At 37.7% G+C, this 144,179-nt stretch overlaps 2 protein-coding genes across 3 annotated transcripts; both read left to right on the top strand.

The window, feature by feature from the left end:
- The first annotated feature begins 35,547 nt into the window (after window positions 1–35,547).
- Window positions 35,548–95,475, top strand: POT1 (protection of telomeres 1). Of its 2 annotated transcripts, XM_059847219.1 has the most exons (22): window positions 35,548–35,773; window positions 36,590–36,673; window positions 40,164–40,297; window positions 44,476–44,548; window positions 46,002–46,093; window positions 49,878–49,988; window positions 51,837–51,884; window positions 53,048–53,162; window positions 59,909–60,039; window positions 62,672–62,740; window positions 68,806–69,096; window positions 73,039–73,194; window positions 79,283–79,443; window positions 81,865–81,953; window positions 83,114–83,158; window positions 83,601–83,757; window positions 84,854–85,059; window positions 86,328–86,463; window positions 88,914–89,008; window positions 90,481–90,572; window positions 92,498–92,603; window positions 93,620–95,475. In XM_059847219.1, exons 3-22 carry the CDS (start codon window positions 40,175–40,177, stop codon window positions 93,736–93,738), a joined length of 2,415 nt encoding a protein of 804 aa, XP_059703202.1. In that variant the 5' UTR covers window positions 35,548–35,773; window positions 36,590–36,673; window positions 40,164–40,174; the 3' UTR covers window positions 93,739–95,475. The 2 variants fall into 2 exon arrangements, with proteins under 2 accessions (XP_059703202.1, XP_059703203.1); XM_059847220.1 differs by lacking the exon at window positions 62,672–62,740.
- A 34,665-nt stretch (window positions 95,476–130,140) lies between these two features.
- On the top strand, window positions 130,141–143,890 carry GPR37 (G protein-coupled receptor 37). The gene is made up of 2 exons (XM_059847218.1): window positions 130,141–131,690; window positions 142,098–143,890. The coding sequence occupies exons 1-2, from the start codon at window positions 130,980–130,982 to the stop codon at window positions 142,914–142,916; spliced, it is 1,530 nt and encodes a 509-aa protein (XP_059703201.1). The 5' UTR covers window positions 130,141–130,979; the 3' UTR covers window positions 142,917–143,890.
- Window positions 143,891–144,179: the final 289 nt, after the last annotated feature.

The raw sequence follows: 144,179 nt of genomic DNA, 5'->3' as shown, positions 1-144,179 counted from the left end.
ATTCATCAACAGGAGGCTTATCTTTATCTCCAGAATCACGAACAGTTGCTTTTCTTTATTAAAAAAATCAGTTTTTTCCCATAACTTGCAGTCCTGTAGATAATTATTCCTCTAGATTATTATGATCTGTATTTTAATGTCTTACATCAGTAGAAAGAGAAAGAAGAAATTTATTAGCACATCTATAATTTGTTCCTATATTGGAATATAGTCCATGTCTCATTAAAAATATTGGCTATTTGTAGCCAAAAATTTAGAGCCAGAAATCGCTTTATAAAGCATTTTGGAAAAATAAAATGAGATTTTTTTTTTTCTTGATTGAATGTTGATTTCAATGAACATAAAATAAAAGAGAATATTTCTTTTTCAAAATCAATTTCCATGTCTATTTCTTCTAAATATACTGTCATACCTATAAAAAAATCACAACCTCATAAATTCAGTTCCAAAAATTCATTTCATTTTCTGGGCTGTCACTCTACTTTCTGTTGCACTTCTTTATCAGACACATTGAAAGAAACTTTGTGTCTTAAGTAAATCCCATGATGTCAGTGACTTGACTGCCATCCCTGGGGATTTTCCATGCTGGCAATTTGTTATAGCTGTTAAAGACTTTTTCTTAATGCCTAACTTAAGAGTTATCTTTCCTACATTTGAACCATCATTCCTTGTCATGCCATTTTATCAGAGAACGTAATTCCTTTAATTCACTTTTATTGTTACTTTGATGGGGTTTATAAACTTGTGATCATATTTCTCTTGAGCCTTCTTTGCCAGCCAGGAGCAGGGCAAACCAGGGGTGCAGCCCCAGCTCCAGGTGCCCTGACAAAGTGTGTGGTTATTACTTTATTGACATAAAATCACCTTGTTTCTACATTTTGCAGATTGTTCCATTGAACTTGTTGGTTTTTTTGGTATTGAAGGTTATTTTGCAATTGAGATTTTGTGTCTCAGTGTTTTCCTTACCAGTTGGTACTGATTTTCAGATAAACCTTCTTTTTGCTGCAAACAGGACAGGGTACTGGGGGAGACACACAAGGCTCAGAAACGAGGTACTGAATTGTGCTGAGCTGGAAACTTCAGTCTATAAAATCAAAAGAATTATTTTTAAAAATGTTATTATGAATTTTTAAAGAGGAGTGACAGACCAAAATCATACATATCATCATATAGGTATACCAAACCCATCACTTTAAACAAAAGTTCCAGCTGTATTAAATTATCTTCTACCAAGGGAAAAGAGCTTCACTGAGAACTTTTTTTTCTGCTGATTTGTACCAAATTGATAGAAAAAAAGATACAGCAAGTGTTTGAAAAACTATAAAATAAACCTTAACAGTTCTGGTTGACTAGGCATCTCTGATGTCATTCTTGCTAGGTCTACAGCATGCTATAGTCATCTAAACTAATCTGAAGGAAAAAAATCCATACAAAGAAGCAAGCTAGAAATGGGAAATGAACAGTGACAGTAAGCAAGGACTGGGCATGTTTCTGAGCATTGTGCTATCTTTGTACCAGAATAGATGCTATCTGCAGACATAATTGTGATTCAAGTTACACTTTATTCTGCAAAAGTTCAATCCCTTTTACTTCAGTAATCCTATTTCCCTTGCTAACCCTGTTAAGTTCTTTGATTTTCTATAGACATCAAATCCATGCCCAAGCATTTTGGTCTGGCTGGTATACCTCACAGAATATGATATTTTGCAACTGATGGACAGAAGTCCTTTACTGAATTCATTTTACAAGATAAGTCAGCTCATATTGAGCCCAAGGGAATGCTATTATTTGACAAAATCACTTTAGTAAATCCACCTAGCTCGTTAGGCACCAAACATGGTCTCTTCCAAAAAACAGTGGTGCTGTGCTGGGCCTCAATCCCATGGTGAAGAGCCCAGAGCTCATATATCAGTGGCTATATCTATATCTATATCTACTTTTATTGATATAGTTCCAGTGGCATATTCACAGAACCTTTCCCACCTCCTCATCACCTTTCCTTATTGTTTTCTTTTTCTTTTTGTATATTCAGTTGGTAAGGGGTTAACACAGCTAACAATGAAATCATGTGGATCTGTGCAAGCAGAATAAAAGATTAAGCTGATGATCTTTCCATATATTTCTCTGTGTGTGCCCTGCAAGGTTGGATTTTCTGGGGGAAGGAGAAATGTGGAGGTCATATAGAACAACTTCATAGTGCTATGCAGAAGAAGGTGACATTCAGCAGTGTGTGGGTATGTATATGTTTGCTCACTGCTGTGTTTTTTTCTTAAATTTAACTTATTGGAATTGAATTACAATGACCTTTCTCTAAGTCCTTTCTGACTCTCCTCAGTACGTAATATATGTGTGTGTGTGTATATATATATATATATACACACAGATAAATATTTCAGTTCTAATAACTAGGAGAACAGAATCATAGCCACTTACACAATTCCATTCCATGCCTGTCATTTCAGAATTACAAACAGTATGTGTCTTTTTTTTTATTTTTTCCTTTTTTTTCCTTTCTTTTTTTTTTTTTTTTTTTTTTGGAATACGAAATGAGACAGAGGAAACACATTTCCACACTGCCATCCACTGATAAACTCTCTAGGACTGTTATTAGCCAGATTCCATTTGCAGCCTGTGTGGCGTGCTGCTGGGAGAGCTGACAGCCAGAGGAGGAATGATGGCTTGGGGTCACATTCTGCTCTGCTACCCAGGAGGAACCTTCCAAGTAACTCTAGTGACTTTGAAAGAAAAGAGTATGTGTGTTGCCACAAAATCCCAATGTGCATCAGGACACAACATAATCACTGAGCAGAGCATCTCCCTTCAGTAGATATCAAATTAATGTTTTCTGAGAATATTTTAGAAAACATTCCCATTTTCAACCATGTTTGGCCAGCTACAGTGACTGCTAAACCCACTAGAATCCTAAAAGAAGGCAGCCTGAACTCTCCCTGGTACCAGCTATGTCCTTATGTTGAAGGCTTTCAAATGTTTCTTTCCTTATTTCACAGATGTCGGTCTGATTTTCCATTCCCAGTTTTACTATGAAAGCTGAAATAGGAGCAAAATTATTGTATAGTTGTTGAATAAAAGAAATTGAGTCAAAAGAAAAAGCAACGCTGCTCTTAGGTCTGATCTGCCCTGAAGTTCTTCCTTCTGTTCACCCATTTTTGGCACCATTTCAAACATAAGGAAATAAATGTGGAAGTTCTCTCTCTAGTAAAAATCTCATTTATAGCGTAACCATGTACATGTTTGTTTCTCTGCATTTTCTCTTCTATAATTCTTAATTATTCAGCCTAACACTCTCTGTTTAAATACATTTGTTTCAAACAGCAGCAAAAACAGCCCACTACATTATCTTGCATTTCTAGTAGAGTTTTTTTCTTTTTCATTTATAGCCTGTTTTCTTTCCATGCAAAGATTTATCTACAGTGCTGCTTGCAATCATTATTATGTGCAAATATCAACATCCCTGTGAGGCACTATTGTAATGAGGATCAGGAAATTCCACTTAAAAAAACTGGAAGGGGAGGAAATGGGAGGTATTAGCACCACATTTTACTTTTGAAGATACTCCTCCGCCAGTCAAAGGAAATCAACCAATGTTACTTTTTGTTTCCAAAAATGAATAAAAATTAACTGTAAGTAAAGCTCTTTTTTTACAAAGGAATACCCAACAGAATTAATTATGAGAGAAGTCTGTGACACTTTTGGAATAAATATGTCACTATATTCAAACCTTTAAAGTATCCTTCCTACACTAGAGATTGCTGAGCTGGCCCCACTGCCACAGAAGAGTCAGAAATCTGATTCTTAATGTCATAATCACAGCAATTAGCAAACAGTGTCTGGATTTTGACAGTTCAGGCAGAGACAGAAGAGTCTGTTAAGTATGATCTACTGAGATCAGGGGGGAAAAAAGTAAAACCAAAAAATCCACACGCAGAACCTCACTGAAAACAAAAGAAAACTCAGACAGAATCAGTGCAGTCCTGCAGAGCTTATTGTACATATGCAGAGGGATTGGTTCCTCTATGTGGCTCAGCTTCATGTTGTGTAATCAGTAAACCCTGGCTGCCAAACCCAGGCTTAGTAAATTTTTTCAGAAAGAGTTGTTTAAATACTGAGCTAATTTCCATCAGCAAATCAAAATACATGTTTGGATGACAAGTTGAAAATGGCTTGCAGTGTTTCTTGTGGGAGAGCAGAGTTAGAGCCAGGGGCCACTGAGAACTTTTCCTTTGGACTTGAGCTGTTAACAGGGAGTAAGTGCTGTTTTCCTCTCTCTTTGGTTTACTCTTCATCTGACAAGGTCAATTTTTTAAAGGGAAAAGGAAACTGCATTACTAAATATAAAATTTGTAATAGGTTAAGAAAAATATCCCCAATTATATGAATGAGGTAACAATTCCTAATGTTCTATGGTATATCATGAGTGTCATCAGCCATTCCTACTCTGTGTTGTTATTCTGAATAAAAGAATCTGTACAGAAGCAACCCTGTATTATTAATGCACTTTAAAGTGTTTTAGTTTAAGGGAAATTGAAAGAGATGTGAGTATAAAAGACCAAATTTTCTCTTCTATTCCATCCATTTTTTCAGCACCAGGCAGAAATATGGCTATGCATCCATTTCTTACTTAACCTTTCTGCAAGTTACCTTCTTTGTGTGGACAGCTGTTGGAAGTCTACAATGCTGATGCAAATTCTTACTGGTTAACAAACTTTTAAGGTCTATTATCAGCAAGCCCAGACAATTTCAGGTCCAAGGTTAAAGTATGCTATGCAAAGTCTGCTACAGAGCAGGCTCAGGAATCAGGGAGAGAACATGGGATCTTTTAGTCTTCCTTTTTTATCTTCATCTGGGTACAATGGGGAGAAAGGACCAAGAGACCTGATACAAATAGTGCATCATTAACCAAGATTTCTTCTCAGTTTTCATCTGTTGCAAAGAACTGCCACTCTTCCAGCTTCTGCCGCTCACTGGGAAAGGACTGAGTATAATTTGGCATCATTTAGGGTATATTTTAAAAGGGTTTTTTATTATGGTGGAAAATCTGGAAAATAAAATGGATTTTGTGGCTAAAACCTGCTTTGCCTGCTTTGAAGTTCATGGGATTGGATTTCTTCACCTGACTGGAGAAATGAGAACATGCTACTCAGCGTGTTATAGTGCACAAGCTCTGCACCTCTTCATCACTCAGCAGTTTCAGTTTACAGCAGCTGCAGACCCCACTTTCTGTTTAACACAGGACAAAATTTCATTTTCAGTGGTCAATACACACACACTCATGAAATAAATTAAATTAGGGGTTGTGGTGGACAAACATCTCAGGACAATATATTTAAACTAATTCTGGAAGCAGAGTTGATAAAATTAAAATTTCATCCTCTCCTTTATGTGTGTTTTGTTCACCTAGAAGTAGGATTTATGTCACTTAACTGTGACATAAAATGTGTGCCTGGTTTGGACTTGTCATTGTGCTCTAACCTGTGGAGAGAAATGAGCACACCCAGAGGGAATTGATCCCATTCTATATTAGAAATCTATTTCTGGCTATAATGGCCCACACTGAAAATATCTTCACTGACTAAAGAGCTCTCTATATAATCACCTTAGGCTGAACATGTAATTTTCACACAACTAAAGTTAGGTGAAACATATCCTATTAAAGTGCCAATGAAGTTATGTTTATACCATTTTCTGGGCTAAAACAAAATGGTTATCCACAAAATTCATATGTAGATTTCTGTGTTATCAACAAATAACTTCTTTTTAATTAGTTTTCACTAGCTGTCAAGGAAGTATCAAGTCTATCCACTTTCATGCTCTCCTCCACTTTGGAGGTGTGTAGTCCCCCATCAAAAACAGCCATTCTTCTGTGCCTAAAGCAAATTTATAAAGATTACTGCTCTGGATTCTTAAAATGTAACCCAAACAATGAGGAATGATAGTAAACAAAATCTGGACTCTTGAAGGATGGTAGGTAACATAATGTCAACCTTTTTTGTTAAAGGTGGACCTTAATTACCTTTCTGTACCTCCTTTTGTATAGTTGTTATGGACAAAGTCTATAACTCTTGTTGCAGAAATATAAGCCAGGCAAAATTTAACTCTTAATTTCCCCTTTAGTTTACTTTAGCATCTGTAGAAGTACAAAGTAGAATACAAATCTATTGATTGTTTAGTAAAAAAAAGAAAGTATTTTGCCACTAAATCCTCAAAGTAACATCCAGTAATTTCTAGCTGTTAAGAAAATCCAGGGATCTATTTTTCAAGTGTTATGCAATTCTGTATGCTAGCAGTGTATGATGGTAGTTGAAGGTATTTTTTTCTTATTGCCAAACACAAAACAAGCTTCTTTCATTTTCTCTAATCTAGTCTTAAATAAAATATCCTCTTAAATGGGACTAACACTATCTGAGATATATTTACATTTTTACCAGAAGATTAAAATGTGATTTGTTAGTCAAAAGATTTTTTGAAATTATCTCAGACGGTGTTTTCCAAAGCCATCCCAGAGAGATCATGATTCTATTTTTATGCCAGGTTCTCTGTCAAATCATTTACACAGTCACTATAAGATTTTGTGCTGAAAAGGAAGGCAGCAGTCCTTTTTTGTGTGTGACAGCCACACCAAAAACCTGCTTTTTTAGCTAAAAAATGTGAAATGTTTGTCATGTTATTGGCATGAATGCACCTGTCAACACAGCTGTGCAAAAAATAATAACCCAAGATATGAACAATCCCTTTTTCTGTTATGTTTTTTTGTTACCCTCAGGTAATGTATGAGATACAAAGCTTTCTGTGCCTGATCTAAATAGTATTTAGAGTTGCTGCAGCAGACATTTAAGATCAAATTGTAATGATTCATGTTTATGTGGCTGGAAATACCCAGTTTAATTTTTAGTGCATGAGAGAGCCGTGGATATGGCAACAGAGAGAAGGAGAGGACCAATAACTGAGGCTTTGAGATTCCTGAAAATAAGTATGGCAGAGAAAGGGTGCTCTTTAATGTTTAAAACTGCAAAAAACCACCAAACATGATCAGATTGTTATTGTTCCCTTCTGGGCCTACTTGCACACTGTGTGTAAAAGCCTTACTGCAGTGAGAGACTACACCAAGGGCTGAATATCTTCTCTTACTCTTTTAACCTGATGGATCTGCTAAAATACTTACTATGTTAATTCCAGAAGACCGAAAACTCTCAGAAGAACGCTCATGCATATTTCAAGCCTTCTTCTGTCAAGAGGTGCATCCTATCTTCTAAAGTTATGTGCCCTGAGCTACAAAAGTGCAGTTTCCATTTCCTTTGTCTGAGGTGAGTCAAAGGGGTATAATACTCTGTAGTGCAGAATGGGCATGCACTGTATTTCATAAATTCTTGCTTTTTCATAGAAAAGTCGCACACAGTAAATGTTTTCTGTTGACTCAGGATAGTGAGAGCAAACTAGATGGAATAAAAAGAGACAACAGTGTGAATGCACACTGCTGAAGCTTGAAGAAAATGATTCAATCAGTTCTTTCCTTTTTCCTTAATTTCCTGCTCATCATGTAAGAAGCAGACATACCACACAGATGAGCACAGTGTGAATGCTGGTATTAATAGGTTTTCCTCAAAGTATGCTTCCAAAAAATATTAATTTGCTCAAATTATATAGTGAATAGGGTAAATCACTTTAACAAACTAAAATCCTACAGAGTTTGACCCAAAATCCTATCATAGGTCTTACTCTCAAGTTTTAAAAGGGATATAACTGACATGAGCAAAGCAATATCAACTTATACCTGCTGAGCAATAATATGATCTCAATGGATAAGGCATGCCTTCGTGTTATCAAATATGAACAGAAAGACACCTCAGTAGCAATCCCTCAGTGGTCAGAGGAGGCTGAGCACACTTGCAAAGTCTTTTTAATGGCTAAAGAACCCTGCAGTTAGAACAATGCCACCATTTTTAACTGCTTAAGCAGAGGAGACTATACTAAGTATAATGTTGTGTCACTAGTGTTTTCCACAAAGTTCATTCTTTATTTGTAGCCATGGGATGCAGGCATCACTGAGTTTAATACAGATTAGAATTTAATTACTACTCCAGTGTTTACATGATGCATGAGTTTTAGTCCATAGACATGAGAAGCATCTGAATGTGAGTTTTGCCACTGTGTCAGATCAAGAACATTTGTAATGTGCACCCCAGTCTTTTGCATCAAATAGAGAAACTGATCATTCTATCAGAGCCTAAGGGAAAGGTAAAACTATGATCTTTGAGAAACAGAAACATTTTTATTGAATGCCTTAATGTTAAAGCATAGAAATACATGAAAAAATAGCTTTTCTATTTGAATTTATTGAATTCCAGTAAGCTTCATCTACTTTTCAGATTTTTTTTTTAATTTGAAGAATATCTTACAATATTTTAAAAGATACAAAGGCAGAAGTGGATGTAAAATATTATTAATATTTCCAATTATTTCATTATTCATGTTAATTTGGACATTCCTTAAAGATATTAAATCTTTAATCAAATAACTGACAGTAAGAAAAAGAACCTGGTCTTTGTGTCCTGGGGTCAAAAATAAAATCTTCTCCATTTCCAGGGGATTTTTTGGTCACAGCTGACAGAATCAATGGCTTGTTTCAGTTTGAAGATTAGGGATTGCAGGTGGAGACCATGACTTAAAAGCTGAGGACATGTAAGAAACTTCTTGCATTTCACCACAGCTGATGGTCAGTTCAAAAATCCTAAATGAGAGCTATAATAATCAAGAGAAAAAAAATAAAAAGGTTTAAAAAAATCACTCAATAGGTACAAGAACCAAAAGGAGTTAGGGTCCGAGATCTGTAGATGGAAAAAAATCTGAAGATAAGATCAGCAAGAATGCTGACTCTTGGCAGAAGCAAATCCATGTGAGTGAAACTTCATATCTAGCAATATTTTTTCAGTATATCATTGTAATGTTTCTAAAGTTACTTATTGCTCCCCAAGACTGAGAATATGCATTGCAGCTGGAAGGGCTGAAGAGAAAGGTAACTACAAGAGGTGTCCTGACTGTCCTTTACAGCACAGTGAAGGACTGCCAGTATCCCCCAGAGAGGGTGCATGGAAATTTACACAGACCTGCAGGAGGTGCTTGCAGAAGTGAAGGCCAAAGCTTTTTCTAGAGGAGTAAGGACAGGATAATGCAAATGAAAAAGTGTTTCAATCATGGGAAAAGCTGGAGACATCTTACCACTGGGAGAATTTAGTTAGGGATTAATTCTCTCAACTGTCCAAATCTATGTAAGTAGCTGAGCAAATACATAGAAAAGACAAATTCCATTTCAATTACTAAATTGCTGAAGAAAATTGGCAAAAAAATCATGTGGTTTCTATGCGTTACTTCACTACAAAAGGAAAAGAAAATCGGGCAATCTAAGACACAGGCAATAGATGGACTGCAAGAGGAGAAAAATTGTAAGATTTATAGCCTAAAAGGTGCTAGGAATACAATCTTTGAAAGACTGAAATCTAATATACTGGAAAAATTATGTGAGGGCAGTAAAAAGCTAAGAAAACTTGTGCACTCTTGCAAGGAACAAAACAGAATAATCTGAATTACTGCCATAGAACACATAAAAATATTTTACAAGCAGCAGACAGATAAGAATAATAAATCATAGTTTCTGAAATCTATCTATTATTAAAGAGGCAGAAATAAAAGTGCTGAAAAAACATTAAGTAAATGATGTTCCAGAGAAAAGGGATTGAGCAGATGGAACTATGTCAAGCATTGGAAAATCACATAAAAAAATTTGATCCAAGGTCTAAAATCAACTTTAAATACTGCTGCTGTCTCAATTCCTATGACAATTCATTTACATTATGTGGAAGATTAAAATAGTCCTGAGAACACAGGGTGAAACACAGATTTCCTATACTGCACTAGACCATTCAATACTTTCTTGTTCACTTTTTTGTGCACCTGGTGTGCTTTGAGGATCTCTGACCATTGGTTAATCCTGGTACTCTGGTTATGGAATAGGCACAGTTTCTCAGACACTGAACTGCTTCTGTGCATAAGAAGGAGTCACAGAAGTTCAGTCACAGAAGTTCTGACTCTAAACTTCAAAATGTTGATGCCAAAAGTGACAAGTTCTGGGGCATAAGCTTTTTTAATTGCTGTGTTGCGTGGTCCAACAACATGTCCCCATTTTACCAAAAATTTATCCTCGGTGTCAGAGAAAAATCTCTGAATGTTATCTGGACTCAGCAAGATTTTGAAAACAGTTTGTTGAGATCTTCAGTTTCACAAATCTCTTAATCACAGCAGAGACATTTCTTAGGGGCTTTTAGGTTTCTTATGGGTTCAGACCATCTTCTCTTACTGGTAAGTATGAGGAAAGCCACAATACATTACACTTCTGTGTATAACTTCTGCCCTAAGTCAATTGACATAGCTTGTGGAGAGGAAGAGCTTGAGATAGAAAGGAGACAAAACAAATCAAATTATTAATAGCACATTTTATTAAACAGATTAAGGAAATGGGTCCTGCTTCTCAAATATCCTACCTTTCTTCTCCTGGCCTATTGCTAATGGAACACCTTGATGATTTATTTTTTAAAATAGAGCTAAGAATGGTATATATTCATAAATGTGGTGCTCCTTTCTAAATTCATTTACAAGTGTGTATGTACAAATTTGAAGATATGTAAACAACTACATGTTTACCTTAGGTGAAGCTAATAAATATTTAATGTATTTCAGAGCAAAATAACTTTTTCAAGCCAGTGCCACAGCTGAATCTAATCCTTGCTGACAGACTGTATTTTCACAATTATTTTTAAAGGTCTGTTTCTCTTCACTTTATTAGTGCATGATAAAGTCAAGCCCTAAGGCATCCAATTTCTGAGTTAATGATGAAATATAGTAGTTTCTGAAGAGGGCTAAATTAAAAAGATAGAAATTATGCTGGGAAAGGAAACCTCCACACACTGATTTTTTAGAGACTTGGGCTCTTACAAGGAGTATATAATGACTCTAAGGTGACAGTATTTTGTTGACAGCCCATATGTTTTTGTTCCATTTCTATGCCTTTCAGTTGTGCTAGGTAGAAATTATTGCAGAATGTAGGATAGAAAATTAACCCCTCTGATGTGCTGTTTACAGTCAGTTAAGAGACTTGGTAAGAAACCTACTGAGAGAGGCAACAAGCTGGCAAACCAGCAACAGCTCTGCCAAGGGTGAGAGGATGCACCCTATCAATCAAAACCTCTTCATGCTGGAGTTGCAACAACAGGGACAGAAATCTGAATAGAAAACACTCTATAGTTTTGAAATGTACCTTTCTGTCTAGCAAAAAAAAATGAAATAAGCAATTGTCCCAGTTATAGAGGCAGGAGGCAGAGTTTGGCACTATTCTACATCATCTACGTCACCTTTGATGGGCTGTCTCTCTAAGCACAGGAGGAAGCAGAAGCGTGGCTCTTCTCTAGCCTGCAGCTCAGGGAGAGGTAGCCTTCGTGCACCACTGCACTGTCATCACTGCAGGCTTGCTGGTCGTCATTTTTCCAGCTGGATGGAGCTCAGGCCTGGAAAAGGCAGCTGCTGTGTGGGACATTGCCATGGGGGTAGCCCCAGGAGCCAGTGCAGTCACAATCCCAGCCCAGGACTGACCCAGCCCAGGAGAGACCCTGCTCCCTGCAGACCTCACCGGCAGTGCAGGCTCCTGTTCCAGACCATGCCATCTTCCCAGGTTTCTTTTTGCTTTGTCTCTGTCTCTCCACCATCTGTTTGGAAGGGGGAGTGCCTTGGCCCACAAAAATTCATTTACCACACTGTCTTCTTTGTTCTCTTGGCCCGTGTAGGCAAACACAGAAGCCATCCCTGCCCCCCACCATATTGTCTGTCTCCCTGGGGCCATGTGGTGTGGGAACAGCAGCTGTCTTAACTTATCCCACAGGTAAATGCCTTACTGTGGGTAGGGCACCTTTTTTTGTTTACTTTTGCTACATGTGTTGTTGTTATTTGTGATTTTAGTAAATTGTTGGTTTGAATTTAAAGTCTCTCAGTATTGTCCCCTTGTCAGGGGGGGTGGTGGATTGGGGAGCCACCGAGGGTACACCACTAGTGACTTTTATCTGAATGGACTTTATGCCACTGATCAAAACCCTCTGGTCCTGGCTGTTCAGCAAGCTTTTAATCCTTCCTCACTCTCTGTTTATGTAACCCAGATTTTGTCATCTAATTGGTGACAATGTCATGGCAGACTCCATCAAAAACCCTACTAAATTCAAGGTAAACACTCACTTTTCTCTTTCTACCTACCAACCTGGTCACCTCACTGTACAAGGCAATCAGGTTGGTTAAGCAGGATTTTCCTTTCATAAACATGCTGACTACTCCTGATCATCTTCTCATGCTTTACTGTCTTGTGCTTCTAGTGACTCAGCACCTGTACCTGCAACCACTCAGGGTGCATGCATTTCTCTATGTTCAGCTGAGTTCTCCTTATAATAGTCCTCCTCTATCAAGGGGTATTCTTCCTTGCTCCAGACTTTTCTCTGGTCTTTTCTCTTGGTCTCAGGGGCTTGTGATTCCCAAAGTCTGGACTTGCCAGTTAAGAATGAAGAAAAGAAGGCACCAAGTACCTTGGATTTTTTCCATGCCCTTTGTCTGCAGCCCCTCTTCCCTATGCAGCACTAGGGCCAGGTTTTCCTTAGTGTTCCTTTTGCTGTTTATGTGCTCACATTATCCTTTCTTTTTATCCTTCTTATCCCTTTGCCAGATTCAATTCCAGGTCAGCCATGGCTTTCCTAACCCCATCCCTGCATGATCAGACAACCTTTGCAGAGCAGCCCCTTCATGCTACTCCCTGGCACAGTGCTAACTTCCAAGGCTGGAGCAGGCTGCTCAAGGATTTGTGGGGCTTGGATTCTGCAGCCTGTCTGTGCTACCAGCTCCCGAACGCAGCTGCTCTCACTGTGAAGACATTTCATCACCTCCAGAGAGAGTCTGTCTCCATTGTCTCTAACTCCATTTCAGGAGGGAAAGACCTCCTTAAGCCTAAGCAAATTCAGCTTCAGAGCCCCTCTTCCCCCACTATATTCCTCAGGCCCCCAACACCTTAATGGCCCTTCTCTATCTTATTTCCAGTTTCTTGATATTTCTCTTCTACTGAAGTACCCAGACTGGACAATTGTAACAGGTTAATAACAAAAGATTTGTCAAGGGATGACCATAATTTTAAATTATGGCCACCTTCAAAATTGTCATCTCTTCTGAGTAATTCCTTTGATTAAAGAAAATACCTTCTGACATTACTAAAGGAAAAGCTATGCTGACATACAAGAGTTAAAAAATTATTCAATCTTTCTAGCTAGCCATCTTCATCTGAAATGGCACAGTTTGTGATATTTGAGAATCAATTTTTTTCTGCTGACTGAAGTAACAGTTTCAGGAAACAGAAACTTGTTAATTGAACTAGAGTAAAGGTGAAACCTTCTTGTTCAAACACCTTTTCTGCCACCTCAGACTGTGAAATTCTTGTACATCTCTTTTGTTTATTCTTTCCAACAGCCAAAAAAAAGGATTTGACTGTAGTGATTTGATAATTTTAGATACTGCCAGCCAACACTGTAGGTTTCAGAGTCAGAGTTTTTATTTCAGAAGAAAAAAAATCCAATAATTTGACAAAACTTTCTTTTAACATGATTCTTTGGAAAGTTGGACAGGAAAGAATCAGGAACAAGATAAAGGAAAAAAACCCAAACCTATGTGATTTGCTTACATAAAAAAAGACTAATAGCATTATTAGTAATGCTCTAAAATATAGCATAAAAATGAAATTAATTCATCTATCTAAATATCATTCAAAGCTTTAGCTAGACCTTATAAGCCAGATGATGCAAGCTTTAACATATTTTCTTTCTACATGTTATTACTGCATTTCTTAACAGGAGCTGCAATATTTTACAGTATAATAGGCAGAGATTATAATAAAAAGGTTAAAGAACAGAGTTTAAAATGCTAGTTTCCTATGCTCATGCTTTGTGCCAAGTGGGGACCTATGTATGATATGCTTATGATGAGCAAGAAAGATTTGACTATTTTTTTTCAGAGGTAATTAAGAAACAGAGCAATAAATTGAACAGCATTAGTACTATGCAACATTTCCAGGCCCTGGTCTGAGGAGAGCTACTTCTTCCAAAATATTATTATTATTTATTATTATTTATTTATAATCTTTTTCCCCTAGAGCATGGCTAGGATCATTGATTCACTTTAGAACTTATCAGTTAATGTTTCAAAAAAAGACATTTAAGCCAAAAGCAAATAGGAATGATGCTGAGATGGAAATGATGTAGAAGAATTTAAACCAGAACAAAACAAAACAGAAAATATAATCAAAAGAAAAAGGAGAGTGTGCAAAATTTACATATTTGTTCTCACCTTCCAACTAAAATATGTATTATAACACCGGTCTTAAGGCTGCTTGTTCCTTCCATTAGATTTGCCTGTTTGGTTTTATCTTTTAAAAACAGGTCTATTGTCACTGTCATATTTTCTGTAAAAATCCCCTTGCCCAGGGTTTCCTCCTGGGAAGCTGAGAGGCCTCAGCTTCTTGTGTTTTGCTGCTTTGGAATGTGATTTGGAGATTGTTTTTCCAACATGTGAACTGTTTTGACTTAATGACCAATTGCTGTCCAGCTGTGTCGGGACTCTGGAAGCAGTCACAAGTTTTTGTTATTCATTCTTGTTAAACTTCTGTCTGTATCCTTCTCTTTCTTTAATATAGTTTTTGGATAGCATTCTTTTAATATAATATAGTATCATAAAATAATAAATGAGCCTTCTGAGAACACAGAGTCAGATTCCTCATCTCTCACCTTGTCCTGGGGACCTCACAAACACAACAGGCTATTGATTCTATGTTTAGATTTTATTCTGAGGAAATTTTTTCATTTTTCATGCTACAGAGCTGATTGCACATAGTCTGGTTATAGGATACACATTCACATTCCCCCTTGTACTCATCTCATACAAACTGAGGTTCTTCAGGTAGGATAGGGAAGAGAATTGGAAAAATGAGAACTCATGGGTTGAAATAACGACATTTTAACAGGGAACACAAATGTCACAAGCACAAGCAAAGCAAAACAAGGAATATTCAGCCATATCCAGGAAAGCAGGGCTCCATCACACGACTGGGGAAGACAGATGTCACCATTCCAAAAGTCCCACCCTTCCTTCCGCTCTCTTTACATGCTGAGCATGTTGCCATATGATCTGGAATGCCACTTGGGTTGGTTTGGGTCAGAAGTCCCGGCTGTATCTCCTCCCACCATCTTGTGCACCCCCAGCCTCCTTGCTGGTGGGATGGTACATGTAGCAGAAAGGCCTTTGACACTGTGCAAGCACTGCTCAGCAAGAACAAAAACATCTCTGTATTGTCAACACTGTTTTCAGCACAAATACAAACCACAGCCCCATACCAGATGCTGTGAAGAAAATTAACTCTACCCCAGTCAAAACAAACACAGATAAATACATAAATTTTTAATAAATCACAGGAATAATAGACCATTGAAACAGAATTCAGAAGGGTTTTCATCTTAAAAAGAAATGAGAACACTGGGATTTGGGACATGTTCTCATCCTGATCACTCAGCTGAACAGTTCTCTGGGAGTCCAGATGCTCTCAGGGTATGAGCAGATCTTCAGGGTGCTCCAGGCCACACAGCCTGTTGCATTTTGCTTAGCAAAACTGGAGCAGCCACTGAACTGACAAAGGTCCCCAGGGCTAAGCCCCATCCCTTGACAAAGCTACTGCTGAGCAGCAAGGCAGGCTGTTGCACAGGGAGGGCAAACCTCAGGTGAGGCCATGCCCAGCACAGGTGTCGCTGCATCCCCACCAGCAGAGCCCAGACCCACGGCATCTGAGCAGGGTGAGCACAGCAGGGATGCCCACAACAGTGGGTTCCACCCACCTCCAGAGAAAGCTGAGGTAATGACTCAGTCTAATAACCAGTCCAGGAAATCTAATCAACAGCTGGGGAATGATGTGGACAGGGCTGGAGACAGGCACATGAGATGACACTAGGGGCTCAGGCTTGAGCTGCAGTGCGACTTCTGGCCATGGTGTGAGTGTAGAAGGGTAGGGGTCCAATGCTAGGCTTGACAGGGCACTAGAAATATTTCATAATGGGACTCAGGAGGCCCAGAGGGAGGGGTTTTACTATTAGCAAGAGGAAAATGCTTTCAGCAGGGTCTCTAAGCTGTCCTCCAACGTCTGTAGCAAAACATCCCAGTGTCATTAGAGCTAGAATTACCTTGGGTAACCGACTGTGAAGGAAAAGTAAATGACTGTAGGCAGACCCATAAAAACAAAGAAATAATTAAATAGGTCCTTGTGGATGAGGAGCTTTTCAGAAAACAGAGCAATGGTTGAGCCTATTTATCATTTGGTAGATGGTGCTCTGACTTTACAGGAAGAATTAAAGCTGCTTATTACCTCTCCCATTTTCAGTATTGATCCTGGTGTTGTAAAAAATAGTGCTTGGATTATGATGCCAACTGGTACCGGGGAAAGTAGACAGTACACAAACCATAAATTTCACATTTCCTTCCCGATGCAACAGCATTGCCCATCTTGCCTATTTTACTCACTATTAGTGTTAGTTAAATTTAAAACTATTAAAACCCTGGAAATAAAGATTAAAAGCGATCATTCTGCTCTCTGATTCTAGCCCCCTTGGTTTCTGTTCCATAACGTAATTCATAAATTGCTTAGCTTAGTGTTTGAAGTAGCTGGTTTTTTTGCCATCACTGTTTTCTCAAAGGCCATTCCAAGGTGTTTTTTTGCATAGCCTATAGTCAGGATGTGAACCTGTCAATACTATTAACTCCTACAATCAAAAGTTCCTGATATATTTTTAAAATAAATGGCTAATTTTATGACTGGTAACATAATGTTATTTATTTTATAAATAAAATGTGATCAATATCTGAATCTGTGACAAGGAAAGACTATTAAACGAGTGATAACAAGGTCCCATCTTGTCAGGCAGGCATGGATGATCAGATCATCACCATGTCCTCAGCATGCAGCACTAAGCCTCTTTCAAAAGTGTTTATTAAGCAAGGTGAAATCATGGTCTGATCAAAATTAACATCTTCACTTGACATCCACATAGCATTGAAGTGCTGTAAGTAACTTTGATAGAGGGAATCTCCACCTGACAGAAATCCAAGAATAAGGAGAATTTTCTGCCTATAAGTTTTGCATCATTCTCCATTCCTTTCCCCAACTTTCATCCAGTCTGTGGTAGAGATATGCTAATACTTGTCCAATAATGGAAAAACCTTTAAAAGAATCCTGTTTCCTCCAGCTCTGCATTTTTCAAGTATCTGCCCATTGCCATGCCCTATTTATTTTATATTTCATTTATCTTTACGCTATTGTGGCTACAACAGTTCTCCCAACAGTGAAAGAAGGTCACCAGGACAGCTTAGTACTGGCACTAGGGCTCTTCTGTGACAGCTGGTTGTAAGACCCAGGAGTACTCTCAGTATGTGAGTGCCCTAGTGATGGAATTGCTGTGTAAATTTGGATAAACTCCAAGATAAAAAGCTGGCTCTTGGCTTGCCAGTATTACAGAAACAGAAATCTACCTTGGACCATTCTTCACCAGAACTCAAGGGAAGCTATATAGTTAGTTGCTCATTGGTCTTTTATTGTCCAAGTATTAGTTAATACAACTATACTGCATTTTTGAAAAGTAAAAATCCCATAGAGAAAGGATAGATTCCTGTACTTCAATTGACAGCTTTAACTTTGGATGTTGTGAGCTGGATCCATATCTCTGAACAGCTACAATTACTTTTCTGTCAGGAAATCTCATATAGCAAAAAAAAGCCCAAGAAGAAATCACTAGGCTACTCAGAAGAGCTTGTAATGACTTACTTCTGGTCCTCAATAAATTCCTGTTGTTTCCCCTGAGTGAAATCACAATTTTACATCACGAGAATCTGTAAATTACGTTTTAAAAACCTGAGGTGAAAATCTGAGGAGATAGTTTTTCCTTTCTTATATGAACTTTCACTAAAAGAGAGATGCCAAAATCAGTATCTTTTAAGAGATCTGACTCTTTGGGGTTTTTTTTTTTTTTTTGGTTGGTTGGTTTGGTTTTTTTGGTTGGTTTTTTTTTTTTTTTTGTCATGAAAATTTCTGGGTTTTTTTACTCCGTCTGCTCCATCTGACTATAGAATTTGGAAAAAAAAAAATCTTCCTTTCCCTGTATATGATGCTGTTGCAATTACCAATGCTTGTCCTCTATATCAGCCATTGTGAGATTTCCTACTGATTTCACAAGGATTAGTTACGTCAGTAATATTAAATGACTGCATCTGTGACTATAGAGAATTTAAAAGGATGTGATACATTGATTACTGTATGCTTTTAAGCACTTCTGCAGTTAACTTTATGTGCTTCTTGCATTTTATGATATTTTGTTGCATATTTCATTTGCAGCAAAGTCTATTGACAATATTTTTCCAAAGCATCAGTGTATGGATTTGGGTGATTCATGAGGGGCAAAACCACTAAATTACTAGACCTAGGTAGTTACAGAGAAAAGTTTGAGCCTCTGAGATATAACACTTATGGTAACTTCAAGCAATAAAAGCAACTTTAATTTATTTCCTGAATCAACCCTTCAGGCAGTTTCCTAAGTAAGAAAGACCCAACTCACTTTTCAGAATGCAGTCTCAGTATTGCATGCAGTCTCAGAAATTCTAGATTGCAAGAGATTTGACAGAATTTTATTGAGATCAAGTTAAAAATTAAGAGAAAGTCAAACAGAGACAGCAATTTGCGAGTAAATTAAATTTACTGAGAGTATTCCTTGGTCTTGAAACCGGGTTATACAGAGAATATTGGTTCTAAACTAGTAACCACTGTTATCCTGGGAAATTAGATGGTTGCATGCAAACTATCTATTGGCATTCCTCATTGGAACCTTTCAATTCCAGCATCATGCCTAGGAATTCTTTGAGTGAGTTACTCATGGCACATTTGAAAAATCCTGCTAGACACACTAGCTGAAAAGATAAAAGCTTACTAGCATTAGCAGTTGTGTTCCAACACTCAGAAGCATCATTACCTACTGCATAAAGAGCTAGAAATTTTTGTCAAATATTAAGATTGCATGAAATATGCACATATAAAATTTTAGATGTACATAAAATAAACATATAAATAAATTCTTCTTGGTAATCGAAAATAGAAAGCACACTATGGCTCCTGTTGGCCAAACCCAGCCATGATCATCTCCTGTAGCTGCTTCCAGTTGATTAACAGACTGAACACTTTCTCAAGGAACAAGGCATTGTTGAAGACTTTGTGAACAAACTGCTCACAGGTTACAGGCTGAGATAAATGTCATGGACCCCAAAGAGTGAAAAACCATCCTCATATTTTGAAGCATTTTTCATCTTGAGGACAGAACATCAAGTCTGAGGAATTTATAGACTGCCAGGTGAAACAGACAAATTGATTTCCAGAAAAGTGTTTTGAGCAAGAGCAGTTTGATTTGTCAAATTTGGTATTTCTCTCTGCTGACAGAGGAAATGTCAGATGTACTAGTGCAAATCAAAGTTCCTCAAGTAATGTTTGCATGCATGTCTCAAGAACAAAAGAATGTTGTTGTTACCCTGGGTTCTCTGACATATAACTGCACAGAAGGGCCAAGCGTGGCCAAGCATGCAGGTTACTGCTCAGAATGTGAGTCAAAAGCAATTGTATGAAAGATTCTAAGTCATTTCTTGTCCTGTTTGTGCCATAAATTGTCCAAAGACTTTTATGATTTTGTGAATATCAATTACACATCTCTGCCCACACATTCAAGTAATCTCAAGCTCATACTCCTGTCACTGCTTTGGCCAGCACTAGAAGATCATTTCTTGTCCTCTGAAGCATTGCCATATATGTGTTGTTCTGCTAAGCAACAAATCGGCTTTGTCTTTATTCAGAGCCTGCTGTCGTTTTTCAGAAAAACCTAAAGCAATTTTCAAAAAGCTGAACTGATCACTCCACTGCATGCAGGAGATTCAATCAGTACAGAAAACAGTACAATAATTCCATCCCACAATATTTCTACATCACATCGTGACATGCTATGGTGAACAGGCTATATCATTTCATGAATTACAGTGATGTGAACTAAACTTAATTCCAGTTTAGAATTCCACCCAATCCCAGTTAGTTTTTATATCTGTATTCTTATTCACCCTCTTTTCCTTGATGTCATGGTTTCAATCCCAGCTGGGGATGCAGCGATGCCTGTGCTGGGCATGGCCTCAGCTGAGGTTTGCCCTCCCTGTGCAGCAGCCTGACTTGCTGCTCAAGGAATGGGGCTTAGCCCTGGGGACCTTTGTCAGTTCAGTGGCTGTTCTCGTTTTGCTAAGCAAAATGCAACAGGCTGTGTGGCCTGGAGCACCCTGAAGATCTGCTCATACCCTGAGAGCATCCCAGTGCACATTTCAGCCACATCATGTGGACTGAAGGATCAGGATGAGAGCAAGTCCCAAAACCCAAAGCTCTCATTTCATTTTTAGATGAAAACCCTGCTGAATTCTGTTTCAATGGCATTTTCTCCCCACGACTGCAGTAGAATGGGAAGGAGAATCAAAAGTAAAACTTGGAGTTTGAGATAAGTACAGTTTAATAATTAAAATCAAAGTAAAATACAATAATAACAGTAAATTATAATAATAATAATGACAATAAAAAGGGAAAGAAAATAACAAAAAAATATTTATGCACAAGTGCTCCACGTGACTGATGCAAGACCCCATTCCTGAACCTAGATCAACACCACTTCCAGATAACTCCCCAGTTCATATATTGGGCATGACATTCTATGGTGTGGAATATCCCTTCAATCATCCAGTGTTATCCACACCATTCTCATTCCAAGTCCAAACTACAGCACTGTATCAGCTACTGAGGAGAAATTAACTCTACCCTAGCTAAAACCAGGGCATTTTTGTAATTTACACAGTTTTGCTTCTTTTAACTTGTGTCATCTGTTACAACATGGTAAAAATCAATTTCACTAAAATAATAAGAAACATGTGTGAAAAGGAATGAGAGACAACTGTTAATGTTCATCTTTTCCTGGTTAACTGACAGACATATTATAACAGATTAATACCCTGCTCTTCTCTGCAATAGGGAAAAAATAGCAAAAAAATTAAGAGGAAATCTTCTTTACTAACACAACTTTAAAAGCATGACAATATTTAAGGAATGCAGTACTCAAGTTGTTTACCCAGACAGCAGAAGAAGTGGATTTTTTGCTCACCCAAGTGCTTCCAGGTTTTATCCTCATCATTTTTATAATTCACACTCTAATACCTTTTGAATCTGAACCAAATACTTTCTCAAAGGGAGCCCTGAGTTTCCCCAAATAAGTGAGAATTTCAAACACAAATCTTTGCTGCACAGGAAACTCTCAGATATTGTTAAATAGCTTTTAATGAAGACCTCCTGCTACCTCCTAAGCCTCATTCTTTTGTTGAGATTTAAAAGTATATTGCACTATTTCTGAATTAGTCACACTTGAAACAATCTCCAGGGGTTTCCTTGCCAGTCTCTCAGGTTGCATCACAGAAATGTTGACTTTATGAACTGTGAATGAATTGGAGAAACTGAAAAATTTGTCAAGCCTGAATTGGAACGTAAAGACAGCTTGTTTGATGCAGTAAATCATGTGAAAACTATTTCCAAGGAGCCTCTTGACAAGCTGTCAGGACATTGGTTGGACAAGCACCAGGTAGCGTTACTCAGGACTGAAACAGCAACCACAGAGTGGAAACATGTCATTTCAGCTCTATATTCCAATTCTTGAGAACTGGCTGTCATATGATAGAAAATATCCTTTCTGTCAGATTGATTTTATATGCTAGGGCTCTACAAACTGGCTGCTTTAAAAGGTGCACCTTCCCTAAGTGTAACTTCAGGCACAAAAACCTAAACTAACCTTTTCTCAGCAGTGGGGAGAGACAGACTTTTCCAGAGATTCCTTCACGGATAACAGGTGAGGTTCTTTCCATGAGCTCCCTCTAAAATGGCTCATCTCCTGGGTTCTTCTCAGCCCACTTATCCAGCCAGTTGAGGTCCACCTGAAGAGGAGGTAGGACAGCCATCTTTTGCATCACATTCAGACTTGCGGAGGGTGCACTCTCTCCCCTTGTCCAGGCCATTAACAAAAATGTTTTGGGCAAAGATATATCAGCTGATGGTTCATTCCAATAACAAGTGTCCTCCTGCAGGACTTTGCCCCGCTGACCACAGTTGGAACAGCCAAGAGATGAGTGTGTTTTCTATTCTCTCAGACCAATTTTTGGTTTTCCAGACTGTTTTCCTGTTCTAACAGTTAGAAAAGACAATGGCTGTTACTTATTCTTACTTTCTGAGGATGTTTCTCTTCTCTGAAAATTCGTGAACAATTTTCAGTAGTATTTTTAAAAAGTGAAATTAATACTGCACTGATTTAAAGGAAAAGCATTTTGTGAGACTCATGGCCCCACCTGATAAGATCTGATGTTTCACAACTCCTACTGACATCCTCTGGCTTTCAAAAGAGCCTTATAAAATGTTAAAATCTACTGTAGGAATATTCCTCTGTAGTTATCAATAAACTTTAATGGCTAATTGTTAGCCTCTATCTTGTTTCAGAACTCTTAATCATCTTAGTTTGTTCCCTAGGTGACATTGTATAGCTTTACAACAAGTTACAGATGTCTGGTCAGACAGTAAAATGTTAATTGTATCTTTTATTGGTTTTATAGCCTTTCTTCTTGTCCTGTTGCTTTGTTATCTTGTTTTCCATTTCAGTTCTTCATAACAACTTTCTCTGATTTTTCTGTGTGCCCATGACAGTTAAATAATTCATATAAGGATTGTTCATGAGTTTTCATAAATATCCATTAATCTCTGAAATGTCACTCTATATAGAGAGTCCACATCAATTCTCAGATCACTACATGCAACACCTGTTGATACTAGAGGAAGCTGTGCTCTTTTATACTATGTTATATTATCATTTGAGGTGGTACTGGTACAATTTCCATTTTATCAGTACCACCAGCAAACATTTCCAGAACAATCTGATTCCTGAAGTGAATAAAAGAAAGGAATATTTTTAATATTCTGAGTAGTGTATTACTTTCTTTTGCAATCAAATCATGTGGGAAATCACTCTATATTTCAGTGGTTATTAAGTTTAGAGTAAGATTATGGTAGCAAATAGACTACCTATCAATCAATGTCTTGCTACTATCTTGCCTAGAAACTTCATGATTGCCATCTCTGAATCTTTTTACCTGTGAGATGTGCCAAACTGCACTGCCCTAAGAAAACTCTGCAGAAAGTCCCTTTCATAGAGGCCAGAAACCCTGGCTAATCTTTTTTCCTTCTGATCCCAAGAATTTCATGAAACTGTGAAGAATGATGGATGAAAAAAAAGGCAGAATTTGGTAGTGATGGTATTTTCAAGAGTTTAAGAGATGTACAAAGTAATCAGCCTCAATCACTACTGCAAAAATTTTTGCCTTTTTTATTTCTGTTCATGATTTCTAATATCATTTAATAAACTGTACCAGTTGTGAGATTTATATATTTGTTGTGAGTAGTATATTTGAATCCTCTGAAATTGCAGCTGGCTATTTTTCCAATGAAGGTAATATTGTACACTCTTTATTTTAACCCTTTTTTTTACACCTTGTTCACCATAACTCATGCCTTTGGACTTTTTCTCTCTCTTGACTTCTCACAAGTGGACACTGGCTTCTGTCAGACCAACAAGAAAATGGACAGATGACTCATTAAGAAATTGGACTGCAACTGTGGCAAAGCTTAATTTGCTGCTATGTTAAAACTACCTCTCATCAAACTGACCTTATTACATTGCTGGCCTTCTCTTGTGCCAGTTGAAAGCACTTACTGTCAGTGGCTGGTGTTTTCCTCAGTGTTAGTTCCTGATAAATCTCCTGCTTGCTAGAGTAATACAACAAATAAATAAGAATAAAAATTGCCCATCCTGAAATAAATTTAGAATTGGATATCAATACAAATGAAATTGTCACTGTCTATGCATAGCAATATCTGTTGACTACCCCATAACTCAGACAAATGGCTAAAAATTTCACCATTTATATATTATTTGTTAAACTTAAAAGCTGAGACAGGCTGAGAATAAAGGAATTGTCAAAGCTGATGAGAGCAAGTAGAACTTCAGAATTCTGATGACTTTATTCAGTTCTTAACGAGTGACAAGGGGATATGGATTTTCTATTTGAAAATGCAATGTGGATAAAACCTTTTGTGTTGGTGTGGCAAGGTTTCGGGGGCGAGCAGTTGCAGGGGTGGCCTCTGTGGAAGAAGGTCAGAGGTTGTCCTGCACTGGACACAGTCATTTCCAGTTAGCTCTCCACCCATCACAAGCCAAAGATGATGTAATCACTGAATTTGATGTTGCCTCCACAAAAATCTTTTTATGAAAGAATAGAAACTCTTGAGAGAGGAGGAGAGAACATGGAGACAATGAGGGAACAGAGATAGGCGGAGGGAACCTGAGGGAAACAGCAAGAGAATACCGAGGTCAGAGAGGCACAGAGGAGCTGTTCCACGGCACAGCACAATTCCCAAAGGCACAGAGGCTGGGAAAGGCCCATGACAAAGCAGAGGAAAAAAGCAAAGGAGCAGCAAAAAGAACCCTGAGTTGCAAACACTGCCGCCCCTCCACCACTGGATCCCTTGTCTCATTGAAAGTATAACCTGGGACTGTAACTAGCTGGGAGGTGAGAGGTGCCGGATGTGAAGCTTGGGAAAAGAAGTGGTGTATTTTCTTAAATGTTTTAATGGTTATTTCTTCTTTTGCTTTTGTTTGTCAGTACCTGAAAGAGAAATTAGGTATTTATATTAATTTTCAATAAATATTTTGCCCAGTTTGAGTCTACTCCACCTGCCACAGCAATTGTGACGTCTTTGTCTTTACCCTGAAACACAAGCTGTCTTCTGTTCCGTTTGCTCTTCAGCCATACAGACAGTGAGAAGAGTGAAAAGGAGCTGTGTGCTTGCCTACCAGCCAGGACCAGCCCACCACAGACCTTTTTGGTAACTATCTTTTCCATAATGTTGCTGACCTCCTCAGTAGTCCCCATTCTTACACAGAAATGAACCTTGTTTACAGTAATCCACCTAAGTCACAGAGAAGCTAAAACTGCCATCCTCACTGCTGTAGATGCTTCGGAGACAGCTTCACATTTGAGATGATATATTCAGATGTGCAATTTGATCAATTGCAATGTGCTGCAAACTGAGTAACACAAAAGATTTGCATGAAAATAGCAAAGAAATATTCATATTCACCAAGGCTGAGACAAATGTGATCTACCTGGCTCTTCCTCATCTCTTCCTGGAAGAGTGCCCTGTTTTCCTAGAACACACCATCTTGGACATCAGTTATAAATAATAATATTAATTAATATATGAAATAATTTGACCACCTAATTTAAGAAAACATTACTTCTATTAGCAGAAGCTGCAAGCTCCAAATTTGGTGTGCTATTGTGTTCCTTCCTGCTTGACTGCTTTCTTAAAGATGCAGAAGTCAGTATCAGGAAGCTTCGTCTACATTCAATGTCACAATGCAGCACCCAACTGCAATTTTTCAAAATAATTAGATGCTTGGTTGAGCACCTAATCATAGTCAATTCAGTTGAATGCAATTGTAACTATCATACATCAGAAAATACTGTTTACAATGCTTATAACTTTTTGCTACTTATCAAATTATCAAAGAAATTTTAAAATCTATTTTTGAAACTTCATACCACTTTGTAGATTTTTATGTTATCTAAAAAACAATTAAACAAACAACATTAAAACACACAAACCACAAAACTGAATGACATCGTCAATATACAAAAAACAAAAAACAACAAACAACAAATGTAGCATGAAAATGGGGCAATGAACAATCAAGCACAGTTGTTTAAAATAAAACTAAATGGCAGCTCTTAAGCTCATATCAATCACATCCAATCAAATACAATGAATATATAAGTCACAAAAAAGCAACAAATTGTAAATATTTCACAATCTGCATACAAACAAATTTCCATCCTTGTCTAGTGATTACTTTGAGGTCACATAAAGAGCTGAGCATAATGCCAACTGAGAATAAAACAGCTTTAAGAAATGATTAATTTAAAGTAAGCAAAGGTTTCAAGCCAAATCTGAAAAATTCATAGAAGAATAGAGTTAAAATGACCTTCAGAAGGTATCTTACCTATCTATCCATCTACTCTGAGACAAATCATCTAGCTAAACTAAATATTTTATTAACCTGGCCCAAAAAAATCATTCAGTAATGCAGATCTCAGAAAAATTATTCCATGCCTCAGCATTAATTTTTTTTGGTCAGAAAGTCTGTCCTATTGTCAAATAAAAATAATTCACTACAGAATTTAAGGTTATTACTTCTTCTCATCTTTACCATGGATACACATACACACAAAAATAATCTTTTTTTCAAAAAAAAGCGTCTCTTTTTACATACACGTGACTCCACATTAGAAACATTTTAGGCTAAATAACCCCAACTCTTTCCATCCATCTCTGGTGGTCATGTTTCCTAAGCCTTTCCTCATTTACACAGATGCCCTTCAGAATGCCTCCAATGGATTGATGGTTTTATTTTCTTCAAGCGTTCTGACAGAAACATGACACATTACTTCAGCTTATCAGAACTCCTGAACAGGAAGGTTATTTTCTGCACCTTACAGGTTATTTGTGCAATTTGTTAATTTTTTTTTTCTTTTTAGAACAGAATGACATCTGACTCACATGTGATTCATTCCTTTCTTCTCTAAAGAACTGCCACATAGCCCATTGTTTATCCTTGTGTATTTACACTGGGATATTTTTGTTTAAGTATCTTTTGCTTGTGTCTTTTGACTGCATCTTATTTTTTAATCATTTTCTTCAATTCAATAAAATACTTTTGTAGGACAATGATGAGTCAACATTATCAGTATCTGCTATTATCAAGAGTCCTCAATTTACCATACTTCCTCAGTGTGATGTATTTTTCAGAGCACAGCAGCAAGACCATTGCCAAGGTTGTAAGAACATACCAGCATATTCTCATAACTCTGCAGGGCCTGAACATCTGCCCTGAGATTTCTGTGGAAATTGAGCTCATGTAGTACCTCTCAAGAGCTCAGTAGTCTGTTACATAAGGTCTTGACACAGCTGAAAAATCTGATTTCCACAAGATTCCATGTGGCTGTAAGTGCCATTGAAGTCCAGAAGAATATGAAACATCAAGTACAACACAGCTGCACTCTAAAAAATGTGTGCAGTAGTGGATGGAATCACAAGCACTCTTGAGTTATGCTGTTCTGGCTCTGGCCAGGACAGGGTTAATTTTTTGCAGTAGCTGGGAGGGGGCATGGCTGGGACATGTGGTGGTGTAGATGCTACACCACCTCGTGTCATTGCCGGAGGCAAGGGAAAGGGACACTCTTCTGGGGAGAAGAGGTTACTGCTAGTCAAAAAAACGTGGTATTGTCTGCTACTGGGGTTTTTTCCATGTGAATGATTTCTTTGGTTGTACTTTCTGTCATTAGTATTGTTGCTGTTACTATTCATTTTCTGGTTTCATTGCTGTTTCCAGAAAATTGTTCTTAGCACAACTTGTGACCTTAGCCTTTCCTGTCTCCAATTCTCCTCTCCATCCCCCTGCAGAGGAGGGAAAGGGGAAAATGGAGTGAGAGAGAGTAGAGCATGATTTGAGAGTCTTGCTGGGGGTGCTGTCCTAAGCCATGACATAAACAAACTCTAGAAGTAAAGATGAGTGCAAACTCATCACTACACTGTTAGATACTAACACAGAGGTCAGGTTTTTTGTGCTTCCCTCTTATTCAGTTGCTGAGGAAGACTTTCTGTCATGAAATGAAAAAACAAATGGCACATTTTGCCTGACTTTGAATTGTTTGGCTGTTTCCAAATGTAAAAACTGTTTCCAAAAACAGTTTCTGGCTGTTTCCAAAACCAAAAACAGGTTTATGTTTACCATGTTTTGGAAAATGCTGTTTCTGTTTTTCCCTGACAAAGGAGCTTTAAAAAGTAATCATCCAGCCCAGGAAAATACACAGACAAAAATGTTTGGAAGACTGAAGACAAACATCTTCCAAGTTATAAGCATTTTTAAATAAGGTGGTCTGTTGTTCCTGGAAGAGCAACTTCTGTTCAGTTGTTCATACAACATTGAAGCTGAAAAGGTTAAGAGCGTTGGACCCAATGCTTTAGCTTCAGGGTACTGAAAAGCATTTAAGACCCTTTGAGTTAAATCCTGAATTAAGGATCTCCTAGAAAACATTCAGAATATCTCAGGATAGGAGGTGAACATGTGACTAGGTAAGCAAGTGTGACTACATAAAGTCATTCTGTTTTAGCTACAGGATTTTTTTACTCCTTTATTTCAATTTTAATTTCAATTTCATTTTCCTTTTACCTTTATTTTACTGAAAGCCAAAAGAAATGCATAATTAAAAAAAATACTTTGATGCAAAAATGAATTGAGAATTAAATGAGAACAGGACAAAAAACATGGGAAAAAAATTTGGAAAAATCCCACCACAGTCAATGAAGACAGAATTATCAGAATTGAGCCCTAATAGCTAAAGGATTTTCAAGAAGAGAATAAATGGGTTTTGGGCTTTTGGGGTATTTTATATATCCTAAAAGGTCCATATTTTAATAAATTATAATTCATTTTATGTATAGAAGTTTTCTCCACGCTGTAGAACTCAATGATATCTGGAAAACTGGCACTATCATCACACGCATGAAAGCTACATAACTTAATAGAAATAAGCTTCCCAGTAACATCTTTTTCCAAGTCTCCTTCAGCTTCTTGATATATTTTTTTGTTTCAAAGTAGCTCACTACATATTAATTTAACTCCTATTCTAAGTTTCAAAGTAAGTAGCTCACTACGTATTAAATTAACTTCATTCCCATTTTCTCAGTGTATTTTGACTACAAACCTGGTGAGGTGAAGACAGGCTCTATTGTTCGCCACTACATTGTTAAACACAATTATTTCAGTTCATGATGGCATCTGTAGATTTTCACAGTGAGGAAAGTGATGTGTGTGATAATAACCATAGTTAGACTTTCATTCTTGAAATGGAAGATCTTGAATTTCCAGGTAAACTGGTTCATAATAAATGCTATTTAAAAACTATTTTCTAAAGGAAAAAACCTCAGGTTTTAGTACATAGTCATAGTCATAGAAAATAAATTGCTTCAGTTATTGAAAATAACAGAAGAAGAAACATTTTACTGTTTTACAAGTAATACATAAATAGCTTTCATTGAAATAGTTCTGTTTATATGCCCTCATACAATTGTACCCTTTAAAAAGCTCTTTCAATGAGTTTTTTGAAAATGTGTTCCTGGATTTCTGTCCACTGTTGTCTACAACTGATGCACACAACCAAAATTCACATGCAATAAATGGGTATACAAACAAATGCTCCAGCATTAAAAGATTAAACACTCCAGTGATCCCACTTTGTTTTTAATTACCTTGTAGTTATAGATGTTCTGCTTTTCTCACAAAATATCTTAATACATCCCTGGTTTTATTTCCGTGTTTCCAACAAATGAAAAAATCCAGTGCTTCTGAAGTGTAGGGGTTTCTTTTTGTTATCTTACTCTTGGTATATGCATCACACTAACACATCAACTCTTTGGGCAATTATATGAATTAGATTTTTTTTTTTTTTTTTTGCAGAAGCCTTCTTAGTCACTGCAAGTTTATAACCACCAAGGAAAGAAGCACAAACCTCTACAGCTAGTCAGACAGCCGAGGCTTTAGAATAAAGAACAGTATTTCACCATTCTTAGAGCTAGTGAGTATTTCAACTGAAATACAGAAAAACTTCTATGCAAAGAGATAATGAATTTCCAACATTGATTTCTACAGAAGGCTTTTGGGTAGATGCCTTATTAGAAAATGAAAATAAAATCCTATTGCTAAGAAAATTAGCTAAGAACACAACGACCAAGCAAATATATTTAATGGATGCATTAAATTTACAAAAGAAAAATGTTTCATTTTAAACAAAGAAGTTAATACTTAATACCTGCAAACAAAAATCTAATCTGCAGTATCTGTGATGATTCAATAAATAGGAAACCTTTGAAGCCAATGAAAAGACTAACATTGAATTCAAACAGCTTTATGTCAGCTTCCAAAATTTACACTAACTGTAATAAGTGAATATATTCTCTTAGCATTTATCTTAATAATGCTCAAAACCCCAGAAAGTTTTGGTGTCTCCAGCTGGCACAAGAATCCTTTGCAAGAGACTCCATGTATCACATATCACCTTCTTTTACAAGCAAACTTGGAGATTCTTGGATACACTTTATAGCTGCTGAACTACAGAATTGCTGCAAGCAGATGAGCAGGTGTGTCTCCAGGATCACATTAGTGGAGACTTTCTTCATTTCCTTGCCTACATTTATCCTCTCCCATTTCTTTTTCCTTATCTCCTAGATACAGAAGAAAATTGACTCCTGCTCAAAATGAGTCTTTCTTCGCCCAATAGTCCATTAGTGAGTTATTTAAAGCTGGCTTCTTCTGATCAGGGAGCCAGCCATGAATCTACTCAGTAATTGAGCTACTGAAATGTCAGGAATAGTCTGTGAAAGTGTTCCATGCTATCATATAAGTTATTCAAATCATAACCTATACAATTTGGTCTAAGAAAAGATTTATCTTCCTCTACAATTCTTGCTTCTTAAATGATCATAACATACCCATTAAATACTTATAAATATATGCTCTATTTATTTTTACACCCTCATAAGTTGTACCCACGTAAGTGAGCTTCAATCACACAGAACACTAATATAAGATAAACAGCAAAGAATAACTTATTTTAGTACTACATATATACTTAATTCAAACTACTCTAATTCTGGTCTTTGCATTTCAGATTTTCCAGCAGTTAAAGTGAAAAGTCAAGAATCTGACTGTTCCTTACAGAAGGAAATTCCTTTAAGCATAGTACTTTGTGATGAGAAGCATGCTATAATAATATGGTTTCTTATTGAGTGACAACACATTAACTATTTCTATAAAGATGCAATAATCAAAATTATTTCCTGGAAATAATCTAGAAATTCTTAAACATTTATACTGTAATAATAATTTCTGTGATTTTAATAAATCTGGATTTTTGACTTCTCTTAGCCTATCAGTTCTAGCAAGCAAAACATAATTTCAGATGCACTGCAAAGGATCTCTGCCTGAATTTGGCTGGTATGCATACAAGTTCAAGTGAAAATCGAGGGCTATCATCAAAGCAAAGCAAAGTAGAAAGGGCTGCATTTAGTCTGTGAAATGTCTCATGCTGCACTTGGAAAACATTATACCAAGGCAGCTGCTAATGAAAACAGCCTGTATTCCTATAGGACAATTCTTTTGCTACTGTTTATCAAGATATCTGAGGAAAATAAGATTGAAGAGATAGAATTTTCAATATTGTTTAAGGACCTGACTGACACTGCAATGTCTGTTTGGAAAGATATAATTAAAAAAAAAACTAGCCCAGTTTTTTGAGGGTTTTGGGTTTTTTTGTTTGTTTGTTTTTAGGGGTTTTGGGGCTGTTTCTTTGTTCTTTTTTTTTTTTTTTTAAACCCATGAACTCAAGGCTAGTTTCCAAAACCCTTATCTAGTTCTTGCCTCATTAAGAGACCAGTCTTCCCAAGCACCTGTGACTAGGTATTGATTTAATGTATAAGGCTCCTATTCCTGAAAGCTTTGATTCAATGTCTTGTGCTAGACACAATTTTGATGCACAGGGGGACCTCTTGGTCTTCTTCAAGCGAATGGCAAATTTTTATTATTTTCAGTGAGATCAGAACTTCAGTTGTATTTTGGGATTTCCAAGGATTCCTAAACTGGTTAAGAGAATATGTAACTTCCATGTGGACCCCACACCAAAACATGGGTTCAAGAAATAACACCATCCTCTTATTTATTTATGGACTTTCATCCTGTAGTGTAAGCCATTTTTTTAAAGGCACAAAGCAAACCAACATTAAGATCAGAATTATGGTTTCGCTTTTTTTCCTCTGCTGAGGTACTACTTTTTATTATGATACATATAAATTGCAGCATATTTCAAGATTACTGCAAGTAGTATGAGAATACACACACTTACTGGAACATTAAAAATCACCTTCTAATATAATTCATCTAACTTCTCATAAAATTTCTTGAATTAACTAATAACTGAAGAAGAGGAAGGTAACTACCACAAAAAGCAAGGTTAAAATTGAAGAAAAACAGACTTCTGGCTAAATATTTGGCAGACCCAATTGTTTGTTGACTCATAAAACTAGGGTATTCTTTTATCAAACTAAAATTTTTCCTTATTTACAGCTTTTTGCCAGTTTTTCTCTTTTGATTATATACAGGTCATAAAATAGGTTTAAGATTACTTATAGAATGAATTTAATAGTAAATTTAGAAAAAGTAACTGGAAATAGAAGTGTCAAAAGAGGAGAGAAGCACCACCAGAAGATCAAGTAACCATTTAAATTACTCTAGAGTGCAACTTGATGTTTCCAAATGATTTTAATTGAATTCACCTATAATATATAAGCTTTCCATTATTTCACTTCACCATAATTTTAATTGCTAAAGAGGTCTTTTACAGATATGAGAAAAAGAAACCTAACAGAAAAGAGAAATGCATTGGTGGATTAAAGCACAATTTCCTCACCATATTCTTTCAAATTATCCATTTTTTTACTGGATGACACAAGGCTCTAAAAATGTTTAATCCCTGAATGTATCCTTTGCCACTTCATCAACTTTTTTTTCGCTGATGAATTTTTCTTATTGTTTTTTAAATAGTTTTATTGAAAACTATTGTTTTCAAAATGTAGATTTAAATTAGAGGTCATAAAAGAAGACAGACAATATTTCACCAGAAATGCTCGCTTGACAGAACTTAATAGCATAAAGATAAGTTTGATTTCTCAAAATCTTTTGATGGAAACAAAGGATGTGGGCAAGTCACACTAATCTTCTCAGCCTATCTGCTATAGCTGGCTCTTCAAATAGGAGATCATTAGTCCTCCATGTAGCCAGCTGTGCTTAAATTCCCAGCTCTGACTCAACTCTCACTGTGGGCTACTTTTATCATGCCTGTATAACAAGGTCTAAATAATATTTTTGTTCATAATCAAGCATGGTTCGTGAATACCCAATGGAAGTTACAGGATTAAAATTTATTGAGAACTGTCATGATCAAAGAAAAGAAGCCTGTTCCAGAAAAGGTTGTCAACGGTGAAAATGAGTACAAAGCATAGATGTCCCTCCAGAGGCTTCCTGAACATGGATTGATCCAAGTTCCATTTTTTGAATTGGATTTGAATTCTAAATGTAACTATAAAACACTCCAGAGACATAACTAAAAGAGTTCCAAAATAGGAGGAGGGTTGTGAAGGAAATGATTTGAAGGTAGAGAAAGGAGAAAATTGTTTCCAGTGGGACTTTCTCAAAATCACTAAGTGATGAGAAACAAGAAAAAGAGAGCTGTCCCAGATATTCAGGACTGCAGAGATGGGAAAGGAAAGAGAGAGAGAATAGACTGGCAGCAGACGTATCTCTGAGGTACTGGAGACAGAAAGCTGAAGTCTCTAAAGGAAGAAGCCTCACTGTTGCAATGCTGAGCCACGACTGCTGTAATTTTGAATTGGCAAGCACCGCAAATGGGATCTTGGCATGTGTCAGTGGGATCTTGGCATGTGTCAACTTGCAGCATCCAAACACCCGCAAGCCTCAGGGAGCCCGTGTCGCTGTCAATGATGAATACTGCTTTCCAAAGCCGTTTAAACAACAGACGCCAGCAAGCAGCAGGGTGTTCTTTTCTCCCTTTTTTTAAACTTTCTGCAGGTGGCAGCTTTTAAGTTCTCCTGAGCACGGCCGTGGCAGCCAGGTTTCACGGGCCAGCCCGCCCCGGTCCGGCCGCTGCCGGCACTGAACCTGCCGTTCGCGGGGCTGGGAGCGGGCGCTTCCCCAAGGGGCCGCAGCTGGAGCGGAGAATGGGGAGCGGCCGCGGGGGCGGCACGGCTCCTGCAGGAGGGGTGTGGGAATCCTTCAAATCAGAGGGCTTTGGGAAAGCTGCAAAAGGCAGGCCTCAGAGACAGCAGAACTGTGGTTAGAGCTAAGCAGTAGCCATGAGATAGGTCAGCAGAAAAATTATGTAAGAAGTAGAAAAGCAAGGACAAATAGAACAATGGTCTGTGTATTAACGCTTGGCTAGAATAACTCCCTCAGCTGAAGAAAAGTGAAATATTAGGAAGCTTTAAGCTTAATAATGGAGCTCTGTGCATTGTGTTTTAAGGCTTACAAGCAGGTATTGTATTTGAAATAATCAAGCATTATTTTAACCTAAGGTACGTGTGCTTACAGTGATTGGATAGAATTAGTGTCAATATGCTTCTGCTTTGTGTGATTGGTCAAAGAACTTATAAAGTAAGTTGTAACAGTAAGTTCTTGGTCTGCTGTCTGGGATGTGAGCTGATGGCATCTTCCCATTGTCATAAGCATGTAATGAGACTGGTGGTGGACAATAGAACAGCTCAAGGCACGTTCCTAGCAGTCCCGTCCCGTTTGTGCTTTGTACATAGCCCCCGGCCGGACACAGAGGCGCTGCAGCGGCGTGGGGACCGCCCGGGGAGCCCGGGGACAGCGGGGACACGGGGCCAGCCCGGCCCCGGCCAGCCCGCGCTCTGCCGCCAGCGCCCTTCCCTCACCCGTGCCATCCTCCTGGACAGGAATGGGACTACCGTTCAAAAACAGTATTAAAAATCAAAGAAAAACAGGCTCCAGGCTAGATTTCTGTCAGACCCAATTGTTTTGTTGACACATAAAACTGGGGTATTCTTTTATCAAAATTCAACGCTTTTTTTTCCTCTTTTTATTATATACAGGACAGGGCATAAGAACTTCCAATTCTTCTAGGTTTAAGATTACTTTATAGAAAGAATCTAATAGTAAATTTTATAAAAAAGTAACTGGAAAAAGAAACAGCAAAAAAAGGAGAGAATTTAAGAGGAGATGATCAAGTAACCATTTAAATTAATCTGCAGTGCAAATTGATGTTCCCAAATGATTTTAATTCACCTATAATGTACAAGCTTTCCACGATTTCACTTCACCGTAGTTTTAATTGCTAAGCAGATCTTTTACGGCCATGAAAACACAGAACCAGAAGAGAAAACAGAAGAGCACCAGTGGGCTCAAGCCCGTCCCGGTCGCTGTCCCACTCCCGGTCCCAGTCCCTGTCCCTGCAGGACGGGCGTGCCCGGAGCCGCCGCTGCGCGTGCGCGCGCCGCCCGGGCATGCGCGATGCGCGGCCGGCGCGCGGGGAGGGCGGAAGTGGCGCATGCGGCAGCGAGGCGGGACTGGGACTGGGACTGGGACTGGGACTGGGACTGGGACAAGCGGGGTTGGCGGCACACGGGGACCGCCGGGTCTGTGGGCCCGGCTTTGCGTCCGTCCTGCCCTGCACACAAGTTCTGCTCCGGGAACGCAGTCCCCGCACAGTGCTCCACGGCTTTGAAAGTTTCTTTCCGGGCGCTGAGTAAACACTGTTGATAATTGTGTTGATGGGCTTGGTTCTAAAGGTATCGGCTTCTTGTGGATTGATTTTCTGAAGCGATTGGTTCATACCGTGTGTAGCGTGGAGTCTGCAGAGCAGCGCTCTCCTCCTGAGGCCGCTACTTTGCAGTGGATTGATTGATTGCTGCTTTCTAGAGCTGAAGTACTGTTGAGATAATAATGGCTGTGTAAGAATCCCTTTTCCTCAGGTGATGTTTGATTGTAGTCTCTTGCACAATGTCAGATAGGTAAATTTTAATCTGAAATAAAAGATCTTTTGTTTGCTTAAGAAACCGTGTTGTATTCTAAGGAAACTAAGTATCGCCTTGTTCTTCAGAGTAAGAACAGCCAAGGACATACTTCCCATAAAAGATAAGTGCTCTTCAGCAAGAGCAAGCTGAAGCCTTGCAGCTAAAGGAATAAGATGTGTCATGCTAATGACTTGATTTCTCCTTCTGTTTAACTACTTAATCTGGCATAATGTTTTCACCTCTTGAGAATTCTCAAGGAACTAATATATTATAAAATCAGACTTCTGAAAAAATTCTAGACAGACTACACACTTTGTTCACTGATGTTCTTTTAAATTTCATTAAGACTGCTGTATGACAAAAGCTTTGTCTTGTGATGGCACGTTGGGCTTGTGGTAGTTCTGTACTGCCTATTCTGTTCAAGTAGCAAATGTTCATTTTTATGACAAAGTGTTGCATAAAATATAGTGGGAATATATGGCTGGTCTACACTGGTATGTGCTTTTATAATGAAGCATGACTTACTTCATAATCATTTAAACTTTGGACAATTAGCCTGAATATTGCACTGACTAGTATTTGTGTTTACAGGGGCTTCAGGTATGTACCACTGACTGACCACGTCAATAAGATGCTGATGCTTTTGGCTGTTCCTTCATTCTTCGTGGGATTTTGGTGAGGTTTCCTTCAGCAGCCCACATAGTCACGTGTTTTATTCTCTTCTGTTTCCCAAAATGACATTGTTCTCTTCATGTAATTTTTGTCTATGATTGAAGTATTTCTTGGTAGTTGAGAAAGGACTAAACTTTTTAGTTAGTAGGCAGAATTTCAAGGATAGGGCAGAGCAGCACAAAAGAGTCAAGACCATAGCTGTTCTTGGTGTTAGATTTCACTTGAGTGGTGCATATTGCATTCTCTCTTGGGGATAAATTGTGGGTTACATCCTATATACAGTATATAGTCTAAACAGTCTGCATCCTTTCATATAATTCTTTGTTAAAGTTGTGAAGCTCTTTGTTTGCTCACTCTCCAAATTTTTGTCACTTTAATTACTGGAAGCCAAAAGGTATTTGTAGTTCACAGTCTTCTTTCTGCTCTGTGCATGTGTTGTGTCTCACTCCTCTTCAAGGAGTGTCCCATGCTGCTGTCTGATATTTTTGCAGTCTCCTTGGTTCTGTTTGGGATTTTTTTTCAATATCCATCCTTATTTGCGGGCTTCTTAGGCTCAAGTTGAAATTATTCCTGTCAGGCTTTTGAGAGCAGCAAAAGTATTTGACAGACTTACTTACTTGCACTGAGTTGCTCTCCAGAAGGGTTGGGAGCACCAAGGACGGCACTAACAATATCTTCATGTGGATTTTGAAAGCCAATGCTCTGTCAGTTTGTTTTGGAAAATTTACTTTCATAACCCTTAGAACTGGATACTTATATCTTTGGTTTTTAATTGCTGGGAACAAGAATCTGAAAGCTTCAGAGATTAGCAGTTAGAAAACATGACCTTAGTTTTATATATAAAGGAGTTTAAGATCTGTAAAAACATCCCACTTGTTTTCTACTGGAATTTTATTTACAATGCTGTGTGTTGTTAAGACATCTTCATGGGAAAATACAAAAAAAAACAAACAGAAAGATCTATTTTTAATTGCTTAAGTAGTGTAACAGAGAGAAACAGGATAAAAAAATAGTTAATCTGTTATGTTGTATATCTCCCTGGCTCATTATACAGTTGCTGGGTAAGATCAATATTGCTGATTAACTTTGAAGTTGACTCTTTTGGTGGAATAGATCAGCTTCTCAGTCTGCTAGAATAAAGTGGGAAGTAGATACTTTGAAGTAAAAAGCTGTGTAAATCTTCCAGTTGCTCTTTTCACTAGAGACTTGAAAATCCTAGTAAGCTAATGACAATGCTGTCGTGGTGTTTGAAAACATACAGATAAAGGCATCGTTTTTAGTCTCATTCAGTAACATCTTACAGAAGTTCTAACTTCTAATACCTCACTAGTCAAAGCAGGAAGAGCATATGCACCCTTATAACAGGCTTTTACTTCTGCTTCAGCTCAAGCAAAAATTGAAGCCTGTCTGGTGCTGTACCTCCCAGCTCTGTGCTGTCATAGGTTGACCCTGGCTGGAAGCCAGGTGCCTGCCAAAGCCGCTCTTATCATTCCCCTCAGGAGGACTGGGAAGAGAAAATATGACTAAAAGCTTGCAGGTTGAGGCAGGGAGATCACTCACCATTTACATGGACAAAAGAGACTCCAACAAAGTAATTTAATTTACTGGTCATCAAACCAAGGTTTATGACAAATAAGATACCAAGGATTATGACAAATAAGAACAAGTCTAAAGACCTTTCCCCCACCTCTCCCATTTTCTGGGCTTAGCTTCCACTCCAAGTTCTCTACCAGTTTCTCCCCTGAGCAGTGCAGGGGACAGAGAATGGCAGTTGTGGTCAGTTCATAATGCTTCATTTCTGCCTCTTTCCTCCTCATGTAAATTGGAAACTAGAAAAAAAAACAAAAGCTAATTGCCCTATGTGTGCCATTGCAGCTGAGACATCCTCAAACCAAAGTATTTTATTGATATGTCAAACAAAAGCTAATTGCCCTATGTGTGCCATTGCAGCTGAGACATCCTCAAACCAAAGTATTTTATTGATATGTCATGAGTGACTGTGACCTCTTGCTTATATCTGTTAGAGAAGAATAACAGCACTGGGGAGTTTGCTGCAAATGGGGAAGGAGAAAGAAGGGTCGCTCACAACAAGAGAAATAGTCACGAGTTGTTAGTGAGGTCTAATATCTTTGGATACTGGAGTAACAATAAGGTGGATTTTTGATTTTTCTGAAGAGTAAGGTACTTTTTAAAAGAATGTGTATAATTTTGCTCTCTGCACCTGTATGTGTTGACTTATGTTTGTAACTTATGATTCACTGGTCTTTCCATTTGGCAATGGTTTCCCAATTCCATTTAACTATAACTGAATATTTTGTAGGAATTCAGTCTGCATAGCACTGCAAAAGCTTTTTTGAACTGTAATTGAAGTGTAGTTTAAGCTTTTACTGAGTACATTACCAAGTTTTTGTGTCCATTCAAAACTATTGGAAATACTTTCTTTCCTGTTCTTTACTATCATATAAAAATTGCTAAAACTGCTGGAAATTAGGGCTGTGGCTATAATACTTCCATCTGGATTTTCAGAAGACAGAAATTGTTTTTTGCTTCATTTATTGAAACTTACTGCAAACAGAAGATTGATAATGTTGCAGCTTTTTTTAGATACCCACTTGAAATAAAAATTATACTGCAAAGACAAAGATTCCCCCAGAAGAAATGAGATAACAATGTAATGAGAAAATACAGCAATAGCTACTTATTGTTAGATCACTTTTTTCTATTTTTCTTATGTGTAACTTCATTGCAATGGACTACTCTTCTCTCCTATTCTCATCATTATAGCACTGTCACCAATGATTTATTTCATTGACTTTTGTTACAGTGAGGGCAGACCATAGATGACACAGTCATACATTTCTTACCTTGTTCCAAGTGCCTTCCATGCTTAGCATCTGTAGATACCATTCTTATTTTATTTATTATTTTTTCTTTACTTGATTCATTGATGAAATTTTTTAATCTGTACATAAGCATCTGTTGTTTGTTTTAAGTTAAAATGAAAAATGTTTTCATTTCTTGCAGTAAAATTTTCTTATAGGAAAAAAACTGAATATGGGCTGTTTGTCCATGACCTTGTGCTGGGGAAGGAGTCAATCAAAGTCTTTGCATGGTTTTTATCTGTATTTCTGTACATAAAATATTATATCTGTACATAAAATAATAACACTGTTTACATTACCCTTAGCATTTATATGTATTTCTATTAATTTATATTTAAAATAATATTTTATTGCTATTTATGGTGTTTTGGAGTGTTTGAAAAATCAAGTAATTTGGATGGTTGTCTATAGCCAAGGAAATGTTACTTTCTTGCTGTGTATGATACCAAGAGATGAGGCTAATCCCCCTGAAAATTCTTAGTTTTACATCATTAAACTGTCTTGTTATGAAATAGGTAAATATTCTCCTTCTGAGTAAGATGCAACTTCTAGTAACTCTTAATCTGAACAAAATGAGAAGCTTCAGAACTCTTTTCATTATTTTTGTTTAGATAAAGCAGCTATGCCTGTTCAATTGCTGAAGATCATTGAAGGACAATCTGAGACTCCACTACCAAGCCATTTGCAGAAGGAGGATTTAAAACATTTGCAAGAAGGGTATGATCATACCAACAAATACATTCAGGTAAACTGACCAGTAAAAAAATTTTGCCTTGCTTTGAAATAGCTCCTGTTACATTAGCAAGGTGCTTTTGTATTCCGCCTCACTTGGTGATTTTCTGCAGCTGTGTGTCTTTGTGTTCGTCTGTTGCATATGTTTAAGCAGTGAAAAATTGTGAACTTCTTGAACTTCATTGCATGTTGCTATTACCTTCATTGTTCACAGTCCTGTCCCTTTCTCTTGTGTTACCAGACTAAAGTTTTGTAGGAGTTTCTCTTTTCAGAGTTTATGAGCTGTGGACCAATTTAAAAACACATTAATATGCAGAATGTTTTGCTGCAAATGGGGGGATTGGGGGAGGTTAAGTGGTATTTTGTTTAAAAGAAATAGTAATAAGAACCCCAATCCTGTTAAAGATCAGATTTCAGAGTAACTAAAAAGCTTCCAAAGTAGTTCTCCTTTTTTATGGAATTATGCAATATCCAGTTTTATGAAAAGTGTTGTTTGTAGCAACTACCAGCATCAAGACACAATTAGTCTTTTTTATCATTACCAAGTGTGCACTTATATTTGACAGTAATCCCAAATGTATTTCAGTTTGGAAGTACAATCCTGCTATACTAATGAAATGCAGAAATAACCTTTTTCATTCCTAAAACAAGTATTCTCTGTGAAATGCAGCATTAATTCTGGAGTGTGGTATTTTTGTATCCTGTTTAACTTTTTTTTTGTCTGTGGCTCTGAGAATCATTTTAGGCATCCCTGATGCTTACATATCAGGAAATCAGCATTAACCAAGGTTTTCTTTCAATCTATTAATTAAAAAAAAAAGGGGAAAAAAATAAGGAAATTTGGTTCTGAAGAAAACTGAAGTTGTCTTGAATCGTTCAAGAAATGGCACAAACATTGCAAACATTTTAAAACTATGAGCTGAAGTGATCTAATGTTTTTCTGTATCCGGAAGAAACATTTTTGCTACCACAGCTGTATGTTCTCAGTTCCAAATCCAGTTCTTATACGACCCTGTGATTGAGTCCATTTATGAGAAGGAAACTGGCAGAAGACCATCCATATTGCTGGAGAGAGGATAATTTTCTGCTGCTGTCACTCTGCACTGGATCATTGTGGTGTCAAATTGATGCCGGGAGTGGTGCACTTCGGTATAGTAAAGGAGCAGAACTGCCCTGTTTGGAAGCAGGCAGCAGTTGAGTGCTGTAGGAGGTGACTTGATTGAGAATGATTCAGCCTCCCTCAGGTCCTGTAAAGGAACAAATGGAAATGTCAATAGCCACTGCTGCTAGCAAACAGGGTTTATTCCTCAGGGGGTAGTTTCCTGCCCCTGTTCACCGGCACAATACATAGACTTCCCTGCTTTGAAGAACTGTGTCTGCAAGCAGCCCTGACATGGAAGAACAGGAATACTTGTTCAGAAGAAAGTGGTGAAGGAAACACAAATGCATTATAAATTAAAAAATGTTTCTGCCAAAATATATGTTTCCATTTGGAAAGCAGAGTAATTACTACCAGATTATGATTTAAAGCATATATGCAGTGCTATAGCTGATTCTGAAAGGGAAAGTGTGTAGAATGTCTTTCTCAGACTTCTGCCTTATATTAAGAGAACTTCATGCTGCTGCTGGCATGGATTAGTAGGTGACTAAAACAGCTTGGCATAAACAGCACAACTGGAGAGCTGATAAAGCTGGTGCTAATGCACCATTAAATGTGAAGGAAAATCCAGTTCTGCAGGCTGAGCTTGAAGTGAACCTTAGAATGCACTGATGTTAGGTTATCTTACTGGTGGCACACTGTCGCTCTAGACCTGCCAAAATAGGGATCTTGGTTTGACAGGGAGGGAAGGGCAGAAGAGGATTGTTAGGAAATGTGTTCTGGGAAAAGCCACAAAAGACATTTGAGATGCTTCTGTCTGACTTGTGTGCCTCAGTCTTTTCATTCTTGTGCACTTTTATCTTCCTGGCACCTCTTTGAAATCCGCAAGTTTCAAATTTGTGGAAAAATGGCACAAGCAATGTTTGTACCTCCTCAGTCATCATGTCTGTTAACTAAACATGATGCCTTATCCTATTAGTTCATAATTCTCTGCATTTTGCTGTGGCAAATCTGACCCAAACCTTAAAATCAGCTGCCAAATCAGCTATAGAACCAAACTGAGGGAGCGAGGCCTTAGAAGGAGGGAGGCACATGCAGCAGAAGAATTGTCCATGGTAGGTTTGAGAGTGTGTCTAGTGGCATATGGAATGTTGAGGGTTTTGGAAAAAGTTTGCTTCTGAGCGTTATAGGCAGTGCAGAATTTGTGAAAGAGGAGCCAGTATGAGCGAGTTTTACTAAGGTGGGTTCTTTTGAAGTTTGGAGCTGAGGAGTTTCAGGCATGTGTAGAAGGCAGTGGGGCAGTATGAGGAAATGGGTGGTAGCTGGGGAACAGAACTGTACTAACACCTGCTGTAGTGTGGCTGTTTGGGATACAAAGCATAGTGGAGGGGGCCAGAACATTATAGCAAAGAATGTGGTCCCAGAATTTAAAAACTCATTGGAAGATACCTCGATTTAAAAGGAAAAATAAAAAATAAAGATGGTTAAAAAGCAGCCACTATCACATTAATAAACTTTACTTTTAAATAGTGTGCTGGTACAGGTTGAAATTTCTTACTAAGAAAAAAAAATATATATATAAGTGTTGAGTATTCCTGAGGTGACTGTTTCATTGCAAAGACTTTATTACAAGAGAAATTCTGTAGTTTTTTATTTACCTGTGGATGCAATTCAAGACAATCTCAGCAAGAACAATTTTTGTATATATATATATATATGTGTGTGTGTGTGTGTGTGTGTATAGTGACATTTTAAACAAAGATGTAATTTTGAAAACAAGTGAGAAACCTTTCTGTTTTTAACAGGCAAGTTTATGCTTTTCACAGAGAATACTAATGAGTTTTGTTAAGTAGATTAAATTATCAAATTATTTGGAAATAATTTGTAAATAATGTTGAGGTTTTGTGGAGTGATATTATTTATAAAACAGATAGTAAAATCTTGTTGAATTTGATTTGGATTACTCCTCGGGTAGCACATTGTAGGACAAATTTTACTCTGGAAGGCCTCTGGAGTAACAATTCCCTGCTTCATATTTTATCTTGATTTGCTTTGAGAAGCATTTGCTAGCATTTAAGTCAAGCTTCCCACTGAATATGTGTACTGTAAAATCACTGTGATTTACCTGACTGTCCTCTTAATGTGGCATTTATAGACATATTACCACACTCTGTTTTTACCAAAAACCTTTTAGTCTATTTTTGTGCTGTTTGTGTAGTTTTTAAGCTTTTTGCAGAGTCTGTTTTCAATAATTTTATTTTTCTTTATTGAATCTTTTTTTTGTTGTTGTTGTTTAATTGTTGAGAAGGTTACGGTGCATCATCTGCTGTTCTGTGAAAGACACACTTGACTGACATTTTTGGTACTGTTGATGATACCCTCTTTCTAACTGGATGTGTAGATTCCAAAGAGATGTTTATATCACTGAAATTGCTGATTTTTGTTTCATTGTAACTCCAGCATGACAATAAAAAAGAGTATTTTGAATTATTGTTAAATCATAGGATCTTTTAGGGCATTTGTATTATTGCCAAACATTTGGGACACGACAGTTTCAAAACTTTGTGATACTTTTCTCAAAGCTGCATTTTTTTCACAGAAGATTTTTTATCTTCATATGTGTCTATTACATCTTGACTGACATTTTGTTCTGATATTTATGTTGTAATCCTTTGCCAATATTTTTGGAGAAATTGCTGTATCTTTTAAGATTTTGATTACTACCTCTTCAGATGCCTTTCAGATTTTGTGATAAAACTCTAGTCTTTTTTGCTATTTTTGTAACTAATAAAAGTTACATGTGTAGTTCCATAGCTACTGTTTTATTGTTTAAGTTTATCATCTCGTCTGTGGCATCTAAATAGTGTTGACTTGTAATACTTCCTTTGTTACGTCTCAAGAATGTTGCTTTTGATCACTGACTATAGCAGTTGGTTTTTGGTTTTTGTTAAGAATGTAGATGGCAATTTATGTTTGTTCCATAAATTCTGCCTTTTTTATCTTCCAGGTGTTTCAGCTGATGTCAGTATTTCAGTAACTTAGAGGCATGCAGTCTTAGTTCACAACATTTTATTTTCTTTTTTGCTTTGTAGGGAATAGTTACTCTTTCCTACCCATTAACAAAACTCAGAGATGGAACAGACTTTTTCAAGATTGTTGTTCAAGGTACTACATTTAAGTATACATTTTAAATTTATGGTACTAGATCAGTAGTTCCTACTCTTGTATAATGTTGAGTAGAATGTTAGATTTAAAATACTCTCTAAAACTGTTCATTTTCTTAAAAAAAAAAAGTTTAAGATAAACTTATGCCATGTAAGTTAATGGAAACAATACAGTCTTTATATTTCAGTAGACTTCTTGTTGCATAACTTTTTAAAAGACTGTCCTGGCATTGTATTAGCTATGGCTTTAATAGTGTATTTTCAAGCTGCTTATCATAAGAAGGACCAAGAAAATGGCACACATAATAGTTACCACATTTTATTTTTTTATATATATATATATGTATGTATGTGTGTATATATATGTGTGTGTATATATATGTATATGTATGTATATGTATATATATAGCATATACTATGCATATATATATAGAGAGCATATGCTATATATGCTATGTAAGAGCACCTTTAATATAGGTCAGTATTTTGAATAGCAGCAAAATATTTGTGTTTTGTTCTGTTTTAATTTAAGCATTTAAGAAAAGGAAATTTCACCTGACTACTCAAGTATTTGAATACCAGTAGCTAGATTAGCACTTTGAAAGACCTAAGTTTTTCATCATGATATGAAATGATATCAAAAAGTAATGTGTTCCTTTTAAGTCTTAAGTTTATCATCCCCTCCAGTCAACAAGGTGGAGGAGGTACTTTGTCAGGGGTTTGTTGGATTCAAGGAACTTTGCATTTCCTTCCATTTCATTCTCAGCTTATTCCTTGCAGTGGCTAGAGAATCACTTGTGCTCCCTGTGAGCCCCCTAACTCCTGAGCAGCCAGCCTGGGGTGTGCAGCTCCTGCCTGGTGCCCCTGCCTGTGTTTGGTGTTAGCAGAGGTGAATGGAATTGTTGGGGCCTCAGTCAGTCTCCCTGCTGGCTCCAGGTTTCTCAAAGGGATGCTTAACCTCCCTGAGTCTTGCTGATTTCAGTGACTGTTCAGGAGAGGAGAGTTCATGCACATTCTCTATAGAAACATAAATTTGTGCATTTAAATCATTGAAACAGTAAAAAGTATAAAACTCTTAAAATAACATTATTTCTGCTTCAGTCTTCCTGGAAGGCTATTAATTGATATTCTATGACCTAGATTATCTTCAGTTTATAGATTCTACAATGGGATCTCTGTTAATGTGACTGTTAATCTAACACTATACATTGAATTATCCAAGTGGAAATCTTTTTCATTTCTGTTTAATTGTACACTGGTGTACAACAGACACATTTTAATCCTCTTATGAAGAATATACTGAGCAATATACCTGTAGTTAGCACACATCCTGTTTGTACATTAATTGAAAAATGTTAGTCTGTAGATCAACTTGTTTAATAAATCTGTTTCCACTGCTGTTTTGTTTTGGAGAAGGTGTAGTGATTGGAATCACTTTTGCTTTTTTCCTCCAGATTCGGATAACTTGTGTTCCCAGATCAACAGCATCAATGTTTTAATATATGGAAAAATGGCAGAGGATTGTGCAAAAATTATACACCATGGGGTAAAAAATCCACCAAAACATATATACGTATAAATTCTTGGTTTAGGAATTGCTTTTTGTTTTTCACAGATGTGTGTTGACTTCTTTTCTTGTCTTAGTCTGCCTATCCCTGAAATTGGAAATAGTCTGTTCAGTCCCTTCAAATCGATAGTATTTGCATATGTAAATTCTTTCTCACACTAAATTGAAATAAAGCAATTCTTTTTATCAGTGCTGTTTACCTAGCAAGCAAAGGATCATGAATATGGATAATAGAGAAGTCGCCCATTTATATTCATACTTTGAATGTTTTGCCATTTGATAGGATATATTTTATAATTAAATTCACTTAAAAGACAGTTACACTAAAAGATTTAAAAAAAAAAATTCAAAACTGCATGCAGGATTTTTTTATTGACTTGGTGCTGGTGTCTTGTTTTGTCAGAGATAATAGTTTGGTTTGATTAGCTCCAGGTAAAAGACTTAGACAAGTCAGTTTGTGAGACAATGTCTTACCTCTAAAGAAGGAAAACAAGATAAAAACAATTACCTCAGTCTTTTTTTTAAGACTGCCTATCCGTTTACTGACATTTCAATATTAGCCAAATATGAAATTAAAATTAGAATATGAAGCAGTACAAGCTCATGTTAGTGCTTTTTCATTTGTGATATGAATTCACACTAAATCATAGAATAGTTTGGGCTGGAAGGCACCTCCGAAGATCAGCCAGTTACAACCCTCCCGTCATAGAGAGGGACATATGGGCAGGGACATATTTCACTTCATTAGATTGCTCCAAAGCTCTATCCAAGATTACTTTGAACATTTCCAATGATGGGGCATCCACAACTTCTCTGGGCAAATTACAGTCTTTATACAGATTCCTCAATTCCATGTAATTTTCAATTTTGATGGGGAAGCCAGAGTGGAAAGATCCTGAACTTATTCGCTAAATATGCAAGCTGCAGAATCTTTTTAAATTCAATGAATAAATCAGTTTTGTCCTGATAAAAATACAAATGTTGAACAGGGCATTGAGCAGCAATTAGAAGATAAAAAGATCATTTCTAAAGAGCTGGGTAGGAAACTACAACCCACAGGCAACAGCCATTAAACAGCCAAGGTGTGCTAGAACCTCAGTTTGTTTCTTCCCCAGTGAACTGAACCATCAAGACCTCATGTCTCAAATGAGATTTTAATTTTGGAAGAATATGAATATGTGGAAGCAATGATTTCTGAAGCTAGCAGAGTTTGAAAAAAAGCCCCAATTTTTTAGCCATTAAAGAATTACTTCAGTAAGGTCCAGAAGGTAGTGTTTATTTGCTACATATCATTTCAGATTTTAGTATTTTTTAATTTCCATATCATATCTTTCTAAAGTTCAATACTATAAGAACTTTAGCTAAAGTAGCCAGGGGGAGGAGCTGGCGATTTCTAAAAAATGTGAGTGACCATGTTGTCTTCTGAGAATCTTCTCAATCTGCAACAGAATAACCATCAGGAAAAATATCATATTTCCTGTAAATCACACTTTCTGAATGAGGGAAATGGAATTTTTTTTTCCCTTTAAAAACGTTGTTTGAATCACATAATTTATTTATGCAATACACTTCTGTTGACATCAAAATCCACCAATTTAAGTAAATAGCTTTGATTCCCAAGGCTTCTTAGCTAAAGATGAAATGGAAAGTAATCTATTTTGAAAACTATATAACATTAAATTTCAAAGCAGCGTGCAAATATTAGGAAAATTTTTTTTGCATGTTTAGAAACTACAAGTCACAACCTGTCAAAGTTGACTGTGAATTTGTAAAAAAATCTGAGACTCTATCTGTTCTTTCTGCCTGTAGAACTAGATTTTGAGGTTAGTGCTGTCTTTTTCTCGTGGAAATTGCACAGTCCTTTCACAGTTTGAGAGGATGTTTGTTTTTGGCTTTTTTTTAATGAGGTGCTACGTATGGCATATATATTACATGAGAGTAATCACTAGTGACCTAATACTACTCCAAAAAATTTTCACTTATCAGCTTGTTAAAAGGCTGAGTCTATGTAATTCTGAAGTTCATTCTGACACAGGAGAGCAAGACAAGAGAAGTTACCTGTACTGATCTCCAGTCCTGTCTCAGCAGCCATATCCCAGAATTTTGTGCAGTCTACATTCTAATGAAATGCTGAAATGGAAATAATGTATAAGTAAGACATAGCTTTTTAGATAAAGGGCAGTTTTACTGTTGAAGGAACATTCTGGGTAGCATCACCTAACAGTGAAAGGAAAGACACATAGTAACACCTGATTTTGGCAAAATTCCTGCAGTTTCCTGAAGTTTATATTTGTGTGTTTCTGTATCTGGAAAGAATGAAACAACTTTCATGGATGTTAGTAGGACAGCATGTTAGAGGTGCAGAGAATACTGAGTGTTCTAATTGTTTTGACATGTTTTAACTTAGCTTTGAGTATGGCTTACTTCTAGGTTTATATATTACTTTTTAGTCAAAGTGTACAGTGACACTACCTGAAAATCATCATGCCCTAAGTAGTTTCATTATGAATTAAACTGTCTGATTAAATTTATGTTTTCTGCAGAAATTTTTTCCCCAATGTTTTAATAACTACATATATCACTGTCACTTAATCTCGAAGCCTTTCTTTTTCTTGCACAAAACATTAAGGTTTTGGATCTTAAACCATTTAGCATAGCATTGTCAGATTGCTGAAATAGCAAAAAAAGCACTGACATAGTGCAATATTTGCTAAAACTGTCAACTTCAATCAGAAAACTCTTTTATATGTTGTAATCAAATAAATACATGAAGAAAAGTTATTCAATAAAAGTTTATGGAAGTGCTTTTGGTAGAAGCTTGAATAGAAATAGGGTTCCAAGTCTAACATGTTTATTGGAATGGAGCACACCTATACAGCCCTGCTAAGCAGTTCTGATAGCAAGGGAGCCGACTGTAAAGGAGCTTTACATTGTATCAGATAGCTTTTTTAATCACCTCTGATTACCTAAAGATATTTAATGTATTCTCTAGCTTCTCCTCCTTTTTAATTTTTACTTTTTTTTTTCTTTTTATTTGGTGAGGTTAATGCTAAAAACATGAGCTGCTGCTGGGACTCGAATCATGTACCCTTTAAATCTCTTTTTCTTTTTCATTTTGTGGTGTCTGAGGAACTTTGTACCAAAGTGAAAATAGAGTTAGAATTGTTTTCTGTGTCAGAATTTCAGGAATGATGCCAGAGATGTTTATAAGGTTGCTTTTGCTACCAGAAACTTACCTGTTGATTAAACTACCTATTTAACCCTTAAGGAAGCAATTGGTCCAGCCAAAACAGAGTTTATAAGAGAGTTTCTTAAAAGTAGAGCTGTAATTCAGTAGGAAAGAAGCTCTAAGAAAAAATGGTTTATTGCTGCTGGTCTTATGTGTGATTTCTTTTTTACCTTAGTTAAGCTAACCAGAAAGCAGTCAGTCATTATTGCATTCAAAGAATGATTCTTTTGCTTTATTCAGTGTGAATCTTCCTCCCTAGGCTTTGTCAAAAATAGCACTCCATTACAGTAGCATCATGAGTGTGAAAATTTTAGCAGAATTAAAAAGAAAAGCTTCCTGGCATTTGTTGTAAATATAAATTCCATGGGGAGAAGAGCTAAATTGGGAAGCTTAAAGACAGTTTTTACAATTTTTTCAGGATTTTTGTTTCTTCAATGTCATGAGACTTTAGGGTGAAATTTCACATTATATATTCTTAAAATAGAGCATGTGTTAGAATCTCCATAATTTTCTGTTATTGCTCTGTCCCCATAGGAAACCTTCATAGTTGCAGGATTCAAGGTGATAAAATTGCCTGCAGAGAGAGAGGATGCTAGACATGATTGTCACCTGGAAGTGTCTGAAGAAGCTGGATCAACCATTTATGTATGTGGTTGCCCAACTTTTTTTTTTTTTTTTTTTTTTTTTTTTTTTTTTAATTTACAAAATGCGAACATTTTGCTTTATAATAAGAAAAAAACAGTAAAATCTATGTGAAACTGAAATGGTACAGATTATTTACCATGGTCAACAGGAAACAAGAGATGTTTCCTGTGTGGGTGTGTGTGCTTGCGTGCACATGTAATTTTATAATAACCCTAACCAAATTATTTTCCAGGTAAATTTCCACTTGTCAAGTGGAAGAATTTTACTATGGTTGACTTTAATTCCCAGAGCTGTTTAAACTACTGTTGTGCATAACACTTTTCAATAATGCAGACAAAGTAGAGGGTGCAAGAGTAATTTCAGGTCTAAAATTTTTAGTTTTCTCTGGTCTATGAGTTTGTACTGTTTTAACTCAAATCATTAGTTGTTGCTTTTCAAATACATGGATTGCTATAATCTAAATTTTATACAGAGAATTGTACCCTTTTGTCCTGAGTGAAATATTTGTTCTTTTGTACTCTTGTCACATCTGTTCTGTTTAGTTTTATCTGTATAATTATTGTTTAATTAAATCCTAAATTTAAGAATTTTTTTTTTTTAAATTTCAGAAAAGCACTTTTGTTTTGGAATTGACCTCTATAGGTAATTAGTACTTGCCACACAGCTCAGTGAAAACCAGAATTATTTAAAATGATAGTGCAGACTGTTTCATGGCATTCATTATGTGTTGATGATGATGATATATAGGTAGAAAGAATATTTTTCATTGAATATCATGGATAGCAAAACCACCCTGAGTCTGAATAGGTGTGTATAAGCTAAAAGTGTCTATATTTTAGAAACTGCTCCAGGCCTTCAACTGAGTATTGGCAACACCTCATGACATACAGTCCAATCCAAAAGACAATGTGCAGCTCCCTGAATGTCTGGGTTGTGCTGAAGTGTTTATCTCATCACTGACCACAGAATGGAGCTTGTGGCACTTTGTTTGGTGACACACATATTGGATGCTTTACATTAATATAAATGAGCTGACTTTGTGTGGGCTTCACTTCCCCAGTCATAACTTTTCACTGGCTGTTTTAAAGTAAAATCAGCTTCAGGAGTGCATCTGAGGTGGAGAGCAAAAGCAGAGCCCTGGCAGGAGTGGGCAGTGCTGAGGCCGGGCACAGCTGTGACATGGGGCTCTGTGTCCAGCAGCCAGGCTGGGCTGTGGCATCGGGATGGTGGCTGAGCCCTGTGTTCCTCACAGAGAGTGGGGAGTGTTGGCTTTTCATCAAATCTCCATGATTAGTTCTTTAAAAGACCTTACATTGAAGGTAAGTCTGGCTTATAAACAAGGCTCAAAAAGCTTAGGAACGATCTTTAAATAAAATTTATCCCATTTTGGTGGACTTTTTCCACCAAAGGAAAGTAACAAATCATTGAGAATAGAGCAGATCTGTCTGCTCTAAGCATTGACGTGTACATACATCTTTAATTACAAAACCTTAAACCCATTTAAGGTCTGTGTGTTAAGCAACTATAGTTTTAAAGTTTGTGGCCTCCAGCTTCCAAATGCTACTCTACTAATGTGACCTAACATATTCAGCTGGGTGATTTTAGAAAATGTGTGTATTTTTTTGAAGAACCTTTTGAATGAGTGTGAGTGCAGTAAATAACTGCTTTCTCTTCTTCTGTAGCTAAAGTTTTACTAGATGCAGATATGGTTCAGATATGGCAGAAATGTCTGTAGGGCTGGTTTGTATTTCTATATAGTATTGTATTTGCTTTAAAGTTATCAAATGTTGCTATATTTTCAGTAATTTCAATTTTGTAATCAGAAAGTTTGTTATTTTTTCTCCACAGATTTACACTAAACCAGGAGCAACTGCTGCTCTAGAAACTGTATCTGTGGTGAGTTTGTATTTGGGATATTTTTAAATCATATGAGATTAACTGCATGTTAATAAGAAGGTGTGGAATTCATTTTTGTTCCTGTTTAATTTATTTCCATATGCTTATCCCAGCAGTCATTTAGCTTTTAGTTTTTCAAAGAATATACCTGGAACACAAAATAAAATATGAAAGAAGTAGTACATTTTCTATACTTGTAGTATAGTTCTCATCTCGATCTCCAAATGGATTTCATGTTGGTTTAGGAAATTTGACTTAGAAAGGTAACTGTTGGTCTAAATAAGATTGTATGCTTGTGTTGTAAAAAGAAAAAAGGAAATATTAAACTTCCTTTGATTTAAAATCAGACTTCCAATACTGGTCTTAACATTTGTTTTGATTTCTATTTGGAACAAGCCCTTATGTGTCTGACTTAAAATTCTACAAGAAATAGTATTTTAAAAGCAGAGGAACTGGTTTATGAAATTTTAGTGTGCTTTCTCATGATGTTAAAGATTCAGTACCAATGGTGATAGAGTTTGTTTTCAATTTTTATTTAAAGTTCCTTTTTTTCAATATAGTACTTGAAAACCTAAGTTATCAATCAATTTGAGAGAACTCATATTCTTTTAAAGAGTCTAATCAGCAGCCTTGGGAGGAGAATAGTCCTTAAACTGTAGAAAGTAGTCCTTAATTTCTTTAATCCTCCAGCAGCTGTGGTATTTTAATCAGGAGATGTGCGCAGTGGCTGTGAGAGGTAACCTTGCTCCCACCGCCAGCCCAAGACAAGGATTCTGTGCAGTGACACTGCCAAGCAGAAATACAAAGCTATTTATATATGTGCTTTAAAAAGTCATCTGGATGGACATGTTAATCAGTAAAAAATTCTCTTTGATTGTTCTTTATTGTAATGACTTTTACTCACCTGGTTCATGTGCTGAAACTTACTTCAGTTAACTGGTTAGCTTATTGTAAGAAAGGTGCAATCACAGAAAGAAATTAAAACGTCTTGTGTGCTTTCTGAGTCTCAAGTGAATAAGATACAAAGAAATAGTTAATCTTAATTTCTTTTTTTAAGATGAAATAAATATGTCTGAGGATGAGTGATGTTAAAAGACAAAAATTCTGTATGAATGTTTGAATAATTTTTTCTTCTGTTCCCTCATTGTATTGTGCCTTTTCAGTCTGTTGCTCCAAAATATGTGTATACTCCCCTGAATCATCTTAAAGATGGAACTGTAGTGAACTTGTATGGCGTTGTGAAATTCTTCAAGCCTCCTTATATTAGCAAAGGAACTGGTATGTACTATATTCAAGAGATTTGAAATGTCCTCCAGCCAGAACTGTTCTTACTATGTTTGTTCAAAATCAACCAGAAAAACAAATTGATCCTTTGACCATAGCTTAGACCAGCTAATACCAAGGAAACAGAAAAACCAATAGATAAGAGATATCAGTCAGTTTAGGCAGACTGGTGGAGATAGCAAATGAGGAAAGTTCTTAAAAGAGATTTATCATTTGTCCAGCTACTTTAACAAGACTTCAGGGAACTGAGGATTTGGAACATCTTAATTAGATTAGACAAACACTGATTGCTGGAAATCATTAGGGCAGCCATTCTTTCCAGAAACATAAAAACGTGAAGTTAAATGCACCGACTTTCAAACTGGCATGTCTCTGAAGCAGCTTCGAGAGATTTTTTTCAGCGGAGTTATTTGTCAAGTTAATCACTTCAATTTCTTTAGTAGAAATTTAATAGGGAAAATGATTATTTGTTTAGCAACTAGTCCTTGCCAAAATGTCATTAATAACTTCCTGATATGCCTTCCCTGTATATTTTCAGTTGACATTATTAAAATAACAACAATATCACTGGAGAATAGGGACACAATCTGATATTTCTTATTTATGAAGATATTTGTAATTCACTTGCTTCTTTATAATGAAAATCTCTAATACAGTTCTAATTAGTCTGGGGTTTTGGGTAAAAATATTCACTAATTAGTCAAATATTTCAATGTTGGTTTTTGATTTTTTGCACAATCCAGAGTGATGTTTGCTTGAGAGGGTACAAAATGGTCAATGATTGTTCTGCATTGTCAGGGCATGAAGTGGCTCTTGTCAGAACATTCTGTAGTTGCTTTGGACCTGACCCAATCCTGCACCAATGTATTCTCTTGTATGTGTTGTAATTATAGAGTCATGTGGCTTCATGTTGATGCCCCCTGGAAGCCTAGAAAGTGGGGCCACTGTGCTTTATCCACATAGGTCTTTATTCACTATATAGATATGCCCTGAGGTATAAGATGCTGCTTCTTCTTACACATATTAAGGCTTAAGGCTGATGCTTTGCACTGTGTTCCCACTGAAGCTGGGTACCACTGGACTGGTACCTAATTTAGTCTTGTTGGCCTATATGATCTGTAATTAAAAGTTCATAATTTTCATTGCCATTATTACATTAGGTGAGTGTTAAAACACTGATGACTTAAGTGAATGTTCAGTATGTTCATAAATCATTTATTACAAAGAAAGTTGTTTTAGCTAAGCACGCTTTTGCTTGGGGCATATCATTTGAAACCTCTGTATGTAAGACCCTCATGAGTCCTGAAAACTAACCAAGAAAGTGCTTTAGGTCTTGCTTCATAGAAGAGACAGATGGGATTTTGTCTGCTTTCCTTCCCCAATAGTTTAAGATATTTTAAATTTTTAATGAAGATTATATTCTCCTCTCTCCCCTCTCTTAATCCTAAGGATATCTCAAGTACTTAACCTTGATGACATCTACTGCTTCCCCAAACTTTCTTTTTTAATGTAAATACTGCTCAGTGTTTTCCATAAAGCAGGGAAGAATGAAGAAGAATCCTTGCTGCTGGTTAGCAATGTAATAGAATTAATGTTTTATTTTTCTGGGGGAACCTTCATCTAGCATTTTGTCATAGATACATGCAGTGTATTTGTATGTCACATGTTCAGTTAAATCTCATTTTATCCTACCTAGACACTCATTTAGATTCTAACTATTTTATTTTTACAAAATATTTCTTAGAATCAAATTTAATAAAGGATAGCAATTTTGGAAAAGACACTTCTAATAATTTTGACCACTTCCACGTCAACAGTTCTACATGCCCGAAATGCAGATTAAGAATCAAATCAGATTTTTAAAGAATTTTTGAAGCCCAGAGTTTTGTTTTTGTTCTCAATTTTTATTTGGTCTTGAGCCAAGATAATCAAACAGCCCAGAGTTTGGTTCACATTATGTAGCTGAAAAATGAACTCTAATTTAAATGGTACCATTTGGCTTACTTGAATTACAATAGTCAATTTTTAGCAAGTAATAGCAAACCAGCTTTACAGTGTGAAGCAAACCCAGCACAGAATGTTGTGGTGTCCTTTTGTGAGGAAGCAGACTCAGTTATAGCTGCAGTAGTTTTTCCTTCAAAGTATTGTGTTCCATTTTGGGGTTTTTTTCTGAATCAAAGTGTTGAGGATTTATATAAGTTTTGCAGAACAGAATAAAAACTGTTGCAGTGGTAAAGACAGCAATTTCATTTCTGGACCCCTAGGGATTAGAATATTTTCCCTTCTGTTCACAGTGGCTTATATGCATTTCTTTTTAAAATAATCACTCTTTCTTATCTTAAAATATAGTTGATAAATTAAAGATAAAAATATTTAAAGGAATTAATAATAATAAATAGTTGAATTACTTTGATCTAAAGATTACAAATGATGGCATTGAAACATCTGTTTAGCCAGATGCTTCTGGTAGTTACCAAATTGTATCTCTAAAGTGTATTACCATGTTAGATATAACAAGCTCTAGTAAAACAGTTTGATTCTTCAGAGGTTTTGTTTTGGGCTTCTGCAGCATATGTTTGCATATACATATATATACACACACAGGAATGTGTGTACATTTGTATTATTTTTTCCTGTCTTGTTGAAATCTAAATGGTAAATCAGCTGGGTCAGCTGTTTGGTATTAGTGCAGACACTTGTGTATTGAATGGCCTCAGTAATTCTTGAAAACAGTATTAAATGTTTCATTTAGTTTTGAAGAGAGAATAATTTGCTACAATAATCTGTCTTTTTTGTGTGCATTGAAATAAAAGAAACAGAAGGCAATCTTTAATTAGAGTCCCTGACTGCTAACAACATTGCCCAAAACCTTTTTTATCTCTTGGAAGGGAGAATTTATTGGTTCAGGGTAGTGGGTTTTCCACTAAATGTTATTGAAGAATAAATATATGATTGCCCAAAGGGGGATGTGTAATTAGATTGATGCTTTCCACCTTAGCAATTTATACAAGCATATTTGTCAGGAACTGCTGGAGTCCTCAGTAGAACTACAATAAATTTTTAATCAGTAAATTCTAAACAACTTGTTAGTCCTACAATATCAATAACTACTAATCTGGAAAGATTTTTAAGCAATTCTGGTTTTCTTAGGATGACTGAAAAATGAGTTTGTACGTGAAGCTGTGGGGTGTGGGTTTTTTTGTGTTTTTTTTTTTTCTATCTGAACACACTGGGAAGAAATGCTGGCTTTCTGCTCATGCTAATAGCCAACATAACAGAGATTTCCATAAAAAGACTGGAAATACTGTGGCATTATGAAGGAAAAGTTGTAACTTGAAGAATGAACCTAGACTGTCATGGTAGTGGAGGCAACTTTTGATTTTCAGTAACTTTTACAGATCTGCAAGAGATTCCTATTTCAAACTATTTAAAGGACCTAGAAGCTTGACAGTCATCATTCTCCATGCAGACAGTGCAACCTTCACTGATTACCAAATAGTTGTGGAATTTTTTATGACATGAAATAAAGAACTTGTTAAAAAGTTACAGCAATTTTACTTTTAAAGAACAATAAGGACTTAGCTGAAAGAGTATAAAAAGTGTGTAAGATGCATGCAGACCATCACTCTGTACTATCATTTAAGTTACACATGAGTTATGTCTCCTTGTTTTTGTAACACCAGTTCTGGGGTGTTACCAGCATAGATAGCTGTCCATGGCAGGTGGTTCCTCACATGAAGTTAAGCCTGAGTGAGGATACCTCTCCATAGTAATTAAATATATTTTAAAAAAAGGTAGGTGCAGTTTAAAGTTCTGTGTAGCCCTGAAATTCAGTGATTTTACTGAGACAATCTAGTATGAAAGTAGAAAGCTTTCTTCTGTAGCATATAAATTTGTTGAACTGTGCATCCCTTGTGTAATATTTTTAAGACAGTTTATTGCAAGTTAAAGAAAATCAGTGGATTTTTTTTAGTCAATTTAGTTAATTTCCCTAGTAAGGGAAAATTGACTCCAATATGTAAACTTCCATTATGTATTTACTTATTTATTTATTTTTTAGCTTGGTAATGAAGGAATTTTGCTGTTTTGGGTAGTATATTGAGAAAAATCAAAAGTGTGAACAATGACATTATATTGTTATGTTTAACTCTAGGACATTGTATAAATTCAGCAATTCTGTATAGAGTTTGACTCACTATTTTTTCAGAAATGTAAATTCATTCACTGATCTATAATGCTACTGTGGAAAACAAGAAATGATTTTCACATTTCAGCTGGAAAATACAAGTAATTTTTTATTTTTAACCTTCAAAAAGGACTTTGCTGAATGAGGATTTAATTAAAAAATGAGTATTTATGCTTTGTTCTCAGAGACCTCTGTTGTAATTAGGTTTGTAGAAGTGATGTTTTGAGGTGATAAGACATGGAAGACTAAAGTCACAGAGACAGAGAAACCTCTATAATGTGGAAAGTGTTCCCTGGCTGTGTAAAGCAAGTGTACTGTTTTATACTGCTTTGACTAGGATGGTTATCAGTCTGTTATGATTATGCTAATTACACAGAAAATTGAGGTAGTGTGTTTAACTTCTACCATTAAATAGGCAGCTGCACATGTATGAAGCTGACTAGGTTGCATAATGACAGCATCAAAGAATAACCACAATTTTAATGTGCAATGTTTTTGCTATTTCCCCTTGAATGTGATGTTGGATTATATCAGTGCACTGTAGCATGTTATTCTGCATCCCCAAAGGATTGTAAATCTATGAACCATATGGGCTTTTCTTCTTAATTGCTCGTTTTGTTCATATTTGCAACAGATCTTTTAAGTTAACCTCTAGAATTCATACCCAAATACATCAGTCTTTAGAATACAGTTGCAAATACTTGCAGTTTTTTCAGCCAGTGACTGAAGTTTATTCTTGACATTCCTAGCATAAAATGTTAAAATGGCCTGTATGTGGACCTTGTGCCTTTGGTGGGAGTGGAAAAAAGTGATCTCAGCAACTTCTGAATGCAAAAGATGATTCAATATGTTCATGATTTTATACAGATTCAATAATGATAAATCATTATTGAATCTGTATAAAATCTTGGGGAGGAAGAAGATTACTAGTTTTATAGAAATACAGAAGGTTTTTGTATCCCTAGGAAAAGTTTTATTTCTTGGTAAGCCTTCATTGGATTTCTTTCACTGCTTCATTCACTCAAATCCTTAGGTAATTCAAAATTTTAAGTTTAAATGATAGCAAAATCTAAGGGTATATGTGCTGGAAATGGAAGAATATTTCTTTTGTAGCATGTATTTTAATTCAGTCTTGCATACCTGGCTTCATGTTTAGGGAATCTGTTCAGAGAGTTTACATATAACAATCATCTTTTTTGACTGCCTTCCTGTAGCTTTTTTATATAGGGCAAATCTGTCATTTTTACTAGACTGATAGCATTCTCTTTCAAAGCTGTCTAGCCACAACTTACGTGTCTGCATCTTTATAATGTGCATAATGGGGACTTTATTGACTTTGGTTTAGACCTACAACACCTCTGTTCAGTTCCTAGCTGTAGAAACTGGTGTAGTGTCATTATCACCAGGTGCCTCAAAGAATTACAGCTAAGGGAAGTTGGGATTTTTGATCATTTAGACTTTTTTTCTCTTTTTTTTGGGTTTTTCTTTTGAAGAGATGAGAAAGTATCTGTCAGGGCAAAACAGATTTGATTTGGGGAATTTAATTCATTGTCAGGTGACATAAACACCTAATAACCTATTCAGATATTGAGAAACAAAGGCATATTTGAACAGTTAGGGACAACACTGTTCCTCCACCTTTCCCAGGTTCACTTCACTCCAGGCACCCTCCTTCCTCCTTTCTAGTCTCTGTTCCTGTGGCTATGGTTACAGGTATCTGTTGGAGGGACAATAAGAGGTACAGGAGGTTAGGGCCAGGATACAGCCTTTCTTTCTACTGCTACTTTGTTTCTCAGGTAGGTTACCAGCTGCCATGTTACAAAAGAGCAAATGTGCTTTTACTCTGTTTATAAGGTATCAGAACATGCATGTTCTGTAAGCTAAAATGGAAAATACAGGTTTTCTTTATGTAATCCACAAATACTGCTTTGTTCTTGGCTGATCTGCATTGTCATCTTTGCATCTTGTTTTGATTTTACTTTTTAGATCATTATTAGAAGTAAAATTCTATGAAGTTTAACTTCAGAAAGGCATATTTCATATTTTTACTCTACTTTCTGCCTAGCACTGTGTGACTCTATTCTTGTGGTATATATATCTATCTTGCATATTTTGTTGAAATCAAGGATATGTAATTTTTGCTTTAATTTGCCTGCAGAACTTGTAGAACTCATTACCTTTTCAGAAAGCTGTGCAAAATAAATCTTAGAAAATTATTTTAATAAATTGAGGATATGTGCCTCATTTTGTAGAAGAAGTAATTGAAATGTGAAAGAATAGCATGCCTGTTGCAGACAGAAGAAAAAGGTTTGTGTGTTCTTGCACACTGAGCTGTGCTTAATCTCACATTTAATTTTCAGTTATTTGGGCTAATTATTGGCAAGATGGGCCACACTTCAGTTATTATGGTAGTGTAAAAAAATTAACTTTAAAAAGTTACGCAGATCATAGCAGAAAAAAATTGGCCATAGGGATGTTCCTCTCAAATTTAATATCTGTGTATTAATAATTCCATAATGCCTGTTACTCATCTAGACACTTTTATATTTTACAGATTATTGCTCAATTGTAACACTTGTGGACCCATCAAATGTGAAGTTAACGTGCAGTCTTTTTAGTGGAAACCTTGATTCTCTACCAAAAATTTACAAAGTTGGAGATATTGTTCGATTTCATAGAGTAAAGGTATGTACTAGGGTGTGGGGGGTTTACGTGCTTGCTTTTCTGCACTGAGAGGACCATAGGAATAATTTAGTTCTATATGTACAGAAATTAACTCTTGGAGACATTGGATAAAGCAGCTGATTGTTAAAACAGCTATGGTTATGGTGTGGACCAAAACTGAAAGTAAACTATGACATTTTTTCAACAACAACAATATTTATTAAACTACTTATTTATTAAACTATTATTAAACTACAAAAAATTATGTGGTACTTCTGGATGGTTAGAATTTAACTAACATAAATCAGCACAATTTATTCCTCTTCAAACTGATAGAATTGAGGAGTTTCTTTAAGTCTTCTCTTCTTCTCTTGTGGAGCACTTTAGGTCACCCAGAGAATCACTCCAGTAGAAGGAATCTGTCTGGACTTGTTAATGTGCAGTGTGCTCCTGCTGCTGCTTCAGTGTTATCCTGCTTTACTCCATATTTATCTGTATCAAAGGGCATGCAGGAAACTGTTTATAGCTTTGATACTGCTTCTGCTGGATGTTTTTCTTGTGCCTGCTGCAACTGTATAGGGAAGAAGAACCACCCTACAGGGACTAAATGGAAATCCTGTAAAGCTGGACCATACTTAAAGAGGTGCATAATGGGATGAAAGATGTGATTTTAATTTGCAACATAATCATACATAATTTTGTATTTTTATGTAAAATAATTATAGCAGAAGTTGAATGTAATGAAAGAGGCCAGTAAACAAAAAATAAAAAACCCCTTAAAACCTAAGAACATAACATCAACAAAAAAACCAGTTTGCATATGTGAACACTCTTGAGAGTGTCCTAGGAAACTTAAGAGATCTAGGAAATTTAGGATTGTACAAAAGGATGATAAAAGGGATAAATATCTGCAGCACTGAGCATGTACATTTTGATATCTCCTGTAGCAGGAGAACAAAGAAGAAAACCCCATGACAGTAAATTTAAAAAGTGGTAAGATTTATCCAGTATTTGATTTTTCTGCTACTGAGATTGTTAAGAAAGGACTTGTTAAGATTCAGAAACAGTCTTAAGTTACTCCTCTATATTATAAGTATTTACAATTGAGAGAGAAATTAGCTAACTTGTTCTGGGTTAGTATAAGGCTTCTCTAAGACCATCTATATATGTAATAAGAGTGGAATTAAATTGTATTTACATTTTGAAGCTTGTGTGCTGATCAGTACTTGAGATGTGTTATCAGTTTTGGAAGTTCATGAATTTGACTTCAGATGGGAAACTCTTACACTAAATTTTCATATTTTCTCTGAATCCATCAGGGTAAATGTTGTTCAGATACATTCATTTCAGAAATTCAGTGGAGGTAACTTGTTTATTGCTTCTGAAAACAGAGTACATATTTTATATATGTGAAGAAGGAGAAAGTAGAAAGGGACTGGTCAAAATAATATAATTGAAAATTGAAAAGTTGTATCGTTGTGGTAGGTCAGTATTGGTTTTTAAGTACAATTCAAGCAAACAAACAAGACCACTGTCCGGAAGTTTATGTATGCACCCTGTTTTAAGCAAACATAGTATTGTCTAACTTCTACTATTTATTATTATCACAAACTTACTAATGAAACCTACTGATATAGCACATGTAAGGGACCTCACTGCTCTGATTTGGCATCACTTTTTTGAGAAGGTCTAGAATTCTAAAATCCTTGTCAGTTGGTACTTTATCATTCTCCAAGATGATGTTCCAGTATTTAAAGAGAGAGTCTATCAATTTGCTTCTCATATACACTTCTTTTTTCATCACAGTTGAGCTAAGTATAAGCTAAGTTCTAAGTGGTTTCCAGTCCTAACAGACCTCCAGCTGCTCATGAGTTGAGAGCTTGTTTAATTACTTTCTAAGTGAAAATGATCTAGAGTGACTAAGATGTCTTTTTCTGGATGGGTGTGTTCTGATTACCCCAGACTAAGTAACAGGGTACTTTGGAAGCTTTCATATCCGATCTGAGCAGGTAGAGGTCTGATACAAAAGCCTGGTGCCAGCTTCTGGGAATGAACTGGGAAGGACCTCTTTCTCTTTCAGCCACTAGCAGCATAGTAGGGATGACTTCTAATTACACTTTCAGCAGTTCCTCCACTCTTTCCTGCTTCTGTCTCCAGGCTTTAATCACCTTTTCTTAGCTTGCTGAATGGAAAGCAAGCCAGGGTAGCAGAGGCCACAGTCTGTGAAAGCTGTGCTTATCAATAAGAAGAGATAGTTATACACAGCCCTTACGGCACGTCCTCTTGTTCTGTCTGCCCCAGATATGCTTTCAAGGTACTTCCAGGAAGTTGACATTGATAGCAAACACATTTTAAAATCACTGCTCCCACTTACACTTTTGGCTTCTAATGGATGACTTCTTCTCCTAGTAACAAAGGTGTTGGCAAGATCTGATGGTCCGAGCTAATAGGAATTTAGTGAAGACAGTTTTGTTGGAATTACTCTGGATAGAGGGTAATTTAATTTGCTTAGTATTTGTTGCAGAGAAAGAAAATTTTAAGTATCTTAGTAATAGAACTGGAAAATTATCTAGTTTTAATTACATTTTTGTTAATATTTCTTGAAGTACATCTTTGTGCATGTCATCCTATGATGATTTCTCATGAATTACAGGATTTAGTAATGTACAGTACTGTACCTGGGCTTTCAGCCACAATCAGTGCTCTGCAGAGATTATGGAAGGTGAGTCTCCCATCTCCCAGTATAAAAGCCAGGCCTGTGATCTATTTGTCTAGTCTTCTTCTGTCTCCATGGCAAAGAAGGAGTTTTCTTAGGTGGATTTTTCTTGGACCTGCCTTTTTATTGTTCGCTGTGAACGCTCTTAATATCTTAGAAATAATGCCTAATGGCACACTGTTAAAGAGCGGGAAAGGGCAATCTGCTGGTAGTGGCTAAGCCTGCAATATTTTATACTCCCTTGACTTAGGCAGAATACCAGCCAAAACTCCTTTCTTAAAATGCCTCAAACCCTGCTGTGATGATAGAGTGGTTAATTTCCTCATTGGCTTTTCTCTAGTATTCCTTATTACCTCTGAGTGATTCACAAACAAGAACTTATTTCCTCACTTCCAGTGAAGATAACTGGTATTTGATTTCTGTTTTAATGTTTGAATATTAGAAAAGGTGAAGCACATTGTTATTTTGGTGTTCATCTTGTTCAGTGTACTCTAGTAGTTTAATGCAGTCAGGATGTCCAGGATGTGTTCTGGTGGGTCTTTTTCCTGAATGCACAGCATTGCAGAACTGTGTGGTTCATGTGCAACACTTGGAGAATGAAGACCGAGACACGGACCTCTGATCATAAACTTCACTTGTATGGCTTCCTTGGCATGATTCAAACTCTGTAGCCATTACAAAGCCTTAATTCTCTAGCTTTTTGTCATAGTAATCCTGATGCTGTTCTCCTCTCTTACTGTCATTAACCTTAACTTCTGTACATAGGGGCCAGTTGCTGTAACAAATGAAGTAGGAATTGTAAAGTTGTCACCTTCTTTCTTACATAGTATTATTGTATCACCACTGCAGTTCTCAAGCCATGCACCATGTCAGAAAATACCCTTTAGAAAAATAGGGTCTTGGGGGTTATGGAATATGGTATCATAAATGCATCATGAGCTGAACTGAGTGTGCACAGACATCAGTAACTGTCATCTACTAACCTTGGGTTAATCATGGATTATAATCCTATTGCTTTAGTGTTCTGTTTAGATCACAGAACCAGAGAATCATTAAGATTGGAAGTTACCTCCAAGATCATCAAATCCAGCCTTTGACCAAATTACCACCCTGCCCAATGCAGCATCCTATATCTCTAGAATAAAAAAATACAAAAAAAACACCACGAAGATCAGATTCCTTGCATGCTATTAATTGCATATTCATCTGATTCAAACTCTTTAGATTTACAGTGTAAAACATAGTCTCTTTGAGCAAAAGGTTTTAATAGCCACAATATAGACGGTTATTCCTTTCATAAATCAGTAGATTGACAAGTGTAAGATGTAGGTTTTGCTAGTGACTTTCTAAGGTGTTTATCCACAGAGGAGGGGGAATCTGAATGTGAAATATCTGGAGCATGGCTTCATAACAGCATAGAAGTATCACATTCCCTTTTTTGTTATCCTTGCTAGTTCTGTTCTCTCTTCTTGTGCATCATTCTCCTAAATCTAGTACAATTTAACATAGCATTCATTCCACTGTGTTATTTACTTTGATCTTTAAACAATCTGCTGTTATTTCCAGGAGCAATCTTACTTTTGCTCTTAGCTAGCAGTTTCCTTGTCTCTTTATACTCTCTCCCTTAGTTTAATCCAGTTTGTCCAATGGAAGTTGATTTCTTTCTACATGATGCAATATGGAAGGTGCTGAGGGACACTGCAGAAGTATCTGCTCTCTTCTTATTCCTGGGCAGCTCTAGCTGTAGGTTGATAAGGATGAGGGGGGAAAATCTGGACCTTGGATATATAGCATGCTGCATGAGCATTAAACTTTGGCAGAATATACCTCCCAGACTTAGTGGCTTCTGAGAAAATGTGATCCAAATATATAAACTTGGCCAAAATTAGGTTTGAAACTTTCTACTAAAAAAGATGTTGAAGAGTGTGTTGTCTTTTGCACTGCTATCCAGTTTTCAAATTCTTTTCCTGAAGAGTGGAAGGAATTAATTTTTTTTTTTTGTAAGCAGTTAGGAGATTTTTTTTAATACAGAAAAAAATCAACTTTTTTTTTCTCAGAAATGTCAGTATTAATATTGCTTGTGGTTCCCCTTCAAAAATTCTGTAAGGCATGCAACTCACTTTGAATGGAATTTAAATTAAAAACAAGTATTTTTCCTATAGTAAATAATGTCAGGAAATAATGACTGTAGGCAGTGATAGTGTCTCTGTAATTTGAAGCCTTAGAAATTTGCAAATATGATTTTCATATCAATACTTTTGGTCAAGTTACTGGATCAGGTTTTAAATATGTAGAAAATATTCCAAAATAGTAACTTTTTTACTCTATTAGAATTCTAAAGCAGTATCACAGTGCCTGCTGGCTTTTTTGATTACTAAACCAGAAATCATTTCAACTGGCTGAAGTATATAAACTTCTTGCATACAAATTTTTCCACAAAATAGTTATATCTTCAGGTGAATTGAATTGGTAAATAAAATAAAATGTATTGTTCATTTTCTTCTTTAATTTGTGTTTCTATTGCTGCAGATGTTTCAGACAATCTTATTTTGCAGGCAGCAATCCAGGAATGCTAGAGAATAAGCTATCACTTATGATCCTAATATCTAAATGTGTTTATCATGTCTTCAAAAAAAAAAAAAATCATTTTACTTCCATGTGACTGTCTTTGTTAGTTTTCTTTTAGGAGTTGCCTCCACATAGTTTTGGTAGTTCAGTTTTCTTCTTGTGATATTTGAACATATTCAAAATGGTTTAATTTATACTTCAAATGACTTCTCTGTTTCATTAGTATCTCTCTGTTCATACAGCTGGCAGTACAAGTAAACCAGAATTACATTATTAAAATATAAGAAAATATAATCAGCATCCTGTATTATCCAAATTTGTTTAGACTCTTTATTTAAGATGAGAAAACATTTACAAAATATAATGAAATATACCAGATGCATTCTGGTGGGGTTTTATCTGACAAGATACTTTCCTTCATACAAGTATCATCAGTGACAATCATAAAAAAATGAGATCTTCCTTCTTAGTATAAAAACATACATTAGTTTGGTATATGTTGTTTCCCTAGGCATTTTTTGATATTCTGAGATGATCTGTGCCTGCAGTGCTTTCATAATAGTCCTTTGCTTCTATAATTTAACAATCAGTTTTGATGGAAAGCTACCATGGAGATGCTATTATTCCAGCTTTATACACTACTTACTATCACACTTTTCCATTTAGTGAAATGAATAACACCATCTTCAGAGAAAGAAAAAAAAAAGGATGTATTTTACTTTGCTGTAAATGTATTTATAAATATCTCAAGATCAGCTTCTTTTCAATAACCATATTCAGGATAGGGTTGTACCCCATAGAAATCACTTGAGTTTATTGTCCATGTAGTTTATTAAGGTGACATTTCACCTATTGTTCTTTAGTTTACAGAAACTATGCCAAAGACTCTTGCAATATGTATTGGAATTTACTTGCTTAGAACAAGCTAAATGCATTTTATCTGCTCCATTTTTTGTCCCAGGGGATATTTTCATTTAGCAACCATTATTTATTGAAATGATTTAAAATTCTCAGGGAATTTTTAAAGAGATAGCAGTCTGCCCTGTTTCCCTATTAACCCCCTGCTTCACCCTCCCCCACCAATTTTTTTAAAAAATATGTCCACATCCTCTAGAAATGACACAAAATTTGCTGAAGGGGAAATTATTGTCATATGCAAAAGTCCCAGATTGGCTCTTTTTTAAGTTTAATTCAATTTCAAAATCATTTGGAAAATACAACATGTTTACAGTATCAGTGCCTAACTTGATCTGAGATATGCATGAGTGCCATAATGAATCGACATTTTTCCATAGATTTTGTACATTTTACACTCCAGTGATCCCTCATGACTTTAGCAATGTTTTTTTTAAAGGATAAGCCCAGAGAATTTCTGTTGGCCATCATCTGTTTTGTGGGTCCAACACAAGTAATTTTCCAGCTGTGAAATACTTTGTTCTGTAACCCATTCTACATTTCCTTCTCCTGTTTCTTCTGTTTTTCATAAAAAAAAAATTGTTGAATTTTGTTTACATTTGAGAGAACAGTGGCTTTTCCACCTGCCTGTGCCTGAGGACATCTGGTTTTGCTAAAGATCAATGCTAATTTTCTCACCATGACAGTTAAGATTTACCTTCTTACATATCTTGTTTCTTTTTTTAATTATTATTTTTATAATTGCCTCTTCCAACATTAAGGCTGATTTCAAATTCACTAAATGAGGGTTCTGGGAGATGTCAGAAGTACAGTATGTCAGCCTCCTGAATTCTCAAAGCACAACATAAAGGATTTGGGAAAGGAGGAAAATAACTGATGGTGGAAGCCCAGGCAGACAAAGTACTTTCTTTCTGGTTTTGTGAAAGGCTTAGAGCCCTTGCAGAGGACTAGGTCAGAATTTTTACTAAGAAAAAAATCAAGATATTTTTATGATGATTTTTAAGAACTAATAAAGAAATAAACAAATATGTAAATTAGAAATTAAAACACTTCAAGAAACATTTGACATGTCAGACAAGATATGAAAAATACTCTTGAAGTATATCTTGATACAGGATGAATAGGTAAAAGTGATGAGAGTTTTCATCCCCTCTGGGGATGAGTTTTCATCCCCCTCTGGGGGATGAAATCACCTGTTTAGAGAAGCTATGGAATATAATGCCAGTGATAGCAACTAAAGTAAATCTGTGTGTTTATATTCCATTTTACAGGGGAACATGTTTTTCCAGATCATAGATAATGGGGGGGGAAATTGGTTATGAAACCATGTATTTTCCTTATTTGTCCTTTGGCTTTTCTTGTATTTTCAATATTTAAATGTAAAAGTTAAAAGATTGAAGCTTTTCAGTGTTTCACTAAAAATAACTTCATCCTGAATTGATGTGTTCCATTGGTCAAGTTTGAAGAATGCTTAAGTAAATCAAAGTTTATCTTAGAGATGACCCTTAATGCATTTATGCATTATGTCAGAGTAGCAGGGATTAAAGGAGTTCCTGTCACCAAGATTGAACTGCTCTGCATATGAATTTCCAAGGTCAATGAATGCCTGATTTGTTTGTTTTTTAAATTTCACCATGTTTATAAAATATAGGCCTAAATCCTTGGCAGTGTTTTGCTGTTTAGAGCTTCTGACACACATTGCATGTTCTGCACTTTCAAATCAGTGGGATTTTCAACCATTTGGAAATTGAGCACTGGGAATCCCATACTAGACTGTCTCACAAATGCCATGTTCGTGCGTGTTACTGCTTACTTGGTGACCCCACATTAATTAGAAAGGGATGGAGCAAAACAGACTGTTTCAGATTTCTGGATAATGAGTCATGCAGTGCTTTGATATAGATAAATCTATAATTGCAGGGAACAGTAAGACTAGACTAGACTCTTGAAGGAATGCTTCAGACTTTAAATACTTTGTTTCATATGGCAGCAGATACACAGTGAGACCTGCCATGAGCAGGGCAATAGACATTGAATAGTTGTGATAGCTGTATTCATAATTCAAGGAATGAAAGCTCATCACTGCTTGCTTTATGGAAAACAAATATCTCCTTGAACTGATATATTTTTTTCAGTTCAATGATATTGGGAATTAGTTATTGTGAGGGGCCAAAAAAGGAATATATACTAACTTTGCCATTACATTGCTGTATAAACTCTAAAAATTAATTTCTCTTGTGCTTTAGTTTCCCCATTTATAAGAGCAATCCTGATATGTTCTCAACACAAATATTTTGATGTGTTCAAATAAAATACTCTGCAAAGATGCTGTAGGTATAAGTGTTACAGGCAGTTATTAGTCTGCCTCTTCAGAAATTTCTCATGTAAGATTATATTTCTGCTCATTCATTTTGTTTTCTTATTAATATTAATTTTACCATTTTGTTTTTATTTTGACTCTGTTCTCCCAATAGAATCAGGGACAGAAATGATCAGTGGTCCATTTTCCATGCATATGATAAAGCAGAAATATATTTGTTTATTCATGCAGTACAAACTTTTTTTTTCTCATTCGTATTTTATTACAGATCAGGGAATACAATGGACAGATGCAGGGAATTACCAGTGGGGGATTTGCATCCTTAACATTTGATGGAACTGTAGGAGCTCCAGTAGTTCCTCGAACTTCTAGCAGAGTGTACACTTTCATGGACGAAGAACAGAAAGCAGTAGAAGAATTACGTATTTGGGCAGCCAGTAATATTTCCATCTCTGGACCAGCAACAAAATTGTCTGGTGTTCAGCCAATGCTGTTCTTTGATCTCACTTGCCAGCTGGTGGGAAAAGCAAAAGTGGATGGATCTTCTTTTCTTCTAAAGGTAGACTTCCTTTTTAAAAATATTTTTAGGTTTATTAAGACATTATGATACATTTTTCAATAAAACAGACATATTTATTTTAATTATATAGATAAATATTTTTGGTGTAAATAAATCTTTGATCCTTTGCTATTTTGTTTTTATGAAAACAAAATAGGAAGCCTGGTTGTCTTTGAAGTTGATCACAGGATTTAGTTTTTTATAGAGGTTTATTAAGATGGCATTATATATATCATCAATTGCACAAAGATTTGTAGATAAATATCGCAAGATTTCTTAACCATGAAAAATATTGTTAGTTTTAAACTGTATCCTTGTTTTCTAGTTAGCAGGAATTACAGTTTGTTTTTCTAGATGTGATGGATATGATAAGTGCAGTAAGTAGCACTGCCTAAAAAAAATGAATGGATTATGTTATCATGATGGATTTCAGGTAGCTTCTTTTAGTTACACATAAGCACTCTGGGCATCAGTGCTTACTGAAAATACAAAATGCAAAGTGCCACAGAACAGGAGAGCAGATTCTAAAGGTGATCCTTAACATTAACTAAATGAAAAGGAAGTCTCCACAATATTCCTAGTTTTAGTTCAGATGTATCAGTCTGGTATTATTCCAAGACTCTTCTATGTTTATTTTTGTGCTTGATTGTTAAAACATAAGTAATCATCAAGCTGTTATTTTCCACTTTGTGACTTCATAAAATTATTTATTGGTTCTACTGTGTTAAACTGTATTGTTACAATATTTTTAGAAATAGCACTTGGCATTATTCCTTCATTGACACAGCAAAGATTTTTCTCATACAGAACAATGCATTACTACAGAGAAACAAACCTTAACTGCATGCTATAACATATTCTGCAACTGCTACAAACATTTCCATGTAATTATGCCATGTGAAATAGATGTCAAATGAGACCCAGTAAATTTTCATGACTTTGTGGACTGTAATTAAGTTGTTCATTAATGAGTGTATCTTCAGCATTGAAGGACCTTTTGCAAGGACAGAGACAAGTGCTTTCTTATATTATTATTTTTTTACACACTTTCCTGTGTTGTAAGAACTGAAGTTGATTTTGTCACTTTTGTACAGTAAAGGTGAGGACTTGGGGAAATTTTAGGGTAGACTTAGGAAGGTAGAAGTCTGAGGTCAAATAATGGTTGATCAATTATTTAGTATAAAATATTAAATACTTAAATATGCATTACAATGCTATGTTAATAACCTGTTGCTAATTTCCTTCATTTTTCAACAATGGCAAAATCCATTTCTGATATTAAATACTGGTTGTGATAGAAAAGAAACCTTTCTAAAAACTTGTCGACAGATTTCTGATTTTTTTCTTGATTTGCTAAATAAAACAAATCAAGTGAAACAACCAGTTCAATACCAACTCAAACTGAGTGATCATTAAATATAATTTTATTGTATTATTTTGATTATCTATTTTATAATAATGTTTTACATTTATTCCAAGTATATCTGTTAAATTAATGGTTGATTATACTATGAAAAATTATTTTTGTTATTATTATTATAAGCATTGATCTCATGTACCTAGTAGAGACTGCTTCAAAGGCAACTAAAATGAATTTCAGCAATTTTGTGCATCACCTGTAGCATAATTTTTAAATTACACTTGATAAATTAATTCCTGTTTGCACAGCAGCTGAGTTGGGCATGGCATAAAGATGGTACCACTCAGCTGTTACTGTTTTCCATTTTCTGAGAATTTTGTTAGTCATATTGGAGACTAAAGAATACACACTAGAAATTACTCTGTCATTTATGCCTTTCATAAGAGTTTTATTATTAACCTTTTCTTCCTTTCTGTCTGTCAGTTAAATTGTGTACATTAAGGTAAGTCATACAATGAGCATATTCTGCTGAAGATAGAAACAGGTATTTTGTCTCTCCCATTTCAGTGTTTTGCAATCATGGTGATCAAATGTTTTCACTAACTTTTTTTTAGCTCCAGTCTGCTCATGACTAGTAACAGAACAATTTGTTGTTTCTTACTCAGAATTAATTTAACCAATTTTGGGTTTTATTCCAGTATTCATTTTTGAAACCAAGACAGTTTGAAACTAGGATGTTTTCATGTTTAGTGTAAAGTAGAGCTTCCAAGCTCCTGGGATAGAGAGGTTTATCTCTCTTTGTATTTGTGCAAGAAAAAACCCAATCCCAACTACTTTTGAAAGATTTTTTTTTTTTTTTTTAAGAAATTTCACTAGCTTATAAATTCCTCTGAAAGGTGCCCTGGTGCCAGCCCTGTTAGCTCATCTGGAAAAGGACATTTTAGAATTAAGTCACCATCCTTTTTATCTGAACAGGGAGCATGTAGGTTATTTTAATCCATTTGTCAGATCATCTCTCCAGTGTAGAATTACCAAAGTGTACCAAGTAAAGCCAGTTGCAAAATAATGAAAAAATTGACAAATTCAAGATTCTTTCCTTGTCAGCGTGACTAAATTTGTAGTATATATGCACTAAATCTGTTTTCAAGCTGGGTTCCGGAAAAGATGTGATAATTCAAGCAATAGACAACCTCTCTTTCAGAGGTGGTTTTAAGTATTTCATGGTGCAGGATCAGAAGATAACAGGCTTTTTTTAATCTGTGGCAGCATATACCACCTCATTATCTGGGTCCTTCAGAATATACTCTTATTTGGCTACATAATTTGATGTCATGGGTCATTTTTGCTGTGAACAGTTTTCCCTTTTATCTCTTGATTCTGGATGCATATTCCATGAGTTATTCCTAGTGCATTTATACATGGCTCTGATTCTTAGATCTTTTCCTGTGGGTCTGTTGATCCAAAGCAGTTAAGCATAAGAAGTAGAAATCCTTTAAAAATTAGGCTTTAGTGTCTTTTTTTCTTGCCTGACTCATGGGACAAAGCACCTTGGGATCACAAACTCTCTGAAATTGGAAAATAGGTTCTTCTGCTGAACCTATATGTATGAAATCCTATGAAAAGCAGCATTTCAGAATTCCAAATGCTTCTAGATTTTTGTTTTACTATGCCAGTATATCAAACCATTATTTTTGAGTCTTTGAGAAGAGTATCTTCAGAAACTCAGGAGACCATAGTTCACAGAATAATGTTTGGGTTAAGAAGTAAGATTTTGAGTTCAAGGTGTTAAGCCTGTCAGTAAACTTACCTTTTCACAACACTTTGATAGCTGAAAAATAACTACTGATATTTCAGTACTTGAAGTGTATCAAGGATTTAGCTTTAGGCAGACAAGTTTTAAAATCCTTGTTTATAAATGTAGGTTAAATATTGATGTTTTTCTAATATGTTCTGGGTAACTAGCAGTATATAATGCTATAGGAGATCATCAGTAATTAAGTCAATATATGCTGCATATGCATATGCAATATATGTATGTGCACTCAGTATTTACATACTGTAGCTGGAGTGGTTAAAAAACCCTTACAGCAGGATTAAAATATTAAATACAGACAGTTCTGCATATGATGAATTCTGATAGTTGTGACAGCTGACCCTGAAATTGTCTCCGTTGATCAGAGCAAGGTTCTGAGAGCACCAAGGCTGAGGGTTCAATCCCCATGTGGACCATTTATTTAAGGGTTAGACTTGATCTTTGTGGGTCCCTTCCAGCTCAGAATATTGTGTCATTCTCTGCTGGATAAGTAGCTGAGCTTTTGCTAGAGCTGTTATTTTTCTTTTTTATTTAAATCTTAACACTTGATTATGTTCTCTGTAGAGGCTATTTTATGCTCTGTAAGGAGTAATAAGTTAAAAAATTCTGTAGGGTCAAATTCAAGTATTTTAAGGACTTTTAGATTGAGACTACAACTAAGATCTCTTATTGTTAATAATTTTCAATCAAACGAAATATTTTAAGAAGTTATTTAAAGTCTGAATCTAAAGCATTCTGAGCACATTGAAATAGTTCATTTGCATTGCAGGTTTGGGATGGCACTGAATGTCCCTACCCCACATGGAAGGTGCCTGTAGAAGCAAAAGACCTGGAAGGAGAAAAAGGTCTTCTTCATCAGCTGAGAAATCTAGCAGTGGACATTCTGGTCTATGATAATCATGTACAGCTGGCAGAATCACTTAAGGTAATGCACAGTTTGGTATTTAACTCCCTTTTTGTGGCCTGTTTTCTGATTATTAATCACTTCAGAGAATGCATCAATTCAGTTCTGCTGTAATTCATGTGCTTCTTTATCTTTCACTGTATTTCCCATACCTTTTATTTGAATGCCGAACTTTTTCAACATGTGTTAAACAGGCTCATTACCCAAAAATTGCCATGAAAAAATTCTCAAATTAGGCACTTTCCAGACACTGCAATATAATAGATAATGCAATGGAAATAATGCCCTCAGAAAATGTATTCTGTGCTTTAGAATTATTTTTAAATGATACAATGCCATGTTAAACCTGTAGTCCCATTAAAGACCCTTAATTCTTAAGTCAATAGAAGATTTTCTGTTCTATAAGCTGCAGTTTGCAGTGCAATCTCCATTTAGTAGGTCAGTAATGTTGATTATGCTTAGATAGAAAAAACAACAACATAATTAAACACCAGATCTTCAGCAATACTGCCATCTTGCTTCTGAATACAGGAACTTGGCAAAGAGTGCATCTTTCATTTCATGCCTTGCCCTCTATACTCAAGATCATTTTTAAGAAAACATTTCACCAGAAAACAAAGATAAGTGTTGATCCTTTTTTATGCTGGGTCTATCAGCAGACATGAAATCATTTTGGTAAATGAACACCATTCATAAGTAAATTACAGACAGCAAAATAAGTGTAAGGATTTGTGTAAGAATTCATAACAAAACTGACAGAAGTATTTCATTGCTTTCAAGCTCTCTTCCAGAATTTTTCTCTTGCTAACTGGTGTAAAAAAAAACAATGTTCTAGTGAAATGGTATGTTTTAAATATGAAGTAAAAAAGTATTTTAATATTAATAAAACATATTTTCTTGATTAGCTGATAATACTCCCTTTATTATTCTCCCCAATTTATATTCAGGAATTGAATCACAATATATATTAAGTATGTGATACATGGGATGTCTTCATACTTGTTCTCAGTTTTTTACTTCTATCCACTTGCTCTTTTGCATTTCTGGAGCATTTTTATCTTTGCTTGGTACTGCACTGTGCATCTGTGAAGGTTCAATAATTTCAAAGGAAATTTTTAAGAAACCCCCCTTGACCTCTTGTGGGTGTTCTTGTCCTTCTGGCTATGTCCAAAGTTGCAGTAGTTTCAGTCATGCAAGATGTGGAAGTTTCAAATTAGGTAAATTTTGTACACCACTTTATAGTTGCTTGTCTTAGTGGAGTTATCAATGAAAAAGGGCTGATATGCTGACAACTAAATTTCAGAAATATTTACTAATTTCAGATTGCAACACGTAGAATTAATTGTATTTCCCAGAATAATTTTTTATTTATCTATCTATATATAAATACACACATATATATTATAAAATTTGGCAGGAGCTTTCCCTAAAAATAGAGGGTTTTTTTTTTAAAGGCTTTTAAATACTAGTGGAAATCATGTCATATCATAAAAAAGTGTAATCCAAGTATGTATGATAATTTATTGCATTCAGGATCTTGTTATGCAAGGTTGTTTTTTTTTAATTCAGTTTTTTAGCAGTATAGAACTGGCAAGTGTTTAGTGTATCCACTTGCACCTTCCCAAGTGTGATTAGATATTTTACCAGTTTGTGGTTTCTGAAATAAAAAGTTCACTATTTTTAGATCTTTTTTTCTATACTTAGCACTAGCTTAGAATGGCCTTTTTAATGTAAATTGTCACAGAATTGTTAGGTTACACTCTTGCCTGTTGTGTACCATTTGCAATGACAGTTACAGCTTGGAAATGATGTTTTATGTATCTGGTACAATCTGTTTTACACAACCTTGATAACAAGAAGGGCAGCTTATAAAAATCTCAAAATACATGTTCTTATTTTAAAATTGTATCTCTAGGCACACGTTCAGACAAAGAAGCTTTAAGTAACTACTACACACCAGAGAAAGGAGTGTGTAGTAGTTACTTAAAGTTACTTATATTACAGGGAATTTTTGGCAATTCCTGGAGCATGGTGTCAGGGAAATTGCTGCAAGAGTTTGTTAAAAACTTTAGATAATCTGTCCAGAGAATATTGAAGATATGAGCACTTTATCTCATTTTCTAAGACAAACAATACTTAAAATGTTCAATGGAAAGAACTTTAGCTAAAGGTGTGTTGAAGGTATGTTGCAGTTGATACTGTAAGTAGACTTTTTCCCTCTATATTTACTGGCCCCCCTTTCCTGCTGGGCAAGACTTTGGCTTTTCAGCAACACAAAAAGAATTTTCAGAAATCTCATCTTTGAAGCAGAGTATTTATTGTCTGAGGTGTAAGGACATGGCAAGACCTACAGCTAAGCAAAGCAAATGGTGTTCACTGCTTTTTCTTGAATTTCCCTCTTCCTCTGGCAATGTACCTGGAGTAGATGAGGCTTTCTCTTAACTGTAGGAACCCCAGCCTACAACTGACTGGAATACAGTTGCTCCACATTCTTTAGCCTTATGCCAATTTTCCAGTACGTCTCAGAGCTCACTGACTTTGCCATGCAGTTTGGGAGTAGGTCTGTGGCATGAGTTTTTCCATCTGGGGCATTTTGCTTAGGTGGTAAGCATCAAGGTGAGTGAGTGTCAGTGGTCAGCACAGCAGGGGTCCAGCTGCCCACAGCTGGTCAGAGATTTCCTTATTTCTTTCACTGAATATGTGATCCAGTGCATTCCTCTTCTGGCTTGATGCCACCAATTCTGTTGCCATCCATTTTATTCATAGTGCAATTGAAACAATTAATCTTGAGCACACATTCAAGTCCTAGTCCATAGTTCCACAGTATTTTCTCTGTGTTACATATCTTCAGATGTAGAATTTGTATATTTTCAGCTGTTTCTCCCACCATATCATGCTGTGTCTTCCATGATAGTAGTTGGGACTAAGAAGTTTGCTTTCCTAGTGCCAGAGTCACATTTTCAACATACAGCTCAAATGAGATAACTACATGGCCACAATATCTAGCTTCAAATTTTTCAGACCTGGGTAACATTCCTTTGACATGTGAGTTGTATTCTCCCCACTTCTGTCTTTTTACTCATTGAAAAGGGAAAAAACCCAAGACCCACTCTTGGGTCCTTCAAATTTATAAATGGATTTAAGTTGGTATTTCTTACTGCCCAAGATGGTGCCCAAATGCCATGTATATACTTTGTCTAATTTGCAGAAGGTTGTGCACTATTTACTCAGTAAAACTAGACAGTTGATGCAATAAAAAGGATGACAGAGAAATACCACTGAATATAATCAACCATAAATATAGGCAAAAAAATAAGTACAGGTGAATTGTTAGGTGATTCCTGTAGATAAAGACAGCTTCTTGTGTGCCTGAATATTTACCTGCAATGACAAATGCTGTTGTGAATTCACTGAATTCCAGAGTGATTGTGAACACACTGTATGTTTTGAAATAATCTGAGAATTTCCTGTGCTAAAAAGTTGTTCTAGTTAACTAGTTACAGGGAACTGCATCTATGGCTTCTGCATTTCAGTTCTCTCTAGCCTTAATATGTATCATTTTAATAGTAATATTTGAATTGGACTGAAAATACTACAAGAAATGGTTTTATTCACTTTAATTTCACTTTTAAATGAACTTTCTCTAAACAAGGTCGGTCATAAACAGAACTGCTGTAAAGTCAAGTGAGGAGCTGGCTTTGTAGATTTTAGTGATGGCTCTTTGAATCATGGTGTTTACTTTAATGTAGATTACCATTTCTTCTGAGTCAGAATACAGAGAGCTATATATGTATATAAAGAGCTCAGTCTGCAGGCATTGTGTAAACAACAGAAATACAGTAGCATTTTTATCCATAGCATGCACGTTTGCTCTATGCTGTTAACAGTAAGCAAGGCTGCCTCCCAAAGGAATCCAGGGAAACAGCATGCTGTCCACCCAGGCATCTCTGCACTGACATTTAGAACCTTCTACACCTTTTCGGTATTTGGCAATGCTGATTATTATGCATCTCTTTTTTGTAGTTCAAAGTGATATTAGAATATATAAGATTTAACATGTTATATAAAATATACAATTTTCAGAAAAGGATCCAATAAATGTTTAGAAGATGATTTTTTAGTGATAAGTCTTGCAAAGTGAGTGAATGTTGCACTAAAACTTGTAGTTCGGTTGACTTTTGTGTGAATTTCAGCACACAAGTTTAGAAGGCAGACACAGCATTTTATATTCTTGGCTTCTGAGCTCTCCTCTCCCACATTTAATTTTTTTGTGTTTCTATTTAGAGAAAATCCTAATTTTTTATGTACTATCTTTTTAAAAAAAGAAATTTGTCAATTAAGATCAACTTTTTCCTGCTTATATGCAAATTATAAGCAAATTTCTTGGCAGCAGGGAAGTAGTTTGACACTGTTTTAGTTATTTAAGGTTATTCCATAAGCAGAACATAGGTAAGAACTTTCTCCAAAAGCATTTGTCACAGTCATTAGATTAGTCTTATGATGTGAGTGTCCTTTGCTTTTTTGGATATTCATAGTTAAGTGAAATCAGCATCTGGAAAGGAAAAAAAAAGTTGTCTTAAAGCCTCTTAACTGCCGTCTAAATGCACAAACTGTCCTGGTGGTGCTTTGAATGAACAAAATGAGCAGCTGCCTAACAGGGCAGATCAATTAAAAGTCTGGTAAGAGCTCCATGCCAGAAGCAAAATAGGTGCAGGCTGAAGTGCACTTTTTACGTCCCTGCTGCCTTAATTGGAAAATATGCTGCCTTTTTCATGTGTGATTCTTGTTCAAAAGAGCAGTTTGATTCCAACATTATGTAGTCATAGTTTGTTCCTTGATACAGAGGAGGATTCTAGACACAGGTTGCTGCTCCATCTGCTTTTATGCATATATACATGTGTTTAAAAGTGTTGTAGTATGACATGACCAATCCAATCAAAGAGGAATACTTTTTTCAGTTTCCACTGGTTAAAGTTAGATCTCAAGCTGAAATATGACTTAATAAATTGGCTGCTGTAATATTAATTTTATTGAAGTAAATTTAAAATAATCGGTCATTTCTATTAGGCTATTTAAAAGATGTTTAGAATGAATATAAAACCAGGTTGTTGAGCATGTGTCGCTTCCCAGCTATTATCTGGATCTCAAATTATAATTAAAAAAATATTTGGTAATTGTGTATTTGAGTCTCCATTTTATCTGCCTTTAGAACATTGGGCTTGGTTTTGATTGTTTGGTTAGGTGTGTGGCTTTTCTTTGGGGGATAATGGGAGTGGTATTTGAGATAAAACCAAACTTATAATGATGTGTTCAGTGTTCACCACTCCATAACTTTATTTTTAATAGGTGCTTGTATAAGTTAGCCTAAGTCCATTTGTGTAACTTGACAAAACTCTTTCAGAAAACCCGAAAATATTCTGAGCAAAACAAGAAGCATATTCTCCATGAACCTGAGAAGATCTAACAGAGACAGGAAAAATGCCAAGATCTTTACGTTTCTAACACATACTGTCTTTTTTTCCTGGTGCTATGTTATTTGTAGTGTAAGATATGATGGAGAAATCTGATAAGCAGGTGTGTTTGTATGTACCTGTAAACATAATGAGCCATGCACAATGATGAACAGGAGGTCAGTTGCTAAATGTGATCGTTCCCAGGACAAATCACAGGATGTCAGTCTTTGTCAAGCTGTGTTGGGAATATAGAAGCAAATTGTGCCCTTGGGAAAGGACTGTATTGACTCATTTGGTCTGTCTTCTGAAGTGTGTTTGAGAATTAGATTTACTAAGAAGGCTTATTCTGGTTATGAATCACCTTTTGCTGCCAGTAATGTTTCCTGATAAAGCAAAACAAACAGATCACACAGAGAGGTTTTGCAGTTTCCATACCTGAACATACTTAAAACCCAGCTGGAAACAACCCTAAGAAGTCTGCTCTAGTTGACTCTGCTTTGGGCACAAGAATTGAACAAGGTTATCGCCAGCGGTCTCTGCCAGCTTCAGCTGTTCTGTGGTTCAGTTAAAACAGGGAGGAAGCTTCACGAGAACTAGGATTTTCCATGTAAATAACTACTTTGTGTTATCAAAGTGGGTTTTTCTTTTTCTTTCAGATTGGAAGTTTTCTGAGAATTTACAGTATTCATGCAAAAGAAGCAAGTGCTGACAATGAAGACGTCTCACATATGGAATTTCATCTTCATGGTGGCACCTGTTATGGTCGAGGAATAGGAGTCTTGCCAGAAAGTAACCCAGATGTTAAGGAACTAAAAGAGTAAGTAGAATGTGTAGATGTTTCTAGATCATTCTTGAAAACTCTAGGCTAATGGAACAGCTGTGCAGTTTAGAATTGTAAATGTTTCTAAGAATCAGAAACTCGAAAACAGAATATGTCTTTAGCACCACTAAGATGAGAAGTATTTGGAGGGATAGAAAATAAAGGCAATTTTTTCAAATTTAAAATACAGTAGGGATCAAGATTTTAGTTTTAATTAGCTTAATTCTAATTATGCACATTTTAACCTGTGCATATGTGCTACTTGCAAGTGGTGAGACTTAAGGATGTTCACAATGAAGCAGATAATTTGCATTCTTTACTAAGCTGTCTTATAAGGAATCAGAATCATTTAGGCTGAAAAACACCTTTAAGATCATCAAGTCCAAATGCCACTTGTCCAAGTGCCCCACTAAACCATGTCTCTAAGTGCCACATCTGCATGACTTTAAAACACCTCCAGGGATGATGATTCTTGGCTGAGCTGCTTTTTCCAATGCTTGACTACCCTTTCTGTGAAGAAATTTTTCTTGATATTTAATGTAAGCCTCCCCAGGCACAACTTGAAGCCGTTTCCTCTCCTTCTGTCACTAATTGTCTGGGAGAAGAGGCTGACCCCACCTCAACACAACTTCCTGTCCCCTTGTTATAGAGATAAGTGTTAAGGTCCCCCCTGAGCTTCCTCTCCTCCAAGCTAAGCCATCCCAGCTCCCTCAGCTGCTCCTCACAGGACTTGTGCTCCAGCCCCTTGACCAGGTCCTTTTCAGCTGAGCCTCTTTCCAGCCCCAGTCTGTAGCACTGCATGGGGTTGTTGTGACCTAAGTGCATTTCACCTTGTTCATAATGGGAGAACATGGGGGGAACCAAGGACCAAACCATTTTTCTTAACACAAAACAACTAACACAACCAATAATAACAAATCTTTAAAAACACAATGCCACAGTTCATCCTCATACACTTGGCCTTGGCCACCAGTCCAGCCTGTCCAGAGTGCTCTGCAGAGCCTACCTACACTCCAACAGATCTACACTCCTGCTCAACTTGGGGTCACCTGCAGACGTACTGAGGGTGCTGTGCCCTCAGTCACCTTGTCCTCATCCTTGATATAGATACTAAACAGAACTGGCCCCAGTACTGAGCCCTGGGGAACACCATTTGTGAGTTGCCACCAGCTGGAGGTAACTCCATTCTCCACCACTCTCTGGGCCTAGCCATCCAGCCAGTTTTTTACCCAGCAAATATGCACCTCTCCCAGCCATGACAGTCAGTTTCTGCAGGAGAATGCTGTGGGAAACAATGTCAAAGGCTTTACTACAGTCCAGGTAAACTACATGCACAGCTGTGTCCTCATCCACTAAGCAAGTCAGTTTGTCATAAAAGGAGATCAAGTCGGTCAAGCAGGACGTGTCTCATAAACCCTTGCTGGCTGTGTCTGATCCCCTGGGTGTCCTTCATGTGCTACATGATGGCACACAGGGTAATCTGCTCCATGACCTCCAGCACTGAGCTCAGGCTGATAGGCCTGTAGTTCCCCGGATCGCCCCTCTGACCCTTCTTATAGATAACCATCTGTATTCTACTGGGACCTCCTCACTTATCCAGGACTGCTGATAAATAATAGAAAGTGGCTTTTTGAGCACTTTTGCCAGCTCCCTCAGTATGCATGGGTGGATCCCAGCCAGCCCCTTAAACCTGTGTAAGTGGTGTAGCAGGTCAGTGACCATTTCCTCTTAGATTATGGAGACTTCATTCTACTCCCCATCCCTGTCTCCCAGCTCAGGAGTCTGGACACTTAGAGAATAATTGGTCTTTTTATTAAGATGGAATTAAGGAAGGCATGAAGTACATCGGTCTTTTCTTTTGTCACTGTTTCCCCCCATATCCAGTAAAGGATGGAGATTCTCCTTAGCCCTCCTTTTGTTGATGATAAATTTGGAGAAGCTATTTTTATTGTCTCATACAGCAGTAGCCATATTAAGTTCTAGTCAGATTTTTGGCACTTCTGATATTCTGCCTGCATAAAATCCTTGTAGTCCTGCTGAGTGATCTGCCCCTGCTTCTAAACATTATGAGCTTTTTTTCTTCCTTAGGAAAGGCTAAGTAACCAAAGTCCATATTCCATTATCAGGAGTTCTGTTTCTAGTAGTCCATATTTCTTTTGGCACTATTTTGTGTTTAGTGTTCCAGAAGTGATTTGGAAAGTGTCTCGTCTGCATCATTAATATCATCTTCTGAAAATTCTGGTCCAGTTGAGTTTTATCAGTTTTATTTAAATGATGGAACATTTATGTCTGAACATTATACCTGTGCATATAAATAGGTTCCATATAAGTGTCAATGTAATCTCATTTATGTGTGTGTGTGTGATAATATAGAAAAGATTTCTCTAGACTATAAAATAATTTGCCATCTGTCTTTAGATTCTTAGAATCTGTTACTCTGACAGACAGTCAGAATATGGAAAGCATGTGTTCAATGGACATTGACAGCACTTTTGGCAATGTTACAGGTAAGAGCAACTGAAAGCTGATTTGCTCTTTCTTCCTATATATATATATATATATATATATATAGTCAAGATAAGGTCACAGTTACTGCTTCTCTAAGTGTGTGTAATGCTACTTTCACATTCAAAGCCCTAGAGAATTCTTTCAGTTTATTAGACTGGAAATTTACATTACTCTTTCTTGTCTTCCAGCACAAGCATTTCATATTACATGGAAAGATACTTTTGTAGGAGTTAGTGAATAAATTCTTAAACACAGATGGTGTTCTTAATCATACTATATTAGATCACAAAGTGGAGTTGTGTAAGTGCTTCCCTCTAAAGGGTGATTCTGCAGGGACAGGCACTGAAAATGCTGCTTAACAGCTGCCTTTTGAGGAGCCCTTCTTAAGGTGTTGGAAGGAAAGTTGTGTCAGTGGCAGAGGTGTAAGGTGCGCTTCCATGGAACAGTGATATCTTATAGACAGTTCTACAGACCCCACATTATCTTCTGAATGGTATTTTTAGCCTAGGAAAAGAATAACTAAAAGGGAATTAAACTCTAAGGCTGGTTTGACATAGTCCATATCTTTGCTTCTAGCTTTTAAAAATCTGTGTTACTCAGCTATTATTAACATAAAAACATAAGACATTTCTAAAAGGATGCAAAAGTTAAGAATAAATAAATGCTTCATGTCCAATGAAAATTTTGAAAAAATTGTATGCCTTTATACTGCACTCACTGTCTGTAGTAAAGGCTGTTCAGAGGGGGGACCAGGCAGTCTGTATTGGTCTTAGAATAATGCATTTATGTTCTTGTCCAGAAGGATCACAGGGGATGAATACAATTTATGTCAGCAGATCATTCACAATATACTTCTGAAAAGTGTTCACTTTGATAAGCATTGCTATTTAATGCTAAGTATATGCTAACTTCCCATCTAATATATTAATTCTTGATATGCAATGTATGTCTCCTGCTTACTTTTGATACCTTTTTTTGTTTGTCTGTTGTTGTATTATTTTCATACATTATTGGGATTTTCATTTGTTCTGCTTTTGGTTTTGTGTGTATCTATATGTCTGTCTATGTACCTACCTGTTTGTATGTGTCCATATGTCCATTTTTGTATGATAAAAAAGAAAAGGAAGGAAAATAATTAGGCAATTCTTTGTTATTTTAGATCTTGAATTGCACTTACAGAGATGTCAGCAGTTATCTGTTACAGGTAGGTAACATTTTGAATGTAAGGTGAATTTTAATTTTGCTGAAGAACAAAAGGAGTTTTGAAACGTTATCTTAAAGATTATTATAGGAAGAGCTATTCTAAGAGCATAACTTCCAAGAGCATAAATGCATGTATATTGTACTGGGTTTGTTTGTTTTTGAAAGGAATAGAGCACATTTGTATATTCTACTTTCATTTGGTTTTTGTACTGTTGTGTTTCTGTACCCTGAAGTACACCATGCTCCCACAGTCTGATGTGGTTTATTCTTCTGACTGTAATAACAAGTTCTGTTGATAAAACTGGGCCTGCAGCTGGGAAGGAAAGAAAAGTTGGAAATTAGGAGCAGTGCCTACCTGCGTATGCCATTTCCAGTATTACAAATATTACGGTGATTAATAGTATGCATGGAGCTTTTCCCTCTCTCTGTGTATTGTTTTGCAGTATTAACAGATCATCAGGATTTGAGTAACACAGAACTGAAAACCATAACAAGCAGCACAGCTCCTCAACAGTATCGCATTAGAGCAAAGCTGAGAACTTACAAACCCCAAAAGCTCCATCAGTCTGTTAAACTTCATTGTTCCAAATGCAACTCTTTGTAAGTGTTTTGCACAGTATAAGTAACTAGAAATTGCTCTGTATGTTTTGGGATGCCTAGATTTTTAGTGTGTTTTTAACTTTTGTGTGAGATAAGCTGAATGTAAATTTATATCATTTTGTGCAAAGATTTGAAACTCACTGATAATAAGTGGGAAATTTTTAAATCATCAGATGAGTTCCATTTACAGAATCCTTTGAGTGCTTTCAAAACAATAATTTTTCTTTATTTGCAAATGCAACAGTACATTTTTTTCCATGCCATAGTTGTATAGAAGTATCTTAAGTGTTTAGTTATTACAGTTTTAAAATAGGATATGCAGAGAGGTATAATAGTTTCCCATCAGTCTCCTCCAGGCTGAACAGACCAGGTGACCTCAGCTGCTCCTTATATGGCTTCCCCTCAAGGCACTTCACCATCTTTGTTGCCCTGCTTTGGATACTCTCAGAAACCTTTTACAATCTGATTGAATCTGTAATATCTGTAATATCTGGCCTGCATTATTGCTTCTCTGTGTATGACATGTGGAAATGCACGAATTTGCACTCCAGCAGGACAGGATAGAAACTGTGTGGTGTGGAGTTGCAGATTTTCCCTTGACAGTACTTATGTGAAGCTATCCTGGTCCTGGCCTTTTTCTCTTTTTTCTCCCTCAGTTTATGCAAAGTCAAACAGACTACAACATAAAACTTGAAATTACATAAGTTTATATAGTCTTTTCACTCTAATTATGTGGTATGCAGTTTGGGGCCCTTTTAAGGCCCAACTGAAATCACATAAAGCTGATAGATTTGGTTTTCCATGGATTTTCATTTGTGTGGGACGTAGCCACTAGGCTGCCTCTGCTCCTAGGTAAGTTAGCATATTACTTAGCATGTTTATTAACATGGAAAGTCACAATATACTATACAATGTTTAATGTATAGTATATTCTTTAATGTTTAAACTGATAAAACAATGAGGATATTTTTCCTGTATGTCCTTTGACTCTTATGACTGTATTCTAATATTTATTTGGAGTACTGTCATCCTTGTTAGTAGATTGCCTAAGGAAAAGCTGTTAAAACATACTTACTCAATTTGGAAATGGTTTTAGGCAAGAAGTTCCAGATAGAGATGACTTTGACTTCATTTTACACGGCTCTGCCAGTACTGCCCCAAACCCAGAATTACACAATACATCCTGGTATGAATCTGTGACATGGACTACACAAGAGCAGGAACAGAGGGAAATAGCCATCCATTTTGTGAAGCATGATGAAATGCTTCAACATCCTGAAGACACCTTGATAATGGTAGAAGGTAAGGTAAATTGCAAATACACCAATTCTTACAGTGCTGTGTCCACTCTGTGTATGTACGAAGTCAAGATGTGTTGAAGTTGTATTCAGTGTAGGTAGTGATGATCATAAAGGTAACTTCAAAGAAAAGAAAAACTGAGCTGGAACTAAAAGTTACTGTTGTGCAAACAGGAGACTGCAGTTGGTAAAGGTCTTATAAACTGCTTCTGTCTGTTTTAAAACTGTGCCAATATTGTTCATTGTTGATTATGCTAAAATTAGCATCTGAATATGGTGGGTTTTTTTTTTTTTTGCTATCTGTGCTTACTTGCTTTTCAGTTCTGATTTAAAAACTTGCCAAGTCTTCTAAACAAGCCTATTTTTAGTATTGATGTAGAAAGTTTTGAAAGGCTTCTGGTAATACAAGCCTCCAATTAAACTTGTCAGCCTCTGGATGTCAGTGTTGTTTCAGATTAATAGGGCTTCTTTCAGTGGTTTCTTTTTGGTTTGGTCTGGTTTTTATCAGATTTCCTCAGGAAAGAGAAATAGCCACTGACTTTTAAACAAAGCAATTTAGCAAGAATACTATTGAGGAATTTTCATATAATAAAAATAATAAATTGCATATAGCACCATTCAGAGTTCAAAACAAAGCCTTCAATTGTGCTCAAGTAGTGATGTGAATAAGCAAATGTAAGTCAGGTGGTCCTTTGTGTGAGGGTCAATGACAAAACCCCTTCTGTTTTCTGCTTTCTTCTATAATAAATTAGTTCTGATAGCTGCTTTGTTCCTGACATGTTCCCAACTAACTTCAATCTAACCTTTTCTTTCTGGGAAAAAAAAATATCTATTTCTTCTCTATTTTCCTAGAACAGCTGAGCAATACAACTCAGTAAATCTATTTTCAGATATTAAAGTGTAAGCAACTAAGTAGGTCTCTGTATGGATATGTGCATATGAAAGGTCAGTTTGATTGCTTTGATTTTTTTCTAAGGAAATGGCTAGTAAAATAACAGGAGTAATTATATGAAAGTGATGTTAACTAAGTGCAACCTCTTGGTTACAGTGTTAGCTCTGAGGAAGATATTAGGGCATCTGCTTTGATAAATGTTCGTCTTTGTTTCTTGATTGAGTCTGCTGTTGAGTAAAAGTGAGAAGGTATTGGACTCTGTTTTGAGTTTTTGCTAGTGGATATCAATTATTATTGAAGGCCCTGAAATCAGCTGAGTAAGTTGCTCAATTTATTTCTGACTATTGTTTAAGAAACCATGTTTTTTTGGTTTTTAATAGGTGGAACACTAAAAGAAATCTGGAAGCTTACAAAAAGATTCAAATGTGTTATTCCTGTGAGATCCACAGAAGATGATCTTGAATTACTAGATCTTTCAGCTCCTTTTCTTCTAAAAGGGAATGTAAAATATTATGGGTAGGTTAAAAGTGTTTGTTGATATTTCACTAGTTGCAGTAATAGATAGCATTTTCTTCAGTAATTCAGACTGCAGTGCTTGAAAGGATAATTCACCCAAAGATTCTCTGTAAAATACATAGCATGATCCACAGTACTGACATCAGGGATGAAATGCCATATCATCTGATACCTGTGTCAAAGGACTGACTGCAGTTTGGCTCTTGATCTAGAAATCTTACACAGCACTTCAGTTCAGTCTTGTCTGTGGTGTGTGGGCAGGGCAGCGTGCTGTAGAAATGGAAATGCACATGGAGTGCAAATTACCTAAATACCTCTTCTTGTCCAGATCTTCCATTTTCTGGTCTCATTTAGACTGAAGTCAAAACATACGTTGTTTTTAAAACTGTATGCTGAGGGGTTTTACACACACACACACACACACACACACACACACACACATATATATATATACACACACACATACACAACAGATAATATTTAAATAGCCTGTCAATCTTCAACTCATTCTCTCTCTTAGTGTTGGGAAAGCTTGTGGTTTGGAAGCAATAAGGGATTTTGGACAGCCTTTCCTTGCCATTTGTAACTTACTGTGATCCACAGCACTGCAGAGTGCCTTACCTATTGGTGGCTGTCATCCACTGTAGAGATGACTTCAACAGGTTTCTAAATTCCACAGTTCCAAAGCTGTGGAATACAGTACTCACACCTCGGTCTGGTCTGTGTGATCTGCCATGCAATGCCATGTTCCTGCTCAGTGAGAGCAGTCAGCAGTGTGTTCCCCCAGTGCCCCCACATTTCTGTGCAGAAATACTCCATGTTTCCTGTGAACCCTAAAGTTTCCCATAAGGGGCCATCCATAAAATGAATACAGATAATTGTTTCTCTCTGTCATATAAAGTTTTGACCTTTACAGATATTGCTTTTTTTAAATAAAGGCAGTAGATGGGTACTCCTACTGGGACAGGATCTTCACCAATACAAAGTAGTTCTGCCTGTACTTTCATAATCCGTATCCATATATTTCCCCAGCTATACACAACTCATATTCAGACGTTGTTCTCTTTGCAAATGGTTGGACTATAAAAGTAAATGGTTTATAAGATACTTAGGAAGGAGCCTTACAAATATGCTGACATTTCAGAGCTATGTTTCATGCATGTTTTTATCAGTGGCATATACTTAGCAAAGTCTAGAAAAGATTCTGTACTGTGGAATGAATTATATGTGTGTGTTTTCGCATGTATATTCATTTATATATAAAAATAAACATAGGCACACTGAATATAAAAAGCAAAATTCACAGTTAAGTTAGTTTATTGGAGTTTGAGTAGGTTTTTTAAAGGAAAAAAGTGACTATATCACCTAAGCAGAAGCAGTTTTTATTCATTTTTATAAAACATGCTTTGCATATAATTCTAAAAGGTAATATTTATTTCAGCTTCTAACTGTAATATACTAATACAGAAGCTCGATTTGGAACAAATAGTTTTGTTTGAGGTAAATGGGAGCAACTTTGAAAACAGTTCTTCAATATTTCCATCCACTTGCAGCATTAGCTTACTATGTCACATGTAAAATTTATAATAATTGATGTAAATACACCAGGAATAAAATAGATTGTTTTAATAACTCTTAGTAAATATTCTCAACATAGGCAAAGCCAAAATTCTCCTGTAACTCTATAATAATAATAGATTTAGAGTGTGCTACAAGTTCGGATTCATTACTACTTTTACACAGTGAGAAGTAGTGGCATATGAACGAACATATGTTTAGCAATGTAGTGATCTTAGAATCATAGAATGGTTTGGGTTGAAAGGGACCTCTCATGATCATCTAATCCAACCCCCTGCTTTGGGCACAGACACCTTGCACTGCACCAGGTTGCTCAGCTCCATCCAGTCTTGTCTTGGACACTTCCAGGTGTAGGGAATCCACAGTGTTTCAGGACAGCCTGTTGCAGTGCCTCAGCTCATTCTTTGTGAAGTGTTTCTTCTTTCTGCACAATCTACATCTATCCTTTTTCAGTTTAAAAATGTTTCTCCTTGTTCTTCACTACAGGCCCTGGTTTAAAGTCTCTCTCTCTGTCTTTCTTATAAGCTCCTTTTATATATGGAGAGGCCACAATAGGGTCTGCCCAGAGCCCTCTGTTTTCCAGGCTGAAAAAGTCCAGCTCTCTCAGCTTTGATGTACAGTTTTATTCCTGTCTAATCACTGAAGTAGTCTTCCAGATCTGTTTCTCCTCATGGATAGTTCAAAAACAGCGTTAAGAGGTTTGTTGTGCTCTAAAGCTGGTGTGTCTGGTAAAATAGTTACTTCAAGCAATAGAAATACCTATGCACTTCCACAGTTTAACAAAATCAGGGTTTTGGTTTTATCTGTGTAGAACACTTCTAGTACAAATAATCACTGTTTGGTTAGTCTCAATATCTTGTTTTAAATGCTAGGTGCAAGCAGTGTTCAACTCCAAAGCCTGTGAAGAATCTAAGTTCCATTGCAGCAGAACAGCAACCATCATGGGAACCAACTGAAATAGCACAAGGTTAGCTGGTGTGATACTGTCCTGAAATACTTCTGTGCCTTGATTCTGAAGTGTTGATGTGCAATGGTTTGATTTGCAGTTTTGTACAGAAAGTATGTAATTATGGTCATGTTGGATATGGTGCTGTAAAATTCATTCACCTTATACCAGTTGAAATAACATAGTACTTTTGGAGCTATTTCAGTATGAATTGAAAGATGTTATGTGTTGACTAGTTTCTTCTTACCATTGGTTTCAGTAGTAACACTTAGGTTAGTGCAGAAGTCAGGAATTTTTGATTGTAGATGTTACCCTTAAACTGTTTGTACTTGTAGTCCTTGAAGTTGATCTTGCTTTTCCTTTTGTAGATACTGTTTTTCTGACTTGAACTAAAGACAGTCTTATTTAATGACTCACACAAGTTTGACTTTTATTTTCTGTAAAATCTATGTTCCAGAGAGTCTGCAAGAAATAATACTCAAATGAAAAGAATTATTCCACAACAGTTATGTGTATTCTGTGCTTCATGTGTTCCTTGTGTTACTGTATGCAGTCAACATGTTAAAACTCCATGGAAATAGAGTTTAAAACTTTACAATGCATTAAGAAAAAAGAATATTTGCATGTTTATAAATTCATGTTCTAACATATTAAGTTGGAATATCTAGCAGTTTATAAGTTGGTAAACACTTTCTAAAAGAATAAAACTATTTGAGCAATACAGTGATTTTCTTAAATAAACTTTCCTAATTGTATCCTGTTAAATAATTGTAAAGTAATATATAACTGGCAGGGCTTGAGATTTATTTCTCAAAATGAAAACAATATTAATTAATGCTTTCTGACAATTACACTATTTTATGTATATTTTTCCTCTATCAGCTGTATTTTGAGGCTAAATTATAATCCTGCAAGTCTATCAGATCAGTTGAACATAAAATGACTACCAGTTTAAGTAGGCGTACCCAGAAAAGACTGATGCAGAGCAAGAATACTTTCAGAACTGCCAGCAAAGTTTTTTTCTGAACAAGCCTGGTAGCTTTTTTTTACATCATATCAAATAATCTGTTTTCTGCAGAAGATAGTTTTCAGGTGGAATTCTTATTACCACTGACTTAAGAACACCTCTCCTTTAATCTTCCTTGGATAAAGGAACACAGGAAAGGAGGTTCCTACTAAGGTCGGATCTGAGATCTAAGCAAATATTAGCTTTTTTTTGTTCACTAGCTTGGGAATAAGTACTTAAAAATCTTTGTGTTTTTATAGGCTCATCTATTAAAGTGTTTCTAGGAAAATTGCAGTGTGGCCCCAAGAGATAAATGACATTTTGCTGTCAGACAGCAGAACCTCTATGTTTTGGTCTGTTAATTTATACTTGTAATGACAGTATTTATAGTCAGTTACTATTAAAAAAGGGATATTGTCAGCTTGAGTTGTTACAGTTTGCCTTGCATATCCTCTCAGAGAAATATCAATTTTTTTTTTTCCTTCAGTTTTAGGTATTGAACTGCTCCAGTATGTTTTTATTATGAAGTTTACACTGGTTGATGAAACAGGATCACTAAATGCATACCTTTTTGATTATGTAAGTAAATTAGGAAAAGGGAGACTATACAAAAGATGAGAGTTTGGATTTTATTTGTTTTTAAAATGGCAAATGTATGTGCACAAATACTCATTCTATGTAACCTACAGTGTTTTGTGGGAATAATTACAATATTATAAGTTAATACTGTACAGAGTATAGAATGTTAAAGCATAAAGACAAAACTGATGCTTGAAGATAGATTATTTTGTATTTCCATAAACTTTCATATATTCCTGTGGCTGAATTTCTCTTTTACTGGCAATGTCAAATTATGCAGCCTGAATGCTGTGTGAAGGATAGGAATGTTTCAGGATTTATGTAGCTAACTTCTGCATCAGTTTAAAATCTCATCACCTCTTTTTTTTTAAGTCTTAGTAGAATCTCTCCATTAAGTAATCCTTGATTTTTTTGTGTCACATGGTCGTGAGGTACGGAGGCCCTCTTTCCCTAGGCAGCTACCACTGTACTAAATTCTGTAAAAAGAGTTTAGTGGGACTTTTTTCTGCACAGTAGTGTTGTTTAATGTGTATATATCTGCACATTTTCCACCATTATATTAAATTACTTTGACTGGGACTTTAAAGAGAATACTCTTCCTTGTTTAATTTTAATATTGTAAGTAAAAATAATATCAGGAAAAAATGTGTTCTTTCTTAAAATACATGGTATTTTAACAGCAAAGGAGATCAAAGACTACAGTTCCCGATTTCAGCCAGTCATCTTTTCCTTCTACTGTCCTTTTTCCTTTTTATATCAAGAAAAATAAAACCGCAAAATGAAGTTGGGGGAAAAGATTTAAACCATCTCTTGATGCAGAATTCCAAAAATTTTTACTTCAGGGTGGCTCACTTTCTTAGCAGATACTGCTCAGTACTACAGTTTAGCTGCAGGAAAATACCTACAGTTTCTTCTGAAGTGCCAGCTGCTCGCATTCCTGCTGGTGGTACTTCAAAGACAAGCCAAGAGTTTCCAAGCCTAAACTCCAGTCCTTCAGCACCACTTGAGAAGGAACTGGGCTGCTTTGAAGTGCAGCTTTACATTAGCTTCCATTTGTGCTTCCATAAGAACACAGTGCTTTTCTTTCCTCTCCTCCTTACTGGAAAAGTTAGTGAAGGAAAAAATGAAAAAGAAAAGTTCTATAGTTGGAAGAAGACTGAAGAGAGAGAAGAGAAAGTTATCTGTGTCATTTTTGCTGCTGCATGTCACACAAAAATTATACAGAGGCAGATTATTCTGTATTTGTATATTTTAACAATAATGAGAAATTACTCCCAAAAACCTTAGCTCAATATGGGAAGTTATAAGATGATGAGCCTTTAGAGATCCAAACTTGGAGTTTTTTCAGTCATGCTTAATGTATGTAGTTTAAAAATACACAAAAAATGTTTATTTAACATTTTAATGTTTCATTTATTATTTTCTGTCTCCATTTAGAAGTGTACAGTATAAGCCTTTTTTCCATAGTTTCCAAAACTGCCAGCAAATGAAACTCACATTTAGAGAATTCCACAAATATAAAGCCAGGTTGCAGTGCCCCTTGTTTTCAAGTGATTTTGTTCCTCTCAAGGTGTTAGGGACTGTTGAGGGGGACTGACCATCCTCTCTGGCCCTAGCATTGTCTGACATTGTCTGGTTTGGAGGTTCATGAGGAATATCTGCCAGTTATGTATAGAGACTGACATATGTGCTATCTGGGTGGCTCTAGTCCCTAAACAGTCAGGGGTTCTGAAAAAAATAACATTTAATTTTTTCAGACAGCTTGGGTTTTTTTCTGTATCCAAACAGCTTTTTGAAATAATACTATTCTTCTGTTGTGGTACCTGTTTTTAAATTCCTAAAAGACCATGCAGTCAAGGTTCTGTAAAAAATCAATGATTTTTTACAGCTCTTTCGACACCTCATATTCTTCTGTTCTCTTTCAGGAGAAGTTTTTCCAAATTCCTGCCTCTGAAATCTTGACTAGTGATTTTCTTCAGCAAAAGATGCAGATGACCATGAATTCACTCTGTCCTCCAGGAAGAAAATTAGGTCAGTTTGCTGTTTTTTTAAAAGGGGGCAGGGGGGAGGAGGAAAGCAGTCTTTCAATCTGCTATTGCATATGAAAAGTTATAGAATTCAGCTTAGGCACAGGCAAAACTCAGTACAGGAAAATGCTGGAGCCTGAAAGCAGGGTTCATGTTAATTTGTTCTGAAGCACGTCTTTTATATTAACTCTGTCTTTGAGAAAGAAAATAAATGGTTCATTAAATTCTCCTGCAGCATGCAGTGGTGTGTGAATACAGCCATGCCTGTGCAGCCACTAACATGCCATCTGTATTCATATGGAAGTTAACCAGAACACCCTCACACTGAATGTCACAGCATGTTAGGGAAAACAGAAAGGAAATTTCCTTTTCCCAAAGCACATGCTTTGAGTGATTTCCTGCTTTTGATGCTGACTTAAAGCATCCCTTGCAATGGGGAATATCCATGGAAATTGAGCAATGCTTAATCCAAATCCATTTACAGAGATTTTTGTGCAGTGTATGTGTTGTGGCAGAAAGTATCTCTGCCTAAATTACACATGTCCAAGGTAGATGGATGTGTGATGCAGCTCCAACCCCCAGAGCATGCTCCAAGTACATGGCTGTCAGTGACCACTGCAATCACCCTGGAGTCTTTGCCATACTTTAAAAAGTTGTCCTGTAATAAAGATTATAAAGGATTTTCTCATTGAGACGTGTGGAGATGAAATTTTATTATTGGAAAGTCTTTACATATATGTATTTTATACTGTGGCACAACTACTGAGTCCAAGTGTTTTGTGGAGTGCTGGTGCAGGGAGGACAAGTCTTGGAAGAATGTCACTGAACACCATTTCAGATCTTGTGAGAAACTTAAAAGATACCAATTGGAATTTCAAAGTTAACAATTTTTCTTCATACTAACTATTGTATACACTTAGATATCATAGTTAATATCTTGCTCAAGTTATACTTGCCTTTTATAAAAATTAGAAATGGATATTAAATGGATATTAAAAATAATTTGGATTTTGTTGGTAGGTGACTTGCCATGGCTGGAATGTTTCATCAAGTCCTATAATGTCAGAGACGCAATGAAAATGAAAAATCAAGTTTATTACCAAATTTTTGACACCACAGTTGCTGAAGATGTTGTATAGTCATGTGTTGCTGATTGGAAGTAATCCAGTAAGACCCAGTTTCTTAGGGGGGCAGGGATCAGAGACTGTATTAAAAAAAATTACCTTTGTTCCATTCTTAGGAATTCAGCTTGTTTTTATGAATTTTTAGTTTATGGGAAAGGGAATTATACTTTGATGTGTTTGCTATTTTCCTGGTATACAACTTGGTGATCTAAGGGCCAGTGGGGGTGTTAAGCTTTTCACTGGAAGCTGCTTGGCTGAGGTTGATGGAAGCAATCTACTTTCCATCTATCCTTCAAAAAGGCAGTGATGAGGTTACTCTAAATTTGTGAATTTTGCTCCAAAAAATGTATTCATGATGATGCTGTGCATTCATTTTTGTGTTAAATTACGACACCAGAGGCAGAGATACAGAGCTCTTTAGTAAACTCAGACTACTTTGTGGAAGCCAGTATTACTGTTCTCAGTTTGACAGGGAGGTTGGTTTTTAGACACTTCTTTGATTTTGTACTGATATGTGCATTTAGACAAACTCCTCCTGTTAGTAACACTCAGGTAACTGCTACATGTACCAGTTACTGTCAATTCTGATGGGGTTGTGAACATGACCGTGTAGTGATTATCACTAAAATTAAAGGCAATCACAAAAGTAAGGTAGTGTAAAATTGCAAAATGAGTATTAATATTTGGTAGATGGTAATGATTCTGGGGTGGTCTTGTTGGGTACCAAAGTTGTTTGCATATTTGTGAGCTGGATCTGTATTTTCAAAGGCTTGATCTGCCTTTCTGTCCTAAATAATCAGATTGTGTGCCTAAATTTGGAGATACAGAACTGATCTGGTGCTATCATGGATTGAAAATTCTGCTGAACTAGAAAACTGTGTGGTGGTTTTACTTTGCATTCAGAAGTCTCTAGGACGAGTTCAGGACATGATTCTCTAAGGATAATTAATGTAGAAATCCCTGTCAAATCAAATGCTTTCCATCAGAGCAAAATTACTTAGTATTTACAGCAGCTGTTTTTAAAGAACTTCAGAAGCAAGATGCAATATTTGTAAGTAGATAATTATTTTTATAGTTGATGACATTTTATTTTTTTCATTTTTGAGGGCTGTTTAATAGATTATGCAATTTGTCTTAAAATTTCATTATATGTCCTCTGGTAATTTTCTTTTACTGTAAAAATTACACTGTGTTTATATATCATAAGCCAGGATATTGTTCTTTATTGATCTGTCTGTAGGAACAACCAATGTTAAAAGTGGTGAGTGCATATTTCCTTTAAAAATTTCTTAAAAATAAAAATATTCTGGAATAGAACCATCAGTTGATCAGAGTCTACTGACTTAAGAATGCTTTCTTGAATTTTTGCATAAATTCATCCACAGAAAATAATTACAGCAAATGAATATTATAAAATTTTGGACACTGGCCATACCCAAATGTTTTCACAAGTTAGAAGTTAAATTGAAGTGAATCTTCTTTGCTTTTATTTATATAGGGTATGAAAATGTGAATTTCTATTTTTAGATTTTTGTTAACAACAGTGAAAGATACTGATATTGTACATTTTTTTCTAAACATGTCTTCATGAAGGAATAAATAAAAAGATGTTTTGAACTTCAGTGTAAAATAAATCAGTTTCACCACATGCCTTGTCTGAGATCCCTGCCGAAAATCTCTACATATGCATGACATTATTTTTTTACTATTGAATATTGTATTAAAATGTTTAATAAAGATTTCTCCAAATAATGAGGTTTTTCTTGCATTTGACTTTTATTTCAATTTCATAACTGTGAAAAATTTTTCATCAGTAGCCTTCATCCAACATAATGCTCCAAATGAATGTATAGTTTGTTGGATTAAAATGTACATGTTTCTGTTTCTAAATGTAATGCATAGAAGTAAAAGAATAACTGTATATTTGTTCATACTAAGGATCACTGTATAGAAAGGAATTACTGGACAGACATTTAAAAATGGCTCTCCTTGGTAGCCTTTGTATGGAGCAGTGGAAGTCACTGAGGTGGGACTTGGGCCTTAGTTACCTGTGCTGGTCAGTGCTGAGAGCTGTGAGTGTCTGACTGGTGGGTAAAATCCAGATTGTTGTGTCCTGAGCATGAAGCACCTGCAGGCTCTGGTTTCTGGAAGGTGAGCATCTCAGGCAGCAATGACTTCTAGCCATTATTTACAATTTTCTTATCTACAAGTAAAAGTCCTATTTCCTTTGATGAGTTTCGTGACCAAGTGTGTGATGTCAGTTTCTAAAATGTTAATAAAAGTTCAGATGTCTACTCTAACAGTTTTTAAATTAATACTGGTATACTAAGATCCAGTGAAAACTCCAGGCATGTCTTGCAGGTTTCACATCTTTCTTCCTCCACATACATTCCAGCATATAGGAAAACTGAATCAAAACATCACCTTGCTAGAAAGGGAAAATATGCATGGAATGTGAAGTACATCACACACAGCAACATCATCAAGGGGAAAGAATATTTGAATATAAAAGGAGGAGCTGTGAGGGAAAATTATAGAGCTATGAAAGACCAATAAGTTAACATGAAACTATTAATTGCTCCAATTGCATGGATAAGTGCAAAAAAAGTGATAAAAATGTAATTAAAAAGAAAAAAGGTCTTTTCGGGGAAAAAGAAAAGAGAACAAAATAGACTTGGAATAGTGTTTTTAGGGGTGCCTGGGTAATTTGGCTCCTTAAAGTCTGTGTTTTAAGGGAATTAAAAGAAATTTGGAAGTATTTCCAAATTGAGTTGAGTTTAAGGTCTTGAACATATACTCTGGAAACTCCAGCTGGAAAGACAGAATGTAAATAAATAACATATTGCAGAAACAAGAAGACATTCCTGGTAGGTGACCTGCTGTTCAGTAGTGATTGAACTTTCTCATCAGCTTTTGCAGTTATGGGATTCAGAGATTTACAGCCAAGGCTTTGAAATGCTTAGCTTAATGCTAATCCTTTGCCTACTGTGCAGCAGGAAGTGGGACTGTAAGAAGGGCAGTGGAGCCCAGAGGTTTGCAGCAGAAGGAAGAGAGTTTATTGTCTTAAGAGGGATGAGTGCTTGGCTTTTCAATACCAGTATTTTAGATCACAAGAATTTATGCAGATAAGGTCACTTTTTGGCCAAGCCATTGCATTAAGATGTAAAACTGGCAGGAACTGGGATACTACCATATAGGGCAAGGCCAAATATTTAAATGGACTTGTGAAAAAAATTAAGTAAATATATGTTCAAGTTCTTCAGGTGCAATGGGACCACTGCAAAAAAATGTTATTCAATGGAGGAGAGAAAAACAAATCCAAATAAGAATTTACTTCTAGTGTTAGTTAAAGTATAGAGTGAATGTTAAGAATTTGAAACAAAAAATCAGAGGATTCTGATTTTTTCAGAGGAAGCAGACAATATTCCAGAGGATAGTAGTAAAAACAAGAAGTGATAGAGAATCTCTATGAGACAGTTTGCTGCAGCTCCTGTTCACAGCATTTCCTATACATGAAATTCCCAGTAAAAACTGTGGTTTGGGAAAACACTCATCTGATGATGGAATACCAGCTCTAAAGTGCTTAAAAAATGTAGAGCAGCATTGTACTACAGTTAATTAATTCATATTTGTGGTAAAGCCACGGGTGGACTTCACCCCAGAACAATGTGCTACAATGTGTTTTTCCTTGTTTTCTGCTGCAACTCTGATACATGCCTACGGAGGTATCTCCGTGAAACTGCTGTTTGGGACCATCTGTCTACATAAGCAGAGCAGTCTGAAAGTCTAGGAATAAATTTACATTTAATAGATACTCATTTTAGTTGGAATTTTTTGCAAGGATATATGCTGAATGGGGAAATACCTGCCAGCAAAGAAAAAGGTTTTGGGTTTTTATATCAGCTGTTCTATTGCACAAAGCTTTAAGCATAGCTTTGTTCTGTACCTTCTACTCTGTGGGTGTGCACAGTCTGTGGACTGACACTGCTAAACTGACGCTGACAAAAAAATACGGTTTTGTACAAGCTACACCCTTAGAATTTAGTCCATATTCAGCTGTAATTTCAAAGGCCAGCTATCAGTTTTCAATTATGGAGGTGTTACTTCACTAAAAGGAATTATCTGGGTAATGGCACTTTATAAATGCTGCTTGAATTTTTTGGTTAAAAGAGCAGCAAAACTGAAACTAAAATCTGCTGCTGGAACAGATTTAATTGCAGATTTTTTTTTTTCCTTCTTCTGGTGTGTATGAACCAAAGGGGCTCTTTATTGTTTTTAACAGGGGGTGGGTAGGGGGCTTTCACCACCCAGCTGTCTTTAATGCTGTCACTGACATACATTCGTTTGCTACTCCATCTTGGAGGATGCACTTTTCCTAACATACTTACTATGCTAAAGGAGTATAATCCTGTTAATAAGAATGGAAACATGGGAGTGATTGTGTTTGACATAAGCCAGGGATATGGAGCTGTCACAGGCCATCTAGGCATGCTGCCCTGTGGTCTGCTGTCACACAGAAGTGCCCTGGTACCTGCAGTGTCATAGTGTCCTGGCTCTGGTCAGGACAGGACTAATATTTTTTGATATAGCCGGGAGTGGGTGTGCCCGGGATGCAGAGTTTTTTCTGTACCACTTCACATCACTGCCCAGGGTGAGGGAAAGGGACTTCCTTCTGAGGAGAAGAGGTTCCTTGAAGTGGAGTAAGCATGGCAGAGTGGGCCCTCTGGTCTACTATCGGGGATTTTTTTCCATGTGCATCATTTCTTTTCTTGTACCCTCTGTCATTAGTACTGTTGCTGTTACTGTTAATTTTCTTATTCCATTGCTGTTTCCAGTAAATTGTTCTTATCTCAAGTTGTGACCTTTGCCTTTTGTGTCTCCAGTTCTCTTCCCTATTCTGCTACAGGGGACAGAGAGGGGAATTTGGGGGTGTGAGAGAGAGCAGAACATGGTTTGGAGAATCTTGGTGGGGGCACTGAACTAGGAACTGCCATTCCTAAGCTATGACGAGTGTGTAAGGTCTCACTGCCCAGAAAACTGCATTTGACTTAAAGGAAAACAGCTGCTTCCATTACTTGCTGTTTTGTTGAGAATAAACCAAAGTGTTTTACTTTAAAAGAAAGGAGAAAGGTGAAGAATTGCTTTTTCCCTGCAGGTCAGTCAATGCATTTGTTTAGCAGCATGCTGTGACTTGGGTCCTTCTTGCAGGAAATAGAAGCAGAAAAGAAAACTTCAAAAGCTTTGTTTGAAGGGTTGGGAAAGGTCAGAAGTTACACATGAAGGAACAATGAGGAATGAGGAGTGAACATTAAATATCTAAAGTGGCAGTTCTATAGATCAGGTATTGTACCTTGCAAATCCTAATGCAGATCTGTTGACTGCTGTTCTCTATATGGTTTGATAATAAATAACATTTTGAATATTATTCCAGCCTGTTGGAAGTGATTAACTAGACTAATTCACAATTATATTTCTAAATGAGTTTAATTCCTCTGGGCCCAGTTACTGGCAATTGGTTCTATCCTTTAAAAAGTGTATTGAAAAAGAATTGGCAAAATTACAGTATTTGTTCATTCACCAAGTGCCAGACCTACTCAGATCACTCTTTCTGGCAAAGATGGTATTCCACAATGATACTTTCTAAATGTACCTTTTCACAGCAAGCTTTCAAGGCAGTTTAAAAATAGCAATAATTTTCAAAACTCATTTAGCTCTGCTGTAAGGTCTAGAAAGATGTGAATGTCTGGCCTACTTTTCAATCTGGGTAAAGATGTAGCTGATGTGATGTGATGGAGCAGGGAATCCTGAACTCTTTTCTTAGGGGCTATGGCAAAGGTACTCAAGCCTCATCTCCAGTATCGAGGTCATTGGCTAATATGTGTCAGAAAAGCACACAGCTGTACCAAATTCTCCTGTCAAGAGCACGTGCAACAAAGCAAATCAGAATTGGAAATCAATTATAATTGAAACTGACGCATGGAAAAATGGGACAGTGATATATTCTGCTTTTGGTAATTCAGCTTTGGTAAAGAATTTTCATCTGAAACTTAAACCAAATAGGAAATAAAAACTTAATCTGATGAAAAGCATAACAAATTGCTCAAATAGAGCAGAGGCCCCAGAGGAGGCACTGTATTGAAAAGGGATTTTTTTTTTCTTCTATATACCATACAACTGCTTTATAATGTAGCATAACTGATCAAGGTATACATAACAAATTCACAGGTAACCAATTTTCATGTATTCAATATGTATTCAACCATAGTTGTATGAATGCACATCTTTGGGAACCACGCCTTTATTGAGCTCGGAGTACTGGAGTGTGTGGGAAATGCAAGCACAGAGAGCTCCCAAGGCCTTGAATGTACAAGCTCAGAGAGAGAGATGGATACACTGTTTGACCTAAGGCCTTGGAGAAGGCTTGAAGCTTTAGAACAGAAAAGTGAAACAGACACAAAGTAAGAATAAAGATTTGTAGTTTAAGCAGAAATATGTTCTAAGCAAGTAGAAATATGCCTCATATAAGCAAACAAATATGTTAAGCAAGATAGTAGAAAACAAAGTCTAACAGTAAAACTTGTGATAGAATTGGTAAAAAGTAGAAAATACAGCAATAAGTTTCTGTAGAGTTACTTGACTGGATAAAAAGAGACGCATTGCAGCAGAATCATGTAAAATGTAGCAATTAACAATTGGTTTGTGGAGATGTTAGTGAGCTTTGTGGAAGTAGCTGATTGGATAAGAAATTTATAAAATGCAATGTAAATAGAATTAAAATGGCTTCTGATGTACAGCTTCTGATGTGATGGTTTTGGATGTAACAACCTTATGGTCTCGTCCTTCCATGAGACTGATTTTGCAATAAACCATCTTTTAATTGCCTCACCAGTTGACCCTGTCTATTCTGTATCCCAAACAGGAGTGCCCTGTCCCTGGGACTCTTCAAAGCTGAGTCCAGGTTCCAAACCAGCCAGCTGTCAGTGGCGGATGAGTCTGTACCTGGGAGTGCCAGGGAACACTGAGCTGGCAAACCCCAGCCCCAGCAAACGCCATGTGGGGGGCTGTGACCCACAAGGAGGGGCTCCTCTGACTGCAACAGCTGCACTTCTCAGCTTCACAAGGGACTCAGATTGCTGTCACCCCTCTACAATTTCCATACTTAATAAATCATCTAATCAGCTCCGAGTGTCAGTGCCTTTCTTACTGGGATCCCAAAAGAGCTGGCACCTCCTCAGTATAACACACCATCAATTTTCAAAGAATATATCAGCACTCTCCTGTTGGTCCTCAAAGTAATTTTCAAAGGTTAAATATTAAAGAATGAAATAGTTGGTCTAAATCTAAAAGAGAGCACTGCCAAGTTCAAAACAGAAGCAGCAGATTAAATGACAGTTTACGATATTTGTGTCTGAACAGTTTCAAAACACGGATGGACAGCTGTGCATCTGTGCCCAGTACAGCCTCCAACTTTGCAGGCTCAGGAGCAGATGCTTGCACCAAGACACTGATGTCTGTCCATTGCTGCCTCAGATGTCCTGGTCTTAAAGACAAGAGTGTAAGAATTGAAAACATAATAAATCGCTTGGAAAGTTGTTAATCCAAAATTTCTGGCATGTTCACTGATGGAGCAGAGTCAGGCCCTTGATGAGATGTGGGATTTTGGTGAACACAAATAAATTTTGTTATGCTCCATAAATGGTTCGATTTCCCAAATTAAGAGCAGCAATAACATGGGGCAGAAATGTGCAGTGTGCTAGCTATCCTTCTGTCCCCAGCTGTGTGACAAACACACTGTTTAACACTCAGGGTTGTATCCTTCCCTGTACTAGACACACACATCTTAACTGGTAGTTGGTAATAGAGGTCTCGGGCATTTTAATCAAGAGGAGAACTTAACACTTAAGGCCTAATTGCACAAACAACCCATCTGTTTTGTGTCATGCAGAACCATAGCCATATTTTTAAGGTTAAATCAACCCCTTAGAAATTAGACAATCTGTTGCACCTTCTACCCAGCTGTGCTTCAGGCAGTGGCACTATTATCTACTAATTCATCTAGTACTAAGAGACATGCAAGTAGATGGAAAGGGCTTCAAAAAATTGAGCAGATGAGTATCACATCTCTTCTTTTAATTGTACTAGAAATACTGCAGCACAAAGATGTATGTGCTTATTGAAACAAAATGTTGGTTTGTTTATCAGTGTGTAAAAGAACGAATGAGAGATTCTTCACAGATTTCTCTTATTCTAAATAGTATTGTCTGCAGAAACTGGAAAATAAGTGCTTTCCTTGTAAATAAGATCTTTGTGACAGACCCTCTAGCCCGAGCCTTTTACTCATCCTCTGTTTTGTAATTCTAATCTCTTTGGCATATATCTGGAGGATGTTTAAGCTTTCCATGTTTACCCTTATTGTTCTGGCAGCGTCAGGATGCTTTTAAAGGGGAATCCACTTAAAAATACACAAATTGAGGATGATGACCCAAAATTTGCTCTAGAGAAGAGACAAGCATAGATGCAAGCACAGTAAGTCTTCCCTGAATCCTGGAGTGCTGTCCAAGAAAATGATGACATTTATGTTTTTGCAAAACATTCATTCATTTGGCTAGCCATGTGTCCACTTATGCAAAATCCAAAGCTCAGCCTGAGCAAACATATTATCTTATTAGAAGTACATCTGAAGTATTTCCTTTTTTATCTCAATGGACAGAAAATATCTGACTAATACATGATTTTTAAGCCAGTCCAGGCAGGAACCTCAGCCAGACTTGGGAATCATATGTGCTATGTCCCTCCCAGACAGGCATAATGGAGACAGTCTCTGTTGTAAATTGTGTGTGCTTATGATGAGATGCAACTCATAAATGAAACAGATGAATGGAGGGCATCTGAATGGAAAAACCTGATTTTTTTTTTCCCCTTACCTACTCTTATTTAGGCAGGCTTGGTCTGAGAACATTCAGAGAAAGAGGTTTCATCTTTAATAAAGCTTAGATTCATTCCTCACCAAAAGCTGTTGACTTATTTCATGCTTCCAGAAGTCATTGAAGGCCTGGCAGCTGTTCCTGACTGTCCTGTTCTGGAAATCCTTTCTGAATTTTGAGAATTTCACCATCAAAAAATGCTTTAAGAGCTTAACTGAGAATTTTCAATTTTTAAATTATAGTGAGTTAGAGGGAAGCTGCTCTCTCTCCACACAAGCTGCTGTTGTACTGGCAGCAAATCCACTTCCAGATTTACATTTGTACCCAGCTGTGTTCTCCTACACCCCCTCTCCAAAAGTTTACCATTTCCTCTGGATTTGAGCACAGCAACTCTCCAAAGGAATTTTAAATGTCCTGGCCTAAAAATAAATGAAATCCTTAAAAAGAAATGTTAGAAAGCGATCACTCAATCTGGATTATTCCACAAGTGCAGCTGTGGAAAGAGTCACATGAAAAGCTGGGCTATCAGAGCTAAGGAGTGGCAGGCAATAAGTGACAGAAATGGTGAATGTAACTTTTTAAACTGGATTTGCTGATGAGCATTTAGTGATATGTAGCCACAGCTAAAAAGACCAGGTGGGCAGGGCAATCCTGTGGTAGTGTATCACAAAGTATTTGTACTTAATTTTTAAAAGCTGTTGTATTGGAGGACACCTAGAGATCTGCTCAAGTTTCAGAATTGTCTCTGTTAATTTCAGACAACCTTTTTAATACAACATCCTTAGATAATATCAGCCCTTCTTTTCAGACTGAAAAAAAGAGAGTATTGTACAGAGGTGCACAAGCTCTACACCACCCTTACTCTGAGCCACAGGAAATGAAGGATCAGGCCTAGCTTAGAACTGTACTAACCATTCCAGCATGGATTTCAGTCAGCTCTGAGCCCTGGCAGGACAAGTTTACATTTCCCTATGAAATACACCATGTGAAAAACTCAGTCCTCTGCTGAATAATCACAGCACTTGGTGCAGAGATCATCATTCTTATGAGCTGTGGCTAGCCCTGCCTTAGGAAAAGGCCCATGATACATTTAACTCTGAAGGAGACAGAGTAAGATTTTTCCCAGATGAGTGAGACTTCACTGCCCCATAAGTGAGACTTCACCCAGACAAGTACCTGTGAGGAGAACTTAACCAAGGAAAGGAAAGGAAAGGAACTTTCTTAAGGAAGACATGTGTCCTAGCTTAATTCAGTAGAATTTTACTGGCTAAACATCCTAGAAGTTTAAACTATGCAGAACAGAGACTGCATAGGAGCTGGAGGAAAAGAGAATAGCATGTTTTACATGCTTGCAATTCACCTTCCAACAGAACTTGTAATTGCAGATGATGACCAGAGCCACAGAAATGAGGAGAATGACACACATTTTTGAAATCACTGGTTTTGTTGCTCTTTATTTTGTTGCATTTTTAGACTATTCAGAAGAGTTTCTAGCAAATCTCTGGTACTTGGTTGTCATGTAAGTTTAGCTTGGATATGTTTTCATCTTTCCAAATTAAAATTTAAAAAATCTCTCTTTTCTTCAAGAGCAACTTAAAATTTTTCCATGTCACAAGTTCAGCCGTGTCTGAACTATAAAGTCCTTACTTTCCAATATTGCTATTAGTACATTGATGGGTAAATCAACACACCTACTTCCTAACACAGATCAAGGACTTCTGTATGTGGAGAAGCACAAATGGGGTGAGTTCCAATCCAAAATGTTAACAGCCAGTTAAAAAGGCACAACAGTTGCAGTGACCTAAAATACACGTGGCAAAACTCTTGCTCAAAGAGAGCCTTTGGCTATTTTCTGAAACACAGGGACACATTTAAGAATTGCAGGGTGGAGCAGTGCTTTGCAGGCAGCTCCATAGTCCTACAAGAAGAGAGGAAATGGACATAAATTCTACTGCAGGTTGTTGAAACAGCAAAAATCTAGGCTGGGATGTGGCAAAAGCAGTTTTAAAATTGTTTTATAAAATGAAAAAAAAACCCTCTAAATGCAAGCATTTTGCAGACATGCATCCTGTTCAAAGCCTTCTGCTGGAACATAGACTGTGTTCAGCTGGAGGCTTGCCAGCTGCCTAGCAGCAGCAGATGCTGAAGAGCCTTGTTTTTCAGGCTCTATTGCTCTAGGGCTGTGTCACCATGTGGATGGCCCTGGGCCTCCAGGGCTCCCAGGTTGTCTGCTTCCCATCATGGAGTTTGGAAATCAGATCCTGGATCTGAGATCAGTGTGTGAAGGACAGGCTTCTCTTCCCACTCCTTTGCAGGAAGCTGTCCATCCCGAGCATCTGCATTAAAATTCACTTCAGGATTTCTTCTTGGGTTTAAGTCATTGTTTCAAAATTACCAACACATCTGAAAAACTCAATTTGCTTATAACAAATAGATAATTGCAGCAGATCTAGTCTAAAAACCAGATGTTTAAAAGGCCATTCTAGCCCTTCTCCCACTGCCATGCAGCACTAAACATTTTCTGCTTGCTTCAGGCAGGTGCAGCTGACCTTACTGCCCAGGGCAAAGCCAAGGAAAGGACTTGGGCAGAGACTTCTGTGGGGAGAAGTTTTGCAGCACAGAAGCAGCTGGCTTGCACACATGGCTGTGGGAAGCACCTCTAGCACTTCTTGAAGTCTCTCCTGCCACGGCAGAGCCAGGATGAGCCACACCTCATCCACACAACTTCATATTTCTGACACAGCCACCTCATAATGCCATGAAAGCTGTGTGGCAGGAAGTCTGTAACAGGGATTTAAGTTTGTAACAAAGATCATCCAAACTTAATTTTTTTAAGTAAAAAGTACCAAGCAAAAAGTAGCTGATTGAAAGAGTCACGAGGATGAGGGAAACAAGGAAGAGGGAAGCACATTATAAAACATGAAGTGCTGAATAATATTTTAATAATCAGTGAATATAGTATGTCTGTTTCTTATTAAACCAGGATGAACTTATATATTGATTTCATGAATGTGCTGTAAAGCTTGGCATATTATAAGACATTGTTTACAGAGAAAAAGTAACCTTAATATCTCTCCCAATCTGTCACTAACAAAAGAGGCTAAATCACTAAACTAAAATCTTTCTTGGGGAACTATGCTGGCTATCTAACCAACAACATTCACAACTGCCTCCCATTTCAATCATTTGAGACATTTTTTGTGAGAAAAATACTGCACATCTGGAAGTGAGAAGAAAGATATGTCTGTTAACAAATTTCAATAAATTGTTCTTATTTCAGACCACACAATGCAAATTTATCATATATCATAAGGAAAAACATAAACAGATTGATGTGGATATTTTGGGAAAGCAGCAAAAGGCAGAAACATGACAAGATAAAGTCATACCAGCCATTTGTATTTACTTTAACTGTGTCAAACCTTCCATCAAGTTAGTAATAAGCATGCAGGTCATTAAACAGCTTAATTGAATTTGAGTGACATCTGCTTTTGAACAATTAGATGGCACAGCATATTTTCATAATGAAAGAATTTCCTTAATTTTCATCTTCTTTCACTGAAGGGTTATTAAGTAGTTCAGCCATTGAAGTGCTTATTTATTAGTGAAGCCCAGATGGCCAGCCACTATAAGTGTAAATAATAGCTGAGCCATGTCAGACCTTAATTAAGAGATTGCAAATTAGAGGAACATCATTCAGATCACAGGGGTTAACATTACACTTGGCTGCTATTAAAATTCCATAATGTTTTGTGCAGAGAAAAATACCCCACACCCTAAATGTGACTCATCCAGAATGCAATCTGAGGTAAGGAAAGGTAAGGAAAATGTGTGATATCCCTGGTGTGACCCCTGTGCCAGAGCTCTGTCATTGATTCTGTTGAACTTGCAGCCCCTGAATAGTCTTTCCTTCGTGTACTTGCAAGGTGCTATTACTCCTGTATTCCACATGACCTCGGTGGGAGCTGAGGGTATTCAGAAGCTGAAGGATTAGGTGAGAAGTCTGTCATACACATTTAGTTATAAATCTGTCTTGTTTTCTCACTCTGAAAGGAAATGAGCATGTAATGGCCACAATTTTTTTTTTTTTTTTTTTGTCTAAATGGAACAAGTAGCTAAAGATTGCAACACAGTGTGAGGCAGCTATCTTTCTTCTCTGAGTAAATTTAACATGTACCTGCTACTGTGGGACTGTTTTCTTGGATGAACATAAAAGTAGAGACCCAGAGCCCTACCAGGACCCATTTTAGCAGTTGTTCTGTCCCAAAATACCTTCTTGAGAATACACAAGATTCTTTATCTTTATCACAAGCTAAAGAAAGGAGTTCTGATTTAGACTGTAGTGGATTTGAATTTTCTGATGATCCACAGGTACCACTCTGGCCAGTTTTCTGCCTGCTTTGCCCAAAGCTGGTGAAAAAGGCCTCAAAAGACCAAATGTATTGACAAAGGATCATGGCAAATTTAAGCTCTTTATAAATGCAGATTTATGGTTCCCACAAGATGTGCTTTACAGCAGCTGGGTTTTTCTGTGGCTCAGCTTCTGTTTTCATTGTTTGTTTTTAAGCTGAGTACTCAGACAAACTATCACAGTTTAAATAGCAAAGGCAAGTTTTATTTGATGTTTACAGTTCTCAATTAAATTCACCTCAGAACCACAAGAAGAGTTTCCTTAACAAAACATAATTCTAAACCAAGAAGAGAGCTGTTACAACCCAGGCATTCAATTCTGCTATTTAAATAACTGTAGATACTAATTAGATCCATTGTCCAGGCCAGTGCTCAAACACTGAAAATCAATTTAAGCTTAATGTTGCACATAACTCTTCCCAGTGTAAAGACTGTGAAAAATCCATAACATATTTCACTTCTCCTTTAAACATTTAGGAATTCTCTGGATGCTGCCATCAACAAAGCAACTAGAAGACACCAACTTTTAGTTGAATGCAGTTGTGGCACAAGCCCACAATTCCTTTTACTCCCCACACTGGGTCCTTGGTCTACGCAGTGCCACAGGGAATTATTTATTTGGCAATGCACAAGGGGTGGCATCATTCCAAAGTTCACCTCGTTCCTTCTGGCTTTAACTCTTTTCAGTCCCAAAGGCCACAAGCAATGAAGATTGCTTAGCTGACAAGGTTGGTGCTGCCCAGATTGCTTTGCTGACAAGGTTGGTGCTGCCCACTGGAGCCCTGCAGCCTCACTGGGGAGTCACTAATCAATCGTGCCATGATTTTAGGCCATCACTTGAAACTCTCAACCTTTTGCTCCTGTGGATTGAAAAAGCTGCTGGTTTCACAGTCTTTGTAGCCTGCAATAGGTGATAGTCACAGTGGATGCATCAGGGATGAGAAAAGCAAACAGATCAAGGACAAACTGGCCGGTGAACTGGTAAGTGATGCAGTCAATGCATTGCCGATGCTGCTGAAATCAATAGGGGCATTTTGTTTCCAATTTCAGGAGGAGTGGGATTTCACCAAAAGCTTCCCTGTGCTTAATTCCTGATGGGTTCTACACCCACAGTTAATTGCTTAGCAGTTCCTATTTCCAGGCTATTCCTGACTAATTAGGAATATTAATTCTCTGGCACAGCATACCCCTAAACCACTAAACCACATCAAAGGACATTATTCATCAGTGCTTTGTCTTATACTCTTCCTCAGCTTTTGTCAGATGAGAGACATTTTCCTAACATTAAATCTGAACTTCTTCCTTTTATTTCCTCACATCCTGTTGCTGGTCCCCTAAGAGAGGAGATCTGCAGCTCTGCCCCCCGAGGGAGTTGTAGACAGTGATTAGGCACCCTCAGCCTTCTCTTCTCCAAACTGACCACAGCTGGTCCTTGTAAGTCTCAGCTTATTTCAATATATTTTAAAATTGAGTCTTATCAGGGAAAATAAGATAATAATCTTTATGAGATTTTACTCTCTTTTTTCCTCAGACTACAGTGTGTTAATTCTATAGTTAAATGAAATGGATATCCACCTATTCAATCTTACTTTGAAAGTCTTGCTTTGTATTATAATATGGGTCTGGCTTCTTATACCCATAACTATTCTCAATATTTTGTCTTTGCTAATGGGTTATTTTTGAAAGACCAGCACTGCAAGCCATGTGTATATTTATATATGTGCACAGTGTCTTCAACTGTGGGCCAGGATGTAATTTGAAAGAATCTAGGGCATCATAATCAGTCTCAGTAAGGTTATTCCCTTTATTGTGGCTGAAAAATTAGACTCCATAGTGTGAAGTGAAACCCAAAAAAAGAGTGCCAACAACAACCAAAATGTAATTGAAGTATTTAAAATATTTGCTGAATGAAAAAAGGAAAAGAAAACACAGGACAGTGCCTGCAGAATCCCATGTTGCTAATTCTGCCAGGTTTATTTCTCATGTTCCAGGGATAGTTTGGTAATGACTGTGATCTGGATTCCTATTCTATCTTTACAAAGATTCATCAGGAAGCAAAAGAAAGACTGAGATCAGCAGTGACAGGTGGAGATCTGAAGTGCCCTGTACCCTGTACTCTGCCTGGTAGCCAGTTCTCACGGAAAAGAGAATAGACATGTAACCTGTGAATGGCTCTGGCTGGGATGGAGGGAATTTCCATGGTGCTGTGCTTTAAATTGGGACCTAGAAAGGTGTCAGTAACACCCCAGTTTCTGGCTACTGCTGAGCAGTGCTGGCACAGCGTGTGCACTCTCACCCCAACATTCCATCACTCCACTGGGAGGCTGGGGGTGGGCAAGGTCTAGAAGACAGGAAAATATCAGGGCTGCTGACCCAAACTGACTGAAGGGATATTTCATACCTTATGATAAACATAAAAGCTAAGAGAAAGGAGGAGGAAATAAGGGCATTTGTTATTTACAGAGTTTGCCTTCTGGAGTAACTGCTATGGATGCTAAAACCTTCCTTCCCGAGAAGAGGCCAAACAGTGTCTGCTGATGTGAAGTACAGAAGAAAATATTTTGGTTTTCCTTTTGCTTACACATGTACAATCTTCACTTTTTCTTTAGAAAATTGCCTTTTTCTCACAATTGTTTTTTCCATTTTATTTCTCCCTCTGTCATACTGAAGAGTGGATTGATAGAGCAGCTTAGTGGGCACCTGGTGTCCAGGCAGGATAAAACCCACCACAACCTGTTAGTGCAGCACCATCTTTTTATTGTCCTTACAATTGTCAGTTTCCTTCTGACAACTTTACCTACAATTGATAGAGTGAGTATTGCTAAAGGTAAAGACATGCTTCTTAATAACCATACTTTCAGAACCAGAAGAAACATATTAGTGGAAGTAAAAATTCTGGACTCTTCAGTAGGTTCTATAGAGCAGGGTTATTATCTCGTTCTGCAACTGTGTGCCTGCAAAATACCTAGGATGTGAAAAACTTATAATATGTTGATTTCTAATCAAGGTCAAACATAAACCTCTTAATCCAGTTTTAAAATCCAAGTGCCTTACTCCTTCTGCTCACACTGCCCTGCAGAATTCACAGAACTAACAGATGACTAGGTTGGAAGAGACCTTAAAGACCACCAAGTCCAGCCCATGCCCTAAAACCTCAACTAAACCATGGCAGAAGGGGACTGTTTTTATTCTGAGATGAGCAGATTTTCATGCCACCACAGCTGGGCCCTCCCATTAAAAAACCTTTACAAATTTACTGGATAACAACAGAGAAGTTTATGATTGCAAATATTATTTCTATTTTTAAAAAAATCTATTCTAATGTTTCTTATAATTTCATACTTCTAATCCTAGGACAAGGGAAGAAGGGGACTTTGATCTCTGTTCACAATACATTTATTATTTTTATTACTGTTGTACCCAGGGGTCTCAATTAGTATGGATGTTCCTAAATACCAGTTAAGCAAATGCAAGCAGAAAATATTATCCATACCACTTTTCATCTTTGGTAAACCCACCAATTTTCTTCTTAGGCCATACCTCTTCTGGAGGATGCATATTCTGTTACAGTACTTCCCACATTTTCTTGCAAACACCTGACATATTACAATTCATGAAAATGAGCTCTAAAGCTTTATCCTGCAGGAAAGTGATGGTTTGAGGGCTTTGGGGTGTTTTATTTTTGTAATGAAAATATTGTTCTCTGTGTATGCTAATCTTACACTGTTCTCAAAGCTTGGATATCAAATACTTTTTGAGGACTGACCCAGCATCTGCAGTTCTTGTAGTGTTTGCATTCTGACACTATTATGCTGTCTAAATGATGATTATGAAACAGATGCTTCTTTTATCTTCTTTTTATTGAAAGACTGTATAAGCCTTACAATCAGAGAAGAAAAGTCATTAAGAAGTTTATTTGTTTTTTTCTAGGGAAAAATTCCCTTAGTGAGCTTTTCATATTGTGTTTCTTATAGACCCTTATTATATTTGTAAATGAATTTACAACCTAGATGTCTGAGTACAACTCACAAATTACGCACTGAACATAGTAAATACTGTACAAATGTATCAGCAAATGCAATTTACCACTGCAACCCAACTGAATGAGCTGATTTTCCCTTTAACACTTAAGGAATCAGTACAGAATTGGTTCTCTATGGCTTGCAGCAATACCTTATCTTTCGCAGGGGAGGGAGCTATTCCCTACAAATTTTAGGATGTAGATCTGTAAAATCACTGTGCTAAGGAGAAATATGCAGCAAATGCAGCTATGCTGGGTAGGTTAGATGTGCCTGGGAAATATTTTGTGCTGTCTCCAAGATTAAAACAGATAAAAAATATGATAATAATGGAGGTAATTGTCTTTCCTGCATACCTTCACCTAACAATATGTTCTAACCACTTGCTTTGCCTTATATCCCCACCTCATCTAGGGAAGATGGAATATCTAGCTGAGGACTCAGGTTTGTTCATAGACAAGGATATTCACACAAATTTGATGACATTAATACCAAATTCTTTTTCTGTCCATATAAATAAAATATAACATTAAAACACAATATAATTCTTCTACCAAATCTTGGCTATTTGTTGGCATCTGGGAGATTTCCATCCCAGCTTTATGTCCTCTCAGCTGGTATGTCCCCAAAGGGAAACTGCACTAAGGGGCCCTTAAGCTGTGAGTTGGAAAGTCACACTGGGCTGAAGGAGAATCTGTTTGTGTATTGGCAATGCCTTGATCAGCAGTATCAGTAGCACACAGCTCTTTGGGCACACACCAGGTGCTTCCTGCAGGGCAGGCAGCCAGTGCCTTCTGTGCAAGTCAGAAGGTGGCACTCCTGGTTGTGCTCTGTGGGTACACCAGCCTGTTGGTACCTGGCTGAACAATATCTGAGTAAAAATGGATTCCTGTCTTATCCACACTTAGCCCCAAACTTGCATTTAAAATTGGAGAAGTATGCGTAAAAAAAAAAAAAAAAAGGAAATATTAATAGTGAGAGCTGGAATTATCTCTGCATCTGCTCATTTAGTTCCCAATTCAAATTTCCATGCAGGCTCTATTTATGCTGCATAACAGTTAACACTGTAAATTGATGCAATTTCAACACAGCCTACACCACACAGATAAACATATTCACTACATATTCCCTCCATTAATAAGAAACATCATTCAATCACTTGCACTGTAAATTGAAAATCACGATAGGATAGATTGTATCAGCTAAGCACTTTCTCAAAAGCCCTGATCACCCTCTGGATGGGAGGCAGGGGAATGGAAAATAACTTCTTGATGTTTAGAACATTTCCCCAACCTTGCCTTGCCTTCCTGAGGTTGTGTACATTAGTATAAAATGTACACAGGGATCTGACTATTCCCTCACACCTGCTTCTTTCTACACAAGTTCAGGAAGAAACTCAAACGTGACTCAGGCTCATAGAACTACTGCAATTTCAAATTAGGGAAAAACTGTTGAAACTGGCAGACTTGAAAAGTAACTTCCTCTGCTCTCATTTTTACTTTATAATGTTAAAGCAATTTTACAGAATTTTTTTTTTTGTTTTGGTTTTAGTTTTTTGGTTTGTTTGTTTTGGGTTTTGGGGGGTTTTTTTGGGGTTTTGGGGGATTTTTTTTAGGGTTGTTTGTATGTTTTTATTTGGTTGTTTGGCTTGGTGTTTTTTATAAATTAATCTTTTTTATTTTCTTTTTAGGTTCCAAAGGGAAAATGAGTGCCAGAAGCCCACCAGTGTATCTCAACAAGCCAACTTGGACTCAGATTGGAGGAAAATAATTGTGGTAAAGAACAGATTCACTTTCACACCAGCTGATGGTTGTTATGGAACACACAGAAAGAACAAGTTCTACAGTAATAGTCATAATTTTGAACGACATCCTCCTCCTCTCTGTCGTGTTTCTCTCTTGGGCAATTGTACTGTTAAAAAGCTGTTTATTTCTGTGCAAATTCTCTACCTGCAAAAACAGCTACAAACACCTGTATAAATTGCCTACAGAATCCTCTTTAAAGCTCTATTTGTATCAATATAGAACAACACTGTTGAAAAGAAACATGAAAATTGTGCTTGTTATTACACAGGGTACAGAAATAGCCAGTCCTTGCTTCTGTATTGGATTCTAATATTTTTCACCACCTAATAATACTCATTAGCTATATACAATTAATTTTGATGTAACCTTACATTTTAAGGCCATTACTGAGAAAAAAAAAGTGCTATACTATTGTGGGACAGATTAATGATCAATATTTTAATTTTAAAACTTTTGTTTATGTATCATTTTTTGGTACAGTATTTTTTCTGCAAGTATTGTTGTAATTTACTCTGTTTCAGGATTAATATACTTCTACAAATTCTTCTGCATTTCATTTTTGTGTTGGAGTTTCTCTTGGGTCAGGAAAAGGAACTTCAGAGCTTTGAAGATATGTATCCTTTTTGCTTCATATTCATATCAAGCTCGATTTGTTCCCTTCTGTCAATTGAAGCAATAACAGCAATAGAATGAATAATCATTGTATATGTCAGGTTCAGGGTTCCACAAGAGTGGTTAACAATGAACTATCATTGCAAAAATAACATCCTTTTGGCTAAACTTGAACATCTTGGCTCAGATTTCACTCATGGTTATTCGCCTCAGTTAAAAAAGGAAAAATAGCCTGGAGGCAGTGGAACAAACAAGTGTCAGATCAAGCGTCTGATCAGTCAAATCCTTTTCTTTTTTGTATGGTTTTTCTGGGTCTGGGAAATGCCTATTTAGAGTGACAGGGTGAGTCCTGAGTTCAAGCTAGAAACAAATACCTGAATCTTTGAATGGACCCTCAGGAGAGCACCAGGAGTTCAGCAGACCTCCGTCAATCCCAGGGTTTCAGGACTGCCAGGATTGCAGCTCCCCATTTCAGAGCACAGCTGACAAGGTTTGTCATATGCTCCATCCCAAATAATTTCTCTTTCTCATCCACATCAAGACTTATATTGTCAGTAGTGCTCAAAAAGAGCACCCAGTGGGTGGGGAGGCAGTGAACTGCTCAGCCACTGCTCAGTCACCAGCAGGTACAGCTTTTGCCCTTGTGCTTGAGATCACTTCTCAGTGAGTAAGGAATGGAACATGCAGGAATGCCCTGGGGAGCAGAGATGGGGGCTCTGTTCTCTTGTTTCCCAGGAAGGTCCTAGCCCTAGGATGCCAAGTAGGCAGGAGTTGGATGGCTGAATGGCTCCAAGCAGGAAACTGAAGGTAGGTTGTTATTTCCCCGTGGAAGCTGCTAGTCTCTAAACTGTAATTCAAAAGATCAATGTCTAAGCCCTAATCTCTGGAGCCACTCTTTCTTCCTTTGTGTTCCTGAAATTCCCACATTCCTGACTACACAAAGGAAGAAAAAAAGCTGCACTGATCTGGAAATGGTCATCTTCTGGCCAAAAACCTTAACTATTAGAATATAATTGAAAAATTGTCTGCTACTATTGCAGTATCATCAACTTCCATCAGTTTGGATGAGTCATTTAATGCACTGCTGCCTGTCAACTGCAGAGCTACTAAACTCTCTTGTCCCTTCAATAATTATTTCTTTTTGCTGCTTCATTTCTTCAGCCATCCATTATAGCCACCTCAGCATTCACACTGCATACTTCTCACTCATTTCTCAAATACCTGTTGTTGCCTTCTGTTAGTTACAGCTATGAATTGCTATGCTGCAGCAAATTTGAATAGTTCACTTGATATCTCATTGTTAAACACTGAAGTTGCAGCTCATCAGTTTAATTTTTATGCAGCTACAGCAGGACTGCTGAGTTTTCAATGGCAGTAACAGTAGCATCCTTAGAAAATTTTCAGAGACTGTTATTGCTAATGGTACTCAAACTTCATCAGCTTTGCAATGAAGTGAGGATATTTCTTTTGAACTGAGAAAGCACATGAAACATTTCTCTTGTTAAAACACATGTCAGCAGACTGGTTAAAACCTCTGACTCTGACTAAGGTGCCATGGTGTTCAAAAAGCCCTTGTGGATTAATTTGTCTGATCCCAGGGAAAGAGAAGAACACATTACTCCTCCCTTCACATTTTACTAGTATTTTTATGTCAGACTTCTTTTCCTTAGTTCTTTTTTCAACAAAAACATTTCAGGAAAAAAATTCAACAGTATAATCACTGCAAGTAGGAGCATCTTCCAGTAGCCCTCGAACATCCTTGACTGCTTGTTAAGACAGAGGTTCTCTCTTTTCAACTTATTGTAGCCTCAGAAAATAAAACCACAGGTAGGATGGAAAGAAAGATTTTTCTGCAGGTGTATTCTGTTCTCTCACAATTGTTCTCTGTTATGATCTGAGAAGTCAATCATATGGAATTTATTTAACAATAAAATGTGATGAGGAGAGAGAAAGAAATAGAAAGGGGAAGGGGTGGAGGGATGGGAAAAGAGAGATATCAAGAAAAGGATAGTCAGGACCTGTGTCTCATTGCTCCTCCTTCACCCTGGGCTTCTTGGTGGTGGAGATCCTGAGGTCATTCAACACTTTTTGCTATTTACAGATTTTAGCAAACAAATGAATTAATGCTCATTGGTTACACAGTTCTCTTATTATATTGGCTAAATTATTCCCTCATTCTAATGCTAAACTGTTCCATGTTCAGTGTTTCTCTTCTTTTGAGTTGGTGGTGTGAGTCAGTGGGTTTCTGGAGTCAGTGGGTTGTGAGCTGGTGGTCACAATCTCCCCCCACCAAAATTACCTTTTACCTGGTCCAGGCTAATCTCAGCACAGTTGCTGACCTGGGTTTCCTTGTGTCCCATAAATTCTGCCATTATCAGTGGTATATTCCCCTCCCCCAGCTTTGTTAACCTCCCCTTTGGTCTGAGATAACTCCTGGGCAACAGTACTACCTTTGCCTTCCCTCAAGCTCCTGTCATGATGGCTTAACTTACACTCCACATTTCAGATATGCATGGAGGCATACTCAGGGGGCTTCAGGAGTCTTTGGTATTCCCAGGTGTCATCCACCCCATAAATTGGTGTGATCCTGGCTTGACCAGCAGCTGCTTCTTTACAAGGTTTGCCACAGTGGGAATTTTTGTCTGGATGTGTTATCCAGGATGTGCTAGGCAGACCTCACCAGACCAGAGTCAGCACCATCCTGCTACTCCATTCTGGCTTATCCCATGGCAAAGTCCTTCTGCATCCTACACAGTGTTCCAGATAGGTAACTGTGTGTTCTTTATGTGCTTGCACTGTCCTGTCTCAGTCATTACCTTTAAGCAAACTAGAGCAGGCTCCCTTCACATCTCAATCTAAAGTAAAAAATCCTGTTTTCTGAGGCTGTTCCCATAAAGGCTGGGGGATCTTTGCTGGAGAATTTTATAGACATGCTTCACATGTATCTGCTGGAGACAATTGTAACTTAACCCAGAAAATTGCTAAAGAATGAGGTCTGTTTGAAGATCTTTCTCCAGTCCCCAGATCTAGAAAAGAGGATACTACAGTGGTATCCCACCATGGCACTTTAAGACAAGAGTGCTGTGTCTAGTCTTCCCTTATTCTGTCTAGCTATTAAGATGTCAGAATATAGCAACAGGAGACAAAAAAGAGCTTCTCTTTCACTTGTTATGATTATATGTGGCAGGGGAAAACAGCAAGAAAAACTAGGAATTTGGATGTCTCAGTTATAGAGAACCATATACCACCACCCATGAGTGACATAACATCTAAAAGCAGAAATATGATAGACATATTTCTGCAGAGGCAATGCAGCATTCATAATTTTGTGTGTGTTTGTGTGGGGTACGCAGCTTCCTTAAAAAAAAAGCACGAGGGAACATGTTAATGAAATGACATTACCATTCCTAAAAGTCCTGCCTCTCTGAACTGGGTAGTCTGACTTGACAGTGACTCTCTAGGATAACAAATTACTGCAGACCCTGCACAGCTGGTACCAAGATTTTTCGCCAAATACAATTTTAGAAATTTGCTGTGAAGAACAGAAGTAACAAAAAGCACAAGTGTTCTGAAAAATATGAATTCAAATATGATCAGTAATAGCTTCTGCTGAAACACTGTTACATGAGGTACAATATATTTGCCCTCCGGCTCTTCTGTGAATACATAATTAACATAATAGAATTCTTGTATTAAGAGGCATAGATAATTTTCTCAATTGTTGTCCACTTGCCCTGATAATCTACCAAGCTATTAGTCCATGTCAGTCTGATATAATAGGCATTCCAGAACAAGTGGATAGAAATACATCAAAAAGTGGTAATCAGAAACAATAACATGTTAGATTGAAAGTGTAGTCACTTATTTAACAAGCTGGTCCATAAAATATTAGCAAGACTCCCCTTATTTTATCCAGGATGGTGTTCCAAGGAAGTGCTGTAGGAGACGTTAGCATTCAAACACCTCTCACTGCAGCCAAGGTCCTGCTGCTTCTCCTGTGTGCCCCTCCCCTCTCCTTCACTTTGTGAATACCAATCGTTTAGATCCAAGAAAAAGATCTTTAGCAGCATATATGGCTGAGATCAAGAGACATTTTGCTCAGAAGGGGCAAGACCTTATATCTGATGGCTCACTAGACATTTCAGTGTGTATTCACTGTAGGAAGCAGGAAGAGGCTTAGAGGAGTGACTGCTAATGGAGCCTTTGCAGTTCCAGCAGGGCTCGCGGCACAGCCCACACACCTGTGCTGCAGTGCTCACCAGCATCACCTCCTCTGATTTCCCCTGCATTCCTTCCTCCTCTGTCTCTGGTGACTAACAACTGGTATGATCACCAGCAGAACCAGCAGACACGCAGAGACATTTCCTGGCAGGGTATGTCAGGGGCAGGAGTGTGTGTGTTTGTGTGTGTGTGTGTGTGTGTGTGTGTGTGTGTGTGTGTGTGTGTGTGTGTGTATGTGTGTGTGTGTGTGTGTGTGTGGAGGACTCCAAATATCCAAACACAGCCCTGTCAAATATCCAAACACAGCCCTGTCAAATATCCAAATTCAGCCCTGTCATGAGCCTGCAGTGCCTCGAGGTCCTGCCCTTACACTGTTAAAAGAGAAGGGCACAGCTTGTCGCTTGCAGAGAGAAAAAACAGCTCCAGTGGAATAAGATTTCAGGGAAACAATAAAAGGGAACCTCCTCTTTCTTTGCCCTCTTGCAATACATTTCAAACTTCTGCTTGAGAGCTTCCAAGGGAAACAGGTGTCAACATTCCATAGTGATCAAAATAACAGATAATTTCCTCAGTGCTCTACCCAGAAGCTTTGCAAGAAAATTATCTAAACATTCAGCAAATAATCCTACTCTATTTTGCCAGTTTCTAGAAAATGGAGAAACTCTGGAATTAAATTTGAGAAAAACATCAATCACAATTGTGATTACCTGTTCAGTCCCTCAAGAAGTTCAATAGTGTTTCGTTTTTCCTGAGATTCTTAAATAAATAATGTATCTAATCCATATCTTTTAGCAGACAGAGGAAATGGCTGGTGTTTCTAAAGTGGTTCTTCAGCAGTCTTGTTCACTGTTCATCTGAAACAACTGCATGCAGTGTAAGAAATGTGTGCTTGGACGTGCATGCAGGTGCAAACAGCATTGGAACATTATGTGTCTGATACTTTGTAGGTGTTTGGTGTCAGCCCATGGGCCTAGAAATATCAAGAAAATTAGAAGACCAGAAACAGTGATCCTCTTGTAAATAAAGAGAAAATAGTAGCCAGTTGAAGAACTTACTCAAGGACACACTAAACAAGCTCTCTTGGAGCCAGCTACTGAGCTTGTATTACCTAAGGTCTTACATGTAAGAGCATCCTTCCTCTTCCAGCTGTCTGAAAAATGGGAGGTAACTGGCTCTGCTGGGTAATTATGTGTCAGAGTAAAGGAATTTGAAACATGACACCCTTCAAGGCTCTTGTTCTTTCCCATTTCCCATGCTGTAAATACAAAATCTCGAGGTGAGATCATTACTGAACACAGGACAGACTATTACCATTATGCTCATGATGCAAGATATTTTCCTGGCCTTGTAGCTGCAGGACCTGGTCCATGGGAAATTTTGAAAGACAGGTAACTGAATGCATCAGGAGTTATTAGTGCTCAGACCTGAGAAGATAGATCTGTGTTCTTGGAGGAGGTCACACACCTCAAGAGGGTACTCAGAAGTCTCCAGCCTGTTGACACACTACACACACTAACAGAGGCTTTGCTATTATTTTATTCAGTTGCATTATTCCAAGACCCCATCATAGGGCTCTCAACAGGGCAGCTGACATCATTGCAGCTGTACATTATCTCAATCTGATGGGCTATTGTGACACATTATGTCCACCAGCAATTTTTTTTTTTTTTTGCATCAGCTGCTGTTTATTATTCCCAAATCTTTCATTGGGCTGTACTTTAGCTATATTTAAGAGATATTCACTGAGCTCTAAACTGGTGTGACTCTGTGCTCATACACCACCCACTGCTGAAAGTTTCTACCACTGAAATGAAGTCAGCTGGATAGCTTAATTCTGTTATGACAGCCCTCCAGAATAAAATTCCTTCTACATCACATCTGTTCCTATTACCCATTCCCAGTGTTATGAATTTAGACTGAAAGTATGCCTCTACTTTCTTGGTTTTAACATTAAGATACATCACAAAATAGAAAGTGTGACATATACTTTAATAAGTGTATGACAGAACACGTGTTTCTGTGAAATAGTGCATGTGCATATGTGCACTTAAAACATACAGGTTATAAAAATGTAACTAATATTAAATTTGAATGCACAATATGTAAAGAAATCTATTTCAGCATATCAGTATTTTGCATTTTTATATTCCCATGATAATTCCATAAGCACACTATCAAATACTGTGTAACTTTTCTATTGGCCTCTTCTGTGTGCACAATTGCATTCCAAATGCCATTCAAGGCTATAGCCTCTTGCACTCTACAGATGTCACAGAACATACAAAGATTTTATTATTGATTATTTTATTGTACAGTGCATGTACTGTAAGTTGTGCTCCACAGGGTATTCCCTCATCTGTAAGGCCTTGATGAAGATGTTTAGATTTCATTTGATTTCATTTATTTTTGATGGCATAGCAGAAAGGCTAGTGTGCAGGGGATAATCTTGATGGATTTGCTATGACAGATTTGGTGCTTATAAAATCTTCTACCCCACAGAAATCAGTTTTCCTGCAATGATGGCTCATGGGAAACTCAGATCACTTCCATTAGCAATGATGCATTGGTAACATTACTGTATTCAGATATGGAGAACTCAGAGTAAGATTTTTACAGCAAACACAGTGAAAGGAAAGTGTTTTCTTGGATGGACTCAGGGCATCTGCTGTGCATTACTTTCCAGCACAAAGACACCTGCAATATTTATATTTTTCCTTCCACTTTGCCAGCCTTCCTTCACAGTTGCTCAGTCGACACCCTGTATTTTACAGGCACTAAAGCTACTCTCATCACCAAGAACACTCCAGGGCCCTCTGACAAGAAGCCCCTTCCCCCACACATGGCCTCTGAGTCTCACATCTGTCTGTCTGAAGTCATTAATCCAAAGACTTCTATGGAGGCAGGATTCTCACGCTAACAAGCTGGCAGCTTGGGTTGTGCTCTGTTTTCTGGCTCTGGCTAAAGCTTTCCTTGCAAGAGGTTAGAAAGAACAGCCCTTCATTTTCAGCAATGTTCCAGCGAGTGACTTGAGCTGATGAGTGCTTTTCAGACAGGCTCAGCCTGAAAACAGAAGGATCTTCACAAACCTAACAGCTCAGCCCTTTCCTATTTAAAATATTCATTAAATACATTTTGAAAATTCTTCACATAAATCACTGCTGCTGTTCCTTACCTTTATAATATGGGAGGGGATGTGGCAGAAGCCTTACCTCACAGCAACATACAATTCAACCAGGCTCACCTCTGATACATGTGTTCCACGTGATATGTGTTTCACTCTACAGGAAGATAACAGTTTGCCAGCACACAAATACAGTTTCACTGTGGATGCTAAGGAAAAAAAAAAAAAAAAGCATTCTCAAAAGAGATAATATTCACTTCACAATTATACTTAAATAACCCTTAACTTTCATTCTGGAAGTAAAGGTAGGGAGTAAAATAATTGCCATTAGCTTCCTTTCAAACCATAGTAATTTAAAAGGGGATTCAAGATTATATTATTTGTAAATTTGAATTACTGTTTTTTAAAACAATTGCAATAACCTCTTCTAGCCAATAAAATATTTTTCTTCCAGAAAACATATGGCTTTCTCTGCTGTTCAGCATTCCATGGAATTAAGTTCTTTGGGAGGTCAATAACATATTTCTAAAGCTCTTTACAGTGATCAGACTGGATCCTTGACCTTTCTTTTCTGGTCTCCTTGTGCTATGAACTACACATATTAAAAGGCAGCTAAAACAAGGCAAGTGAGTTTTCCCTGGTTAAAGAAAGTTGCTGATTGCCAAAAATCATCTAGCATGGCTCTGTGAAACCCCTCAGGAAGAAACACAGCTGCAGATGACAGTCCAGAGCACTATTTGTGAGCATCCCTGAACCTCAAAGCAGTTTTTGGAGTCAAAGTACCTAAAAGGAAATTTACTTTAACTCTGTATTTCTGCTGGCTTGTTTAGCAAAGAACAGCCACAGCCAAAAATGTGTCCCCACTGTACAAGTAATTTACTTACCACTCAAGCGAAGAGATTTCTGCTACGGGAAATGACCATGCTCTCAGTGTCAAGATATTTTCAGTCTTGTAAAAAGTATCCTAGAATTTATTACTGGGCACAGATAGCAAGTGCCTCCTAATGGTATTTTATTTGACAGACATGTTCTGGTACCAAAGGTCATTGCTTAAATCAGGGTATTCACTGATGATTTTAAGAGAAGAATATACTAACTCATGCAGCAAACTGAGGTTTACACCTATACAGAGGTAAGAGCTGATGCTATTTATGTAGAAAAAGCCCAGCCTAATTTAACATCACCACAGGCAGCTTTTACCAACACCCTCAGATGCCTTCTGTGGTCCTGGACATCTGTGATTCATAAGACCAGTGACAGAAGAGCTGGCATCCCTGACTGCTTCTCCTCCTTAATGACCTGCTGACATAACCAGTGACTTTATACTATGACCTCATTAATAGATACTGGCAAATTTGAACAATGCTATAGAAGGCTGCTATTTCAGCCTTTGAAATAAATACAGACATTTTTCTAATACAGATTATCTACATAACATAAAAATGTACAAAAAGTAGCTCACCAGCTGCTGAGAGGCAGTTAGCTGATCTCGTTATTCCCTGTCATTCTTCAGAAGCTATCAATTCATCATGTGATACCAAAGTGGGAGAGAGGAAAAAGAAGAAAAAAATTAGGGAAAAAAAAAAAAAAAAAAAAAAAAAAAAACCACCAAAGCAAACCAAAACAGAAAAGAGAACTCTAAGCCAAAATATGAGATTTGACAAGTAAGGGTGTGATAAAAATTAATTGTCTACAACTTTAACAAACTCTATATCTGTCCTTAACAGGGAACAAATAAGTAATGAAAGAGAGAATGTGTATGACATTTATCATAAATAAATGAAAAATAACTCTTCTCCCTAGGGTGTGTTGTGTTTGCTTGTGAAGACAATACATACAGTGGGCTACTCTTCAGGGAAAAGATGAACTGTAGAAGAGAACTTGTATGAGCAACAGCAAAGCATAAAATCTTGTCCTTAACCTGAAAGTATGAAGATTCCCAACACCAGGGAATATTCAAATTCCTGCAGGACGACTTGAGAAATGAAAAGGAAATTTACTCTTACAATTTCAAGAGACCTCTGTCAAAGTGTTCAATGGCTTTCAGAATAAAGCCAAGAACAAGTTAATCATCCCAAAGGGAATTGTTAAAATATATAAAATAAATGCAAACAGGATACAAATCTAGTGCTACTTTGGTGGGAGAGAAGTGGGCAAAACTCCCTTTCCCCCATACATGTATTTATTATTTGCTCCCATTGAAATCAGGTTTGGCTGAAAACAAAGTATTGTGGTTTAACCACAGCTGGCAACTTAGTACCACACAGCCCTACACTCACTCACCACCCCTCCTTCTCTGGTGGGATGGGGAAGAGAATCACAAAAAGATACAGTCCCGGGGTTGAGGTAAGAGCATTTTATTAATTAAAATAAAGTAAAATATTATAATAGTAACAACAGTAATAAAATGATATAAAACCAATAAAATCCAAGAGAAACAAGTGATGCACAAGACAACTGTTTACCATCCACTGACCAATGCCCTGCCCATCCTCAAGCAGCTCCCAGGCAACTTCTCTCAGCTTCTATACAGGGATGATACTCTGTGGTGTGGAACACCCTTTTCACCAGTTCAGGTCATCTCTCCTGGCCATGTTCCCTCCCAGCTTCCTGTGCAGCTCCTCACCAGCAGAGCACCAGCCAGCTGAAAAGTACTTGACTTAGGGTAAGCAGTAATATGCAAAAATTAAAACATCAATGTGTTAAAACATTCTTTTTGTACTGCATCCAAAACACAGCACTCCACCAGCTGCTAAGAAGATAATTAACTCTATCCTAGCCAAAATCAGGACAAGAAAATTAACCCTATCCTAGCCAAAATCAGGACAAGAAAAAAAAAATTGCTATGGATAGCACAAAGGTAAGAAAAACAGTTGTGTCCATCAATTAGCCCACGTTAAGACATCCCCGAGTGCATCCCTGAAAAGAATAAGTCCTCAAAAACTATTTATGAAAAGTCATATAGCATAGTAAATATAGCCTCAAACATCAGTAAAGGGAAGAAGTGTGGTTTATTAAACAAGGAGTTTAATTTCAAGCATATTCTGTAATGAGAAAGAACAGAACATTTGTTGAGGGGAAAAAGAAAATAAATGGAAAAAAGAAACAGAACTTATGATTCTAAAACACTCCTCCAAACATTCAAAGGATAATGGTACAATGAGCAATAAGCAGCTTGGGTTCATAAGGAACATGTCGTGCCAAGGAAACGTGATTGCTTTTTTGATAGAACTGCAAAAATCCTGGATGAGAGATACACAGCATGATTTTAATAAAGGATTTAATACAGTGTCTTACTAAATCTCCCAAAATGAATCCAAATTGCTTTGGACATAAGCACTGTCATGTAAATTGAAAACAGGTTGAAGAATCACAATCACTGGCTGATGAAAAATGGCAGCAGAGTGCAATAAGTTGTGGGGAAGCAGGCAGTGGGTCTACTGCAAAGTATGAAGCTGTATCTTATTTTAATACTTCATTAATAAGCTCAAAGAAAAGGTAAACAATATGTAAATGACATACAGATGAAACTACTGAGAGTAATGTTAAAGTGGCAGAAAATAAAAACTAAGGTCTAATTAAAAAAAAAAAAAGTGCAGTACCAAGCTACTGCATTATAGAAGGGAGACCCCACAGCAGAAAGAAACCAAGCATCTTCTACAGTCAAAGCAATGGCCTACACTTAGCCTAGCAGTGAAAGGGTATTTAATATGTGTTATTTATGATACATATGACTGTTTGGAGTGCACTGCATTGGACACAAAAGTTAATGCATGCCCAGGCTGCATATTTAGTAGCTTAATGTGGAACAGGAAAGGAGAAAATAATCTGCCTGTAAAAAACATAAGGTTTTGTTAACTGTTAAATACATTTTAGCATACCAAAATGCAGAAAAATCTTGAAATGCACATGTAAGGGAGAGACAGGGACCATAACACCAGGAGATAACAACAGGGGCTAGGGACAAATAATCAAAAGATGTCTGCTTCATGATTTCAAGGGATGAGGCAGTGTCTATACTATAGTATGTCCCTTATCTATTCTATTCTTTAAGCTCTTCTTCTTTTCCTCATATTCTCTCAAGAGAATCTCTTCTTCCTCAGTCATGACTTTTTCTTCTGCCAGCCTTCTTGACTTCTCTCCCTCTTTGTCTTTCAGAGTCTTTCTCAGCTCCCTTCCTCTCATTTTCTTAATTTATATTTAAAGCTGCACAAGGCTGCTTAAAACCAGCTACTGAGATGCCACTCAACTACCTCTGCCACTCTGAGACACATGTCATCACCCACTCTTGGCTGGACTGCAGGCTGGATGAGAGGAGGTGCTGCTGTGCTGGGCAATCTTGGCTAGCCCAAGGACAGCAGCGCTGCCAAAACCTTTTGAAATTCTTTACAATTTCTCAGTATGGTTGCAACTGGAAATGGTGGAGCTCCCATTCTTCCATCAGTTTCTCCACAACAGCTGTGAAACCTTTGTTATGGCCCCAAAGATCTTCCACTGTTCATGGAGCACAACTAAGAAGTCACCACAGTTCAGATCTTAATTTCCGTTGAACTTGAGGATTGCATTAGATAACAAACTAGGGCAAGTAGTTACTCACAGGAGCAATGTTCATGCAGAGTATCTATACCACAATGGCAGTCTGACTTGAAACTTTGAATATCAGTTTGTGCTTTTTAGGCTTTATGGTTCCGATTGAAATGAGTTGAAATAGTCAAACTGGTGAATATAGAAAAAAAACATTTTGTATAAAGCAGCTAGCAAAATCAAAGAAAATGCCACACAAGCAAACAAACAATCAAATTAACAAATATCTAAAAATTCTCTGAAATGCAATGATCAAAAGAATTTCACCATGGTGGATGCTTAAAGAAAAATCTCTCAGGCTGAACATGACCTAACACTTTTAAAGTCTTTAAAGGTTTAAACTGTGTCCATATGACTCTTACTGCTTTTCAACACTTCTTACCAATTACAGAGTGGAAAGGTCAGATTAGATTTTAAGAAATAAAGGTTTTATTATTTTAGCACTGATCTAAATTTCATACCCAGGCAAAGAAAAAAAAGTCTTTGCATCTCACCTTTAGTATTGAGACCTTTACTGTTTGAGTACTCTCTGTACAGAAACTTGTGAAGATGATCATACAGGTAAAAGGGGTGATGCTAACAGAAGAGACTGAAATAAAATTAATTTCTGTGGATGGATATCACACATTGGCTTTACCCTCATTGTCTTAAATTATATTCTATCAAGGATACCCACTAATAATAGATACTCTTTCCAACAGTTCTACATCATATAAATATAACTTATTCCTCAAGTCATCGACCAGAAAAAAAGAATTCATGCTTTCTCAATCCTATGATCACTGTTCGTAAATAGTCAATACATCATCATCAAAAGGTGGAAGCCTTTTGGATAAAGAAGGACAGAAAAGCAGCAGGGCAAGTATCAACCACATCACAGTTTTCCACGTAACATATATACTAGGTTTCTTTATTACTAATTGTAATTGAAGAGTTGCTGAAACTTCTCTTTTAAAACAAGGATAACTTGTGTGACATGAGCATTGACTTTTAAACAGAATTCAAACTTCAGCAAATGAGAAAGGTTACAGGGAAAAGCATTATAATTTAAAATGTGAAACTAGACGGGAAGAGCAATCTATACTCAGCTAACATTGCAAGGTTTCCTAATGGACATCAATAATTGCACAATCAAAATGCTAATTACAAGAAACTTACAATATTATCATTAAACTTCAATTTCTTTTTGAATTTAAATTTCAAAATTTTCAGCATTTGTTTATTGTTATAGAGCCTGGCCCAACCATGTAAGAAACTGAATTCAAAACCAAAATTCGTCCTGCTGATTAGAGTGTGTTTATCTGTCTGAAATAAAAAGCCCAATGATACCACATCACAGTAATTATGCTCTCTTCAAACTCAGATTTTTATGACAGAATACACAACAAAATCCAGTGAGATGTAAGAAGACAACATAAACAAATCTACCTTTTTTATAGACAAAAATGTTGTTCTATTAAATCAGCCTAAATGAAGAAAGAAGAAACAAGCGTAAAGCTCCTGAGTACAGCATCATTCAAAACCAAAAGACAAAAGTTTTTTTGGGAAATATATTCTTTCTTCTTCAGTGATGAACTGTTGAACATTGCTAACAGAATTCTGGGCTGCAACCAAAGCGTGGCCAGCAGGTTGAGGGAGGGGATTCTGCCCCTCTGCTCTGCTGTGGTGAGACCCCAGCTGGAGTGCTGTGTTCAGCTCTGGGAACACCAACATAATAAGGTCATGAGCCTGTTGGGGCTAGTCCAGAAGAAGGACACAAAGATAATTAGAGGGCTGGAGGACCTCTCCTACCAAGACAGGCTGGAGAAGAAAAGGCTCCAGGGAGAACTTAAAGTACCTGCCAGTACCTAAAGAGAGCTGGAGAGAGACATTTCACAACGACATGGGGGAATGGCTTCAAAATGAAAGAAAGTAGTTTTAAATTAGATATTAGGAAGAAATTTTTTACTGTGAGGGTGGTGAGGAACAAGTTCCCTAGAGAAGTTGTTGATGCCCTGTCCCTGGAAGCGTTCAAGGCCAAGGTTGCATGGGGCTCTGGGCATCCTGGTCTATGGAAGGTACACGGCAGGAGGGCTGGAACCAGATGATCTCGAAGGCCCCTTCCCACACAAACCATTCTGTGATTCTATGAACCCTGAGGAGAAGTAAAAAGAACAGCAGCTTCTTGCTGTTTCAGCTTCTTACTGAAACACAATAACATGTTCAGTATTATTTATTCAGGTAATGAGTACTGGAGATGTCAAAAAACCCAGCAGTGCAGGCATTGAAAGCCCATTGATTTTTTTATCATAGATGAAATATCATAGAACACCAACAGAACAGAATGAATGTATTTGGAAACCTTTCAATTTTATGTTTTTTCATGTAGGAACAAGCTTATTGGTGCTCCTTTTATAGATTTTGGCTGCAAAAACATCTATGAATTTTAGTTCTCCCATCTAACAGAGAAAAATGTTTTGGGTGTTTCTGAGTTGATTTTTTTTTTCTTTAAACATGTTATAAATATAAAAGTCTGCTTGTGGTTTTCGAGATCGTTTCTAGGCTGATGCATGAATTGGTAGAAAGACTGTCAAAACATATACAACTTTTTTAGCAGAGTTGTGAAAGCCTGAATGAACTGTAGGCTGTATCAGAAAATAATGGAGTAGGAGTTTTATTCCACAGGAATATTTTACCAAAGGAAGTAACAGAATTATTTGAAAGACACGAGATGAATGCACCATCAGCCCTAAAAAACCCCAAAATGAACTTGTTCCCTAAAAAAACCCAAAAAACCAAAAACTCTCATATTTCATGGACTGCAGCAATTTTTTTTTAATGGAACCAAAGATTTGAAAAATGCAATTTTCACACAAACTAACTTTCAGTATTTAACAGCAGCATAAGTAAACAGGAGAGTATCATAACAGCAAATCCACTGTTTTGCAAAAGACATTTTTAGCTTGGCTGAATACAATCAACAAAATCCAAATTTTCTGTATGTGCTGTTCTTTGCAACAAAGAAAATACTTAATGAACCAAAAGAAATGTGACAAAGATAATAGTTTATAAAACTTTTCTTTGTGTTCAGAAATAATTTTTCTCCATTATAAAGCAGGCGAAATGCCGACACTGGAAAACCTATGCACAACTCAGTTCTTATCTCACCATTACAGGACCAATGATGTCAACCAAACACTGCTTAACCTTCTTCTTGATGATCCATATTTCTTGCAGAAGTATATAGAAGGGCAGTATGTCTGCTAGCTCCTGTCTGCTCCTTTCGTATAAAAGCCAGCAGCAATAATCCCCAGTACCCTTTAAGAACAAGCAGGGAATTTATCATATCTGGTTGTAATGCCCTTTGGGACTCTTCAGGAAGAAAGGCACTGTAAATGTAAGCTCATTATCATCATTAACTCCTTTTATACACCAGCTGAGCTCAGAAGGAACAAATGAGAGAAAAATGTAAGGGAAAAAAAGGTTAACTACATTTGACATTCTCTTCTTTTCCTGATAGGTTTTAGCACTTCCTAGTTAGTTTTTAACATTCATAGATACCTTTATTAGATTAAGCTTATTATTTATTAAGAATTCTTAAAAATACTTCGGCCATCTTTTTGCAGGAGATTATATTTACATTGTTAAGGAAGAAGAAAAAAATGGCTTGACATGTATTTAGGGATATGCACACAGCAGTGCCTAACTGATTACACACTCCCGTAAGCCCAGAAACACCATGCGGTTTCCACAGTTGCACCTCACCTACCTGTGTGAGAATGTTTGAGAAAAGGAAAAACTCTGCTTGTCTTGTTTGTGTTTTTTGAATGACTGTCACGGACATTTTTCAAAGGAAAAATAGCACAACACCTTCTCAAACTGCTTTATGGGAAAAATATTAAACTTTTAAACTAGTTGGGCATACTTCATATAAAAGTTCTACAAAATGGCAACTTGTAGGGGCGATGGAGAATCCTTAAGGGATTCTTATAATTTTACGGAGTTACTGCATCCAAATTCGGCAGCTGTCACCTGGATGAAAAACAAACCAGAGAAACAAGAAGAGAGAACTATGAAGTTTATCTGACTGTACAAATGCGAGAAAGAAAACCCTACACAAATGTCCAAAGCAGGAAAGAAATTTGTGGAGACGCTTCTGATGCTATTCCACTGCGGGATGATGTGTGAGCACCATCTCCTCCGCTCAGCCTGCTGCTTCGTTTGGCGCTCTCCCGGGGGAGCAGGCGCCTCTTTCTCCCCGTCCGTGGCCTCTGCCCCTGCAGCAAGGTGCCCTCGCTGCTCCTGTGCCGTCCCGGTGCCGACGGCTTCCCCCACCTCCTCCCAGCCACTCTCCGCTCCCAGCGCCCGCGGTTCGCGCCGGGGCGAGACTCCCGGTACCAGAGCAGGGCGCTTGGCTCGCCTGTCCCTTCGCTCGGTCCCGCTGGCACCCGCGGCCCGAGGAGGGCAGCCAGACACTGAGACCGGGGCGCGCCGCTGAGCTGGGAACAGCAGGCGGCGGGATGCAACCCCAGGAGAGCCAGGAGAGCTCGGGGGCCGGCGGGGAGCACAGGACCGGACCGGACCCGCCCCTCGGCCCGGCCCGGCCCGGCCCCACACCCGCCCCTCACCCCGGCCGCCCCGGCGGGCGGTGCCTCGGCCCCGCGGCGCCGCCGGGCGGCGCTTGCGCACTGCGGCCGCCGCGGCGCTCGCCCGCCTCTCCGGCGCGCCCCGAGAGCCGCGGCGGAGCCGGTCCGAGCCCGGCGAGCCGCACCGGGCTGAGCGGGGCCGGAGCCGCGGGGAGCCGGCAGCAGGAGCAGAGCCCGCCGTACACCAGCCCCCGCCTATGCGGGGGCCGTGGCTGCCGCCCCGCTTCACCTGGTGCCCGCACGACTCGGGAGGCGAGAGCAGCCCCGAGGGGTCCGTCCCGGGGCTTGCCTGCCCGGCACCAGCCGCATCTTTGGCGCCCTGGCCGTTCTCGCCGTCCCCTGCCCCCGTGCGAGTGCTTGGGCGTGCAGTGATCGATCCCGGCAAGAGTTTTGCAAAGCTCTGAAACACCTTAAGCTGCGCGCAACAACCTGTGTTCTCCGAGGTGCTGGAGATGAGGAGTTAGTGTTCGCGACGGCTCGGCGAGGGGAGGTGTCTTCCTAAAGGGACCTTTCCTGACCCGTAGAGCCACTGGGTGCCCGCGGCGGCGGGAGGACGCAAATGGGCAGCACGAGACCGGTGCGGCTGCTGGCGAGGAGGCAGCGGTCCCGGGAAAGGGCGGAGCGCCGAGGGGGGGTTCTCCCGGCGCTGCACTTGCTACATTAACTCGGCGCGTCGGAGACGGCGACACAACTTTCCGGGTCTGCCCCGGGCGTCGGCGACAAGAGGCTCCTCGCCGCTCCGCTCGTCGCGCCCCAGCGGCGGCCGCTGCCCGCGGCGGACCCCGGCGGCAGCGGTGTCGTGGCTGCTCCTGACCCGGCTGGCCGGGCAGGCTATCCCCGGGAACCGGGTGGGCATGTCTCCCGCTCCCAGCCCCGCCGAGCGAGGCGGCCGCCGGGTCTGAAGGAGAGCGGGTGAGCCCCGCCGCCTCCCGGCCATGCGGCCCCTCTGCGCTCCGCTCGCCCTGCTCTGCCAGGTGCTGGGTGCGTGGGCTGCCTGCGCCCTGGTCCCGGACCCCGTCGCAGCCTCTGGGCCGCCGGCGCCCCCGCAGCGCGCCCGCTCGCCGCCGGCCCCGCCGCCCCTCGCCCCGGGCCAGCGAGCGGCCGCGACGCTCCCGGGGCGCGGAACCCTCCCTGGCGGGGCCGACGCCGCACCCGGCGGAGCGACGGGGCCGGGCGGCAGCTGCGCGCCACGCGGGGCCCCGGGGACCGGGCGACGGCGGGCGCGGAGCAGCGAGCCCGGAGCCGGCGCGGCGGCGAGGAGGGGCGGGGCGGGCGGCCCCCGCTGGCTGCCCCTGAACGGCTCGGCCGGCGGCGAGGGCAGCGCCGGGGGCCGCGGGAACGCCACGGGGCGCCGCGCCCGGCTCCGCAACCCCTTCTACCCGCTGACCGAGGAGTCGTACGGCGCCTACGCCGTCATGTGCCTCTCCGTGGTGATCTTCGGCATCGGCATCATGGGCAACATGGCAGTGATGTGCATCGTCTGCCACAACTACTACATGCGGAGCATCTCCAACTCCCTGCTGGCCAACCTGGCCTTCTGGGACTTCCTCATCGTCTTCTTCTGCCTGCCGCTGGTTATCTTCCAGGAGCTCACCAAGAAGTGGCTTCTAGAAGACTTCTCTTGCAAAATTGTCCCGTACATTGAGGTAACGTCCCTGGGAGGTGGGGATACGCGGACCCCGAGCTCCTCTCCCCGCCGCAAGCCTTAGCCGTGTGCGGGGCCGGCGCTACTCGCTGTCATTGCTGCCGGCCCGGGGGCGTCCCGGTGCCCTTTGGTTCGCGTTTCCTGCGTGCTCTTGCGACGGAGCGGGGCCCCGCACCGTGTCCAGCGGCACCAGAATTTCTGTGGCTCCCGCTGGGTGCGTCCGGCGCTTCCTGCCACTCGCACGACTTCTGCCAAACTTTCCTTGTTCCCTGTGACCCTGAAAACTAAGTGATCCTATCAGAATTAGATTTCAAGTTTTCTGCTTTGCTTATTTCAGTAAAGTGAAGATGAGTCAGAAAAGCGGATGAAGGGCTTGAGGGGATCGTTTGTAAGAAGGTGATTGTAAAAATAGGATCATCCCATCAAGGGAATGTCTGGGCTCTTAACTTATATTTCAGCGTTCAAATCTCACGTTTATTTAGCTGCTGGGGGTTTTTTGTTTCTTTGTTTTGTTGCTGTGATGTGGGTTTTTTGGTGGGTTTTTTTGGTTTTGTTTTTTTTTTTCTTTTGAAAGAAACCAGCTCCGTTTAAACTGCAGCTTCTTGGCAGCTGTTCAGCGGCTCTGTCAAAGAAGCTCTCTGACAGCTGGCCGCAGTCCTGCCGGCAGTGCTCAGGTTGTCCGCTTTATTTATTTACTGGAACTGAACACTGAGGCATGCTGCTACCGTGGTAGCCTGGAGTTCTGGCTGGCTCTCCTGTATTCCCAAAACCTTATGTGCAACATTATTCTGTAACTGAGAGCTGAAGAAACAACTGGTGGTTCTCTTATCCTAAGAACGAGCTATTAGAAAAAAAAAACCCAGACAAACCAAAAAGCAATCCCCTATCCCCCTCCCAAAAAACCCTCAAATACTCAACTTGTTATTAATATAGAGAGTGTCATTTTCAGCAGCACAGTAGTACACAGTAACGCAGAATTAACTATCAAATGATACTACGGTATTTTCAAGTATTAAGGAATATGTGTGACCTGTGTAGCCATAAAATTGCAGCTGCTTCTTTCATTGGTTTAGTTTATTACTGATGGTATTGGACAAAGGGTGGAGCTGTGTTGTGCTTAGTTGAATTCTAGGCCACCTGCATTTAAAAAACTCAGAGTACACTTAAGCGATTTTCATCTAAGAAGACATGATGCAGTAAATATGTACTTATTGAGAAACTGATAGTGCTTGAATCCTTTAAAATTACTGAAATGGATTCTGGGGCTGCTGTGTTAACCTGGAAAAGTAAGTAGCCAGTAAGGAAGTAGCAGTGTTTTAAAAGTAACCATTTCATTTTAAGTAGATACTGTAGTTTGTGTTTCGAGGGCTTTCTTGTGACATTTCATGCTTCCTAACCCTTTTTTGGTGCATCCACATGCAAAGTTGAAATAGACCAGTAGTTTAGATGATTTGTGTGGCCACACAGTTCCTTAAAATTAGTTGCTTATGCTTTGCAGCTTTGGGCACTAAAGAGTTTTTAAAACTGAAAGTCGTTTAGCTGAAATGCAGTTGCTGAAATTCAAAGCTGTAATCCTGAAAAATATTTAGCTGCTGCTATCCGCCATTATAATTTAATGTTACCTTATTTTTTCACTTTAAAGTTCTGTGGCTGTCTAGAGTTGGTCTTATTCAAGAACTGGCACCAGTCCAGTCAGGTGAATCGGTGGCTGTGTTAGGCTTAATTATCACTGGTGTCTAAAAGTAAAGCATTTTCCTTGTCCTTGAGGAAGTATAATAACTTTGTTCTAAACTTAAGTTCTTAAGAGCTTTAGTTCTTAGTTACAAATATAAAGAGGTCTAGCCTTAGGGTTCTGTGTTGCTCCCAGAATTGTATATTTTTTCTTCAGTGGTCATTAAATATAATACTCATGTATGTAAAGTATCTCATTGCCTTGAGAGGAGTAAGTAAAAGGCTGGATTTCTCTCTCTGTAAACTGTGGCAATGAGTGGCAGATACTGAACACTAGTGGATAATGACTCTCCACAGTTCACCTGGAGCCTGGAACGAAGGACACTGTCCTATAGATCAGGATTTGACCCTGCTGAGGCAGAGAAGGCAGCTAGAGCAAAGGTTCACTGCTTTCCAAGTGTTGATCTAACCTCAGAGGCATTACACAGTGACACTGACACCACCAGGAGCAATGCAGATGTGTAGCATGTCATGAAATCCATCACATGTGCAGCTGCTGCTCCTTGCTCTGTCAAGGATTGTTTACAGCAGTACATTCATCTGACAGCTGAACAACACTCTCTTTTCCTTTGTAACTCACCTGGGCAGGCCCATCTTTTTCTCACATGGAGGGAAAGGGTGAAGTCTTCTTGCCTCCTTGAGAGGAAAGCTTTGACAGCTATCTTCAGGAGAAGTTTCCAGACCTTTGTGGAATACAAATGGAATCATCTTCCTGAAGATGGACACATTTTAACCTCCTGTCTGTATTTTCTATAAGTTTGCACAGTATTTAGTTCTTTTAAGAGTCTCTTGGTTCCATTTTTTCATCTCTTTATTTTGGGGGGAAGGTTTGCATATGCTGTTTAGAGAGAGAGAGCTATGTGTCTCACCTGGGTTTGTAGATCCAGAAATATCTCGAGTATCAAAACCCGTTATTGGCCTGAGTCTCCTGTCATACCAGCTTTTACTCTCAGAACTAGAGAACAGGGGATGGCTGATTATCCACAGCAAGTGATGCAGTGATCACAACATTTTAATATAATTCAAGCATGCTTTGTGTTGTTTGAAGGTTTCAAATGATCCCAGGGAAATACCTTGGGTTCTTAGTTCAGCCTCTTGTGGCCAATTGGTTTTTATTTGTGCTGTTTTATGGATATTGTATAGAATTCCAACAAAGCATCTGCTGCTAGTGATAACACATATGCACACACAGTCTGGGGAAAATGCTCTATGATATCTTTCTGCACATTTGTATAGGTAAAGACTGAGCTTCCAGCAGTGGAATGTCTTCACAAATTTAATTTAAAGGGCAGTTTTCCCATACTTAATAAAGATCGTGTATGACAAGTACATTAAGCAGTGATTTCAGCTATATATTGTATTACAGTATGGCCACCTGCAACTGCTAGTTTTGAGTGTACTGAAAAGGAGTTGAGAAGGGAATTTGAACAACTGATGCAGCTACTCTGCCTGTAAGGATGTGTGGAGATGCGCTTCTCCTTTGCCCTTTTAATACTCTGCCACTTTTCTGCACGGTTCAGAAGTCTAGGTTTTGGCATGCCTGTCTGAAGTGTTTACTTGCACACTGCTTGTATTGTCTTTCATATACTTTTGTCAGTATTACTCAGAATCAGGAGACATGAGGTAAATGACAATAGAAAGACAATGAATTTGGCTAATTCCTGCTGATGTGGAATTCTTTTGGTTTTGTTCAAACCGCTCAGTCTTTTGAGCTTTTGAATATAGTTCCAGTTTCCCTACTTACAGATTAATTCTAGGCCCTAATAGAAAGCAATATAAATGTAGACAAAATCTGTACTGTTACTGTGCTTTTAAATATTTTACAACTCTTAGTCATGTGAAGTTATTTTTTTTCTTTATTTTATTTTAATGCTGAAAGCCAGTAATGAAGAGATTAAATAAGTAGTTTAAGGCCCAGAGCAACTTACACAAGATGACAAATGGATTCTGTCAGGTAGGACTGGAAACCTTCTTTCAGGCTTAAGATGGAACGTTGCTTGAGTTGTGTGCATTTTGCTCTTGGAGGTTACACAAGAAGCTTTCTTTGAGGGGGTTGCATTCTATGTCAACAGATTGAATCAAGCTACTTATGGCCAAGTAAGAGTTTAGAATTGAGGAATGGTCTAGCATGAGGGTTTGCAGAGGCTGATTTACCATCCTGTGCAGTCCAGCACAGAGCAGAAGTTGCTGAGGCCAGTGATTGGTACACAGCCCTGAATTCAGTGCTAGTAAGCATGAGGCCCTCTGCCTTTCCCAGACACCTTACAAAGAACAGGACAAAGTTTGTAGTGTCCTCATCTGGACCATATCATGCGTACAAGACTGGCGTGATTCTGGAGCAGGCTGACAGTAAAAGCCTTTGAAATCTGATGCCCAAACTCTGAATGTGCTTTTGGCAATGACTTTGTGGCATCACTCCTGTTTCTTGTGGGCAAGTTCCAGCTCAGGAAGGCTATCACAATTAGTGTTCTTAGTGGAAAGCATAAGGATTGATTTGGACTGAAATACGAATTACTCTCTTTCCTTGGAGCTGATCCTCCAGGGCAATTTGAGGTGAGGCTTTTTCCCATTTCTCTTTACTTGACAGAGGTAAGCAAGAAGCACAGAGAAAGCTGCTGTTCTCTGCCTGTTCCAAAGCTGGGAGAAGAGATCCTTATTTTAAGTTTCACTTTAGGGAAGCAAATACATTTTTAATGGGAGTTTATAAAAGCTGTGTATTATCCGTCTTTTCTGTGTCTTTTGATGTGCGGCATTTTCTTTATGTCTCTTCTTTGACTCTAGTCAGAGCTGTGCTCCTGAACCTCCAGTGACTCCTCTGGGTCACAGACAAAGACACTCAGAGATATTTGCAGTTTCAAGGCTTCATCATGAGAGTTTTCTAGGGCAATGGCTTGATGTATCTTACTGAGCAGAATATCTTCGGTGCTTATCACACAATAATTATTTGAAGCTGAAGTGTTCATATATCTCTGCCCTTTAGGTATTAATGGCACGATGATGATAGCTGCCATGTTGGTTGTTCTGTCAGTCTTTCTTCTGCAAATCCTGTCCTTAGGATCCTGTAAGTTTTTGCTTTTTGGCTAAACTTTTCCTGTGGCATTTCAGCATGGAAATGAATTTGTGTCAGAGTAGGTTTAAAATTGGGTCAGAAATATTTGAGTTACATGTGTGTGGAGAGGAAAAGGCAGCATCTGTGATCTCAGCCCTATTGACTCTGCTCTGAACACTAGCATGTATTTCTCCATATGACAGGATTTTTCCTGCAGAAAGAGGAAGAGGTAGATTTCTATCTGTAGTTCCTTATTGCTGCCAGTAAGAACTAGTGTAGTAGTCCCTTGTGTAGTGTGATAAGAACTTGACCCTCAGTGGAGAGTGATACAGAAAAAAGAAAAATAAATAAATGTACCTATTTGGTAGCATGGTAGATTGCAAACAGGAAAATGAACAAAAATGAAATCCTTTTGTGTTTTGAGATATTTCCAAGCCCCTGGATAAGCATGTGGTGTACTAGTGAGTATTTCCAGTGCCCTGATAGTCTGTTGGCTTTTGCTTCCAGCAAAACTCAAGAGCAGCACATGGAAGTGGATTCTGATTCTAAGCAGTATATCTTGTGATATACAGAAGTATAAGATATTACGAGGAAGTATCACATAAAGCCTGTGTGCTTTGTGACTCCTGGGTGTGAATGTTGATGGTACTTCAAAGGAAACAACATTGTTGCACCTGTTATTCCATGTGTGTAGGATCATCTCCCTGATAGTAGATTTCAGAATTATCGTCTTACTCTTTCAGATAGGTGGTGTAGATTTTTACTTGGAATGCATGAGGTAATTGCTGATGTCAGAGCTGTACACTGGCCCCAGATCTTGGTCACTGAATTATTCTTGCCACACCACAGTAGTGTTTTCACCGTGAGACTCTTCCCTGTTTTAATGCTTAAAGCCAATCATGTTTAATAGCACATCTTGTGAGAAATACAGATATCTTTTTCTTTTCTAATGATGACTGTTTTTCTTGGTTTTGTTTTGGGAGATTTTTTGGGGAGTGGAGTGGGACTGTTTTATTAAAAGAACAGAAATCTAGATAAATATTACATTATTGTTTGCAATGAGTTGATCTTTTATTTTGCAGTAGTCTGTTCTTATTGCTGGAGTCTGTACTGTAAGTGTAGAGTAGCACAAAAAAAAGTATTGCAGTCTGTGCTAAATTTATTTATTTATCTTAGGGAAAACTGACAAATCTACAGGAGTCCCCCTGGTATGTTGCATTAACATGTTCAAAAGCTATGAAGTTTAATGTGTATGTGGAACAGCCATCAGAAAATTATAAACTATAATGGCTTGAGGAATAAAAAGTCATTTATATGATATAACAGGAATGGATATACAGAGTCTACGGGGTGTCACTGATAGCTCAGAGGTGGCTTGGATACTAGTCACCAACCTCTTCTGTAGTTCAGTTCTGCCATTGCAATGGGAAAATGTTTTGTATACCCGTCTTGTCTTGTAACAGAGGAAGAGTGCCATGAAGTTTTAAGAAATTCTTTGCTATCAACATAAAATATATTCTGTCTTAGAAACTTCAGCTTCAGCTGGTAGAAGGGTCTGCTTCTTATAACACCTTTATTTTAACTTCTTCAGTATAAGTTTAGTCTACACTGTTTCCATCACTTCTCCATCAGAGTGGTCACTGCCATTTCTAGCCTGGAGTTGCTCGGAGCGGCTTGATTTCCATTCTGTTACATTCACTATCTTTTGGCTTAAGTAACTTTCGTATCTCATAATACATTTTTTTGTAGGTGGCAGCAATATCACTGCTTGTTCTTTGTCTTACTGGGTGGAATGACCCAACCTCTCTTTTATATTCGCTTACAGAATTTGGTCTTTGTTGGACTTTTCACCCAAGTCACCTTCTCTGATTTTGTTTCTGATTTTCATTACTTTTGACTAGAAATTAGTGGGACAAAATTGAGTTTTATTCCCACAGCCATAACTCACTGTAATACATCTACACTGCTCTGCTGGTTATCCAGAGTCTCTGCTCCTGGAAGCCTGGGCCAAGAGCTGTGGGACCACAGCCAGGAGGAAAAGTAGGGCAGGCCAGGAAAGGCCTGGGAACACTTTTGTAATTGTTTAAGTTTGTGAAAGGGAAACCAGTATATTGGAAAAGTGGACAGGAGAACAGCAATTATGCTGAGCATTTCATGAGTTTGCTACTGTTCTCTGTGGCCTCAGTTCCCCAAATTAGTTTTGACACTGTTGACTAACAGATGGTGAGCTAATGACCAAAGGTTTATGCAGTGTCTGAAGGAGCATCACAGTGCCCATTAACTCTGTTTTTTAAAGAGCAACAGCATTTAAAGAGATTCTTTTGTAACAATAATGTCTTCTTCTGTCTGTGTGTACTGTAGCTAGCAATCCCTTCAACAACAGTTTTCTGCCCAAGTGGTGTGGGTATCTCCTCAAAGCAGAGGTTCCTTCACCACTTGCTCAGAGCAGATTGATGGTCATTCAGTTGGAAATTTGGGGACTTTCCTGATTTCATGTAGTAAGAGAAAGTTGTAAAACTATGTGTTCCTGAATGTCTAGAGGCTGCAGGAGAATCTTCAGTGGACAATAGGGAAATAAACCAGACAACTAAGTGATGATCAAAAACTACTGAGCTTGAGTTGCCCTTACCTTGCCTCATTTCCTGCCAGGTTGGTGGAATTAAGATTGGAAAGGCATATCAGACACTCAGCTGTTGGAAGAAGAGCACCATTAAACTCCATGCAGCCTTGCACCACTTTGCGATTTGTTAATTTGTGCTTTACCTTCTCCCTGTCAAATTAATGATCTTAATTCTGTAGTTGCTTCAAGACAATATAATGCCTGAAAGGAAAACTTCTCCAATTTTTTCACACTTTCAGCTTAACTCTAATTATTAGTATGATTGGTATGAAGAAACACACCTAGACTGAAATTGTATGAAGATGCAGAATGCATGTGCCAGTTCTCACCCATAGGTTTTGAGCAGCACCCATTGATTTTGCTGGCTATTACTCATAGTCTGCTGTGTGGAGTAAGTAATCCAATCCTTGAATTGCTCTACTGCATTTAAGCAAGTCAGCTGGAGTGAATCCATGATCATCTGCTTGAGTGTTTTATTTGGTTTTTGCAAGCTTTTCCATGGCACCACTAACTCTGCTAATCTACAGAAAATCGGAGACTGTTGCTTGTTCCAGGGAAACACTGGCTTTGTTTAGCTTGTTTCATCAGTAAATCCATGGGAGGGTTTTCAAAGCCGCCTTCCAGTATTCCTAGTTGCTTCCTCTTGCTCTATTTCCCTGTTTGAAGCCTCCAAGTTGTTGGTCAGTTAATGTGACAGGAGCCCCGTAGGTTATGTTTCTTCATGGCAGACGTGTCTTCTTTCATTAGCCGAGCCCTAACAGCTGCAGAGTTTAACGTCTGGGCCGCTGTGTAGCAGTCTGTTTGCAGTGAAATGCTGAAGCAGTACAAGTGTCTGCCTTGGCGTGGGGGCAGGCCAGAGCTGGAAGGGAACATCTTAATGTACAGAGGCTCAGGGTTTTTTCTGTTTTGCTGATTTTTATTTCAATCCCTAGTCATCTCCAGATCTTAGTTATTTTCCTGTCTCTTATAATTGTAGCAAGCTGAGTCCTGACCCTTTTGTTATTCATGTTGCATGTTAAGGCTAAAGGTTTTGCTGAGAGATTTGAAGACTGCGCACACATTTAAATATTTTGGAAACAAAGTTGCTCATCTTGAATTAAAAAATCTGACTCTGAGATGTGATACACGAAAATCATATTTCATTACTGAAGTTTATCACTGTGCATTAGGATTTCCCTGTAACTATTTTTCTTTAAATGTTTTTTATTCTTTTGCCGTATTTACCAAGCTTTTTTTGAATCTTGTCAGACAATTAAACTTTCAAATCAATGGTTGCCTATTAAAAATGTTTACAGTAGTGCCTTGTCATTATTAAATATTTCTGCAAGTTAATTAGTAAGAGATTGCATCTTTCTTATTCCATCTTTTAGGAAGCTGCTTCAAAGAATTCTCCAACCAAGCCAACATCTTGCAGTTGTAATTCCAAGTGCCTTATATTTTTCAGTGATAGTCAATTTTAGAAATCTGATACGGCCATTAAATATTGAAGGCCAAAATTAATGATACATTTATATAATTGTGCTGTCTATCTTTGAAGAACTTCTTTCAGAGATATGTAAACAGTGTTATTTCAATATTATGGTGGAAATCAGAAAGTGTTTCTTAAAGTCTGCCTATATGAAATCAAAATTTGATGTGCAATGCTATATTTAAATAAGCAAAATTATAGTGAACTGCCTAATATTACTTTATATTTCCCAGTTAATTGCAGAGATTTGGTTCATTCATTATAAAAGTAAGCATTCTTTCCATTTATTAGCAACATTATTTTAGGGTTTTTTTCCTTCACAACACATCAACAATTTTTCAGCATAACACGTGTATGCAAATGCAAGAAAATAAGTGAATTAAAATTCAACAGGACACTTAGTCTTTCTCCAATTGAAGTTAATGGGAGTTCTGCTTTAAATTTGAACTGAAGTTGAATTTATTGCTAATAGAATTAGGCCAAAATGTATATGGTCTTCTTGCAAATTTATTTTAGGAAATTAAATTATAAACAGGATAAAATGGTAGGAAATGATGTTTCATGACAGCACAAGATTTCTGTTCATGCATAGAATAATGATCATTAAAGCTAGAGAACATAAGCATCGCTCTGTACTTCTTCCTCACAGTACCTAATTGATAGTTCTCTCCAATCCATCTTCAAATCATTTAAAGAAAGAAACTTCTTCCGTTTCTCCTGGCCTACAGTACACTCTCCCACAGAATGTTTCCTGTGAAATTAAGCCTGGGTTTTCCTTGAATTTTTTCTAAATGAAATATTGACTATTGGTTATATAGAGCCTAACCACTGTAGTGAAGATTAGTTTTGCACAGGTTCTAGGAGTCTGAGGATTTCAAATACAGTTTCTTTGAACTCATGGAGGGGGATGACTTTATGTGCCTACATCTCATCAAAATTTTACTTAAAAGCCTAAATCCACAAAAATAGTTGTTGGATCCCATTCAATTCAGTAGCTGCCTCATGCCCAGGGTTTTGTAGATATGGAAGGTTTAATGTTTTGATCCCCTGCATACATGGTGAACTTGTTAGGTGGTCATAACTTCTGCTGAAGGGACACTTTCCTATCTCCCACTTTGACTTAAAATTCCAACCCTTGTGGTGGAGCCAATCTTTCTGGAAAACACCTCTTAGAAAGAAGTGGGGAGAGGAAACAGTTTAGTTTTAAATTTTAGTCAATTCCTATGTATTTTTTTTCCACTCAATGTTGCACAGATACTTTTTGGACCTCCAGGGGAGGTTGGCACCAAGCTGGAATAAGAATTTGTAGGCGAAAAAATAGAAGCATGTACTCTTTTTGGAATGCTGGATGGTAGCTAAGTGCTGTCTGTGATGCTTCTTTTGATGGTGCTCAGCACCATGGTGCTCAACTGCTTCTCTTCCTCCCCCCATCCCCCTTTTTATTTCCTCATTTTCTTTTCCCTTTTCTCCCCCACATTTTTTTTTTACCCTCCCCCAGACAGCACCTGTATTAACCTGTGCTGCCTTTCCTCCTTCCCAGGTGGCCTCTCTGGGCGTCACCACGTTCACGCTGTGCGCTCTCTGCATTGACCGCTTCCGAGCCGCCACCAACGTGCAGATGTACTACGAGATGATCGAGAACTGCGCCTCCACCACGGCCAAGCTGGCCGTCATCTGGGTGGGCGCGCTGCTGCTGGCCCTGCCCGAGGTGGTGCTGCGCCAGCTGGCCACCGAGGAGCCCGAGTACAGCGGCAGCCCCCCGGGAGAGCGCTGCGTGGTGAAGATCTCCACGGCCCTGCCCGACACCATCTACGTGCTGGCTCTCACCTACGATGGGGCGCGGCTCTGGTGGTACTTCGGCTGCTACTTCTGTTTGCCTACCCTGTTCACTATTACCTGCTCCCTGGTGACAGCGAGGAAAATCAGGAGGGCAGAAAAAGCCTGCACGAGGGGGAACAAGCGACAGATTCAGCTGGAAAGTCAGATGAACTGCACAGTGGTGGCTTTGACCATTTTATATGGATTTTGCATCATTCCTGAAAACATTTGCAACATTGTGACTGCCTACATGTCCACAGGGGTCTCTCGACAGACTATGGACCTCCTCCATCTCATTAGTCAGTTCCTTTTGTTCTTTAAGTCCTGTGTTACCCCAGTTCTCCTGTTCTGTCTCTGTAAACCTTTCAGCCGGGCCTTTATGGAGTGTTGCTGTTGCTGCTGTGATGAATGCATCCAGAAGTCTTCCACGGTGACGAGTGATGACAATGACAATGAGTACACCACAGAACTGGAGCTCTCCCCATTCAGTACCATTCGTCGCGAAATGTCGACTTTTGCTTCCGTGGGGACTCACTGTTAATTGACCTTAGGACTCTATTTCCTGCTTCTTTTTCCTTTTTCTTTTTTTTTTTTTTTTACTTCGTATTTTTCTTCTTGAAGCAAAATGCAGGAAAAAAAAATCACTGTTAAAAACTTCTCTTGAAACCAATCTGTATTAACAGTCATGCTTTGGAAAATAATTTCTTTGGTTATTGAAAGAAAAGAGAGAGAGAAGGAGAGCCAGCACTCAGTTTTACATCATGAGATTTTGTATGGTGCTAGGATTTCATTGGTTGAGGAGGAGGATCCATATCAATTTATTTAATTCTGTAGTATTTTTTTGATAATCACTGTAAAATGTTTATATAGACATTGTGGGCTTTGCAAGGTGTTTTCATGTAAAAGACGTGGTGGAAAGTATTTGAAGGTAGTTTTAATCAAATTACTGTACCCTATTTTGAGAGGACTGGGGCTTCAGAGAATTTATAAAGTAGCATAAAAATAAATGAGGTTTTTATTCTTTAACTTGATTGTCAATCTACATTTAACAAAGACACCTATGAGTAGTATTAAATTCCTTTAATAAGTAAAAAAAAACTTTGCATATCATAATTTAGGTGGCCATATTTAATTAACACTTGAGTACTTACACTTGGAGGATATAATTAGAGTGTTTAAGGAAGATGATTATAATGGTATTAGATTTATAGGAGTGGGTTTTTTAATGTTATATTATGAAGGTTCAATGTGCCTCATTGAAAATTTTCTTCTTAACCTGCAGGTATGCAAAATCTTGAGTTATTTTATACTTCTTACAAAGAAACACTCACTTTATCACTGAATTTTGTCTTGTGTGATTTCAAAATCAAGATTCTTTCCAGGATGCTATTGGTTTAAGTTTATTTCCTCTGTCTCTGTATATATAGCTCCTACTGGCTTCAGTGAGAAGCTTCATTGCAGAGAAAGGCATTTTTGTGCCAGAGGTTTGCTGACAATAAATGTGAGGGACTGAAACATGCGGAGAGTGAATTCCTTCTATTTTAAAAGGTATAAACACACTTGGACACTTGGGGCTTGACCTAGAGCCCATGGCAGTCAATGGAGAGGTTTCCATCAATTTCAGAGAGCTTTGAATCAGACTGGCATCTCCTATTTGTTCTGGGATGTGTAGCATGAATATTAATCACAGGGGCTCTGTGTGCTGGTTCAGAACCATGCTGCTCTCAGAGACTGCTATTCACTAGCAGCTCACAGCCCTGAAGCTGGTTTTGAGAGCCACTGTATGTTTTGCTGATGGCTTCTT

This window comes from Haemorhous mexicanus, chromosome 5 (genome assembly GCF_027477595.1).
Source record: "Haemorhous mexicanus isolate bHaeMex1 chromosome 5, bHaeMex1.pri, whole genome shotgun sequence".
Lineage (NCBI taxonomy): Eukaryota > Metazoa > Chordata > Aves > Passeriformes > Fringillidae > Haemorhous > Haemorhous mexicanus.
Note: the sequence above shows the minus strand (reverse complement) of the source record. Positions and strands in the feature narration are given on the sequence as shown.

Coding starts and splice junctions, on each gene's coding strand:
- POT1 (XM_059847219.1), top strand. CDS start 40,175: ATGCCTGTTCAATTGCTGAAGATCATTGAAGGACAATCTGAGACTCCA. Junction 49,989..51,836: donor AAGCTGGATCAACCATTTAT/GTATGTGGTTGC, acceptor TTTTCTCCACAG/ATTTACACTAAACCAGGAGC. Junction 83,159..83,600: donor TCAGCAGTTATCTGTTACAG/GTAGGTAACATT, acceptor ATTGTTTTGCAG/TATTAACAGATCATCAGGAT.
- GPR37 (XM_059847218.1), top strand. CDS start 130,980: ATGCGGCCCCTCTGCGCTCCGCTCGCCCTGCTCTGCCAGGTGCTGGGT. Junction 131,691..142,097: donor AAATTGTCCCGTACATTGAG/GTAACGTCCCTG, acceptor CCTCCTTCCCAG/GTGGCCTCTCTGGGCGTCAC.